Here is a 144,179-nt window from a genome sequence, read left to right as displayed (position 1 = left end):
GTGTGCGCGCATGTGCATCTCAAAAAGTCTCATTTTTTCTGATTATCAGCTTATTGTTTGGAGGCAGTAGATGGTAAAAGACACTGACAACTTCCAAAACATCTCATGGATGCATTTTGTCAAATTTATTGATGTGAGTAATATTGAAAACTCCCTTAAAACTTACGGGTCTACAGACGTTAACAGAGCTGTTGATTAAGCAAGTGTAAATGAAAAAGATGTTAGCAAGTTGGTAACTGGATCATGAAAGAGTAACGAAAGGGGGACATGGCATAAGAAGAAACACCAGAACAGGTAGATTCTGCTTGTTCAAGTGCTCTCACTGTCACTGGCTGCTGGGTGCAAGCAAAAGATACACAGCAAGGTATTCTTTTAGTTAATAAAGATTTAGGGCAAGTGGTTCTGTCCGCTAAGTGAAGCGTGTAGTAATGATGATTAAAAAAAAGTTAAAAATATGTAGATGTCAAACTCCAAGTATCACCTTGCTCGGTAGCCTTATCACAACGCGCTGCAATCAGGTGTATCTGATCTCATGGTCTGAGCAGCGCTGATAAGCTCAATTCCTCAACAGGATACCTCCAAAAATGCAAAAGAGAGAATAGTAGCTTAGTTGAGTCACTTGGTGGCACTTTTCTTTGCCTCAGCATTAGCCCAAAACACAGGACAACTCTTCTCTGCTGGAGGCACTTTTTTTTGTTTAAGATTTTGTGCTTGAGTGCTTGTGGCTATTAATGATTCCCTGACACTTTTCATAAGAGCCTTAGCACCATCTCTTTTCCACCAGGTAACCTGTGCTCATCTGGAAAACTACCGCTCACTTCCTGAGGGTACAGATTTGCAGATGCTGGCAGCAGGGCAATCTCATTAGCAGGCCCACGCCTTTGAAATTGGCTCCCTATGTATACACACTCAAGTGTGAATCTAATCATCAGTTGAGCTCTAAGAACTTGTTCTCCCTGCAGCCAGTATCAAGAAGGCTGGTGTATTTTCAATCTCGTTAGGACAACTCAGGTTTCAGCAGAGGCAGCTAGATGCCATGGTGACGAGTGCCCTATATTTAGCCGTCATTGTAATAACAGCAATTGTTTTTATTATGCCTTCTGAAGTTTCAGTAATAACAAGAACTGGAAAATTTCAAGACTGAACCCATTCTTGTGGTTTCCTGACCACATGTCTTTGGGACAAGCTCAGCTGAGGCATCTGCTAAGGTTCTGTCACCTCTGAAAAAGTGCCTCATTCATTAAGAGGGTCCACAATAGTTTGAGGGCATTTTGATGCTTTGTTTAAGGAGGTAAGAACTGGGAATAAAAGAATTTTATTTTCTGCTGATGAATTATGAGCAGGCTACACACCCAAAGTATTTTCAGTTCTGTTTAAGGGTGTAATTCAAAGGACCAGCAGAAATCCTTTGTTCCAGTTACTATTTTATGACACCAATATAACTTTCGGAAGTTGGCTGTGAGACTCGAGACAGTGGATACACCAGCACAGGCAAAGGCAAAGGAGTGTTCTTGAGGTCTGGGCCATGACAGCAAGCCTTCAGGTGAAGTGTGGAAGGGATTCCTGCTCCCCGTTTCCCAGCTGCGTACCGTGACTTGGAATTAGCAGCAGTATTTGCAGAAGTACAGGTACACCTTATCAAAGAGAAATCACATGCAGGCTGTCAAGAATTTCTCCAAAATAGTTGAAACATACCAAAAATCCTGGCGTAATTTAATTTGCAGAGGTGAGCGAAGTTGCATACACGTTTTTACAACAAATTTTATAATTCAGTTGGTCCATCCATAAAATTGACTATGCTTTTTGAACAAGTATAAGAAATGAGCTTTTGTCTGAAAAATACTCCCAGTTTTCCTTGCCCAGCCTACATGTGCTCTTACAGAACACCATTAATAGTGTTGTTCTATATATGCAAAGACAGGATATGGGTTTTTTCCATACTTTTAGCAAGTGCCACTTAAAGTTTTGTAGATGGAGCCGGAGCCATGGTGTCTAGGAGGCCAAGCATTCTGACAGGCTTGCTTAAGTGCAGCAATTCAAGTTTCATAACTAGCTACCCAAGGGGACTGTGTACTAACAGCATCCTCCTATACTGGCGCTGTGTGTTGGGAAAGTCACAGGAAGTCTAAATGTAATCACCAAATACCCTCAGGCCTCAGACCTATCTGGTGGCATCACTGCTGAAAAATAATAAAAACGATGCTAAAAAATACTATCCCCAGTGAACCAAATAGTCAATAAGCAACAGGATCTGTGCAGAATTGATTATGTTCGTAGTGAGATTTTCTCTACTTACAGTATCAATTAGAGTTGTATTAATAGGTACAATTTTGACTTTACACTGGCATTAATTTTAATGATGAAGGTTATCAGTCAAAAAGTAAAGCAAAGATATTTGCTATAATGATTTCATAGTCTGGGCCTTCCATAAATTAATGCAATGCACTCTCTTTCAAATGGATTGTCTGCTTAGAAACAATCTAGGAGTTTGTATCAGGTCTTGTGTGTCACTTTTTAAACAACTGAAGTTACCAAGGTGACTCTGGGCCACCCACTTCTATGAGCCGGGACTCACAGAAGGACTATTTAAGCTGCTGTTGTTTTCATGTGAAACAGTATAAGCAAAGGCTCTCAAATACACACGTGTTTCTGTGTTGGAAGGGGTAGGTGTAACGTTTTGTGGAGAAAAGTTGGGCGCATTGGTATACCAGACTTAGTGGAGGAGGATCACAATGCTTTTGCATTTAATTGTACGTGTAAGACAAATATGTATATGCGTAACAGACTAAAACAATGGATGTGCCCTGTATGTAAAGTTCCTCACTGAATATATTCTGGCTCTGGTCTGCAATCTGTGGTGCCTTGTCCTAAAAGACTCTAAAGAACCAGTCCGGTAGTTCAGATGCGACACTATGAGAGCGCGACCACGCGGCCTCCACACCATGCCTGGCTCGTGCACGTCCCTTGGGCCGCAGCTTGACAAACCGTGTTCGTGTAGGTGAGAGGAAAGAATAAGTTGCACTGACTGCCTGTGACAACAAATTACTTCCTCTGAAGAGCTGATATGGTTTTATTGACCTTGTCTGCATGGTTGGAAAAAGAGCCGATGAAGAAATTTGTTCTTCTCATATGAGTAGAGTGGGTTTTTTGTTTTGTTGTCTCACTTGTTGGCTCTTCCGAAGTGCAATGCAGGCAAAGTAACATTTGCCTCTTACAAGTAGGCATGAGTTCTTGCAATAACAGGGAACTAAACCTCTAATAATATGTTGCCCTCCTTCTATTCTTGGTAACAATTTGAACTATCGGGGTGTTCACAGGATGTGTTTCAGTTAGGGTCTGGGTTACAGGTGGTTGTTGCTCTCTCTGAAATGTCACCTGGTTTTGTCTGTGTGACTGGAACAATTTAACAACAAAAGATGGCAGTGCCACAAGAGGAGGTGCATGCTGGCAGCGGCAAAACATGTTTATTGTTAGAGTCCACGGTTACAGAGCTTGTACAGTGACTTGGTATTGCAGGAGGATTTCCTCTGTGCAGTGTTCCTGCAGCTTGGCTTACCGGAACACGGCACGGGGCAACACACAGAAGCATGCAGCAGGCTCCTCACTGCGGCCTCTGGATCGGATGTTCACAGCCTCTTCTAGGCCCTGCAAATGCCTCGCTTCTGGTGATGTGTTTTGGCTGAATATTTGTTATTTTTTGAAGGAGGAAGCTGTGAGTTTGTGAGCTCTTAAAATCCAAGCCTGGCAAATTCTCGGCTGAAAACACTGATTTTTTGTTTTTTTTAAAGTGTGTTAGACACTGTAGCTCCCCTCCTAAATGAAATCTGATAAAGAAAGCTCTGTTTGAACTGCCTGCATGGGGTTTTTCAAACCAGACTATACATGATTTACACGATATTATAACAGAAGAAAATAGGAGGTTATTTTAATGAAATGGGAATAGAAGAGAATGGAGTTTGGTTTCAGATGTTGTATGCATTGTGAGTCATCCCAATGCTTTTATGTTAGATTCCTGAGTTACACCAATCAATGAAATTGGCCTGTGCTTTTCTCTCCCTTTCTTCATTTAAACGTCAAAGTGAGATTCAAAGGCTTGAGCAGAACTACTTGAGTCATTCAGAAGATCACTGCCCCACTGGGGATTCTCTTTGTTTCAGCACTTGAACACTATTGGTTTTATTATCTCCATTCAGGTTTTGTGATTATTCTCATCCATAGTCTCCTAACAGTCATTAGAGATGCAGACAGAGAAGGAGTTCTGCCTTTGCATTGCATGAATAAATACAAATACTATTTTGTGACTTGTCAACAATATCTACCAGTGATGCAATGTAGTAGCATATTCTGGGTACTAACAGCCCCATTTGTGAGATATTAAGCCCTCCTTCGTTCCTGTTGGCTCCATTGGTGTTAACAGTTCTCAAGACCAGATGTTTTTTCACTGCGCTGGAAGATACAGAGAACAATAATAATGATGATCAACGAACTTAGTGTCTTATCTCAGCTCCACAACAGCCACTAATTACTTCAGCTCTAAACTTGCTTAAGGTGTGGTTCCACATTACAAATTTTTTGATGGCAAAGCTGGTTTAAGTCACAGTTGCTCTTATTTCAGCAAGTTTAGGTCTTTTTGAACCAATGCATAGTCCAGATATGTGAAATGGTCTTTTTTTTTTTTTTTAAGTGACATTGTATAAAGGATTCCTTCAGCATGAGTAAGGGAGTTACCAGGGAGCAGGAAGAACAGCAGGGAAGGAGGGAGAATGGGATGAGAATCTCTTAAACCAGCTCTTCCATTGAAGAATTGACAGCAAGAAATGCAGAAGAAAGCTTAATTAGAAAAGGCCTGAAGGTTGTTTAATGCACTTAAAGGTGCAAAATTACACACCACCACCCCCCCACCCCCCCCCCCCCCCCCAAAAAAAAAAAATAATAAAAATTTAGTGGTGGGGTTTTTTTGATTGTTTGTTTTTAAATAATACAAAGTTGGAATTGTGGAATTGCACTCAGATATCTGGGATTGTGGTGGCTTTTCGTAAGAACCTTATTTACATTCTGCTTGGGGTATTCAGAAGTTGCTTCTTGCCTACTTTATGGACTCTGAAGGACTATACAGCCTGTTGATGGGGAATGAAGAGCTCATTCAGGAAAACAAACAGATGAAAAAAAACAGTGATAATGTCCCACAACTCAAACCAAACTAAGATCTTACTGTACAATTTTATAAGATTAAGCCAATATGTTTAATGATAACAGATAGATGCATGTGCAAGTCTGAGCCACATCAGCTACTGCTGGTGGATTCTAGTGGTTTATGTGGGAGCAGGTGGAGAGGAATGAATGGCTGCTTTGTATTTCAGGATGTAAAGCAGGCTTGCTTCTGGTTCTTCTCTGGCACTAGTGTGACATCGTCTGGGTGGTCTTCCCATTGCTCATCGATGTAATATCAGATCACCTGTAAGAGAAATCTTTTAATTAGTGTGCAGTTGTATTTGAGACAGGTGAGCTTGGCAGGAGAAAACATAGGCAGTGGTCATGAGTTCTGAGTATGACTCTGAGAAGCTGCGTTATATTTTCCCTGAGGTAAATTCTGCTTTTCAGGTCCGACTTCTAACCACTGGGAAAACCCTGCCTCCTGCACAGACAACCTCCGCTTAAACAAAAGTTTCAATGGAACATAACAGTCGCAAATAGGATGGAAATTATCAAGTCAATGGAGAAAGGGTAGTGCAGGAACAGGAAACAGACCACGGAGCTGATTTAGACATATCATATGTCAATTAAACAGATAGCTCTGTTTTCTAACTCAGGCTGTTTCAGACAGGATTTAATTTTGTCCAGACTAGATAAGTAGTGGTGGTGTTTAGTTGTAGGGCAGTGGAGTGGTAATTCATGGCTTCAGCTTATGTTTTTAATAAGGCATAGTCTCAGCTTGTGGCTTTGCTTGCACATGCCTATTGCTCCAGGGAGAATGGATGTTGCTGGCCAGGTCTAGAGCCGGAGAGAACTTTCCCTTTGCTGGTGGCAGGGGGGTGGAATAACAAAGTTAAAACTCCATCCCCCTTTTTTATTCTGTTTTCTATCATATGGTCAAACTGTAGGCAGAGACATAGTTTCTTGCCTCTCTCTCAATATGCATGAAGTGAATAAAAATCTTATTGATTCTGAGTAACAATGAGAAGTTTGGAAGGAAATAATGTTTAGCAATAGTGAAAATTCCAGCCATATTGCAGTAAGTATGCAATTCTTTTTAAGCAATACAACATTATAGTCCATTCGGTGCTAACCTAAATGGAGACAAGTGCTGCAGCAGATACAGCTATCATGTTTTTTTGGTGTTTCCACTTGAAATTTGCTTGCTAATATCAATCTGAAATACAATAGCCATTAACCCTCATTAACCCTATAGAAGTATGATCAAGACAGGTGTTCCCAGTAGGACAAACAGAAGAGGGGTCTTATGCAGTAGGCTGTGAAATAGATTGAAAATGATCTCAAAATAAATCCTAAGGATGAAACCAAATAAAAAAGGCACAGTATAGGGCGGGGGGGGGGGAAGCACGGTAGTGCTGAGGCAAGCAGTAATTTATTAATGTTTGTCTGCAGAAAAGTAAAGAAACTCTGCATATCTGTTTTGCTTAATTATCTGGTTGACCTCAGTGAAAAGAAAAGCTGAAGTTAAATGCATAACATTTCTCTTTACAGTGTTTTTTTCTCAGTTCCTTTCTTATGAGTACCCATGTGGTTTCTCTGCTTCTAAGCAGAATGATAGCTCTAGTCATTTTAATAACCTCTGAGAAAGTGCTTCAGGACATATTTGCAGAGCTGAGGTTGCCATGCCACAGCCTTGTCTCCTTACCATGCTCCAGATATTGAACCTTCCCGTAACTACAATTACAACATAAACCACAAAATGTAGATTTACAGATTGTTTTCAACAACACCCATTCAAATTTACTTATATTTACACTAGAAAAATTAGGGTAAGTGCTATTGTGACCAGAGACATAGACCAAGATCAATAACCAACCAATTCTTGGCTAATAAAGCACTTCTCTAAGGTCTATGGTTGCTTTATTCTGACTTTGAGGTTGGCCTCTAATGTCTTATCCATTGACTTTTCCCGTAAATATGTCTAATAGAGACCAAGCTGAACCCTGAGAAGAAAAGATACACTCTGTTTGGTAAGAATTGCTAATTAACTTGGTATGTAAAACCTGTAGCTACTCTCTGCTTTTAGCTTGTCCTTCGTGGCAAATGTGCATGTGTAACACAGGTAATGAAGTCAAACTTCAATTCCTGTGATATAGGTAGAGGTTTCCTAAAGTAGCAAGCAGTTCAAATCTACTCTATTTCTTATTTTTTTCAGTATGAGAGTCTTGTGCAATAAGGAGAATGACTACTGCAGAACATATTTGGAGCAGTGAAACAGGATATCTTTGTCGTGGACTCTGGTCATATATATTTTACATGCATCGATTAAAAGATAAAAGGGTTTTGTTTAGCTTTGTTTTTGAAAAGAGAAATGCGTTAGCATTTCATTGCTTGTGCTAATCCTGATGAGTTACTATATTAAAACTTAGGGCCCAGGCACCCTTTTTCGTGTTCAAATTTGGTGAAAACTGAAAACGTCATGCACCATTAAATTTTAGGTCCTTGGGCCTGATTGTGCAGGGAGTTGACAAATATGGTCCAAGTCCAGTAAAGCCTTTTAACATGTACTTTAAAGGTACTGAATGTTGTCGTTTTTTCCAAGACTTCTCTACTTTCCCAGAACCCACCCCCCCAGCATCAAAATTTCATGTATTTTAATCCTTTGCCAGTTCTGGAATTGTCTGGTAGTCTGTAGGTAGCAATCTGCGAGGTATTTTCAGGTGGTCTATGATGTAGGGCTCAACTACAAGAAGGAGAACAATTTCAGCTCCTCTAGTGGCTTTAACAAAACATGGGAAAACTGTAAGCAACATGCTGTTTCACCGGTGTATTGGAGAGGGTGTACTAAGGTTACTGCATGGATTACAGAAGAATGCAGTACAGCTTCTTTGACTCATATACCAAATTTTGCCAGGGATGGGCAGATTTATGTATCCATAAAGATGTGTGGAGTGTGTTCACTGAAGCTGTTAGAGTAAGGAGAGGATAACCTCCAACAGTTTTACTTGCTTTTGGTCTGGAAACAGTAGAAGAAAGACTAAAGATTATGACCAGAAGGATGCAAATTTCTGTAGTAGTGGTCTAGTCTGATGGGATATTTCATGTGAAATAGCCTGCGTGTTAATGGATAGCAAGTTTCCCATCAGAAAACAGGCAGTACTGCTTTAAAAGGTGAGTGAGGTTTTGACATTCTGTAAGCAGGTAAGCTGGTGAGGTTCCATCAGGCAACATCAATGACACAGTGTGTTATAGCAGCAAATCATGTTGTTCTTACTGAAAATCTTAAATAGTACAAACCCAAAATTATTGTATTGTCAGTTAAAAATGGTCCAGTTCAGATTTTCAGGAGCTGTTTTTAATATTACACTAGTGCATTTCTACATCCTCTTTCTGGATTTAAAGCTAGGAGAATTTACCTGTCTAGCTGGCTTTCGCACCTCTGTGGGAGAGGCAAATGTATTAAGACACGCTACTGGCAAAGTGCATTTGTATATGTGCGCTGCATTTCTCGCCTGGCTCAGCAAGAGCATTACTTTGCAGGCTTCTCAGGCTGAGAGGGTGGGTATCGCAGCTTTGGTAGAGCAAGTGTGTGACAGAACGGATTGAAGTCCTGTTCTCAGAGTGCTGCTACCCAGTCCTCAGCTTCAATGACGTGTAGTGGAAAACCTGGTGCCTTGCTGATATAAACAAGAGAGTATGATAAACTAAACTTCATAAGGGATAAGTGTAACTTTGTGAGGTTAAACCGTAGGTTATGTCTTAATCTTTGTTAGGAAGATGAGGGTATCAAAAAAGATAAATAGTTAATGTTACTTATCAAGTACAGACTTTTGATAAGGTGAGGTAGGAGGGCTGTTTTCCTTTGGTAGTCCCTCATGGTGCATATGATGTGACAGCACTTTCAGAGGTGGGTATATCTGCTCCCTACATTCAGGTCAGGCTGTTTCTGGTACTGCATACCCTCACATTTCCTGTGTCTGCTTCTGGAGCATTTAAAGTTTGAACATTGCCAGACAAAGGATGCTGAACCTTAGGTCTGATGGAGTTTGGAAGCTACTGGAGAGAATCCCAGTGAAGTCAGAGAAGCTTACACCAAGTTAGACTCGTGGGCCCAGTTTTCTTGGCTTTTGCTACTTCATCTGAGTGGATGCCACAGTGGAAGAATGGTTACTGGTTGTTGGCCTCCAGGTGACAATATTCTGTTGAGTGTCATCCATATTAACCACTGAGAAGTGGTGGTTCATTCTGGCTTTTTCATTTTGGGTGTTACATACTTTCCAAGTGATGTGACTCTGACAAAATTAGCCGTGCTTGCATGAGGAGATCTCTGTATTGTTACAGTGAACAAAGCAATTAATATGTCTTTAATTTGCACCTAACAAATCAAAAAGGATGCGCTTATTCTGTGTGACATGTAGACAAATTTTTCTTTAAAAACAAAGTTTCATGCTGTGACTACAATTAGTGTAATTGTCAGCTCTTCTCTAAAAACAAATATGTATTAAGAGAAAAGCCAGTATTGTGCCCTCCTCTGGTGTGAAAATGAGACAATCAAAATCTATTGTAATTACCTCAGTGATATTATAATTAGCAACGATTAAGTTATTCCATGCTGTTTTTTTCCTCTTGGCTACAATTAAAAAAGTATATATCTTTCTGTTGCACATTACCACTGATCATTTTACCTCCATACATGTCTTGTAAGTGGATAAATTAGAAGTAATTTTAAAGCACAACTCCATTAAAACATATATCTTTCTATTTAACTGTTTTAACCCTTTGCAAGTTTCCTACATCTTTTAACATCTGTGTAAAATAGCCTTGTTTGTTTGTTTTAAATACTCTCTGGGCCATTAAACCAAAGCCATAAAAATGTGGAGAATACCCTACTTACTTGTAATAGATGATCTAGGTTTTCAGAAGTCACTATCCTAAATGACAAACTAGTGACACCAGAGACGTTTTGTAAGCAGGAGCTCAGCATCCCACCAAAATCCCATTAGGACGCACATTTCTCCATCTGTACTCCCAGACGGCTTCTTTTTGGGAGGCACACTCTGGGCAGTCCTAGGCCACATTTTTCAGATCAATCTCAACCCAAAATGTAGTGTTTTCCACTGCTTCTATGGATGAAGAGGAAATATTAGAAAGAGTGTATCTTTATCTGAGACACCAGGTGTTAGTGGTTCCTATATACTTGCAGCATGCAGAAAACTCAGGTTTAGCTTCCTTTTCTGCCTGAAAGCCGGTGGATCCAGGGGCTGTCCTTATTCTAGGACTGAAGTTCTGTCAACCTTCTTTTTTTGTTGAATGTATTTCACCTTGTGAAAAAGAGCACAGATCAAGAAGAGGGGGAAAGACCGACTTTGACCCATTTAGTATTTCAGGCCTTCAGGTGTGACGGACAAGAGTTCTCAAAATACAGTAACTGTATTTTACCATAAAAGATTACAAGTTGATCCACAAGTGTCTGTGTCCCAGTCATCAAAGCAAAGGTGCTCATTCCCAACTCACAAAGATGAATGCAACCTATTTTAGAACTGCTGGTTCTGTATAGAATAGCTGCAAAATATCCTAACTCCATGACTAAGAAGATGGCTTAAATCAGACAGGCAGGAAAAAGCATGGGCCCGTTTTACAACCGAGTTTAAAAACAAAATGAAACCCAAAAAATTTAGTCGCATCACTTTCCCTAAATAAATGATTGCATTGCTGACCAAAAAGAAGCAGCAAAGCAGTATAAGATTTGTATGAACTGCAGAGCTAGTGTATCAGCTCTAGGAGGAAATTCTCCATTCTTCTGAAATTCTCTGTTCTGGTTGCATCCCCCGTATCTTGTAAGAGTGAGTTTTCGATCCTGATGCTATCAGACTTTAAATCTTGTTGATCATCTAGTCTAGCAATTCTTATTTTGGCATCACTCCAGGACTAAATATGGCAAGTTCTGGACCTTGGACCAGTGTAATTTTCATTCCCTGCTAAGTGCCTACATTTTTAACCACACAGAGGCAGAGCTCCGAGCCTCAGGCTTCCTTTGTGTGCATGTCAGTGATGTTAATAATGTCTCTATTGGTATCTTGTCTCTGAAGTGAACTCCTAAGGCTTTCATTTTGTGAGTGGAAATCCTTTCTAAAAATGATTCCATCTCTGACTCTGTATGGGGTACTGCAATCTAGTCTCATTAGAGACAGAGAAAGCTCTTAGGCCAGCTATGGAAAGACAACAGGAAACTTTATTTCATCCAACCTTACCCAAAAATGAATCTATAGTTTGCTTTTTATTTTAGTCATTAAATGGCTGTTTTCAGATCTCATACTAAAAGGGACCTATCCTCTGAGGTTCAGAGTGAACTTTATTCAGCCAGGAGTTAATGATGTTCTTCACCTTGCAGGATGATAATGCTAGAAATGAAATTGTGAGTATGTGGGGAGATGATGTCCAGTTCCGGAATACCACCAATTGCTCCTTTTAACATTGGTAAGGGGATGAGTGTGCCCTAAAAGAGAGCTTCTGGCTGAGCCTTGTAGTAGCCGTTACCCAGTACATTGAATCAGCTGCATTACCTGTGTGAACAGAGAATGCAGTTTTAACTCCTGCTGCAGCTGACTAATTCTTCTTTTAGCTTGCAACTTATTCTTCCATCTCTGCATTTTGTATTCGGAATAGTCAGGTATATTTTTAGAAACCTGTGTGTACCATGCACAGGAGAAGACGCAACAGATAGGATAGAGAGTGAGTAGGTCTCTCTTGCAATAGAACATACGTGTGTAATACTGATGATATTTATTAACATCAAATATTGACTGAAAGTGTATTCCTGTAAATGATCCGCCTGAGATGTGGCATGTGGGAGTTGGAAAGCACCTGGATGCTACAGGGAGCCTGTCAATGCCTTTGCTTATGTTGCATTTCTCTCCTAAACATGCCTATGCTTTACTAGGTTTGGATGCCTTGTTTTTACTCCTCCTGCCCTCTCAGATACCCCTTAGGTGCTCCTTATATCAGTATATTATTTTTATTTTTAAATGCTATGTATTTGTTCACATACTGACTGCTTACTCAAGGCCAAGCACTTTGTAGGAGAAAAACATAGCTCTGGAGTCCTGATGTTTCTGATTTTTTTGAGATTTTAAAGGCACTTCTCTGTGTGTAGTCTGATGTACGTGTACTGGGCAGAGTTATTTATATGCACCATGTAGTAGCAATGCTTCATTACCGGCCTTATGAAGATTGCTTCATAAAAGAGCCTGGCAGTAGGGTTATCAAAGTTACACTACATCAAAAATACCAATTCTTAGAAGTCTGTTAGCTGTGGAACATTTTGTAATGTCACAATGTATACCAAAGTCATTTGCATCCTGGCTTTTGGGTTTGTCTGACCTTAGGAGAACCACTATCGCGGCTCGCAATTCTTTTGGTTCATTAGCCCTGATACTTTCCTCTGACAGTGTGTAAGCAGGTCTAACAAGTGTCATCGATGGCTAATTATTCAGGTTGGGAACGTGCTGCACGGCTGCAGAGGCATTTATTCAGTGATATCATACTGATGTTGACGTATAAAGCTATCTGGATTTTAGGAGCTCATGGGAAGTCTTCATCCTTATATCCTCTAAGGATTCTCTTTTCACTTTAATGTGGACGGCTGAGTCTATGCCATCTTGCTGACAGTAATACAGAATTAGTAAGATAATCCTGTTCCTCACTGGTGATCAAAGGTAGGGCCTCGTAAAATGGGAAAAGAAAAATGCACAGACCAGGATGACAAAAATAAACTAAGAATAACTTAGTTATTGTTCCTTTTTCTAGTAAAGTGCTCAGTGCCACTCTGACAATGAAGAGCAAAGCCAGAATGAACACTTCCCTGCTAGCATGAATGTAGCCCATGTCGTTAGAATACGGAAATGATTTTAAGTAGACTGAGCTGTGCTGCCTTTTGTACACAAGAAAGGCTAATCCCATTAAAAGTAATGGTCTGAGATTGCTCACTCCAAGTACTGTTAATGAGTTAAGTTTGTTCTGTGTGTAATGAGTCCTTGGTGTTCTTTATGTCCTCCTCGCTGATGAACTGCGTAGCAGGAGCTGTCACAGGCTTAATTATGAAAATTTCCATGAGTGAAAAAATCATTTTAGGAAGTAGAGGTAAATAAATGGCATTTGTGAGCTTCATTGTGTAGAGCACAGAGCACTCTGCTCGCCTAATTTTTCTGGTAGTTGTAGCAGTTTGGCAAAGCTCAGATTTAAGCCTGTGTCACTTGACTTAAATTTTCGTAATGTCAGACCTAAGAAGCAGTGTTAAAGATTGCACTTATGTTATATAGATCCCACTGCACAGAGTCAGAGCAGGCCTCTTTTTACAACACAACTTAATTTCCTTTAGTCTGTTCAGGATTTTGAAACCTATGAAATTGCTAGTATCCGTTGTTTCCATTCTTCTCTACCTGTTTGTGAGGTTTTGTGAGCCAAATTGCAAAGGTCTCAAATCTTGCTTCCGTCACCATTTAAATCCACTTCATTTTGTCTTGGGTGTAAAAACATCGCATGTTATAGCCATTTGGTTATCATGGCTACAGGGATCAAACTGGGCACGTTCTCCACGTGAGGAATTTGGCCAGCCGGGAAAGTCGTAGGGCACATTTGCCGCAGCATTTTATATGTGCTGGCAACTAGCGAGTGTTTGGAGGATCAAGTCTGAACCTAGGCTGAATCATTATGCAATTTTTTTTTCACAACACGAAAATACTGAAAATAATTATATCGGTTAAGGCACCTTGGAGGGGACAGAAAAACATTTTAGGCATATGCAGTAGTGTAACAGTTTAGAAATTTCTGTCTCTTTAGTATCGAACAGGAGTGTTTGATCAGCTATATAAATGCTGCTTGGCAAGGAATGTTGACTGTATCAGACAACATATGGTTCTAGAGTACACATTTGCAAATTAAGTGATATCTGGTCACAAAATGTGTTCACTTTTTATTTTAAAACACAACTTGCCTCCCCCCATTTTCAGTCACAGCCCATTTGGTGAATAGATTATTCAATAAAAAAACACTCTTGGATATAAGACGGATCGGATTCAATAATAAAAAAAACTTTAACGGTGACATTAATAACCTCAGCTCCTAGCTCAGAACTTGTTAGCCAGATCAGCCTCCAGCACAGTATTAATGTACCCATGAAAAGGAGGAAAGAAAATGTAGGTGCTTTTATTTTATATCCATATCTAAGCTTCTTTGCTGGTGGCAGCCACTTTAAAGCAGCCAGTGCTTGGGAACTGGATTGTTTTTGTTTTTTAATAACAAGGTTTTCAAGCCACGATGGCTGTTCTGTTAATTGGGATGCCATTTGTAAGACCTTGAGACCTGGCTCTGATCATGAAAAAAAGATCAGATCTTATGGACAGAGATACTAGGTTGAAACCTGCATATTTAGTACAAATTTTGCCAATGTTCTCTAATTCGCTTTAAAAAAAAAAATCCAAAACTTACTTGTGAAATTACCCCAAGCCTCAGGCATACAAAGCAAGTCCTGCATCTCATTACTAAATTGTCTTCTACATTAGGCTGTTCACTTAGGTCTGTGTCTGAAAAGACATTTATATATCTAAACTCCCATGGAACTTGGTAGGAGCTTAAACACTCAAACAGAATGTAGGATCTGGCCTGTTGTACAAATCCATGCTAGCTTGATTTTAAACCACTGTTTTAAATAGTACTGTTGCAGGCATGAATAAGATCAGGCCCTTTAGGTAGCATTTGGTTTCACTGGGTTGAGACTTTTCTGCTGCATGGCATTTATTAGATGAAAAAAAAATCTTGTCCCAGCCAGTATTGCTCTGTTGCAACTCTCTCCTCTTTGTATTGCCACCAGTTTCCTACCAAGGTTGCAGCAGAGCAATATCAGTGCTCTGCTTTTCAGCTATCTTGTAACACAAAATCCTGGCTCCCTTAAAGTTCCTATTAATTCAGTTACTGTGCAAAATAAAATCCAGGTAACAGTTACATGCAGTTTATGGAGTGGCAGATTTCAGACTAGTCCACTGTAGCCAACACAAGCCTTGCTTGCAGTGATAATCAAATAACAGGTTCTTGCAGTGTTAAAGGTGTTTCTATCATGACTGCTGCTCTCGGCAGTGCAGAACTTGGTGGCTACTACTGACTTTTTCTAGTAAATTCTCCTTCATTTCTTTTAAATTCAAAAGGCTGGTAACCATGAAGTGAGGTGTGGATGCTGAAAGGTCTCTGGAAGCAGTAGGTGTTGAACAAGTTGTTAAACAAGAGAATTGGATGTCTTTTTTCATCATTCCATGTGTAACATTGATTGATTGGAGTTTGAATAGGTATTGGTTTTAGATAAGCAAGACAAAGTGAAAGATCAACAGCAGCCGGTGAGGATGAACATTACAAAAGGACTGTAAAGATAATACCTTGTGAGGATCTGGCTAGGCGTAGTTCTGCTCTCGTGCTACCTTAAGTATGGAGTCACTCCATAGTGACCACAGACCTAAAGGACTAACCTCAAGAAGATTATTTAGTTTGAAAGAATGGAAACTCAGATAGTTTAGGGTGGTCAAATGGCTGAAAGTCAACAGTTTAACCTACCAGGGTGTTGTATGCAAGACTGCCTTCCCAGTACCACTTGGCTGTGAGAGCTTTGCACTTCCAGTAGAGAGGTAGTGTAGGCAAAGAAAGGCAGCAACTGCCAAGGACCACAGAGTAACGTGGTAACAGCTGAGAGCAGAGCTGGAGTTTGAGTCCCAGAGTTGCTCTGTGACTGCTAAATTACACTTCAGCCCTCTCACAAAAGCTGGTTTTAGAGGTAGCTGGAACTTGACAATATACACAAGACCTTTTACCTGGTTTAAAGTAACCAAAATAAAAAATTTATACAGTAAGCAGATATGTTTTGATTGCACACACTAATTTTCTGGTAGGTATTAATAATGATATGAAAATAGGTGGGAGATGAGCATTTCTCAGTGATGGAAAATAACGTGTTTCTTACTGAGGCTCACCCTGTGGGGTCTCTAGGTCTCTGTTGTAGTCTTGGAGTATCTGAGCTTTTGCCTATGTACAATCTCTTCAGAAATATGAAGGCTCACATCCCTGTTGCAAGGAGTGCAGCTTTGTGAGAGACATGGGATAATGCATTGGTGAGAGCCCTAAAATAGGGGGTGCAGGTCTAGGCCTTGCTTTTGATTGTAGATCCACCATGAAAAATTGTACCAGTCACACCAGTCTTCCTCAAGCTCTCTTTTGTCTGTCCTATTCTTTGAATGTAGCAGTTTCTAATAGTTTCTAGCTGAAGGGACTCTTGATTTCAAGTGCAGTAATATGAATTTGTTCTGTAATTAAGAAATCAAATTAGCAGACATGCAGATGTCATCCATCCACTTCATGCCTTTAGGGCATGAAAGTAATAAATTGATGGTCTCTCTGAGCCAAGCGAGATCCAAAGATGGGTGCAGAAGACCCTGCAAGGGTAATTGCAGAAGCAGCCCGCTGAGAAAGAAGTGAGTTTGTAAGTGCGATGTTACATTTTAGGACTGAAAGCAGAGACCGATGCACTCTGAGGACCATCATTCAGTTTGTTATGTAAGATGGGGGGAGATCCTACCTGTTTAAAATAAAATTGGAGAAAATCTTTTCTCCTGAGAAACAGGGAATTCCTGTTAAAATAATGCCAAGCTAGCTATTAGGGATGGCCGTGACTACCGGCACAGAACAAACACCCTGAGTATGATGCTGAGCTTTCCTAGACTTGCAAGCTGAGAAAGCACACCACAGAAGACACTGGATTTGCCACTGCACTACAGTTACTGCTGCGTAAGCAATGTCAGTCCATCCTCCTCAGCCCCATCAGCCTTTTGTTTTTCTTTATACTGAGATTGGGAAGTAGAGCAATAAGTTTTGAATATTCAGTCCTTTTTCTGTATCATGTCACAACCTTTAATGTTACAAAGGCCACCGCTTTTACTTAAGTATTTAATTCAATTTTTATTGTGCAAATTATGCTTACCCAAGCAGTACTGTTTAATTGATTAATAAATTACCATTGACTGTCGATGTTCTTGGATTTCCTCTCCGTGCTATTGGAAGCACAGCTGACAGTAATTAAATAATCATTTCATCACCAGTGATGATTGAGTTTATCTAATTCAGTAGCTCTCTTATGTAACTAGTGTTAGGTTTGAACTCTTATAGGATTATATTGATTGATGGAGGAAGACCAGAAAGAGAGCTATCATGTGTTGTTTCTTGCATTCAGAAGAGTAGGTAAGAATTTTCCTGATGGGTTATTTGACACATGGGTAAATAGGTTTTAAGGTTTAGAAAAATGCCTGTAGTGCCATAACACGGCTCATTTGAAGTTCAGCTTGTAGCACTCAGTGTTCAAGAACCCTAATTTGTGCTCTCACTAATGTGGAAAAATGTGTAATACAAATGATTGGTATTCAGGTAAAAAAGTGAAGAGAAATCTAGCTTAAGCATGTTAGCTTTACTCCTAAGCAAACCTTTTAAAATAATAGCGTGTGAATATGTGTGTCCATGTACATATATGTGTAAAAATACATCCTCCCTGTCTCATCAAGTAAATAACCACCCATTCAAATTACACTATTTCATACGCTTCCTAAGTAGCACCCTGTAACTCTCCCAGTCTGCATTTTGATTTCAGTAACACCAGTTAAATTGTCCTCCAGTCAGATGGTTATTCTGGATCGACAAAAATAAAACTGAGACAATCATATCAAGAGAGAATTATGAAACATGACAAGCAGCAGAAAGAGCTCATGGAATTTTTTTCAGAAGAATTGTCAGGGCATAATTCAAGCTCAATTGATCAGAGATAGCTTTAGAAAAATGAAATTAATTCTCCATCATAACAAGAAACAGGTTAGATGAAAGGCTAGAAGCTCAGCTGCTTGGTACCCAGCCTTGCAAGTTCTCCTGGAGGAAAAGCTGATATTTTCAGCCAAAAGTCAACCTTTTGTCATTTGAAGATGAGCGCATAGTTTCAGGGTCTATCATCGGGGTTTAAGGAAATACTGTGGAGAATTGTGGATGATGCCCAGTTTCAAGTTTGCTGTGTTTTAGTTAAGGTTGGGACTAAACTTTCACTGTAAAGTGTGCCATTTTTTGGCACACAGTAAGTGTGATTGTTGGGAAACTGGGAAAATCTGAAATTAAACATGCGGTAGTAGTGAACGGTCCACAAAAGATGACCCCAGGAACACCTGTTTTTCAAAGTACACGCCAGGCTTTGTGCCTGTCCACAGAAGGAATATCTTTGGAAAACCCTTTATTATAATAAAGAGAAATCAATTTCTCTACCACATGCATTACACGTGACATTTAAAATGAAGGCCCAAGTAATGTACAGAAAGTTCCTTGTTCATAAGTACCATGTGGTTTTGAGTCTAAATTTAATGAGTGGAGAGTAAAGTACCCTGAAACTGAGCAGATGAAGCACTCATGCAGCTTTTGTGACAGTGATAAACTATCCAAGCTCTGCACTTCTTGCTTTATGATGCTGCTGTCACCTCCTCAATGAAAATGCCATCTTATTATGTACAGTGGGTGTACATTATTCTATATATATTCTAAATCATTTGACTATTTTGGCTCTCCATTAATGGCAAATTACAGTAAAACTCTAAAGGAAATGTCTGTGATGACACTGTGAACATTGAAAGAAGTAATTATGATTGATTTTGTTAATTAAGTTCGGTGGCTAATGTCTTTACAGTAATGGGATGCTTAAAAGACAGAGGCAGTATTAAGTGTTGCACCTACAGTTGAGTTGAAAAGGTTCAGTGCAATGTGAGTATCTATCTCCATGTACAAGACAGGCTGTCAGGGAGTCACGTTTATTCTAGGCTCGTGTGTTTTAGATGAAACTAATCTGGTAAACAATTATCAAGCAAACCCTCCTTGTTTACATGACACTGAATATATTACACTAAAATGATTATTTCTGCCGGTTCTATTTTCTCATTAGGTCTAGGGGTTTAAGATAGATTCTGGTCTTAGCTGTCTGGTTTACTTTCGTTCGTTCTTGTCCAGCTGTGTTAGCCTATCTACCTAGAGATAACTCAATCTTTTCCAGTAAGCGCTGGTTGCCCAGACTCTCTTGCTTTCAAGATATGCTTGCTAGTGACTCCTTATCGAAGGTGTCTCTGCCCTCTGGCAATTGCCTTCACTCCTTATTCCCTGTTTTGTCCCCATCTGTGTCCCCCCTTCAGTTTAAGTTAGAAGAATAGGAAAAGGCTAAATCTACCCACTGAACTCCTTCTCTGTGTGTGTATATATGCCCATATGTGCACTTCCATGGCGTTAGAAGCAGCAGAAAAAAGAATGTTATTGACACACATTTTGCTTCAAAAATGCAAAACCAATTTAACATTGACAGAATCATGCAGCCGGATGGCATAAGCTGACTTTGTCTTCATGACAAACATATTTCAGATAAAATGCCTCAACACATAGATTCTTCTGATGTATTATGTATTATTTGAACAGGCATCCTAATGCCTAGTATGGATTTGGCCTTGAAATGATTTTTTTATAGCTGGGTATATGTTGCTTTAAACGAAGGCTGCCACTCGCAGAAGCTTGCCAAAAAAGGTTTCCCTCTTTTTTCCTGCAGAATTATTTGTTTTTCCTGACACAAAGGAGAGTGCTTTGTCATTGTTTTCTGTATAACATTGATGGATTTCATGTTGAATGGGTATTGGGTTTTAGTTAAACATGACAGGGGAAGAGATTTATAGGCATCGGCCGCAGAGGTTGTTTGAAAGGCCCAATAATGCTTCACTGCACAGATGTGTTTTCAGTGTTCTCTGATGGTAAAGAACCAACCGGCTCATATACACTCCACCCTCATTACGGAGCTATCCTTGAAAAGCCGAGTGTTAACAACTATATAGGTTTTCTTTCTTTGGAGTTTCAAAGTAAACAGGATTCAAGGAGCGGCCTTATGTCAGGAATGCTGTACTAATGAGGACAAATTATATTCTAATCAGGTTTCTCTATTATTAATTCACTGTTATTCTGCTCTCTTTTTTCCCCCCTCTCCTCCTCTTTGTGTCCAATTTAAAGTTGCAGAAGAAACATGGGGTGGAGTGTTTTTCTTCTGGTGCTTGTTATTCATATTAAGTAGTCTATTCTGCCTTTGGTGTGATGGCGGGTGTTAAGAATTTAAATCCCCCCTAATGCATTGACAGGATAATATGAATCACCACCCAGAAAAAAATCCTATATGGATCTCAACAGCTAAAGAATACTAGTGTGGTTGACTATATTTCTAAATACAATATATAACTCATTCTGGTTCATCATGTTTCTACATAATTTCAGGATTCTCTTAGAGAGATTTTCATATTTTGCTTCTGCAGAGAAATTTGAAGAAGTGAGTAGAAATATAGTGTGTGTTATAATTACATTGTTCTTTTTGTTCTGTTATAACATTTACATGTTTTCTTAAACCAAATCCTAAAACAAACTTAAAAGTACCATTAAAATATAAGCATGACAATGGCATAAAATAAATCTCACTTGCATGCATCACATTCTGTTTATCTGCGTCCCTTGGTTTTGGACCACATGTATTAGGCATTCCATCAGAAAGCGTGTACCAGCTCAGCTCTCATGGAGCATAGGTATTGAACCGTGCTAAGTGCCAGCTCACAGGGTGTGCGCGCTCATTCGGTTTCCACCACAATCACATTGTCATGAATCCTCACTATCTCTAGCAGAGTCGAAGCACTCGGGGCCTCATTAGCAGCTTGCCAGGAGCTGGAGGGCTGCAGCTAATACAGGAGCATCGTACTGGAAGGAATTGCCTGGGTCACTGAGTCCAGTCCTCTGTCATTGCAGGCTACCACATCATAAAATTCCTTTCATCAAATGATCAAGCTCCATCTTAAAAGAAGTCTGCTGTGTCTAGCAGTGTTTTGATTGTTAGAAACCTCCTCCTCATTCTTAGCCTAAGTAGATACGTTGCCTGTTGATAAGAATTTTTCTTATGCCAGCATTGTCCATGGTTTTAACTTGTTCTTCATGTACCTTCCTGCCCCACTTTGTGTTTGTCCCCCAGCAATCTCTCTCTCATTTTGCAAGGCTCAGTTGACCAAGCTTTTTGAGTCATCTCTTGCAAGATGGACTCTTTCTGCCTGTTATCTTCTTATTAGTACGTCCTTCTCTCCACTTTGAAATACTCTTTCCTGAACATCAGTGTTCAAATTTGCACAATGTAATCTGGATGAGAGGACTTAGTGGGAAGTGGTATCATGGCATTAGTACATCCCAACCTTCACTAGAAAACCTGACAAATAGGAAAAAATAACTTTCTACCTAGTTATACTGTGCTGATGGTTTACAGTGAGAACATGATTTCTTTCTCTGTATTCATTTCCAGCTGATGAGACCCAGTATTATAGCAGAGATTCTTGTTAGTTCCCACAAAGCCTTGCACCTTGAATTTTTGAGTCCCTTTTCCTCCCTGAGGTCATCAAATACTAGTAGGATCCTCCTCTGTCTTGAGGCTGAGGCGTGCACATCTGCATCTATTTAAGAACACGCACCAAAAAGCTCCCCAAAACTGCCTCAAAACCCAAGGGGTTTGCTATATGATGTTGCTTGTACTAGTGTCTTCTTTCAGAATTGGGAACAAATTGCTTGTTAAGCAAGCTCACCTGGATTGAAAACACACAGTAAAGAAAGTTCTTGCAGTAATTGAAGAGTCATAATGCATTTGGGTCCAAATTTTGGAATAAGATGGATGGAGTTGAATGCTTTATTTGTGTGCATAATAATAGACGCAGTTGCTCATACAGATAATTAGGTGCACTAGCGTACCTTCAGTCAGTCTGAAGATGCCATTCCAGAAGTACACTGTCAAGCAGGACATCAAGCTAACTCCTTCGCATCTTCTGTCATAAACCCAATTATATGATATATCCAGGCTAAATTGATGCCTTACTGTTTTTGTTGTCTTTGTCATCTCTGTCCTGAGCCTTTGAGATAATTACGTATTCTGTAAAACAGAATTATCCTTCTGGAGCTTGGCTTATTCACGAGTGAATTAACCCTCAGGAAACACTTCTCCCATCCACAGTGGCTGTACAAACTTCCATAACTTCCTACCAAGGTGTGCTTACCCTTCAAGTTGTGACTCCAAGTTGCACCAGGGGAGGTTTAGATTGGATATTAGGAAAAACGTCTTCACCCAAAGGGTTGTCAAGCATTGAAACAGGCTGCCTGGGGAAGTGGTTGAGTCACCATCCCTGGAAGTATTTAAAAGGTGTGTAGATCTGGCACACGGTTTGGTGGTAGACTTGGCAGTGTAGGTTTATGGTTGGACTTGATGATCTTAAAGGTTTATTCCAACATAAATTATTCTGTGATTCATTTTCACCCACTCAGACTTCTTTCCTAACCCCGCACAAGATGTGTCACAACTCAGTCCCCACAGATTGTCTAGGAAGGAGGGTTCATGTCTGTTCTAGAATCTCTCATGATGACTGATGCAACTCGTATCCAATTCTTGCATCTAATCCCGGAAGGCGTTTCTTTCAATCTTGTCATATGCTTGGGTTTAGGACATCTTTAAAGGAAAAGTGATCCTGAAAAATTATGCAAGGCCCCTCACCTTTCTGAAGAAGGTCCCTCATGCAAAGCAAATAGAGGTGACAGTCAACATGGAGCTTGCTGCAGGATTGGGGCCTGTTTTTGAGATATAGCTAACCGGAATGGTATTTGCCTTTAGTTCTTAGATATCTATCCTGAATCCGTGGTCTTCATTGTTATAAATATTTAAATATTTTTATTCCTATTAATGTTTTATAATATTATTTATTAAATACTAGAGTTTAGAGCAATTTGTCATCTGAATAAAAATAGTGCGTTTCATTTAAAGTCCGGCTTGTGCTGCAAAGTATCAATGTAATACAATGTGTTCAAAATGTTTTTTTAATGCTTATTTCCCCCCTCAAATTGGATGCTGGCTTTCAATTTGAATATTGAGCTACCTGAACTGAATTATTTATCAACTTTAATTGGATTTGCAGACAAGTCATATTTGCACATCTTTTCTAGGAAAAATGGAATTCTTTCTGGGAACTTTTTAAAAACACCAGGTTGAGGACATACAGCTAATTAACTTCACATTTCCTGTCAAATTCATTCATTCTTTTTCTTTTTTTGTGTCTATAAAACTAAAATGTGGGAAATGATGTTGTAGCTCAATAATTCTAAACTAAAATACTTTACAGCGCACATCTTCAATTTAAAGTTAGGTAGTCTTTGATAATTATTATTAATTATTTGTATTTCTATATTACTTAAGTTCTCCAGCTAAGGTATGAGTCCTGTTAAGCACAGCATGAACACAGAGTGAGACACTCTGGAGGAGTTTGCCATGTGGCTGTCAGAAGCGGCTCATGTCTCCAACCACCTGCAGGAGCCAGACAATGGGAAGTTTCTAGAGCGTCACCTTGCCCTACCCCATCTTCTTCACAGGCTGACCCAAGCTTATTTTAGCCACAAGACAGCATCAAGCCTGAATTACACTCTTCAGCCTGAACTATATCTATGTAATCCTTATGAACATATTTTCTGGCTCCTCCAGTACGTGCTGCTGCCAAAGCTAAGGAAAACCACTTTTGGGTGGAATCTGTAGTGTGACTCCATGGAAACTACTGGAGAATTTGAGCACAGTGTCTTTGCCTATAGGGCATCCTTCAGTGCCCTAATGTGGACTGAGTTTTAAATGTTACTTTGAGGCATGGGAGGTTTGTAGCTAATGTCCAAATACAGTACATGCAGTTTATGATTAAAAAAATATTAGTGTTAATATGTTAATCAAGACGAGCATAAATTTTATGCAGTTACTCATAACTTTATATGGTGATTACATGTAACTACATTGTTATTACAGTCTCAAAATTACAGTATAATTATATTTAGTTAATTCCAAAAGCAACTGCTGCATGGCCAGAATTCATTTATATAAACCTAGACTAAGCATTGAATTGACTAGGAAAGTGAGGTAAATCTAATTGAGATAGATTGTGCAAACCTAATCAGCAGGGATATTTAATGGCAAAGAGAACAAAGAATTAAATAAAGCAATGCAAAGGCTATTCAGAAGAGTGGATATATGAGATAATAGGCTTCTCCGTCTCTGATGTCATCTGTCTGACTCAGTGACTCATTCCCTAGTATGTTGTTAGTCAGTTGCCTGTTTGTATTATATGTAAATAGATATATGCTCATATATATATGCATATGGAGGACATGTTTTGCCATTCTTATATGGGGTTTTATACAGGTATCACACATCCCACTTCCAAGGACTGGTGGTTTGCAAACTATGGAGGATGATTAAAGGCTTGCTTGCTGTCCCCACCTAATTTATCATTAGCTGTTATGATTCTGTGATAAAATCCTAATGAGCCAGAACAACTCATATTTGCTCTTAAGTGTTCACTCTAGCTGTCTAAGAAAGGGGAACCTGTAGACATGCCGTTGGGTACTCAAGACCTGCGTGGGGCTGCAAAACACAATGTGGGACCCATGGGAGTTTCACGCTCTTCTGAAGTCACATGTAAAAGCCAGGTGTGAAACCCAGAGTATCTTAAAACCTCATTAGATGACTACAGGTTGGCAACTGAATCAAACTATAGGCTACGTTACCCTGATAGCTGAAAAGAAGGCTGAAGACTGTTTCCGTGTTTCCCACTCTGAGTGCAGTCTCCTAGAAACTGCTAGGGAGCCTGAGGGTTGTACTGAGGATGAATGTTATTATATCAGCTGATAATTTCCAGTTTGCGGAACACAGACTGGTTCTGACCTCATCCCTTGATTGCATCCTTTGATTACATCCCTTGAACCAGCTACAGAGAAAATGGGAGGCACATAGCAGCTTTCCATCAAAGAGATCCTGCATAGCAGGATATTGAAAGGATATTAAAATGGTTTTAATGTAGGGGAGGATTTGAAGTAAATAATATATAATGATTTTTTTAAAGAAGGAAATCTGAAAAATCAGCTTGTTCCTGTAGGTTACTTTCACTTTTAAAAGCTGTAATAAGTTCGTATTGATCTTCCTGTTAGCATATGCATGATGTTTATTGCCTTACAAATCTTTATATTGGTGTGATAATATTTTTTTTATGCTGATCTGCCATTTAGTCATATAAAACATCTAATTTCACTGAGTTTTCTGTACAGCTCTTAGATGATCTTTTGGTGCTTGGATTTCAGTTACGTATCTGTATAGTGGTTGATATTTCTGAAACTTTAAAGCAAAACTTGCTTGTTTTTATATAGCAGCATTTGGCAAATGATGGAATCAAGCATCTTATTTTAAAAATATATAATTACGTTGTTAAATAATGCTTCAGAGCAGGAGGAGAGAGTAGGCATGGGTGGAATTTTCATCCAAAATTGAGGAGCGGAGAAGCAGAGGCAGGAAGAGATGAAAGTCCTATTTTTGATGGCAGAAGCTTCAGGGCTGAAGTGGTGAGTCTAAGAAACTAGAGGCAGATGGGCAGAGCAGATGATGGGAGACCAAGGAAAGTCAGATGTTCATATTTTATAATATACACAAACAACATACTATTTCTCTGGTGTTCATTATCACTTAGGAGTTAGAACTGCTGACTGTCATGCCAGATGAGTGCTTATACCCTTGGTTAGAGATACAATGAAGTTCAAGCCCATTAGTTCATAAGCTGTGAAGTTCTGATTTTGGAATTGTACCATAAGCAGAATGAGCACAACCCTGAGTTTAAAAGAAAAATTATTGATCAAAAAATGAATGTCTTATACTTAGAATTATATGCATATCCTGGAGATTTGACCTCCTGTGGATGTATGGAGAGAAAAGTGACAGCTTAAAAAAGTTGTATTGATGTTTGGGGGGATTATTTTGGCTATATGAACGCTGATCAATTGATCCATGTGTTAGAGTTGAAAAGGTTGCTTTCTCAGTAAAATAAGAAACCAGATATATGGTGTATGTGGTAAAGTTTAGCAAGTATTCACAGAGATATACAGCGAGTTAACCTTTAACTGTTACTAACCTTAGAAAAATACTTGGTAAATGATACAGCAGTGCTTCCTATGGTGATTCAGGCTTTCTCTAAAATATTCATACCCTTGTGGCTGCTCATGTTTAAAATTTTCTTTGAACTTCCTGTAATTCTCTCTTCATGCCATTTACCTTTACAGAGCAAAAAAGGATGGTACCGCCACATACATTTGTGTTGGAATTGTGTAACTTGTAAGGAGTCATAACCCAGGTAGTTTATTAGAAATACTTAAGTTTGGCTTTATGGTGTTACTATGGAGTACAGCAATAGCCAGAACTGTGCATTAAACAAAAGTGAAAAATCGAATGTCACCAGAAATACCAGCTCTTGGTTACTCACCAGACTTTGAGAAGGAGCTGAAGGCAAGTGCTTTAGGGGCTTTGCATACATATGATGTATTCCTCAAGTGTGGCAAAGTGAATTAAAAGAGGGTGCCTGAAAAACCCATCTCCAGGTGCACAGTGCGTTGTATCAGTGCACAGGGTTGTGATGCTTTTAATATCCAGCCCATTGACCTCATACATTTATGATGTATGTAGTCAGACAGTAGTGCAGAGCGCTGATTGGAATGACTAATAATTCTGGTGGAGTCATTACAATGTAACAGTGTCAACATGTACCAGTAGGAGACTCTTAATCCTTGGGCCATTAATATTATGGTGCATGTAACAGTGTTGCATGTCAAGACATACTGCTAGCCACGTGTGATACTTGCCCCTGCAATCAAAAGACACAAGGTTGTGATATTTTCCAAGTTATCATCCTATTGTTTTGATATTACTTGGCTAATATTAAATACCATTTAGATCCAGAGAGATGGTAATAGCACACGCAGAGTTAGCTGAGAGCTTGACTATCAAACTCGGGCATACTGATGAGCATTACGCAAGTCACCCGATGAACGCGCTGAAATTATTTGTGCAAGCAACAATTCAGTCCAAAAGAATATGGGTTAGAGAACAGCTAGTAAGACCAAACGTTGTATTGTGCTACCAAAAATCCCATACATTATGAATTTACAGTATCTGCGGATTATGTAGACGTCGTTAAGAATTATGTCAGGTCTGGCACAATATAGGGTCAAGAATGCCTAGATGACATTTTAAACAGTCCCCAAAACTCGTGTTTGTCATCCATGTCAGAAATAAAAGACCTTTAAATCTTGACCCAGCCCTAATGGTAGTCTATGGCTGCATGCAATGGTAAATGCTGAACTGCAGATTTACGGCCTCTGTGCCCGGTGCTCTCCCAGTGTTGGAGTTAGCCCCTCAGCAGACCTTAACTGCCATAGGACTGGAGGAACACAGATTCACAGCAGCAGACCTGGCTCTGAGGACCTCCCTGCTGAAGCCCCGAACACCTGCAGCTACTGTTGCTTTGAAGTAGAGTTTTGGGGTGCTCAACACAGATATAAATCAGACACTTACTGTGCTTATTTTCTATTACTTTCTCTCGTAGTACCACAGGGGCAAACATGAAGTAATTCCAACAGCCTCATTGTAGTTGCTTTAGATTTATACCCACATAAACATAAGCCCTATTTGTCCATAGTTTCTAAAAATATGGTGTTTCTCTTTCATATCAAACTTCAGTGGCTTATTTTATATTCCCTTACATCACATTTTATCACAGATAATCCAGGAATATTGTTTCTCTGAGTAATAAAATTGTTCTTTAGTGCATGACCAGAGTAAGGGATATTGTGTCTTTTAGACATCACGTATAGACAAGAAGATATAAATGAGAGTTAATAACCATCAAATGTGTCTATTTCCTTTTCCTATAAATTAGAGCATGCTTTCCTACTGAATTTTGCAAGAAGGAAAACAGACTCCCTCCTGCTGATGTGGGGAAGCAATGCTAAATCTCCCTAAAGATTCACTCTGGCTTCTTACAGCTGTATGTTAGTACCTTTTTATATGCAATTTTACTTCATTTAGTCTTTAAGGTTGTGCCTGAGGTTAGTTTAAAAGGTTAGTTAAATGTTAATGGATGTTAATGCTGCAATTAAATTGTTAAATCAATTGAAAACTGTGGCTCCATCTCTATCTGTGTTAGTGCCGGCCTGAGTTGCATTGGCGTATAAATTAAAAGCTGTAAATCTAGTGAAGTCTAATTAGAGACCAAATTTCTCATTTATCTTATTTTCACAGGACTGTAAGCACTGATAGATAATCAACGAAGGGCTAAAACTTTTTAACATTAAAAAACTATTTTATCTATTTCAGGACTCAGGTGACTGATTATAATTCAGATCCAATTACTGTAAAAGGTCATATGTGAAATGAAGTTCTTACAGACACTACAAGTTTTATTTTACAAGTTTGCATAGAGCGCTGCAACATCTACGTCCCAAAAAAGCAAAAGTAAATACACGGTACAAGATTATATAAAATGCTCTTCAATTAGCCTCCCTCAGGTAACCCTTTGAAGTTTGTGGTCTTAACACACTAGCGCATCTAGTCTCCAGTACTGCAGCATGCGCATAAGCTTCCGAGGTTACGCATGTGCATATAAGAACCTTGGTGGTTCTTGCCTTCCATAAGTAAGAATAATTAGCAATACATTTAAATACGTTTGCCATAGAGACGACGTTACAAGTTCTTGAATTGGTGAGAATGATTATTTCCATTGTTATGTTAAATTAGCTACTGGCAATCTGCCATTGGGGGGGGTGGGGGTGTCGGGGGGGGGGGTAGGAAAAAAGCCTAGGCTATTTTTTTCTAGGAAGGTCTCGAGGAAAAAGAGATGTGGATCTTAATCCATCTTGCAGTGCCACAGTTTTGAGGATGTTTTCACGCAATAAAAACACATGCTACTTAATCTTAGTTCCTCGAAAGTTAAAAGTGAAATTTGATCATGCTGCTTCTGTTGGCTTATTTTTCCAACACCCCCTGTGATTCTCCAAAGTGTAGATCTTAAAGCTGCAAAAAGGCCAACAACAGATTGCAGTATGAGCATAGGGAGCAGCATCAAGACTCATTAGTTTACAAATAAACCACAAGACAAATGTTTAAAATGTTTGTAGATTCCAAATCACAGTTCTAAAATTGCATCCTTTTGGTCATGTAGGAGTGTTAGAAATGTTACAGTTTTACATGTTGATTTCTTTTTTAGTGACTGTTCTTGGAGCACTTGGGGAAATGTGTTTTGCTTTTGGGAAAAAGAAAAAAATCCTCTGTCCTAACCAATTAAGACTTCACAGAAAGAAGTCATAAGCTGGAATTCTGCTAGAAGGCCTTCTTCCAAAGAAGCGTCAGCTCATGTTCTTTCTAGTGAATTCAGCTAAATTTCAACATTCATTAAAACACAAAAAGAGATCAGATCTGAAAATGAATTGCCGAGTGACTTGAATGCTCTGAACTTTTCTCTCTCCTAATTTTTTCACAAATTCAGATCTTCTAAAATATCTTGATTGCAAACTCCATAGGAAAAAATGCCACGTTAGGTTGTGTCCCCTTGAGCAAATGAAATGATGTTCTGTTTTTATTCTAAAAGGTGCACGGGTTTCCTGGCAGCATTTTCTTTCTTATTTGCATCAGTTTCAGCACTCATGGACAAGATGTACCAAATTGCACCAAAAAAATGTATAAATGAATAATAAATGATCAGATACATTCAGTGATTTAAGTGGGGAGACCAGCTGTGTACTATCTTGTTAAATAATGGTTTTCCAATGATTTTGGTCCCTGATTAGTTTATCTTTCAGATAGTTATTTGTCTATTTTTGTATCGTAGGAGTTCTGCGTCTTCATAAGAAACAAACAGGACCACTGCTAACAGTGACCATAAATCGCTTTGGTTAAAAGTATTCTCTTCAAAATTGTAACTTTCTTTCCTTTCACTTATTTGGTAAAAAAAAGACAGCAAAGAACAATAATTCTTTTTACTTAGTGTTCAGAATAGTAAATAGTGTTCTTAAAACATGGTGTCATAAAGCAGGATATAAAAATAATAATAAAATAGCATGTTTCATCTATAGAAAATGGACCTCTTAGCAAATATGACTAAATAGCATTATATGTTTCCTTAATACACCTCCTCTCCTTAATAATGATTTGATAAAATATATGCCACCTTAAAGTCACCTTGAAAATAATAGTCTATTTGCACCAAATTTTCTCTACTACTTTCTAAAAACTTGGTTTTTGGCAACACCTCTGTTTAATTTCAATAGACATTTGAGGAAAAAGTCATAGTTTTTTATGTCAAAAGAAGGAGCAACACAGATACAACAAAATGCACTGCCAAGTCAGGGACTAATTGTGTTGTAAAAGCGAAGCTGAAGTTAACACAAGAATTGGAGAGATCTGAATACTTCTCCATAGTAGATCTGAGGCCTGTCGGATTCTTAAGGAATACTCTCAGTCCTGTAGGAACTTGTAGGCTGGGTAGGTTCTTCGCAGGCCGGTTGACTTGACCAGGGAGACTTTTAACTCCTGACCAAATCCTGGACTTGTGGATGGGTTACTTGAATGGGGTGTGGGGAGGAAGAGCTCGTTCCTTAGGAAGTTAATTGAGAGGTCACAGGCTGACGTGAATCCCAGCATTTTTCGTTTGAAGTGGTCATGAAACTGATAACGTAGGATTAAGGGACAAATCACCGAGTCATATATTTGCCCTATTAACTTATGCTTTGCATGTTTTAAGGTGGATTTACAACAAGGAGAAATATCTGAAGCTAAAGGGTGTTGTGCCATAGAACAATATCATGGTATCATTCTTCATGAAAACTTATTCTGGTGTGTGTTTCTGAAGAATCTGAACGTTATTCACAGACAAAAGAATTCTTTCTTTTTTGTTGTCATTCTTGTCTTGTTGACTTTCATTGCTGCTTTTACTTTTGTTTTGGGAGGCAAAGGAGTTCTGATCTTGCTTTGTGTGCCTTTGCTGTGCAGTGTCATTTCTGGACATAACAAAAATATTCCAGCACCATACGGTGGACCCAGCGGGAGGAGAGCAAAATTCAGAGCAGTTGCAAAAAGGACTCGCCATGTTCATTATTTCAAACTTTATTATTCTAATTCTGTTCTGTTCAAGTACCAAACAGCTACTATTTGAAAGCTTATCTTTGTCAGATTGAGTCTCACCAGCCAGGAACTCAGACACAGAAACCTTCCTTTGATTTTGGAGCCCTCAAAGAGTTCTCCAGGAAACCTTTTCTTCCCTTTCTCTTTGTTAGTGTTCAGCTTTCACGTAGATTTTGGTGTGTGAATGCCTAAAGAGAGGCCTTGATTTTGTGATTGGGTCAGATGTTGCTCTTGGTCTGTCTATTTCTGTGGCTATAGTACATACTGCATGAAATTTCAGGGGAGAGGTGTTACCTACATGTGAGGGAGACATGGTTTTATCGGTTTTATCTGTCGTTGAGTCAGTCTGACAGCTGCTCCTTCACTTGGGCCAGTGCAGGTCTCAGCGGGCCCTACAGTGCTGGTTCAGGGAGCTATGTGGGCAAAAATTTCTCCCAACTAAAGCAATAAATAATTTTCTGCTGGACTCTATCTATAAGAAAGTGCAAAACCAACCACCACCTTCCGTGCAGAGGAGGGGAGTAATGGCGAGGCATCATTCCTTTTGCTAGCAGTCCACGCTTAGTCTCACTCAGCAGTATCATAAACCTGCTTCCAAAAGAGCAGCTTCTCTGAGAGGTTATATTTTGTCGGGAGGGTGTATACTTACTGTTACAAAAAAAAAAAAAAAAAAAAAATCCCATGTCAGCATGAAACCGTTGTCTTTCAGACTAGGTTTTATCTGATGGTCACCACCCTGCCTATTGCTCACTTCAGCAGGGTTTCTGTAAATAGCTTGGTGCTATTTGCTTGCTGAGCAAAAGCATCTCTAAATGTCTGGATTAAAGTAACTGGTAAGAGAAAACATTTACAAGTCTAAGTTTGTTCCCCAATGGGTAATATACTAGGAGGCAGATAAAATCATCATGCGGTCTTTCATGACTGGCAGCGTCTGGTAACACAGCAATGAGTGCTGAATGTCTAGATAAAAGAATAAGGCACCAGAATAGCAGGGGATACTGCAGATCAGCGCTGAAGTACATTGATAGAATTACTCCCTCTAAAGAGAACTTGGACCGTATCTGCCTGGAGATATCTGACACTTGTCAACAATGTCATTGTCTTGCTTTCATGGGAATCAGATATTAATTTTAAAAAGCTTAAATGCAAGCTAAAAACAAGAGAGATAAGCATATTGTAAGCTGTCGCATTTAGTCTTGTGACGCTCGCAGCAGCGCTTAGCTGGAACCTCTGCGGGCGCGTTGCTTGCTTCAGTAATTACGTGAGAATGACGAGGGACAGAATGTGTTAAGCAGAAAGCAAAAGTCCAGGGAATGGTGCCCATCCATTAGGAGCTGATAGTGGGATGGCTCCTGGGAGAGATTCTTGTCTGTGACTATCCGACCTCTAAGCTGTGATGAGCAGCAGGTGACATCGCCTGCCTGACGCTGGAGATAGCAGCTCCCTGCGAAAGTCAGTCAGAGTTTCCATCTGCCTTCCAGGAAACAGTGTGTCTCAGCAGCTCCCTGAGACAGGACTTCTTTTTGTGTGGTGTTTTTTTTTTTTTTTTTTTTAATTTTGGTGTTTTTCTGAATGAGAGCTAGTTGTAGTACGATCATCAGGAGCTCCCCTTCCCTCCATCCCTCATTTCCCCACTGCTGTGCAAGCAGGAGCTCTGCTCACTGATGGCAGGGGCCAACGTGGCGGTTTGCAGCAGAAAGATTCAAACATTTCTGCTATCTGGCTGTTTTCAAACAATCCAGGCTCCTGCAAGCCTTACCAGCTGTGACTAATAGTGAGGGGAAGGGGAAAAGAAAGCTTCTTGGGCCTGCAGGCTTCAGACAGGCAGGCTCTAGGGGAAACAAGAGAAAGCCATTAACTAACCACAGTATTATCTTGATTCTCTCAGAGAAACGAGCTAGGGACGGCTAATGAACTAGCCTTAACGTTTCAAACTGAATGCACCTCTGGGAGCTCTGCTAGAACAAACAGTGTGACAGATCAATGTCTGATGCCTATATCAAGAGAAAAGGTTATTTGCTTCTCTAAGGAATTATAGGATTAGTATATCGCTATGATACACTTTGTATCCTTTTCAAAATATGGCTTTGTGTGTTGTGCTTATTTTTGTTTTCTAAGTTGTAAACTCCATTAGTGTGAGTAATAAAAATGAAAGGCAAGGAATTCATTCTTTTCTGCCCCTCTCTTATTCCCAGGATTCCCAGGATCCTTTGTTTGGGAGCCTAAACATTTGCTGTTTGACTGTTGTATGTACCTTGCCCAAGGAGAGAATCACCTTTAGAAAGATTTTTATTTATTTATTTAAAAATCAGTTTAAAGCAGTGTCACCTGGTTGGGACCTTATAAAAAGTCTTGATAGGAGGCAGATTCTTAATAAAAGGGACCTTACTTTCTGCTGCTGTCACTGGTGTCTCCTGTGTCCTTGGACAGTTCAGGCTGTCCAAGCTTTACATGTCCATCTCTAAAATGGGACAGTAAATCTGCCTTTCTGTTACTGCTTGTCTGTCTTTACTATTTAGATTGAAAGCTCCTGGGCAGGATGTTCTTCCAATTCTTACTGTACCTAGCACAAAGGGCATAGATCCCAGGTGGAAGTGTTTGACAATTTTGTTAATAGATCAATAATCTTGAAGTGTAACACTTTTTTGTAAAAGAGATGAGAGGAAATGACAGAGATGAAGGTGGGAGATGGAAGTTGTTTACCATATCAAATGATTAAAATTGGTAGGCTTTGTGGTCTAGGAAGAGGTCAGGCTAGCTTATTCTTCATCCTTGTGCCTTGTCCTTTGGTGCTTAAAGCGATACTCAGCTAAGGGGCTAAATAGTCCAAGTGTGGCAGTCTCACCTTCTCAACAGGAGGCAGAGTTGCTTTTAACTGCTGTGTATGATTCCACTAAATCCTTTGATTTGGCATTTTTCTTTAAAGCTAAAGCTGTTGAAAACTATTTTGATCAATTTCCTCATTCAGGAAGCTGCTGTACATATTTAACCATAGATACAAGCTTTGGTGAAGCTATCAAAGTCATTTTCATTTTTACAAATTATTACTTTAATGGGAATTAGATGACGAGTGAATTATTGTTTCTTTAAAAAAATCTCCAGGTGATTTATCAAGAGATAATTGTCTGAGTATCAGCATTTAAGGAGGTCTGCATTTCCTTTTAGGAAGGAAAAATGTTAAATGCTTAAATTAAAATAATGTTGTAACTTAGAAAATGGAACAAAATTAGCTTTATCTCCCCCCAGTTGTATTTAGGAATTAAGTCATAAAGTGATACATATATCCCAACTTAATTGTTTTGTGTCAAATTCCGATATTTTTATTCTGTTTCAGTAGCTGTTACTTCATCCAAACTTCTGATGTCGGTAGATCTACACATGAAATAAAGAACAATTCAGTGTGAGTAAAGCTGTCAGAATCTGGCCTTTTAAAGTTAATGTGAGCTTTCTGTTGACTTCGTTGAAGATGAGAAATTGGTCTTTGATCATCTGAAAAACACAGCTGAGCTTTGTAGGTTTTAACCAAACATAACACACTAGTGTTTGGTTCAGGACAGATACTACAGAACTTCTCACATAAGGTACAAAGTGGTTTCCCCTGCATCTTGTGTTCTGCCACAGAAACCAGTGTTACTGGGGCTTTTGTAAGCTAATGATTACTTTTCGAATTAATTTTCTAATGCAGAGTTCCTGCAATAAGTTTAAAAAAAGTAAGCTGTACCAAAAAAGGAAAATGACCAATTTCTGAACAGCGCACTCTTATTTGTGTTTTAAATCATGGTGACCCTTCCGCAGCCATTACAAGTTGGGGGAAGGAAAATTTGTTTGGGGGGGTCACAAGATCCAAGGTTCCTATACGTGTAAACGAATGAGGGTTGATTTTTTCAGGGGATATGAAACATAATATTGTGTTTTCAGTCCCCTTCTGTGTGCACTCAGGCAAAGCTCTCATTTAGAACTGAGTTGGGAATTGGCCGAGTCATAAAGAAATGTAAAATCTTCTAGTCACAGAAATTCGAGCAACTTGCATGTACAAGGAGGGAAAAATCTGATTGATTTTAAGATGTTGATGTCCTGGAAGGGTGGATGGATGAAGAAATTCTTGTTTGCTAAAGTTTTCTGAAAGCAGTAGTATTTCAGTGCAAGGCACTGACTAAGCTTATTTTATCATTTAAATCAGAAGTTGCTGAGTCACACTGATTTTACTCCGGTAAACTGTCCCAAAGAAACAATGCATCGTTGTCTCTCTCTTGTCTCATTGAAGGCATCTCAACCAGGCATCCGAGTTACACAATTTCGAACTGCAAACAAATTTCTCAACAATCCCTTTGTGTTGGCCACTGAGACAGCCACGGCTTCTCCAGACTCGGTGGCTCATTGGTACTTACTAATAATGTTTTCATAGCTGTGCCCGTCTGAACATGTGATCAAGGCAGGGTTTGCAAGGAGAGATATTAAATAATTTGCTGCTTCCCACTAACTTTTTCATAGTAACTTAAGTAAATGGAAACATCCTTTTATACATTCACACAGACATACTGCCTTGTTGAAGACTCTGCTTTCTTCTTCCCAATTCCCAGTAACAAGAAGTAATAGAGAGCAAACTGTTCTGGGAACAATGCCGGACTATTGTATCAGTGCAGCTCCTCCATTATGTGCCTCTAACTGTTACTGTGTTCTGGAGCTTCCCAGTAAAACCCGAGGGAGTGTGTGAAATCTCTCAAACTCAGCACAGTGGTCAGTAAGTGTTTCCCAAATGAACGAACTGATTAAAAATTTGGTCCAAATTTCCACTGAAGTTCGAACGGACTTAAGTGCTTGCATGGACTCATTAGTTTCATTTTCATTTTACTACTTTATTTTTGTAATGTTTAATGGCACTTTATGCAGCCAGGAAGCTCGTTTCCTAACAAAAAGACATTCCTTCCTTCTCCAGATAAGTCTGAATGCCTCTGTTAATGCAATCTTCAACAAATCTACAATTTTGCCAAGTAGAACTTTGGCAATTTATAAAATAAACAGCATTTTCATTAATTTTCACCTTATATCAAATAGGTAAAATATCCATTTTTTACAAAGATCTTGCAATGTTTCAAGGTATTACGAGGTGTGTTTATCCATTCTTTTCCCGTCTCTTGGTTAGTTTGGACAAGGTCAGTCCAAAAGTCCTTGTTTATATATTTTTCAATGGTCTCATCTTACTTCTGTGTGTGACGCAACCGGGGAAAGGTTACCCAGTGAGACCATTTGCTGTATGGATGAACTTGTAGACGATGGCATATCAGGGAGCTTCTAAAGGAAATATTATATGGTCCATCAAGGCAATCTCAAATTTCCTGATTGCATATATTTAAATAGGATAAGCTCCAGTTACCCAAGTACTTTGTTTTGACTGTAATGGAAAATAGGAGACTAATGTGGACCAGAATGCCTATCTCATCCCAGCCCATCAAGGTATATGAAAATAAATCTAAATATCTATTATTAGAATAACAGAGGTGATGGATGAAGAATCAAGTCTATGCAACTATAGACAGAAAAAAAAGCCCAAACGTTTAACTGCATCTGGTTTCAGATTATACCTGTTTCATTGAATGCATTCTTCAGTGTCTGGTTTTGTATTTCTTCTTCCTCATGATACCCCAGATAAGAAGTGGTAACTAAGTCTTAATGGTTTTAAAACTTTCTGTCTGTAACCATAAAGTGACCATTTACAAATTGGAATGCATTGTTGAGTGGGGATCCAGTTCCTTTCTCAGCCAGACCTGTCAGTGCAGGTAGATCTTTGAGTTAAGACAACAGCAGACTGTCGAAAAGGTAGAGAGAGAGTGTGTGTGTGTGTGGTTTGTTTGTGGGTTTTGTTTTTTTCTTTTCTTTAAGCAGTATGCATGTTAGGAGTTTTATCAGAAGACAGCTGCTTACAACAGCTGTCTGCTTATGTGCCCATCTTAGGAGAGAATGATTAATGAATTCACTTGGGCAGCGAGAAACTCAGTTCACTGATCCATAGTTTCAGCACAGGTATTGATGTGAAACTAATGAGAAATTTGATGCTCAAATTTGAATGTTTATTCCAATTACCAAACAACAGATCTAAATTAAAAAATAGCTGGAAACCTTAACCTTTTATTAGTAATGGAGAAAGCTGAACTGTGGCTTTGCATCATGTGATGCAATCTGAAGATTCGATGCACTACCACCTACATTGTTTTGGGGAAGGGGGAGAGAATGACTTCTCCTGATTGACTCTGCTACCTGATTGACTACCTGATAATTGGAATCTTTTTTCCTTCCACCCCTCCCACTCCAGTTTTTAACTTGCATATTTCTCCTAGGAATTAAACATGTGCTAGGAACTGAGCTGTAGGCATCCCCTACAGGTCTATTAAAATACTGCATTCAACAAGTTCTCAGGGCTATGGTTGCTATCTGACCATGGTGTTACACAGAGGAGTCCCAGGCAAGGTCTGCCTTAAAATGCTTACAGTCTCTATCAGCAAAGGATAGATGAAAAAGGTAGATACTAGCTTTAGTTCATAAGTAAGAAGTTAAGACATGGGGAAATGAAAAGGCTTGTTGAAGGTTATATACAAAGTTTGTGGCAAAACCGGCAATTGACCTTTGATCACTGCTTGTCCAGTCCTGTGCTGAATTACTGTTCCCCTTCAAAACTGACTTTTTAGTGTTTCTATCAGAAAGGACTAACAAGAACTCTTGAAAGTTACTTGACGCACTCAAGTGGTCCTGTCTGCTAAAACCTGGTGTTTCCAAAAGGATAAATGCTTCTAATTTTCATACAAATCAGCAGCAGTTTGTAACTCTGCATTGTGCACAATCAAGTCAGTTAAAAACAAAGTTCAGAGGGAAACATTCAGCATTTTAAACGAGTGATTCATGAAAGTACTTACGGCTGGGCAAGAATTTCTTTGGAAGAGTTTATTCACTGCACATTCACGACTGAACTTGGAATCTCAGTACACTTTGGTTTAGATGTCTGCTGTGCTCGCATTTTCTTATTTCACGTAGGTATTCAGAAATGTGACGGCAATTCTATTCTAATAGAAATAAGCCAAGGCGCTGAAAATGTGCAGCAAATGTTGCCAAATTCTGCTTAACTGGCCCATCAAATGCCCATAAAGGAAACGGAAGATTTTACACTGATTACCCTTCAAGGACATCTATGAGCAATTCAAATGCCTTTCCAGTACTTGGGCACTCATGCATTTGGTAGCAAAGCAGTGCTGGGGTGGATGCTGCCTAATTCATGTGATGGGCTCTTAGCCCATATATTTCCTGACAGTGTCAAGTCACCTTCGCAAACAGCTGTGATGCCCTGTTTAGCCCATCACCAAGGAATGGTGGCGCCCATGGCAACTGCTGTCGTCTCCCTCCTCTGAGACATTCCCAAAGCTGCCCTTGGCTTTGACAGTCGTAGCATGTGTCTTGTGGCACATGGCCATGTGAAAATTGCAACGTGTAGGTCAGGAAAATTATGTCTTTATTTTAGATTTTAGGTCAAGCCACATGTGTAAAGACAAGTAGATGGTTGTAAAGCAAACAACACACAATAAAATGTCCATGCGTTTCTGAGAAAACTGTAGATTTGGGTGAAGTTAAAATTAAAAGTGAATGTGCAAACATTATTTTTAGGGTCATCTGACTATCAATTAGCTGTAACACTTTTCAGTTTCAGTCATAGTGGAACAATGTTTTATAGGCTGGATTAATCTCTCTTTCCTACTTAATTTTAGGAAAATATTTTATGAAATCGCTAATGTTCACAATTTATCTTGTTGATGTGCTCACTTTTAGTGAAATTCACCCATTTGGGCTTGGGATCAGGGAAAGTCCTCGCTTCATTAGAAAACTCCTGGCCCTGGGAGACACTAGTGGTGAACAAACACATAGAGGATCGTGAACAGCAGACTTTGAGGAGACCTGTGGTAGGACAGGCATGGTCACCTGGTCTGCGTTCATGCAGATTCATAATCCATACATTTCCAGAAAGAACTGGTCATGGATTGCTCAGGTCAATGACAATAGTTCAGGCATTCTTAAACTTTTTTTTTTTAATGGATGTGGGCCTGGACCTACACTGGCAGTACCCGGTCACTGAATCTGCAGCCGTGTGTTCAGAGGGTATGATTCTGTTCCTTTTCTCTAAGGTCCCCATTCATTTTGTTATACAATAGCCACTGGGAGGATTAGAGCACAATTTCTGTCTTGTTCCCATTAGTTATTTGTATTCCAACATCAGCTGGAGACCTTTGTCAAGGGCTAGACCTTGTTGTACTTGGTGCTATGTATATCCACAGCAGAAGGCAATTCTTTCCCCACAGATATTACAGTTTATAAACCTTGAGGTTGAAAGATATCTGCTCTATGACACACATTGTGACAAACTTCATCATTGTTTTAAGTACAGCTAATGCCTAGAAAAATGCTGCTGGATCAGTCAGAATAAGGACTTTAATTCCCCTGCTGGGTCTCTCCCTGTTGTGTCATTTATTTGTAAAAAGAAAGTGCTTCTATTTTTTTTTTTAATTTCCTCTTTTCAAACAGAAGGTTTGGAGATTCTTGGAAAAAAAAAATAAAAACATTTAAGCCTTTGTAAAGCAAAGAAAACTTTGAAAAGAAATGACCCAGTCCCCTCTCTGGTTCACACCTATCTGGTCAAAGGGTTCAGCTCTCCGTGGAGGCTCCCAGACCTAACAGCAGTCATGCGGAACCTGTTTGCTGGCTTTCAGGCTCGGCACTTTCCAGGGTGCCCCATCTCAACACGCCTGACATTCCTGGCCTGGCAGCCAAGAGGAATAAAATCTTTGGGGAGTACCTAAAATTAAACGACTCCTTTTGGTCAGATCAGGGTTGTTCACTTCAGTAACTCTGTTGCAACTCTGCCCTTCTCTCATTTAGTGGCCATGGAAAAGCTTATTCTGCCCCTCAGCTTTTTTCCCTTTAGGGACTTCAAATATAGTCCTTGAATTTTTCTTAGAATGCCAAGACTAGGAAAATAAGCTTTGTTTTATGAGGAACAAGAGGAAAAAATATCAGACCCTTGTTAGTGTTCCCTTAGTGTATAAAACATTGTGCGTGCATTACTGTGCGGATGGCAGAGACAGTAGAGCATCGCCTTCGTGTATGTAAAGCAGTCTCTTGATGCTCCACCTCTTTAACATGAAATAAATTAAGGACAAAAGGGTGTTCTAGTCCTTGTCCTATAGCTTTCACAAACCTCTCAGAGTTTGTTTGGTTTTTGGGGGGAGCACAGGGGGATGGCAGAGCATGCTTCTCCCCATGAGTCTTCCACGTCAATAGCACTTACACCTCCTACTTTAACACCTAGCAATTTATATGCATGTTTTTATCAAGGGGCTTTTCAAAATTGTCTCTTAGCTGGAGGAAAGGACCTGCTCTGCAACTTTGATTTTGTAAGGTACTTAAGTGTGAGCCTGACTAATTGACTTTAGCAGGAATGATATCTTAAAACTAGGCATGTGCTTAAGTAAGTCGCTCAGCAGGCACTCATGTGTGAGTTACAAGAAACACCTGATGCGTAAGTGGCTGTGCTAACCACTTCTGTGCACTAGGACGCTTTTTCCTTTACCAAAACATTTTCCTCTGTCCAGAGCCACCATCTATTTCTTTTCCTTTGCCACTTGGCTTCATTTTTCACCTCTTCTCCTCTCGCCCCCTCCCTTTTGATCAATTCTTTCTTATTCTTTTTATCCTTTATGGATTCTCTAGAGTGGAAGAGAACACAGTATATTTACATTAGTTCAATTTTTCAAGCCCTGGTCAATTTTATTTTATTTTTTTTTAAATGAGGAAGAATTAGCTTACTGAAGCCCAGTTTTAAGCATTTGGCATAAAAATTAGGGTTAAACCAAAATGATCTGAAAGACAAAATGATAAACAAAATGAAAATACTCATCGATGCCTCTCACTTGTTGGCTTTTCTGCAGCTTTCTACATTGATGCTGATCAGTACTGTAAGCCAGGGCTGTGCACTCTTGTAAAGATCATGGACCAAACTATATTTTTATTTCAAAAGTAGGGATTAAGCTCAATGATAGAAGGCCACTGGATGTGGGTTGCATCCCTGTATGAGGCAACATTGCCCAGCTCTTCCTGAATTCAAAACTGAAGGAGAGTTGGCAATCTCTTGCAGACGCATCTCTCAACATGCTGCAGGTGCCAGCCAGAGCTGCCTCTGCTTTATGCCATTTTATGACACCACCCAGCTGCAGACTACTGACTCGTGCTGAAAGAGTCCCAGCCGATAGCAATCTGTGTTACTCTTTCGGGATGTTAGTTTGCAGTTCTTTGTCTGACAGAATTCCTCAAATTTTGATGAGAAACTCTTGCTGTGCCCTGTTAATCCTTTAACTGTCTTTAGGCTGTGTTGCTTTCTGGGGCTGAATGGCATCTCCACTCATGGAACAAGGGACTCAATCCTTTTCACCTGCATAGCTGTCCCAGTGTCCCAACATCTCGCTACTTTAGCAAGTACTCTGCTGATGCTGCTCCCTGGATTCAAGAACTGAAGAAAATGAGCATTTTCCTGGGAAAGGACTAGTCCATCATTACCAAAGTCGTGTCTACTTGCCCTGATGCTTGGTTGTCTTTCCCAGTCTTGTTCTTCAAGATGTGGAGGTCTGACTATTAGACACACTATTGCTCTGTCTATGTGAAGTTATCTTGATGATACCATCCCTAATCCTGCAGGAGAACAGGGGTGCCGGGACATCTGCAGCTGTTATTTTCATTGATCCTTTCACTGAACAAGCCATGTACCGCTTACGTATAGGCTAATAAATTGGGAACTCATGACAATAGTGTTGCCATGCTTTACAGATATTAGCAGATTGGAAGGAATGGTGTTTTTATTTTTTTTTTTTGAGGCAGCAATTTTTTGTTGCTTCTTCCCCCCCTTTGATAGAGAAGTGGTCTAAAAATCAAAAAGGAAAATTTCATGTTGCATACAAAGGAAAACAAAATGAAGCTAAGAGCAATTAGGCTAGACAGATGAATAAGCTGCCTAGTGAGGTAGCTGAGTCACCATCATTAGAGGTGTTCAAAAAACAGGCTAGATAAAATCCTTGAGGGGGTCAGAGTGTATGGGAAAATCCTGCTCGATAGAGAAGGCTGACCCGGCTGACCCAGGAGGTCTGCTGCTTCTTCTGCGTCTCTTTATTTAAAAACAGAGTTGAATTCAGAGAGTAAAAGAGGAAAACAAAACCCAAGCCAGGTGCCCATGTCTGGTAAACAATTTTCTTTTGTTCTCAGTGATGAGAGTTGCAAAAAAAAAAAAAGAAAAAGAAAAAGAAAAAAACCCCTAAAATAAAAAATGTATGTGCAGTGTTTGCAGAAGTGATGTGATAAAAGATCTGTGTCTCCTCAGCAGAAAGATGGAGCATCCTTCAGCAGACCTGACAGAGCCTGGAGGGGAAATTCTTTTAGTGTGAAGAGACAGGGCACACAGGTGAGGTTATGCACCTGTGCAATAGAGAGAGAAAACAGGCAATCGCTCTCTCAAGGGCCTTCTGGGAGTGGGCCTGTGAAGCCCAGCAGTAATCCTTTTGGAAATTCAGTGCCTTCACGATTTGTGAAAATTTGACCCAGTGACTGTGGTTCTCAGCTGTGCATAAAAACACGAAGATGGAAGCCTGGGCTCCCAGGGGCAAGGTCCAGCATTGACACACTGGGAAATCCCGCGGCTGGTGGTGTTCCAAGGGTCAAGCTGATGATCAGAACCATCCATGAAGAGATTCAAGCTTAAGGCAATAGAAGTTCAAGGAATCCCCAGAAGTCTTCAGCACGACAACAGAAAAAACCCAGAAGTCGCAACAAGCGGACAGAATCTTGCAGAGGGTGGTGCAGTTAATCTTTGCCAATTTACTTTTTGAGGCAGGCCTAAGAGAGGACAGGAGTCAACTGCTGAGGACTCTGTGGGACAGATTACTTTTTTGCCCACACTTAGGTTTCGTAATACTTCATAGACCTGCATTTAACAACCCGTCATATCTTTGCAGCTTAGCTGCCAAAGCCTGTCATCTCATTTGTCAGCCTGGCTTGAAATTTATTTCTTCTGTCCCTGCCTGTGTCTGCAGTGTTCTAGTGCAAGTGGTGTTAAGCCATGATGCCACCAGAAACGGGAAGCAATTGCACCCAAAGTCTTGCAGTGCAGGGGCATGCTGGCCTTTTTCTCCACGAGCAGTTACTGACATGAGTTTTACTTCTGCAGGGCAGCATCATTCTTGGGGTTTCAGAGTAGATACGCTTTCCCATGACTGCCCAGACCCTACAGATCCACAATACTTAACTGATAGGCAAGAAAATAAAGGAGAATGTTCTTCCATCTTTACCAGAAATGTAGAAACATTCTCCAGTCTTCCTACAGCATTACAGTGGATGGTAAGAAAGAGAGGAAAACTCTTTTGTTAAATGAAGAATTTTAGATTTGTTTTCTGCTAGGTTCCAACTAAGATAATGCTGGTCCCTTTATATTCTCAGGATTTCCTGATTGCAGAATAAATAATAAAATACCCTACATTCCCCAGAAACCTTGTGATACTTAAATGAAAATGATGGGAACAGAAGCTAAGTCTTCAGGTGTTATATTCATGCCAGTGGACAACACTACGTTTCTGCTACAGATGAAGTGGGCACCGGTCTTGCGTATGTATTGTTATCTGAATAACAGGAGCTGTGTGCGCAACAGAGCTCTGCTATTTTGCAACAGTTTGCTTTCAGAGCCGGTGGACTGGAGTTGGTGTTTATCATCAAGTTACTTCTCAGGAACTGGGCCAGATCAATACTGTATTCTTTCAGACCTCTCTAAACCCAGCAGGGAAGGCAATCACAGTGGTGCAGAACTCTGCACCTTCTGGAACAGATCAATACCCTGACAGAGCTAAGCTTTGTTCCTTCACCAGCTTTAAGATGTTCTGCATGCTCTACATGATTGCTTAAAGGTTTGTTTTCTCTTCTTCCTATATGACAACACTGCTCCCTCCCTGATCTTTCCTAATAACATCACTGTAATTGCCTTGACATGAAATAGCAGCACAAACACAGATGCTTTGCTTTGAGGTGTTTTATCTCTTTATGAACGTCTCTATTGGTTGAGGGTGTTGATTTCACTTTAGTGTCAAATCAGAGCTTTTTTGTATGCCTTTTCTTATTTACATTGTTTTACTAAATGTGACAAACATTTTGGCTGTGGGGATTGCCTTGTATTGCAAGGTGTGGTAGATATAATAATCTATACTGAGTAGTGAATATTAGCTTCAGCTGTGTGTTGCTAAAGTCTATTTTAGTGTAGCCCCACTCAACCATATCATCTTGTTTGTCTCAAAAATACTGCAGAGCAAAGTTACCTTTCAACTACTGCTCGGTGGAACAAGTCAGATTTTATTTTGTCCAGGCTGGATCTAGAACTCCTGCTCCCCTTTTCTTTTTCCTGATGTCTGCTGTCATCTGAAGCTGCAGAACTGGAAGCTTTCCTTCAAAACCACATCTGTTTTTCTGTTTTTGAGAAATGATTGCATGTTACACAGTGTTAGCCAATTTAAAGGACAGTATTAGCCATTGCGAATTACCAAGCTTTTCTTTTAGAGCTGGGAAGTGCCTCTAGTGACAGAATTGTGTGTGGAAAAGGCTCGTGTTGAGTGGCTTTTCATGTCTACATAACTATTTGCAATCTGCAATCTAACGTACGTATTTACAGAGTAGCATTAAGGTACTTGCTGCTGAAGCAAGGAAAATGGAGGGTTGTTCAAAGCATGAGATCGAGCAGCCTGAAGGATGTTCTAAATTGCACATGCCTCGAAGGCTCCTTAGTGATTCTTTGTCAGGAAGGAACATGGCTGTGCCATATGCTGAAAGAAAAGAGGAAAGGGTGGTTCACAGAACCCCTTGTTGTGTTTGGAAAATTGTCAACCCCGCGGGAATCCTGTGTCAAGGATCTGTTTTCAGAGCTGCTCTGCTGAAGCTGGTGAAACTTTTCCCTAGGTGCCAGTGGAGATGGAAGAGGGTTTTTAAACTAGAATACACTCTCTTTCTCAAACAGGAGCTAGCTCAGAGAACTGTGCTTTGTGCTTTGGAGAGGATCTGACAAGATCATCACTCTGGTCCTTCCTCTATTTATTATCTGTAAATTTGTAGCTGTTGTTGGGCAGATATACGAAGGGAGTTCTTGGTCCAAAGTCTCTCTGATACTTTGAACTGAATTACTACTTCATCACATGAAAACCTGCAGTCTTTAAGACTGGACCACGGGAATGTGGCTGGTTTTCTTTGATAGTTGACTTCCGCTCCATTTACCAGGTAAAGCATTAATCCCTCACAGCCCTCTCCTCATTTTAAAAGTCTTTAGCTGCAGTTCTCTGTTATGCTTTGAAAAGCATGTTGTAAGGAGTACAAATTAGAGATATACTGCCTTCAAAACAGCTGCTGCCCACTTCTGCGTATGTGTAAAGTAGGATAAGATATGCAATTTGTAGGTACTGTGATTACTGGCTTAAGGAGAAGATACAGCATTTCTCGACATTTTTGAGACATTAATACAATTCAGCCAGGCCATTTTCTGTAATATGTGGCTCACTGTATCTGATGTATATTTTTTTCATCTCAGACATAAAGGTAAATCCTTTTCATTTACATAAGCAGGCTCTATAAACCAGATTACCCGAATTAATCATAGATATTTAAGCATATTACATTACTCTGTACCACAAGCTAGCATTCCTAGAAGGTGGATCAGAGATAAGGGTCCCATAAATTACTGACCAAATCCTTTAGTCCATCAGGCTTTATTTCCACTAAAATCAGTTTTGCCTGAGTAAGACCTTCTGGATTTGGCCCTGATACGCTTTTACATTCATAGACCCTTTAGACACAAAGAAGGATCCACTAAGCAATTGTATAATTTTTTTTTTTTACTATTATCAAATTCACTGTTTCAAATAAAAGTACAAAAGTGAGCTATTTTTTAGTAATGGTGCTTTTAATAATAAACATGCATGTTATATCTCTATCATGCTTGGCTTTTATTAGCCTGTTAGATTTTATTTAACATCTCTATTATGTTATTTCCAGGAAATAGACTAAATCTTGAAATGTGGAAAGCTGGCTATTTTACCCTCTGTAGAAGAAAGATCTATGTACAGTTATTCTCTAGTATTTTGCCTTTCTGCTTCCTAGAAGGCTCTAAGTTTCATCTGTCATTTGGAAACCAGTTGGGCTACAGGCAGGTAGCATACTGTTACATGTGAAAGTGTAGGGAATATTCCCCCCACACGCTTCTTTTACCCTAATCAAACACTGCAGATGCATCTTGTCAAGAGAATGCACCTCATCCTCAGAAATCAAAGGAAAGTGACTTCAAGGAGGACACAGCAGCACAGCGGCAGCTGACCCCACACCAGACCCCACAGGCAGGTCTGTCAGCGAAGCCAAGGAGGAGAGTAGGGAAGATGAGCTGACACCCCATGACACTGCTGCAGAGATTCATCCTGGAGCTGGGCATCTGGGTCCTTCAGCTGCCAAGGTCACTGGAGCAGCCAGCTCCCATGCCGGAGTGGTGAGAGCGCTGCACATGTCTCGTCTCGGCACTCACTCAATGAGGGCTGAGGAGTTAGCAAAGACGGTGTGTGCAGAGGTCCAGATATGTGCGCAAGTGAGACAGATTTAGAACAAGAATTAGGGAACTGAAGTATTTTCCTTAGCAACTTTGATCTTCCTGTAAATAAGATTTCTCCCTTTTCTCCTTATGATTTACTTACTTTCTATCTTAACCTCATCCAATCAAAAAGGTTTCCAGCAGAGATTCTTTCTTTATTTCTAGTGCACAGGCATATGGACACATTTTAAAAACAGTATTTTAATTTCAAGCTCTCTCTTAAAAAGAATTTGTCAGTACCTGACACAGTCCTTACTCAGTGAGACTGCTAATGATTTCAGCAGGGTTTTCTATGAGAACTACCAGCTTTTACCATATATTGGAACAGCAGCAGGGTACAGCATCTTTATTTCACTAAAGCAGCAGGCTGCAGTTCAGAAGAGGTTAATAGAACAAGTAGCATTAAGTATATTTAAAAGGTGGAAGGAAATGACAATTTAAAAAATTCCTTTTCCATAGTATAGTTTCTATGTTCCATCTTCCCTGTCTATTTCAGAAGAGCTTCAGAAGCCTAAACCAGTTCATTTTCCTCTGGTTTCTCTCGAAGTCCTATAATTCTTGTTTCCCATTTGGACTAGAAGCAGGTTTTGTCAAACTGAGCTTTGCTGAACGAGAGTCCTGTGCAGGGAATGGAAGCCCCTCTTTTTTGTGTTGGGGTGATTGACAGCTTGCAAAGATAAATGTCTCTTGCTTCTGCTTTTTCTTTCTATCTCATTAAATATGCTGCACTCCACAGCTTGCTTAAGAGTGGCATAGCACCAGAGAAAGAGATCTTGTGCTGGCCCAGAGGGCTTTGCTTGTGTTTGTTTTGCAGTCCAAGATTTACCCATTTTTCTGTTCCCTTCTTTTTTGTCCATATCTTCCTTTATCTTCATCGTCTAAAAGAAAGTCTGATTCCCAGGTGGCTACATCCAGTGCTGAGGATGCAGTGCAAGGACAGTGTGCCCAGAGCAGTGTCGCACAACCACATTGCATCTATTTCATCTCTTAATTATACGCATCCATTTAATCTCTTAATTATACTCTACTTAATGATGAAACTAGGATTGGCAGGTGGTTTATAGCTGGCCAGTTTTCTTTTTTTCTGGATTATTCTGGGTTTGGACTGTTCTCCTTCCTCATTTCTTTTTGCTTCCTCCTTCTTCATTAATCCAGAAAGGGACCTACTTCAGTGCTGTGGCTGACCAGGCAATTGAGAGGGACTCTGAGCTTGTACCACACAAGTACAAGCAATTCCTACAAACTCTGGGATCACGCTGGAGAAGGCTGTGTTGGAAACCAGGATGTTGATGGAACAGATAAGCTGGACTGTCTCCAGTGGTCGCCTTTCCTGGTGGCTGTCTGGGACCAAACAGGGAACGGGCTGGATGCCTCACTTCAGGATGATGGCAACCACAGCCTTTCTAGGACCCAGCACCTCTCTGTTGTAGCATGCCTAACAAAAATCATAGCAGGAACCTGCCAACCTAGGGGATTTCTCTGCTTTTGTAGTATCCCTGTCCTTTTTGGACCCTTCAAAATTTCAGACTTTCTGTTCTGGTCTACAGGGTTTGCTCACTTTTTTTCTATGAAACTAGAGGATAATAACTAATACTGAGAATATTAACAGAGGCACAAAGTAGGTATGCAACAGTGAGGAAGGAAATGTGTTCTCAGAAATATCCTGGTACTTGTGAATCGTAGAGACTACTGATACAAACAAAAGATGGATGTTGTGTGAGTTCCCCCATACTAATCTGCTGGGGAAGCTCAGCAGTTTCTGTGGTGATCTGGTAACTGAATTGTTTTGTACCAGAGGTGTCCACAAATGATGAGGCAAATACTTTTGTTGTCATTTTAGTTTGTGTTCTTGGGCTTTGATTCTAATCCAGTTTTCCGGAGTGGCTCAAAAATGTGCCTGACCATTGTAATGCTGAACAAGGTCTCTTGAAACAGAGAAATCTGAGCAAACTCACTGTGTTTTGGGAGGGTCTTGAAAGTCAGTATGTCTTAATTAGTGGCTCATTTCTCGTGGCTGTTTCAGCTCTTTATAGGCAAGGAACGCAATGCATGGAAAGTGAGTTACAGGAAATAGATATGGAAGTTGCGAGGGAGGAGGGAATGCTTATGACTGCCCCGCACAGGTAAATGGAGTAAAAACAAAATCCAAAAGTGAAAGTCTTGTTTTATTTTTTTTACAACAAAGCCCAGCACTTCCTGACCCTCCAGCAGGCAGAATGGAGGCTAGGCTAGTTCCGATGCTGACGAATTAGTTTGGATAGTACAATGTTGTAGTTAGTGTCAATTAGAGACTTTGAACCTAAAAAAAAAAAGCATTCAAACATTGCCTTCTATGCTCTGTCAGTCCCACCACTGAGAGACACAGACAGTTTTTCTGCCTGTTATTTCAAGTTCTTTTCTCTTTGCCCTATGTTATATTCTGGCATCCCTGGAGAGCTTAGAAGAGTTCTGATGGAGTAAGCTAACTTCCAGCATATACGTAATGAAAAGCAGAACCGCATCTAGGGATGAGGATAAATTTTAGCAAATGAAAACCACCATAATAAACAAAATAGTAGAGAGGAAATTGGCAGATGGTGGCCTGGCTCTGTGCATTTCTCCTAGCATCCATTGGTAAATGCAGGACACTGACCTGTAGGGTATTTCTAATGTATCCTAATGCATCTTTCCTCATAGTCTCAGAAAAGAGAGGGAAGTACAAAATAGCAGGGCCTTAAGTTTTGTGACCATGTGCAATCTTACCTTCAACAGGATAGTTTGATATTTCATAGCACACAAAGGTCTCTGGCCTTCTGTGTTTTGAATCTTATCATCTCTGTTCCTAATTTATTAGTAGCATATCAAGAGATGTTTTTTGGGGATCAGATTTTATTTTCATTTAATCAGTATCAGGATTTTAATTTAAGTGATCCAGACTGCTGTTTAAAAACTGTATGGTTACCTGATGAGTGATCTTCTGCTGGGAGTCTGCAGTCAGGTGAGAACGTAAAGCTACCTTGACAGTATCAGTGGTCACTACAAAATGAAATCTGTAGCACCAGCTAAACCACAGCCATTAGATGCTGTCACTGGGATTTGAAATTAAATTAAGCAGCTGGAATGCCTACTATCCTGCTAACATCATCAACCATATCAAAGATAATCACTGCTTTTATTACTGCAAGCACAGGATGCGGCTGGAAGTAAAACTCCCGATTATCAGATCTCAGTTTAGCCAATTTCAACTTCCAGTTCAGAGATTTGAGTTGTCAAAAGGGACATTTAAAAAGAGATCAGTGCCTTTGAAGTGATAACACACAGGAGCCTGGGGGGCAGAGTCGCAAAACTTCTGTACACCGTGTGGGCTAAAACCACAGAAAATATTTCCTGTTTTATAGGGGTGCAGGGAGAAAATTAAAACTGCAAAAGCTGTTCAGACTAGGATGTAGACAGTTTGGTGGTGTCAAGAAAAAGCCTTATCTCCTCTGCTTTAATGCACTGGTAATGTTTTTTTCCGGGAACACTAGGGTTCAGAGAAAGCAGACGTTCCGATTACTAATTATCTTCATATTCACATTGCTGGACTTTACATTTAGGGCTCTGCTCTGATCTAAGATGTGTGGTTGTGAATCACCACAAGCTTTGGAAAAAAAAAAACCAAAACCCCAAACCCAACCCAACCCTGCTGCTATTGTGGTTGAGACACTCAGGAAATATGCACTTAAATACCTGGAGTTGGAGTAGCAATGGGGGAAAGTCACTTTCAGTCAGATTTAGGAGAAGGATATCCAAAAGTGTACCAAAATGTTTGGTTATGACAACAAACTTAGTTTAGCATTAGAAATGTTAATTTTCTCTTGGCATTAATTTGTGTTTCCTTGGTTCCTGATAAGAATTTCTCTTTCAGAAGGAAAAATTAATGTACCTTTGTGTAGAAAATTTTATACTGTGGTCTGGTCAGGTGCGATCCTTTAAGGGACCAGTTAGTGGGGACTGCAAATGAAAATAGTCTAGTCCTTTGATCTGTAGCTGACTGTCACTTCTTACCAAGAAAAGCCTCTTAGCTTTATCATTTTTAATCCCCCAAAAGGAATTTTTCTTTGACAAGGACCCGATCGATTCCTTGTCTTCAGTGTATGGGCACTGTAAGGATGGCCCAGAGGAGGATGTAGTGTGAAACTCCTTGAGTGCCTCTTAAACCCAAGGTTTCCTTGCTATGTCTGGCTGGTCAGTTAGGTACCCACTGTGTAGGAAGGCATGGGCTCTAACAAATCCAGGAGAGACCTTTAAAAAGAAAGGTTAGTTCATCAGTCACCCTCTTACTAGCTTAGAAGGTCAGCTCTTCTCCAGACTGTGTCAGCATCCTTGGAGAGCTGGTTAAAGAAAATAGTATCATGTGCCTTTTACAGACAGAAAAGAGCAGATCCAATGCCCTCTGAAGCTAATTCAAAGTTTCCAGTTGATATGAGCTGACACGGCATCACGTCATTCATGTGCTGAAGCTGTGCATAGACGCCGTGCTAAAATTCACATGGAAGAAATGATTTCGTTGTCTTAGACTGCAGTCTCCTTAAATGCAAAGCCCGACTGAGCAGGCTTTGTGTTTGGTAAGTTAGGGGGCGAAGAGAGAACAGAGTCCTTGCCCACTTACAGCTAATAGTTTTCAATTTTTAGTAATGACCTTCCGTCTTTCTGTTTTCATCACCCCAAATAGCGTTATACTGCTCAGCAGCCAGTTTCAGCATCCATGCCATGAACGCTATGAAGAATAAATGCAAAAAAGCTGTAAGCAAAAAGAAAAATTTCTTTTCCCAGGTGTCCCATAATAGTTCTTCCCAGTGTCCATGCCATCCTAAGTGGGTATTTTGTCTGCCTAAGGGCACCAGGGCCGTAACCCAGGCAGCACTGGTCTGATATTTTTCCACCGTCTGTTTTTGCTGGGCAGCTGAACCCTAGCAAAGATGCTCTGGCTACATCTCAGCAACCCCCTTATATGGTGGCTTTCAAGAAAGAAGGCAAATTTCCAGTTTGATTGTCTAATTTGTTTTTTAATAATTGAGACAGATTGCTTTTTGCCTTGGAGAATGGGTCCTTGTGTGCAGTCAGGTGAGCTGTTTGCTATCGGTGTCTGCACTAGTATCAGATAAGTAGAAAACCCCCTCAACCTGACAATTCACTTGAGAATAATCTGATCTGGTTTGCTTTGCTGTTTCCTCTTGAAGTGGACAATGGCTTTTCCCCTGTTAAAAAGTTGACACAATGAGACAAGTGTGTGATTATTGTATCCCTTTATGTCATTTGAGTAACTTGAGATAGCCTGGTGTAATGTGAGTAATCTGTGTTCACCACCGCTTGAATCTATCTGGAGTTGATTGGCATATCTGTGCATTTTAACTTGTCTGGAAGGCTCTTATCTCCTTGCTGCACAGCATCGGTTGCAAATTTTAAACCTTTCTGTTCAACTTTATGCTTAAATATGTTACTCTTCCCCTTTCATCTTAGGGTCTTAGCAAGGAGCTTGTTTTGCTTTGTTTGGTTGCTGGGTTTGTTTGAAGTAAACCCAATGAGTCCTTTAAAACAAATGAATCAGGGGAAACCAGGTAATGCAGCTGACAGACAGGTGATCCTGATAATACTGTCTGGTGCCTGATAGACTGCCCTTGAACATCTGAGCCATTCACACCATTTTAGACAGTTAACACTGGTTCTCAACTACTGAGCAAATCATTACTTTCCATCCTGACCCATTAAAGTTAAGACCTCCATGTGCCTTTCAGGTACAGCCTGTGGTTAGAGGGTGATGCTGAGAAGAGCCACCCCCTGCGAAGTGCTGCATGCTCTGTACCTCGGTGCCTCCAAGCGTGCATGGGAACAGGACTGCAGTGCCAGCCCCAGGCAGTTGCCAAAGCAACCTGCTTTTTTTTTTTTAAATTTTTTTTCACCTGTGCTTCCCTTTGAACAGACTCAGATTAAAAATGAATCTTAAGAATAGCCTTTCCTTTAGTGGTGTTGCACCGTAAATGTCACTTCCTCTATTTTGAGTGAAGGTGACAGAAAAGTGTGGTCTAAAGGAACAAACGCCATGCTCCAGGAGGAGAAGGGAGGACATGAGATATGTTCTAGAGGAAGGTAAGATGCTACTTAGATATTAAATTTGTTCCATTGATCTAAGCTCAGTTTGAAGCCCCACCAGCTGCCTTGGTTTCCCCTGTCAGATGCAGAATCCCGTTCAGGAATGCGTAGTGATTTTCAGGGCTTAAACCAACAGAAACCCCCAGCTAAATGGAGAGGTCCATCCTTCCTGCCTTGTGTGCATGTAATACACAGCTATGCTTCTCAGCCCACAAAATGCATCAGATCATATAGTTAAGCTGGGTTTTGGGCTCCTGGCATTGGGTCAAAAAGACTGGATTTTGTGTAGTCCTGCAACACAAAACACTGATCTGGTATAGATTTACTACACTGGTTAAAAGTTGTTCAGCATGGTAACTTTGTACTGGCAGGTTTTTTGTTCTAGCATAAAAGCATTGAGTCAGAATAAACTATTCTATGCTCTGGCTAGTTCAGCAGAAATGTGATATTTTGCCACACCTGACTTGGGTGAAATTTGTCCTGGTCTGGTAGCATGCAAATGTGATAGGAATGTTTGGGAACCTTGGCTGTGGCCATGTGGTTCTTCCATCTTCACCTTTCACTGGGGATCCTGTCTCACACTCCTCCCATGGGGTGGCAGGTCGAGGGGGCAGGTAAGTGTCCCTGTCCCCAGCCCCGGAGCCACGAGCACACAGACAGTCTGCCCTGCAACATGCACCACTCTTACTCTCCTTCTCAGAGACAAGAATATCTGGTGTCCGATCTCGGTGGCTTCTTTGGCCCTTTTCTCCCTGTTCTGCTATTTAATGAAATTTTTTTCCCGCTGTGGAGCAGTACCTATGGCTTTCTTTGTCCTTTTCCTTTCAGCTGAATGAACACCAGTCCATCCTGGTAATGCCCATCCGGGCTGCTTTCTAGTCTCCCGCTCCTCAGCCACATGACCCTTGAAGGATGCGGGCTATACCTGGGACTGGTGAAGCGTTTAGGGTCAGCTTCCCTAAAACTACTGCCTTCCACATCTCTTCAGCAGGCCTCTGTCTTTTAAAGTTGTTTATTAAAATTTGAGACACAATGCTGGATGAGCTACTGCAGCTCTTGCTCACTGTCAGGCAATGTGGCTGTATAACAATTTCATGTCATACTGTTCAGGTTAGGATGAAAAGCTAATAAAGCCACTCTTTTGAAAGCACATCCCCTCTATATATTTGAACTCATGAGGCTTACTCTGACTCTCTATTCTCTTTGCGTTATACACAATGGGATCATAAGATTCGCAAATGAGAAATAAACTGCGAATACTGTGATTAAAAATGTACAATACATAATATAACCTTGCACAACAAAATTAGTACTTTGCTAATTTAGTCCCAAAGCATATTGATTAAATGCATTTTACCACTTCAGTGTATACTGGAAAATCCAATTAATATAAAAAAAGAAAATGAAAACATCCAAGTCACTGAACTCTGGATCATAAATGTTAATCCATCCTGCAGTATCTTTTGAATAGAACACACACTAATTTTCTCTCATTGTTACAGAACAGATCTCACATAAAATAATGCTCTAATTGTTTGGGAAAAAAAAAAGTATTTGCCATTTGGTGTTTCCGTTTGCTCGTCCTTGATTGAATTCATTAAAAAAGGAATGTTTTCCTATCTATAACAGCTTTCAGCAAAGTCTCCTTAGTGACAAACTTCTAGTACCAAAAATGCTTGAACATTGAGTGAGTTAGGAAAAGCAGCCTTGGACAATATTCAACCACAGGTATAGAATTTGACCAAGTTTGGGACTTTGTGTGGTCTATGTCCGTACTAGAGATGATGGCAAAAGAAATGAGTCTTTCACTGCTGCTGAAGACCTAGAGGTCAGTTTTTCTGAAGTGAATAGGAAGAACAAACTTCTGGCCAAAGGCTTTATGCCAGCAGTAGCTACAGATAGTGCAAATGATGGAGTATTTTATTGGGTACCTAAGGTGGGGCAGAACCTCAAGAATCCACTGGTCTATATAGGCTGCTAGAGCCAGAATAGAAATTCCTATGTCCTCAGACCTGATTTATTTCCTGCTGGAATTTATAAGGCTTAAATTCAGGATATTTGCGGAGGAGGAAACAATTTTACAGCAAATTTCTGCGCTTTCAGCAAGGCTTGGTACAGAGGGGTTTGACTGCAGCTTGGTATCGGGAATGTCTAGTGAGAGAAGAGGCCAATGGCAGTCTTGCATCTGAGATGGTGAATCTTTTTCAGCAAAGTGATACTACCAAGGGAATGAAATTGCAGCAAACAGCAGCTGAGTGGAATGATGAGGAAGTTCAGATTTCCAGTGCTTCTGAACTCTTATAATTAACAATATGGTGACAGGTTTAAGAATATAAAGATAGCTGTGTGCTGAGTACTGGGGGGGTGGTGTGTGTGGTGTGGAATCTTATTTAGAGAAATATTTCCACAAGCAGCACTTTTAAAATTTTAGTAGTACAGCATTCATAAAGTACCTATTAGAATGTGTGGCTGTCAAAGGGAACGTTGGTGAAGAGGCACACCTTTTGGAGCTGTGTCTGCAGGGAGATGTGCAGATGTCTCTGTTAGTTTTGTGTCTAAGTGACTTCCCTGGAGGGTGTGCTAGCTGTTGGGTATTAGGAGTTTCATAGAGAATCCATGAAGAAGCCCGTGTGCTCTTCACTCTGCTGGTTGTGGGTGGTCTCAGAAGGAAGGCATTCCCCCACCTCCACCCCCTTTTTTTTCTTTTTTTTTTTTTTTTTTTTTGTGGGAAGAAGAGTAACTGAAGTATTATAAAAAAGAAACATTGCTCTCCAATGGGCATTCATTCAGGCTGTTTTATAAATACTTTTCATGCTCGAACAGTACAACATTTACAAGGTTAGGCTAGTGAAAGTCTTACAAATATGATCACATCTTAGCTTGCTTTTATGTAAGTATTTTCCAACAAATACTAGTATGTGATGTAATTGAATACATCTAAGGCTTTTTCACTAGACTGATATTTATGTTTTTATATGGCCAAACTTTACTGCCATTACAATAGTACTTTACTCACCAAAAAGCGCATTTGCTTTCCGACACTATAAAACATAGTAAAAGAGTGAGGAACCAGGCATTTCAGACTATCCTTTTCTCTTTTTATGTATTTTATATGCATTTTTATATAAGATATATTCTTACCTTTCACCCCATCGCTGTACATAGTTGTGTGAAAAGAAACCAAGTTAGTATCATAATAATGTATTCTATGTAGCAAGACCATGATATTTTATATTTTCTATATTTCTATATTTGGATAATTGTGGCTTGGAAATGTGCTCTTTCCCAGAATGATACAATGCCCAGTTCAAACCAACTGTGCTAAAGATAGACGTCTCAGACTGTCCATTGCTATTTCCCTCTGCCGTAGAAAGAAGACCTAATTTTGCTATCCCATACACCACAAAACAGCCTAGAAATCTACATCTGAGAAGACAGGAACTGGGCTGGTGGTGAGGAAGAAAAAATTTTAAATCTGATTCATTCTGCGTGTGCTGGGTAGGGGCGCTGTGGTGACGCAACAAGCGTCTGTATTTCTTGACATTTTTTGTAAATTAAAGAACACCTACTTTGGTTAGCAAGCATTCAATTAATTTCTTCTCTTTTAGTTCAGACTTGCTCCGGACTGCATAGCACTGCTCGATAGTACTTTGCTAAAAGTCAGATAAACTGATATTCCCTCAGCCCCAGAAGTGGCTCAGAATCAGATTGTATTACAGTCTCGTCCTAACGTGATGTATTGCACTTGTGAGTTAGAAGGCCAGATCCTCAGCAGGTAAAAATTTGCATCATTCAATGCCCCTTTACATAGCTATATTAAGTGAAGATCGGACCCATAGAATTTCTGGTCCCATCAGTAATAAGTATATAATTTTGCATTATTTTGCTTGCATTTAAAAAACCAAAATGAACCCCATATTTTTTCTTATTTTGAGAGAAATGTGTGTGTCAAAGATATGTGATATTAATTTCCTAGAAAGTATTCATAGATACACTACCACTTTGGAAGTTAAATAGAAAGTGATAAAAAAAAATTGAGATGATAATTAATCTATTCTTTACTTATAGCCTTGATTAGCCATCATACAAAAAGCTATTGGTGAGGCCAAATCAGGTTATTCCAGTTTGCTTTATTCCATCAGCATATGCCCAAAGAGAGTTATTAGCTCATTTTGACTGTTCATTGGCAGTCCCGGTGCAATATGGGAAGTGTCTGCCAGGAAATATCCTTAATATACATGATTTGAAGGGGAAAAATAACTACCAAAACCATATATTTGCCTTATCTCCTGAAGTGAAAAATGTCTTCACGTGCCACTAAGGTGTTTGTATATTCTGTAGAATTGGCTGTGTTCGCATGTTAGTTCCTTCTCCTTCACCACCAGCCATTCACAGATACCACCTACAGAGATAGGAAATTCGTAGGCATGTATTAGGAGTTGTGGGGTTTTTTTGGTTTGGTTGGGTTTTTTTTTTTCGTCTATGGGGTTTGGAGTTTTTAAATTCTTCAGTATGAAAACAATTCTGATAGAATCCCTTCTTTATTCTTGAGCTTTAAGAATAGTGTATTTGATATTTTATGTTTTGAAGTGCTTGTTCTTTGGAATATTATGTATGTACATGCACGGTGTGCATCCTTGAGGACATTTCCTCTTCAACATTGTATTTGCAAAACTAATCTGTCTCAGAAAAGGCAAAGGGGTGATGGAGATTGCAAATCTAGGGAAAAAAAAAAGGTAAAAATTTTGCCAATTACTTTTCCTTGAAATCCCCTGCATGACAAAATAGTAATTAATAATATCCCTTTTTTAATAATTCCTCACTAAGGGGAGTTGCTGGTGGAGAGTTATGGCACTTTGTTAAATACCTGTTGTTTGACAGTCCAGAGTTGTCTGTATTTTGCAGAAGGATGAAAGGATTATTAACCGTATAGTTGTATTATGGAGTTTAACGAGCAAATGTTTTTAAAGTCTGATGTGTTCTTCATAGGAATAGCGTTAATTCATTTTGAGTTTTGCCTGAGAGGTGAGACCTCCAAAATTTTCCCAAAGGTGACAGCATCCTTTTTTTCCTTAGTGAAAAGACTTTCCAGCACGTTCCATGTATTTCTTCAGCAGCCTTACACCACCCCTCAAAAGCTAGGTTAAGGCAAAGGAATCAGTCCAGGTTTGAGTGACATTGAGCCCACCTTTAGGAGCTCAGTTAGTGTTTAACCACAACACTGCACAACATCTCAGGACATGAAATGAAGAAAACAACAACCATTGGAAACCGTATTAAAGATTAAGGACTGTAGAACCTAATTGCGCGATTAAACATTAGAGTCAGCTTTCCTATGGTAAAAAAAAGTGGCATGGGATTTTTTTAATTACTAGAAATACTTAGTACTTGTTTCTTAGCTTATCAACAACATGTTGTGGCTGTGTCAGGCAGGAACGTTAGCTTGTGAATTAGCCCTGAGGCACTGTCCTATATACCGCTACAAAAACGCCTGGGTGTAGGATCCACTGACTCAGAGGAAGAGTGCCTCCTACTGATTCTGTCTTCAATCCAAACACTGACCTTGCTCCTCTGACAGGATTTGACAGGTTTACAACCCACGGGTGTGGCTGTCATAGCATCATTTTTCCCCCCTTTAGCTTCTTCTCTAATAAACTTGTTAACCGTTTTGCATTAATAGAGAAAGTTATGCAACGCGTGTCTCGCTGTCTTTGACAACTCATTCAATGTCAACCATCAGCGATTTTTCGTTTAATGGACACATAATGTCCCTGGTGTGATGATTTTTTTTTTTTTGAAACTTTTGGTGTCAAATTGATAAGCCTGTGAAATAGAATAGATACACATAATGCTGCTTTATCCTCACAATTGACAGAGAGGCAGTGAGGCAGAACCTCGAGAAAAGCAACCCAGTTCTGCATGTGTAACCACAGAAGAACCCAGACCGGTCCCCGGTCCCACCTAACGTCGCAGCTTCGTGACATCTGAGCAAATAATAGGCAGAGAGTGTGAGTTTGTGAAAGTAATTATATAAAGCTGATGGCAGGGGACAAAAAGAAGTAGGGTGGGGGGAGAAAGCGAGTGGTTTCACCGCTTTGACAATGCCCACAGCTGTGATGTCATAGGCACAAAGATGATAATAAAATTTGGCCAATGTGGTGTCAACTACACCTTGCTCCTTTTGTCTTTTCCCTCGTATAATTTTGTATCCATGTGTGAATCGGCTCATTAGTGGAGGAGAGTGAAAATTGAGGTCAGGGTATTTAAACCTGACCTGTGCAAAGGCCATGCAATGCCTAAGCCCACCGGGGGTTTCACTTCAGAGCCCCGGACCACCCTTGAAGGTGACACCAATTGAAGCCTCATTTTATAAAGGCCTTATTAATTATTGTCTTTATAAGAAGGAGAAGCCATATAAAGAAATGTGTCATTCTTAGAGTAGGAGTAGGCAGGAAAAAAAAGAGAGAGAGAGAGAGAGAAAGAAACAGAAGATCAAAAGAGAGCTTTTTTTTCCCTTTTGCTTTTCATGCCTCAGAACCTCAAAGGAGGTCGGGGAACAATCAGGCTTAGGGGTCTCGTGTGCTTTCTGGCAATTAGACTCAGCTGATGGGCTGAAAGGGATTGAATGGCAGGGTTCAAGGCCCTTCTCCAGAGCTTCAGACAACAGGCTTTTCCAAAGCAGCAGAGCAGCAGACACCACTGAAATCATTTCAAATGGAGACTTACAGCCAGGGATTCATTAATTCACCGGCCTAAACAATTACTGGAACATATAATGTCTCTATATACACTTTGATAAAGACTGTCATCCTAGACCTTCATTTTCCCCATTTTTATTAGAGATTTTTAATGTCAGGTTTGAAAAGAACCTTTTATTTCTTCAATTATCAAATTAAACCTTTTATTTTTTTTTCTGGGGGGGAGGGGAGGAATATATATTCCAGAATTTTTGTATTATGGCTACAATTGATTTGAATTACAAGAGGAGACTGAGAAAGTTTTGTAAAGCATCCTTAAACGTTCAGTCATAAATAGGATGGGAGCCTGAGTAACAAGAGATCCCATCCTCCTCCTTCCTCTCTCTAAAGAGGGTGGTCTGGGACAAATAGATTTAAATGAGCTTGATGTGAGAGAATTAGCTAATAAGGGACACGCAGCAGAGCACTCTGTAGATGCAGGCTGCATTTGCTGCTAGAATGGTTTGAACTGAGCAAACTGAATTAGCACTTTTTAGTACAGTTGAAATGTTTTTAAAATAAAAGAACAAAACCTATTATTTTATTTCTATTTTTTTCCCTAGTATAAGATTAGATGTACCAAGAGGTGAAAGGTTTTGGTGCCGAACTGTGGTGTACTTATAAAATAGACCTGAGTATCCCTATGAAGATTAGAGGTAGGAACAGTGATAGGTCCCTCTAGAGCACTTCTGGCAGGGACCAGGTGTGCTTGGTAGAGGAAGCACGGCCCTAGGAAAAAACTGTCCTGTGCTGAGGTTGATATAAAGTCTAATTAGGTGCAGTAGAAAGTGTTTTTTGAACGGAAAACTGGACTTTTGACTAGATTATGTTTGGCGTGTCTCTGTTCGTCAGACATTTGGGGTTTTGGTGCTTTTTTTTTGTTTTGTGTCTGTCCCCCAACACCCCCCAGGGGGAGAAAGTGCAAAACCACACGTTTTAACAGAAAAAATATTTGGGCTGAAAATAATGTGATTGGAAAGTAACACCGGCATGTCTTAGAAGCGCTGGTTCACATAGCCCTGCTCTGTTCTCTGGAGCGCTACCCTGGACAGACACCCATCACCTCCTCTGTCCAGCAGCAGTGCAGTGTGGGAGACACAGCCCAAAACGTGGTTCAGTTCATAGAGCAACATGAGGTTTTTACTTGGTGGTTTTCAGAAAAGACACCAACCTGTTCACCGTGCTGAAGGCTGTGTTAGAGAGATCCTGCATCCTCTAACCACAGCACAAACGTTTGTTGTAAGTGTGGTCCTTGCCCCGTTCCCCTGCTGAAGCCCTGTTAACACTTGATAGTCCCAACCATAACGTGAAGATTTCCCATGCAGAACAACAACAGTGTTGGGAAGGAAGCCTACCTGTTACGTGATTCCAGTCATCACCGTGTGCCTCTTCCTATGGATTGTACCACCCCACCATTTCCTTCTACTGCTTTTCAGGAGTAGCCTGGTTTGGGTAGAGTCTAGGGCTGTCTATTTAGGAGATATTACTGTCTTGGGAAGAAAAATGCTGTTTACTCTGGTGAATATTGTTTCACACTTTATGCAGGAAGATGACACCAGGGAGTTGTACAAGGCTTTCTTTAATTATCACTCTGCTTTCAGCCATGACGGAAGAAAATCTTTATTTTAACTGAAAATTTTAATTTGCATGTCCCTTAAAAGATTTGAGGTACTGAAATCCTCAGCATAGGCTTGTAGTAACTATGGCTTAATTCAGCCTGATCCTGTTCTGGAACTTAAGAGACTAGCTAAATGGCATGGGGGGTTGGAAATAGATGATCTTTAAGGTCCCTTCCAACCCAAACCATTCCATGATTCTAAATCGAAACAGACCCAAATGATGCATCTGGGAATTAGCATAATTCCTGAAACTGTGGTACCAGTAGAGGTATCCATCAACCAAGATGGTGATGGGAAGCTATTGGATATTTACCACACACCTAACACACCTGGGGTTGCTAGTTTAAGGGCGCTATTTTGGATTCCTTTGTTTATGGAAGCAGAGGAGTGATACAGAAAGGTAGGGTGGATTAAAATGAGCCACTGTGAGTTATTGTGAATAAAAGCCCTTTCCATTACAACAAATGAGTGCTATAATGAGATTCATTGAGGGAAGTTGTAGCTCTATTGTACCACCAGGCTTACTTAATAGTTGGCACTAACAAGACTAGAGATTAGCATTGTCTGTTCTGTATGTTTGTATGGTATCCAGGCTGCAGCATTTCCTTCCCCTGCCTGCCTCCATGTGTGATTTTTTTTTTTTTTGTTTTAGTTGTCTGGTTATCAGACCAAAATCATTCCTATTCATATTTTGTAACTGGAGTCTTAGGTATTTATTGGGCACAGCTTTTGTGTTTGTCACAGGTATAGCAATACTGTGCAGTATTATCTTGCATTAAAAGCATTTTCAGACTACTAATTTATAATCTATAATCTCTTTCACCCAGGGTAGACTATAATGATAGTGTTTCTTATGTCCCTGTGTCAGCTACCTGTTGAACTTACTTTTGTGAACTTTGCTTAGCTTTGTTCTAAGTACAGTCTTTCCTTCTGATGATAGCCTTGTGCTGAAACTCTGCTATAGTCACCGCATCCCTGTTTTCTGAAACATTAATGCTCTGTTTGCTGCAAGGCTAGAGGACCGCACTTGTGCGTTATTGCATTTTTGTACTTCCCTAGTCTCCCCCCGTGGTTGCATTCTTGCATATTTCAGCCTTCTGGGTTTAAATTGGATTTTTAATACAAACTAATCGATGTTCCACCTCAAAACGTGGAGAAGATGTCAAAGAAGCAGGGTGCAAAACCCTATTTAGTTACCCCTGTGTTTAACGGTGTCAGTCCAGTGGCCGTGGGTAACGCAAACGTTATCAGTAGATACTTGTCATGATCATTCTGCTGGCTGTCTGCTTCACAGTATGAAACATGAGTGAAATCATCTTCCCCGAAATGTCTCTCCCTATGGTTTTTGAGACTATTCTTTCAACTCAACACACCAGCCACCTTCAGCTGTAATCTGTCTCTTCCCCACCATTCTGCCTCATTCCCAAAACAAGCCTCTTTGTCCTTGCCCACTGGCCATTTATACCATTCTCAATCAATCTTCATTGAATGCAGCGGTACATCATTAACTTGTCTTCCGGCAAGCCACTTAACCCCCTACACCCTGGAGCAGATTCATTACATTGCCATCTTCCAGTGAACGGTCACATCCACACTTGACTTAGGCTATTACTTAGTCACACGATTCATCATCCACATGGGTAGTTTTTTGCTCGTGATCAGATTGGTGTGACAGTATCTGGAGCGTATTACAGGGAGATACCCCAAGAAAAAGGCCCTGTTCAGTAAGTTTGTCTACATACATAACTCTTACTGACCCTGCTCTTCTCTGTTATCACCCACGAGAGACAGGAGCCATTATGCAGCCCTTCTTTCTCTGTGGTCATGGTAGCTTTCGGCATGCTCTGAACCAGGGCTGTGCTTTGTATAATGGACATGATGGAGAATTCACTGGAGTTTTATGCTAATTCGTGATTTTACATGATGTTTTCTACTATTTTCCAAGTTACCGTATTATCATCCAGACTAATTTGCAACATATATGACTGTAATGCACACAATTTTTATTCTTGGATTGGTATCAGACCTGAAATCCAGAAAACCCATCCTTCGTTCTTATGAGTGGATAAATAGAGCTATTCTTTTTTGTTTCCATAACTCTAGGAGCTTAATTTTACTCATCTTTTGCCTTTTTTTGTTGGGTTTTTTTTTTTTGTTTGTTTCCTTCATGCCAGTTTGAAAGGGAATTGAGTAGCTGAGGTAGTTCCTTTATTGCTGAAAAGCCCCTCAATAATTCTGAGCTTATAATCCACTGTACAATCACCAGTCCGACTTTGGTAATCGCACGTCACAGTATGATTACCAAGAAATAACTGAAGAGTGATTATGCAAATCCTGAAGATCTAATTGGCTAATAATGACTTTAAGACAGAGTACAGTGATTCATATGTTGTGTGTTTTTTTTGGGGAAAAATCCAAAGTAGTTATGTAAATCAGTTGCCTGTAACAACTAGTGGGATACAGAGCTTTGTTTGGTTAAGGAGGGTGCTCAGTAACGCATCAAAACTGTGGAGCATCCCTGCACTTTGGTGCGCAGAGGCAGTGCCACTTCAAATGCGCTGTATTTTGTATAGGGACTGATTTCATTCCTTCTAGCCCAGTATTATTTCTTGCACTATCCTCCAGGAAGCTAAAACAACCCTCAAAGCTCATATGTGTGTTTAAGGTGATTGTTTAGCCCAGGAGACAAACGGGAAAAGAAAAATCCCTTTCTCCAAAGAAGGATTATAAAGAGATAATTTAGTCCTCCTTCTCTTTTTTTCTGTTTAAGACTCTGTGTCACAGTCAAAATTATTCACTACCAAAGATACTCTTCATTAGTAACTTTAGAATAAAAGCTTCTCATTAGCTTTTGTCCTGACGTGTTATAGGACCTCTAGGCTTGCTTTGTAAATTCTACATGTTATTCTTAATAATGCTGACTTTAAAAAATAATTCTCATGTGGGATGTAGCTTTTCTGAGATTCATTAAAGAAATCCTGCTCTGTCTTTCTCATATTGGAGACTCCAGTAGGACTTAACCAACTGATTGGCACTCTGTGATACAAATTCTCTACAAAATATTAGGAGTTGCTGGTTTTTAAATAACTGTTGCAAACCTTTAGTCTGCTTTAAAAAAAAGCATAGTTTGGGCAGCCTAGTGTTATGGGGAATACAAAAATTTAATATCAAGTTTGTCTCAGGAAACATGCTTGGAGTAAGGAGCTGGAGAGAGGTTAGTACTCTTCATGATGACCATGATGAGGAATGCTTCAGCCATGGTTGTACAAGCCAGCCAAGGCCCTGGTGGAAGGCACTGCTGCACAGTCTTTGTGTGATTCACTGCTCTGATGTCTGCCATATGTATTTCACAGAAAACCTACTTTTAATATAGGCCTGTTCTTTATACTAGGCCTTCAAAGGAGTTTGTTTCTACTGACTTTAGGCTTGACTCAGTGTAGTAAGTCAGCTTCAGAGACCTATCAGTCCTCTGGCTCTCCCAAATAGGGGGAGTTCAGACACCAACACAAGATGCATAAGACAAGAGTGAGAAGAAAAGCCATCATGTGTTCAGCATGTCTTCTGTGCAGACACAGACTTTCCTTTTATATGTCTCCTAGATCCATTTGGGGCCTCTCTGTAGAATGGGAATGACTTTACAACTTCAGTGCATGGCTTCCAGCAAAAATTTCCATTTACTATAATAAATCAGACACACAGGTGTGAATCCTTAGAGTAGATTAGCTTATATGTAGGAAGCTGGTACCCTTTTAATATTGCAAATATATTGTGATAGAGGGCAATGACTGTGAGAAGGGGAGAGAGAAGGGGAAGTGGTCCACAAATTGGTCTTTAAATGCCTGAAAAATGCTAAGAGAGAAGACAAGGAGTAAAAAAAACAGAGGGAAAGGTGAGGAGAGGTGGAGGCCCAGACACTGTTGCAAAGCCCCTCCAGATCTGTGACAATCAGTGAAGAAGTTTCCCTTGATTTAGTGTGCATTTGATCTGACACACGGTGAAGAGTTGAGCAATATCCTTAAGCTGAAGCATTTGTCAGGACAACATGTAGACCCAGAGATGCCAAAATATTTTGTAGGTAGGTCTCTGCTTTGTTGAATTGATTGTGTAAGTGGAGTTCTTGGATGTCAAAATTAATTATATTTCAGTGTAAAATTTCCCTTAATTTTTGTGTTTATAAAAATAAAAACCTAAAATCTAGCTATCCCCAAGTGATGGTTGTAAGAGGAATTCAGAATTTACGTACATTTTTGGGCCTCTTGATACAAAAATCATACAGCAGTTGGAACTGGAATGTCCATTAAATCTTACATAACCTTTAAAATTGAATGGCCCATGTAGCTTTGCACAGTTAGTGATAATGGAGAAGAGTAGGGATCTAAGAGCTCATTGCTGTGCAGACAGCATATAATCAACTTCTGTGCCTGTTGGATGATGAGATGGGCATGACGGAACGTGCAAGGACGTCGCCATAAAGTCCATATGTTCTGTGAGGTTATAGCCCTGCTCCTTGTGCCTTCCCCTGAGAAAGACAACTTTGCCCCTTTTCCTGCCCATCGGAGGTTTTAAGTTCCTCTTCCACTACAGCTACTGTTTTAAAGAAGGAAACATGCTTCCTTATAACAATTTGGGCACCGAGTCCTGCTCTCTTCTGACTTGGCACTTTGTGAGTAAAGGTGGATGTGGATGCTGCAGCCGGGATTGGCAGGGCGTTCTGCTCCCCTGGTGTTCGCTTTGCACAGGTGTGAGTAGACGTGCCTGGATACTGAGCTTCCCTCCCGTAGGTGCAGATATCAAAATATAGAAACCACCAGTTTTTCTGGATATTTTAAAGCAGGAGGAATATGAAATGTCAGGACCCTGAAGCAATGCAAAGAGGGCTGCTAACATATTTCTATACCATCCCACTATGTAAGCTAGTCGTGCTCTCTTCGTTGATCCATTCGGCCATGCCCAGGTAACTGTCTGCTGAATCAAATTCATTGCTGTGTGTAGCTCAGTCATGTGGAAATAATGCCCTAAAAATAATAAAGTTTAAAAATATAATGTGCATCTCAAAAGCTGAGAAACGAAAGAGAGTTAAAAAAATAGCCTTTTAATAAAATTGTTGTTGGTATTTATTTTTTTTATTATTTGTTGACCAGACTTTTTAGGCCTGACCCAAGACTACTCTTGGGATACTAGTTTTTCAAAGCAACAACAAAGGTATTTGAATAAGGAAAACGTTTTGGTGGCATTGGCAGTTAATTTCAAACATAGCAAAGCAAAAAGATGGAGATGGAGAAAAGAGAGGGGTAGAAGAGCTGACTTTTTCATTGTAGTAAAAAGGATGAAAAGAACATGACTGGGCTTAGGTGGAAATTCTCTGCAAAAGTATTTTTGTGCTGGCATATTCCCCAAATGTGCCCGATCCCCTTCCCACGCCCTGCTTCCCAAAGCTCACCCCCATTCAGGCTGCGCTGCTGTGTACCGGAATATTGTGTTTAACAGCGGTTGTGTTTCAGTAATACTTTATGTCTCTGCCTTGGAAAAGTCTTTGGATGAAAGTCACAATTTCAATTATGATTTTTTTCAGCTTGCCACTTAAAATACAATCAAGCTCATGGGTGAGCTACACAAAATTTTTCAGTGAACATTTGAAATCAGAGCAAAACCTGATTGTTCCATCTTATTAGCCACGTCTTGTTTGATGTAGCATGTTTTTCTAACCCGGTATCACTTCCATCTGAAGCCGCACCACAGAGAACACAAAGGTTTCAGTATTGAAGTTGAAGGAGCACTGAAGGGCATCTTACAAATGCTACTTTGTCACCTAGCAGGAGTTCTTGGAAATTTTTCAATGTTTTTCTTTTCTTTTGTGAACGGACATAAAGTGCCTCTTTCAAACCCAGCTAGGGTTTCATTCCTGCTTCTGTGATTCTCTGAGGTGCATTAGTTGAGGCTGGCAAACTTTTAGACTCCGGGGAATACAAAGCGAGATAATCTGTGCAAACTCAGTCCTCGCGGCAACTCTGTTTGGGTGGCTGAGTTTCCCGACAGGGACTGGGGTGGGGGAGAACAGTTGCTGTAAAGATGTACAGGAGCGACAAAATGAAAGCAAGAAGAAATCCTTCGTTTTATAAAATGGGAATAAAGACAGAAAAGGATCCAGAGCCATTCAGAGACTGGTAGGAGCTGAGAAAGACACTTATGCAGGTTTGCTTCCCAGATTTTTGCTTCACTCTAAACTTTTATTTATGTGCCTTTTCCTGTGCCACTTTTACCAATGTTTCTCGACAACACATTAACTTCCCTCCCGGTACAATAATCGACTCCAATCTGCTATTATCATGGAAATAGAAGAGGTAAAGTGCCTGTAATAGGATCCAAATCAAATCACTTTCACTTCAGCCGGCTTTTGCTGTGAAGCCGAAGATTCCCCAGGGAGATTCAATACAGAGAAACACCTGCAGACACAGGCTGAGGCCCAGAGATTATATAGAACACGACAGGCCGAGCTTTGCACTAGCATTTCCTTAGTTACAAGATGGTCACATTGGCAGTAATAACCAGAGGCAGGACCTGATAAAGTTGTGACTCATTGGCAAAGCCAGGATCTGACTTTCAGCTGATTTGACCCATCCTGAAGCAACACATCAGTTGACAATTTACTGCAGAAACCGCTATAGTTAAGTTTTTTTTTTCCTCCCCCGAAGCACTTGCCTTAGCCTTGAACGGTTTTGCATGAATCCCTGGTTGTGTTTAAGCACAGTCCAGCCTGAAGAGAAAAAATATATCATTCTCCTCCAGCAGCTAGGAAAGGCCAGACTAAATTGAATTTAATAAGTTTCAGGCTTAGGGAAAAATAAACCTAGAATCTTTCCTGTGGCATAGGAGACAACTTCAGCAGGGGTTGAGGTTAGGATCAAAATACATGGTTGCAACCAGCTCGTGGTGTAGGTTAGAGTTTTGATGCCTTGTTCCCTGTGAATATTAGTTTATTAATTCAAATGTTTTTCTCCCCACACTTATATTTTTATGTAAGTACTTTTTAGAAATGATAAGAGACTCTATGACAGTTATGTGTTAGCATTTAATTTTGTATTTATCTCACGAAAACAATAATATTGTTTTAGCGGGATGAAAACAAATGTAAGTCCTCTCCATATTTGTCACCTAAGATTTGACAGGCTTGGCCTTGGTGGAGGAATAACAATAGTGGTAAATACAGTAAGAAAAACAAAGAAAAACAATTATTCCTGAATTTTAAAATCTTGTGGGGAAATTTTCATGGCTCAGAGTTCAGTGAGGAGTTAAGGATCTGTTTTCACTTGGAAATATCTCCTAGTAAGTATCGCAGTACCTACGCTGTTGCTGCTGCAAATATTATTCTGTACCTGACAGTATATGAAGTTCCTCGCGTTACTACTCCTGTGGCTTTGGTGAGTACATACTGACCCGACGTATGCATAAAACACAGCAACCACCATCGGTAGTCTTAGCTCCCACCTCAATATAACTGTTAGCACATGGATAAGAACATTTTAAAAAATTAAATTTAAACAGATTGGTATAAAACTCAAAAGCAACAGTCCAAGGAAAAAGGTTGCGCAAAACTTGAGAAGCTCTGTGGGAGGAATGTGTTCAGGGGAGCTGAAATAATAGTAGATGTAAGCCTTTTCTGCAGCTGGCTTCCTCTGGCAAAGTGTTACATGGTCTTCTGTGATGTCCTCGTCTCTGCAGTGTCCGAACATCCGGTAAAGAGGGTGAAAGACGTTGTGAAGAGTCTGCTCTTAGACTTCTTTTTCCGCATGAACAGAATTGTTTTTTCATTAAATGTATGTTTGGTTAAGGTTCAGTTAAAGTATTTGCTATAAGGTCAGTATTTTTCATGGAGTGGCAAATGAAAATAACCAACTGTCTTCCTCCTCTCCCGCAAGCTTTACTCTCAAGCTTTTATTATAATAAGAAAACTTTTTTTTTGTTTTGGAAAAACCTTCTGAAAGAAAGGAGGTAGGTTTGGAAATGTGTTTTGACTCCACATTGCAGTACATTACAGTCACGTTAATGTAATGTATAAAGAAACATATGTTAAACACTAATATGGGATCAAAACTCCTGCTGTGAGAGATATGAAAGTCACATTATCTTGTCAAGTCAAATGCACATTCTTAATTGCTAAATGTGAGCCAGAATCCCAAGTCCAAACATTTGTTCACTGAAAACCAACCCTAATTTTGCAGTTCAATTGCAGCTGCAACTCTAAGGGAGTTTGGAAAGCTGTAATGGAAAGGAGCAAAGTATTTAAAATATGGGGCATCAGAATTTGAGACGATAGTTTGTTATAGCCAAAACTGGAAATATGATGCTCAGGTACAGTGAGAATATGGTAAACAGCATCATCCAGCTTCTGTCATTAGATCTGGGACTGACTAGGGCATTTCAAAGCAAAATAAAGGAAAGACTGAGGGGTACCCAAGTATCTGTTTGAGGACAGAGTACTAAATAGTGAAAGATTTTTATTCTAAATAATTGTTTTTTCAGTTCTCTGTGCAAACCAAAGCTTTATGTGCAGGAAGGCAGAGGCAAGCAGTAGTGGGGGAGGAAGGGAGGAATTAGGTCACTCTGTCAAAACATCTTTAGCTTTGCCTGATGAAGAAAAAGTTATAACCATTACAAAAATAATCATACTTTTTAATAAAAATGAATATATTTTATGGCCTGAAATAAAATATTTCCTTTGATTTTCAGGGCTTCGTTACATTAAAAAAAAAAAGAAGGAAATAATTCAGGTAAAAAGTAAGCGAAACCTCTCTGTGAAATTAAAAATTCATGTGACAGGCCCCTGTTCTCTATCTTGCTTTCAGAATGAAAGCCTCTGACTAATTCAATGGGCTTTTGTGAATGTTTTGGTCAACCCGAACATGCTTTCTTTGGCATAAAAAAATATTCTATCCAACTTCATCAGCTTCTAACGGTCACTTTTTTGAGAGAGGACCTTTGGCTTGTGACTGTGTTGTGTCGGTTAGTCTAGTATTTCATGCATCTGAAAGCATAAGCACGGACCAAGTCGTGCAGATGTACGCTCCTCGAGACGCTACGGGTGGCCCGCTCTATCTGCGGGAGCACTTGCAGGCACACTTTGGTACAGCACTGTGTTAAAATACATCTTCCCCCCAGTCTCGCTCTGCTGACCAAGAAAAAGCAATAGTATGGGCTGGGAAAACAACAAGAGGTATTTTTAGCACTTACTGTATGCTTTTTGAAAAGCAGCAGGAGGAACGATGGTATTACTTTTGGTCTTTTTGTAGGGGTTTAGAGGCTAAAGCCTATAGGATTTGAAACTCTGATCTCTGACATCGCCTTCAAGAAATGCAGAGGCCTCTTTCTCCTGTGTTTCCAGGTGTAGATGTGTCTCAGGTGTTAGTTCATCAGCTTCATTTATAGGAAGCTTCAGGGTTGAGTGTGAGGAGAATGAAAACGCCTCTTGCAGCTTGACGAAAAGTTACTCTGCCTTTTTCTTGGACCTTTCATTCAACACAGCACTGAGCAATTTGCTTAAACGCAGAGGGGAGAAAATGGTTTTTCTACAGTTTTATGTTCAGGCAGTGGATTCCAAAGAAGCTGCACCCACCTGATATAGTAATAAGTGCTTTCTTACACTGTACCTTTCATCCTAAATGATATTTAAAAATTTTTTTTGAAACTTCTTTTTGGACAAGCAGCCGACTCTCCTCACGTTACATTACCCAACACAGCATTTATATTATTAGAAAATTAAACCAGTGACTGAGAGATTTTGACTAATTAGGTTTCTTGGATAATAAGAGCTTTTTAATAAGGTACATATCACTTACAATATTGCTAATGAAATGTGAAAGCGATTCAGTACTCTGTAAGATAATGGCTAACTTGTTTTAATTGTTAACATTTTTTCTTGCCTGCAATGACACAGTCATTATTTCGCAGTCACCACTTATCGTGAAATCCAAGAGGATTAATGGTTTCACTTATACTGGCGAAAATGTTTAAGCTGTCCCGATTATCAGTGCAGTTGGAAAGAATAATGGTTATTTGTCATTGCGTTTAGCTGTAGAATGAATTGTCCTCCAGCCAAGAGAATCATTAACCCTTTGAGCGACAGTAATAGAGTTTTACAATTAAAAACTAGGAAGCAAAGATTTATGGCTGGATATTTTTTTTTCCTGTAGGTAGTTTATTAGCTTATGAGTCCCACTAAAACTAAATATATTTCTCCTGCAAAATAAACTGCACAATATATCTTATTCTGCTGTATACCACTTCTGCTGGTTGGAATTAGATTGCACTGAAACATTCTTTTGGTGAATGAACAAATCTTTCCAACTAACCAAAAAAAAAAAAAAAAGTAAAAAGATTGAATGTACGTTATGGAAGAAAAAAAAAGAAAGAAGATTCACATTGCTTTTTTGTTACTAGATTGCTATATATCTTTAAGTACTGAATTTAAAGGAGAACTTTGCCTGTAAATCCCTATAATTCAAAGCCATTTACTATGTATAAACAACTTAAAAAACCAACATTGCTTAGCAAAGTAATTAATATTGTTAATTTGATTCATCTGGAAAGAGTTTAAAATGGCATTTTTAGTGAACAAGAATTCTTAAAATTCTGTATGTGATACCGAACTTGCTGCCAAAACTATAAAAGGCATCATAAAACAAACAATTGAGTGTTTAAAGTTTGGGGTATAAAAGGGTAATATAAAAAAATGAGAGAAAGAAAACCGTTGCTTGGGAAGTCATTTTCAGTTGGGGGAAAATACGTACTCGGGATGGCTGTTAAAGCGTGCTGGTTTGTAACGCTGCTGTTCCTTATTTGTGACTTTATACTGGCTTGGTGTAACGTCTTGCGGACCGTGGTGTGCAGTCTTTGGTTAGACCCTGCGGCAGCATTTTGGAGCGGCTTCTGCCCTGGAGCAATGCTGGTTTCCAGCAGCACAGAATCTAGCTCATAGCATGGGTCAGAGGATGTGGAACGAAAGATGTTTGTGAAATATTCATCCCTGCACCAATGCTGGAAGGAGCGAAAGCCCTCGTGTTCTTCACGGTTTAGTGGAAGACGGTCAGCAGTTAGCTGGAAAAGTTCGGCTCCTTACAAGATTAGGTCCTATTATTGTTTTTTCCACCTAAGAAATGCATTAAAGTGAGTCTCACACAATTAAAATATATTTAAAAAAGCACAGAATATTTATGCTCCTCAGCAGGTCATCCTCAGGCACAGCTGTCAAGGTGGCTGAGAAGGCAAGCCCTAAGGAGAACAAAATTTACTTGTAGAAGACACCGGTCTGCTGCTTTATCTTGCTGCTGAGAAAAGTGAAGTGTAAACCACCCCATCCTTGCCTGGTACTGATGTGTAGCTCAGGGCCTGATCCTCAGCCCGTGGAAGGTGCTGGGAGTCTCGGCTGGCTGGAAGGGTGTTGATCAGGCTCGCAGCTGTTGGTGGTGCGGCGGCCTTACCAGGCGCAGCACCTGGATGGGATGCATGAGTGTCACTTGCTTTTCTGGGAAGGAATCTTCTCAAAGGTTTTTATGGACTCCTTTTCTAAGAAGGAAAGGGCAGATACTCCCTTCAGCTGTAATAATAAATATAAATGGACTTGAATATGAAAAGAAAACTTGCTCACCACTAGAGAGGCCCCATTAATGAAGGCAGTAGTGAGCGCCTGGGGAAGCACACCTCTGCATAGGTAGCCAAGGCATGAATAGAAATTATATTATTCCACAATTATTTTAAAAAAAATATGTTTCTTCAGGTGCTTCTTGAGCCCATATCATGAAGATCAGTGCATATGAGCTCAGAGCATGATCATTATCGTTATTATGTGTGATCTATCAACAAAAAACAGGCTTTCTATGAGATGGTAAACAACAGTTTCTGCAGAAGCCCCCTGAGGTATGCTGGAACTGCACACCCCAGCAGTTTTAGATGGGAGAGGTCAGAAGAAACAGCTGCCACCAGACAAAAAGACATAGCAAATACACTCAAAAATAAAAGGGGAAAAAAAAAACCGACAAAAAAAACCCCACCACCCACCCCAAAAAACACATACACACAAACCCACGCATGTATGAATTCCTACTGCTCCATAAATCTATTGCAACTTTTATAGATGCAGGAATGTAGAGCTGTAGAGGTGGATGGTGGAATTTAGCTCTAGTTTGGAATTTATGATTGACACTTTTGAGAAACCACTATTAACAGTCCCTATGGCTTTAATGAAAATTGGCAATGTGATCGCGGGCTTTGTTCCCTTTGGTTTTCTTTTGCAGCAGCGCCTGTGCATATGGTATATGTAAGTCCCTCCCCCACCCCAAAAATGTTGATAATGGCGGCTATTTTGGGGAAGACAATTACTGATGAAAAGGACTGAATGGATTTTCCCTCCTTACTGGATAGGGGTTCAAATGCTTTTCAGAAAGCATGAAGCAAAAATGCTGCTGCACCTCTTTGGCTTGTCGGCTGCATTTGTTGTACTTTGGCTCCAGCTGAAATGCAGCGCTCGCAGGGGCTAGCCTGGAATGTCAACTCCGGTCCTGCCTTTTACATTTTAATTACAAATGAAGTAGCCTACAACAAAAAAATATAGTGTACAACTTGTGAATGGACCATTTATTAAATGTTAGCAGGAGTTCAGAGGCTTAAGATGCAAGAGGTGGGAAGGAGCTAACATCCAGCAGCGAAACCGTTGGAGAAAAAAAATCCAAATCTCCAAAACTGGGAGGGAAGCTTGCTTAATTTCAAAAGAGTCTCCCCATTGGATCTGCTGGGAATACAGTTAAAGAGAGACAGACATATTTAATCATAATATTTTGTTCCTAGTACAGGGAAGCTGGTGTCTCTGATCTTTCTGTCCATGTGAATAAACGCTTGACATGAAAAACTTCTGGGTTCACTGAGGTTAATGGTAAAACTCTTACCAAGTCCTTGGGTCTGGTTCTTAAACCGCGCTGATTATTTCTGTAATCATTAAGGGACTCTGTTCAAATATTACCCCGTCCTCACATACACGTTCTGGTGTTGTAGGTGTGCTTTGGGAGGGGAAGGTTCTCCTGGATGGGACTTCCATGCAGCCTCTAGCAATTCCTAACAAATAAAAAAAGTATTGTGAGTTTTTTATCTTTAATTTTTTGGTGCAAATGCTGTTTAAACATTGGACACAAAGGAGGCACAAAGACATTGCACGAGAAACGGGCTGGAGTATGTAACCTGCTCTGAGCTGGGTAAAACACAGAAGGAAAACAAAATACATGAGTGAAGCATTGATTGGACTTAATTTTGTTATATAGAAATAATTTGAACCATAACTGTGGAAAGACCTTTTCTGTATTATAGAAAAATATGCTGTTGTATAGAGAAATTGTTTGTGCCATTTTCAAGAGGTATTTTTTTTTTCCCCTTATTTAACTACTATGTGGAAGGAAGGTGGCCCTAAATCAGACATTATTGATATGGTGGTGCTGTTTTGCCCTCTATAATCTCCCTTTGTTAAAAGAAACAAGGGTTAGACCATTTAAAAAAAATCAAAATACAGAAAAACAGTGTGAAATGTCTGAGAGTGGAACGGCAGCAAGTTAGTGCCTAATTCTGTAGGTTTGGGAGGGTTTGTTTTGTTTCTTTTTTTTATTGTTGTTGTTGGCTTCTTTATTTCTTTAAAATGTTAACCTCTCTTACTGTGCCAGCTGGAAACCAATATTCTGATTTTATTCCCAGTATTTAATAGCCTTGCTTTCATAGTTTTTCTCCCACTCTTCCAAAAGGCTGAAATTTTAATTGACACATTCCTGGAAATGTATTAGGTCAATTTAGAGTAAAGTATGTCATTTACACAGTGTGTGGAGTCTTAGTTTTCATGTAAAATACTGTTCTTAATTGATTATCATGTACATGAATTTTCTGCATCATTTACACTTACAAATGTGCATTGCACAAAAAGCTAATAAATCTCAGAGGTTTGAATATTAACAACATTTTCTCCCCCTTGTGTTATTAGCAGAGAAATCAGCACTAGAGACTGGCAAACTGTTGCTCACATGAGTACCCTTTCCAAACACGAGGAGTCCTTTGTCACATAAATGCTTCAATTGGAGAAAATGACTATATATGACCAATGTCAATAGCATAACTCGTGAGAAGGAGAGCTGCTCGTGTGCATGCAGGCTTGGAGGTCCAGGTCAGTGTTCTGCTCTTTAGTGTGCTTCTGAGAAGAGAGAGAAAGATCCCTGTGTGCGTAGCAGGACGGAGGAATTGCCCAAACCATCGAAAGCTTCCCACCACAGGCTAAGACTACAATGCACAGAGAGAAGAGCGGGAGACTGCCCAAAAGGCCCAGTACTGCCCCCAAAAAATTGGTACTGGATGCTCTTGCTGGTTTAGCAGTGCTCAGGTGAAGGGTAGTTTTGTTCCCATTCCTAAATCGGCTCAGCTCTGCGCTGCCACATGGTTTGATGCATGCAGATGCTTGTGGCTGCAGACTCATGCCGTCACCACTGCGTGGGCAGGAGCTGGAGCAGGAGGCTCTGGGGCTTTCTGAGACCCTTACTGGTCTGTTCGTGTTTCAGTGAGTAAAGCCGAGAGCTACAGAAACTCCACGGAGCTATAGAACCCCATCCTTTTTCTATTATCTGCTTTTGTGAACGTCTGTCTTGGGAAAGCAGGGTTTCCCCTTGTCTTCTTGCCGCATCATGCAGATCTCGGCCGAGCATCCCTATATCTTCAAAATGACACTTCTTTTTTCAAAATAAAAGAGGGAAAAGTATTTCAGGTGACTAATTCTTTTTAACTGACAATGCAGTTCCACTTAGAGTAAAACTGTTTATGAATCTTTTCCAAGTTTTCCAAATAATTTCAAATAGAAAAATAGAAAAATTAAGTTTATTTATATATGTTATGCATGCATCTCTGTGCATATACATACATAATAATAAAAAGTGAAATAGAACATTTATTTCATGTTCAAGTTTTGTTTAGAGGTGTATATACACGTAAGTATTTATTCATCTACCACATTAAATATGTATATATATACACACACATAGATATGTGTGTCTAGATATATATTTTGAATAATTTGTTTTGCCTAAGTTTGGTAGATTTTTTTTTGTTCAAGGTCAACCTTAAACAATTGCTGGTCTTGCTCTTGTTTTAGTAAGTAATATTATTTATATAACTTAGAGCCCTGAAAATCAATTATCCATACCACAGACCTACTCAATCAACACTGCTAGTGTGGAATGATGGATACAACTTCAAAGAGCTGGCTGCACAGAGAAGGGCTAGTTAGGATCATCTTCAGTCTTGCACCCTGGTGATATAACATGACATTTCAACTTGCCTGTTATCCCTAGAAAATCCTGCATTATATGGTGGAATGAAACAACTTTGCACTCTCACGTCAGTGCGGAATAGCTCCCATTACTTCCCCCTTGTCAGAATTCCACATTATCGCCAACCTCTCCTTTGTTGCAAGAAGTTCTCCAAAATTAAAAACTATAAATAAAAAGGGGAAGGGGTGGGAGCAAAGGGACTCTGCAGAAAGAATGGAAAGAGGAAAATATTGGAGGTGCCGGGAAATGACAGATCGTGTGATGTAGAGATGATCCCTTGTGAACTCTTATGGTCTTGCTGGGAATAGCAGGAATGTCTTTGAAGATCAAGTCCTTGTTGGTTGTATTCCAACTCTGACTAGCTCCTCTGCATGCCGTGGTCTGCTTTTCATGCAGTATTTGATCACACAGTCTAGGTGTCCGAAAGTGCTGGGCTTTGCCTTACTACTTGATGTTGCTGTACTTGGTGGACGGGTTGCATACCAATCTGCTGTGTTTTGCTCCATGGATAGCTGCATTTTGTCAGTGGGAATAGTGATTTCTTTTGCATATACCTGCTTTTATTGCTCAATTGTTTTCCCTTTTTTTTTTTTTTTTTTAATTAGGCAGTGTAGGAGTGTAATTTACTGTCATATTTTTCCCTGGACTGAATTGCTGAAAAATAATTTTACTTAACAGCATGCAAAACAAAGGCAAACAAGCCTTATCTCTTAGTTTTTCACACAGAGAAATGGGGACATTGCTTTGCCTCTGTGTTTGACCATCAGTCAGAAAACTCTAAGTAACCCTAATGGAAGCTGCAGGTTAGACGTGTTTATTGAGGGAGTAGAATTATGTCCTTTAGAAAGGATGCTTGCTTAGGATCACTGTGGTATGAATCACTGGGACTGTGGCCAAAGGTGGGAAAGAACACGGCTGACATTCGCAACCCTCCCAGCTATCAGTAAGTACAGCCAAAATAATTACCCCAAGGCATCTGGATAACCCAGCCTAATTAGCAGTGCCTGAAAACGAGTGGGTTGCATGTTTATACCTGAAGAAATCAAATTACCCTTATACATTTCACCAGGGGCTCTTCCAATTCATTGCTCTGTTGATGAAAGAGGTAACTATTTACCATAAAGTCACAACCCCGCAGCCTGTGGCTATTCGCCATGTTGAAGAGCGTTACTGCCCTGCAGGGAAATTATTCCTTTTACTGGAGTTGAAGGCAATATTCTTTGCACTGATGAGCTCTAATACTTTTATGGTAGGTGGCAAGGACTGTAGAATATACACAAACATAGTAATATGCACTTAATTAGATTACATGTTAATATCGTTCATTCATTTAATTTGGTCAAAACTGCTGTAGCCAAATGTTCACCCTGAGCTGCAGATCTGTGTTCCTAGATCTGAGACCAAGATTTAGGGGGACTTAACATCCTTACAGATAAGAAGAATATCCATAATTAAAATGTTTGACGCTAACCCATTTTGAAGGTAAAGCCTCACATTTCAACCAAGAGATTAAAAAGTAAAATCAAATCTTTGAGGTGGTAAAGTTACCCCAAACCGTAGTAATTTCTTTGATCTTCTTTTGAAACATCTCAGACTGACTATTTGAAGAGATCATACATGATCTCTAGCAACTATGGACCAGATCAAGCCTGACCAGTTCTTAGTTCATTACTATAGCACCACCTCTGCTATGATCAAATTTGAAAACTTTCAGCAGCGCTACTGCCCAATCCAAAAATCCGTTTTAGAAAGACGCCATTTAAAAAGGATGACAAAAAAAGACTCAGATCTAAATTGTACATGAAACATAGGAAAAGAAGGTCTAGGCAGAACACTAATACATTTAAGAATAGCTTCATTTATTCCTTGCTGATTATTTTAAGTACTGTCATGTAATGTAGTTGTGTGGGTAACAAATCAAATAATTGCAACAGTGGAAGTGCTGAGAGTGGATTTTGGTTCAAATTCAAAGAAGATTCTGTGATATAGAAATCTACTTTAGTCAGTATTATATAATTTGCCCAGAAGAAGCATGATGGGTCTTGCCACCCCCCTCCTAGAATTCAATCCTGAGAGATACATGCATGGTAAAACGGGCTTGCACAGAAGGGTTCTACCTTGGGCAGCCTGCACCTGTGCTTAAACCCAGAAATTCTCAGGGTCACAGGAGGGTCTGAAAAGAAGAGTCACAAAACCTTGTCAACCCGTGTTTTGAATTGGACTTTAAATGCAGATTTGTTCTGCATGCTTTTGACGAGTGAGTGAATTAAAAAGGAGATGGGGCTTGTAAAATGGTGCATGGGTATATTAAGTAAGCTCTTCACCTCCAGAAGGCAAGGTTCAGATTGGAGTTTAGTGGCCTCAGGCTAGTCACTAGTGGGCAGTTGCCCACATTGCTAAGCATAACACAATTTAGCAGAAATCAGAACAATTGACAGTTTCTTCTCAAGAGATGCTGTAGACTCATTACTGGAATTGAAGGGGTGTTGGAGGTCAGAACTGAAGTGCATTGGCAGATCTGTGTGGAGGAAGTTTGCGGAGCTCTGTGTGGTAGGCCAGATGGTGCTATTAGTCTCTAACTTTCATGAGTACTAAAATTCACCAAATATCCCTCTTGCCCCAAAACAAACAAACATGCGCGCTCACAGACGCACACAAGTAGTCCCACACAGTTTAGAGCAGTCAGCGTCCCTGGCATCCTTACCAACTTTCCTACTCATTTAACACCACCACAGATTAGAGGACACAGTAATGCAACACTCTGGGCTATTTGCTGAATGTAGCTCATAATGATTGACACCCTTGCCTGCGTCCTGACTTTGAACTACGTGTTGTATATTATTATTTTTTGTTATTGTCCTTTAAAATGCTTTGAGATATAACATATGGCAAGTGCCAATGCACCACGGTGCAATGTAATTTAGTCAAATATCAGAAGCATAGACAGTGCAAATGGAAAGCAGGCAAAATATCTGATCCAAGTGCCTACTGGTGTAATTGACTCAGTCGAGCCAGCCTGTGTCATTAGTCCTATAAACAGTTGCATTTACAACAATAAAACTGAAAAGCATGGAAATTAAAAGCTGTTAGAATTTCCTCTTGTGTGCATTTATCTGCACGAATGCTGTATACTCCCTGCACAATTTTGTAATCTGTTTGGTAAAGTGGCATTACAGTAACCTGTGTCAGCCCTGTACTGTATATCAAACAATATCACACTCCAAAGGAGGATTAATCAAAGTAACGCATGCGCTGCTTTAGCACACCAGGTCTGCTGTCAATTACATACGCAATAAGCTCACAAATTTCAGTTGCTGAAGAGAATAAAACCAAGGGTCTCTTTTGCTTCCTATCCTTGAGTACTAAAAAAGCCCCAGCCAACCAACCTGTAAATTTTGCAAGGGATTTCTGGGCAGGTGAAACGACTCCAGAGCCAGGTGATGAGATAGCGGCTGTTTGTGTTTGGCTGTGTCGGTGCTGAGTGCCAAAGGCTGTTGATAGACAAGTGTACCCCAACAATGTTTCACTTATTCAAGAAGCCTTGTCATACAAGCTGAAAGCCCTGCATATAAGTGACCTTTCTGTTCACCTCCCATTACAATGAAGATTTGAGCATTCCTTGCGAGCCTTCCAGTGTCGACATTAAAGAATCAGAGTGTCTTTCCATCTCTGCTGATGTGCCACTAGACCACTTAACAGAAAATTGAGAGAGTATATTACGGGGTGAAAGAGCAGAGTTCAGAGGTCACTATCATTCTCATTAAGAGATGTTTCTATGCAGTTGCCCATAGGTGGATAAATCAATACTTTCTGTCTGAAAATGATCACGCTTGGTAAAGAGTGCTTTAATTGGGCTGTTACTGTTTATGGAGAGTGAGTATTTATGGGGCTTCATGACAATAAACAGCAGAGAGGATGATGGCTTCCATGTTCCTTTGTGGGATGTGATATGACAATTTGGATGACAGAAGATTTTGACATTTCAGACCTCCCTTGAGTGAGGAGAGAGCAAACTCTTAGCAATTGGCCAGGAACTCCCAAAGTCCCAAATTGGGATCTGTTGTTTGATGCATGCATTGTTTGAATAGAGAGGCCTTTATTTCAGGTATCTTTCTAAATGTTACACATTAAAGAAACTAAACGTTAATGGTCTGATAGTTTAAGACAACCTTTCTCTCCCCCCGCCCCCTTTTCTTTCTCCCCCACTTTGTAGTGGCACTGGGAGGGTCTGTTCAATGCGCTGCCTTTTTACTGTCAGAATGGAGACAGAAAGAGGCAAAGGTTACAGGCAAAAGGGGAGACTAAGATCTCCAGTTCTCACAATGAAACAAGAAAACAAAAATAAGAGAACTGAAAACCAAAAGCGTTCTTGGCTGTGGAGGACAGGGACACTAAACCCAAATAGGATCTGTCTTTGAACACAACTCCTGAAATGCTGTACAACATTTAACGATGCTGCTTCATTACGTGGTGCAACCCAAAGGAAAGCGCGTGCCCGTGCGCGTGGGGAGCTGGGGACATAAGGCAGACTGGGATCTTCAGCCAACCTCATTCCTTCAGACAGAAAAGTGTTAAACTAATCTTCAATAAATCTCACCGATGTAGATGTAGTGTACACATCCTGACAAGTTATTTATTTTGGACATGTTTTAGTCGAGATTCCCGAGTTTGATGGTCTCACTGTGTTGCATCTCTGCTTTCCCATTTTGAAATGTGTATATTTTGCAGCTTTTTCTAAGGAAGTCCAGGCATTTGAGGTAAACTGTATGTGGAGAAAATCTGAGAAAGTTTCAGAGAAACTAGACATGAATTAAACCAGCTGTCAGGATTTTAACTGAGACATGTTACATACAATAATAATTGTAATACATTAAAATTAGTGTGGTATTTTTCCAAAATCCCCCCATACTTCAGAAAGTATTCTGATGAAAGTGTGTTGTCCTCATTATTGGCTCCAGTCTGGCAGCGTATGAATGGGAAAAAGACCTCGAGGGTGTGGCCACACACTAGACTGAGCTGTGACTCTGCCTTGCGTTGGCAGAGACAAGTGAACCTTAAACTAGCCTGTTTGGATACCTCTAGCAGGGTATCCTCAATAATAGGTATTTCAGGCTCAGTCTGCAAACTCTACCCGAGGAGCACAAAGATTTCCTGTGAGTTTGAGATATTAGCTACCCCTAAAAAGCTGCAGGTAAAGACAGGATGCAAGTTCATTAATATGAAGACTCACAGTTCCATTAATGTTGGGAACATACTGGGTCGCTTGTCCCAGGTGCCTTACAGAGTTGAGGATCTGCAGTTTACACGCAGATTGAAACCCATCGTTTCAGATTCGTGTTTTGCTTTTCATTTGGTGTGGTGAACTTTTTATCAAGGTGATGTTTGGTCTTTTGGATTATAGCTGACGTACCAAACAGCTGTTAAAGGAAATTCCATTTCAACATAGGAAAATATTTTTTCCTGTGAGGCTGGGCAAATGCTGGAACATGTTGCCCAGAGAGGCTGTGGAGCCTTCATCCTTGGAGAGACTCAAAATCCAGCCGGACACAACCTTGAGCAACCTGCTCTGCTTGAGTTGGACTGGAAAGCACCAGAGGTGCCTTCCTCCAGCCTCAGTGATTCTAGCAGTCTGTGATTCCGTTTTATTACACAGTTTTGCAGGTAAATTGGTAAATGAGCATATGAAAGGAAATTCAGAGAGTGGTGCTATCTGAAGTACTTCTGTGGTCCTTGTTGTCACTGAAAGCCTGACATTTCATGGATTTTTCCTTACCAGTCCCCTCTGACTTACAAGGAGCACTGTTGTATCTGTTTTTCTTGTGGGAAGCTAAGACACGAGATTACCCTTCAGAGCCATGGAAACATTTAGGTGACCAACTCTTCCTGGTTTCAGGAGGAGTTAAACACTGTTGTGTCTTCGTGGGTTTGTGTGCTAATGACTTGCGTGAGGTTACATGGGGCATTTTGACTAGTGCTCTGTGGATTGCACCGTCTTTTCTCAGGTCACTGATAAGCAGACTGAACAGAATTCCAACTGCTCGATCTTCTCTCAGCAAAGACTACCCTCCAGGTTGTGTCACTACCTTTCTTCTGGCCATCGGTCGCAGGCCAGATGTTTAAAGATATTGTCTGCATTGTTGCTTTTCAAGATCCCAAGACTGCTGCAGTTTAGAAGCTGCAGCAGAGGTTGACTAATAAATACATTCAGCCTCAGATTGTTTTCTTTAGCAGACAGAAATGCTAAATTTTCCAACTGCAAAGACTGTCAGTTCTGTGCTTTCAACAGAAGAGAAATACAGACTCCTGCTTAAAAAAAAGTCCATTATGGATTTAATTCTGTTTTCAGGGGTTGTGTATATAGGTTTGCAAATTATGTCTAAATGAAGGCAAGATCTTTTTGAAAGCGTGTGTTGTTAGGAAAAAAATAACAACAACAAAACCCTAGGCTCCGGTTTTGATGGGAAAATATTACTTCTGGTTATTGTTTCATCAGTAATCCATAATACCTCCAAGGGAACTGCTACAGTCTGTCATCTCATGGACAGCTTAAAAAAAAATGGCATGCTATAGAACTGGTAGGCCCTAAGGGAACTTTTGAATAGCTGATACCCTATTTGTGCAATAGATATTTTCCTCGATAACTGGAAATTAAGCTTGCCTGGAAGAAATGTAAATATCATCTCTAATTTGCACATTGAATTACCATTAAAAATTATGTGTGCACATAATCATATCAAACATTTCAGAGCTTAGAAACCATGATAACACTTGGCTCTCTCAGCATCTTCAAAGCGCTTTACAAATATTACCAATACATCCTTCCACCACCCCATATTGTTATCCCTACTTTACAGATGAGGCAAGGGGGTCAGTGAGGTTCCCTAGTGCCTTGGGACCGTGCTGACTGTAAGTAACACTACTGGCATAGGAACTCAAGAATTCGTCTATGATTAAGCCACTGTTGGTAGACTGCTATTGGTGCTAATTTACTTACAAGTTGGCAAAAATAATATATGCAGTGACAGAAGTGCATGTGATACCATTACACAGCTATCGTGCCTCCTAACGTAGTTAAGATATAGCTGCAGGACAAAGATTTTGTTTACATCAAAAGAATGACTGGAAATAAATGGAGTTTTCCTACATAGGTGCCAGTAAATACCTTGAATTAGAACCAGATCAATGCATGATTTAAACATAAACAGGCTAAATCAAAGCAAACTCATTCAGATTAGATCTTGTTCCTGACATGTTCATAATTATTGCTATTGCAATTGGAGGGGAAAAAAATGTAAAGGCTGTGTACTGTAGAGACTCAGCCTAAATTGACCTTGACCACGGTTAATGCCACGCAAAAGCAGTTCATACCGCTAAATCCCTTACTGCCTTGTTTTTTTGTTTTTTACTGTGCAAATTCCCAGGTGCTAGACAGTGTTGTGATAAATATTTGATCACACATTTGCAACCTGGAGGGTTTTTTATGATAGGAAATATTCTTGCATTTTGGGTCTGATTCTGGCCTAGGGAAGCCAGTAAGAAGTTTTATGATCTTGTGGGGACAAACCAGATTTGGAAGAGAGTTTTCAGCAGAATTCCCTGTTGCCCGATCTCAGTGTGCAAGTCAGCACTACATGCTTTTGTAAGTCTTCCGTAAAAATTCATTCTCAAGAGAAGTTACTTCCCAGGTGGCTATGAGACAGGCAAGCTACAAAGTTAGTTTTTACACGATGTCCCATTTTCTTGAACTCTTCGGTAGAGCTGTGGAAACAACAGATTACACCCTTAGAATGGGCCAAAGGGAATAAGCACTCCATTAGTTAATATGTTGGCAATCAATGCAGGAGCTCTCAGCCAGCAGCTGTCCTAGCTGGTCTTCTGTTAAACTGCTTTTAGTGATGTTAATGATACGTCTCTCACTCAAATACTAGCCTTAACCAGGGTGTAAGTTGGACCTGTCTTCAAACCAGACAGAAGGATCTCAGGTAACCTCTGTGATATGGTGAAGGAACCCTGTCCTCCTTCACTTGTTGGATCCAGATGGGAGCAGCTCACACTGCTCTGCTGCTGCAGAAACAGTGAGATGTAGGATTCCCTCCGGGTCCTGCCTTCCTTTGTGTCCTAGGTGATGTCTGAGGCCAAGCTGTGACAGCATGGACAAGTTTGGTTTTGCATTGGTATGGAAGGGTTCCCATGCTTCCTGCAGGTTGTCACTGCTGCTTTACAGCGATACCCAGCCTTCGATGGAAATTCAGCCTCCCGCTACCTTTCCGCACTGCCTGATTGTTTGGGCTGCATTATGGGAGTGTGTTCCTAGCAAAGTTTGCACAGCTTGTGGTCAAACATATGGTACAGATTCCATACAGATTCTAAATCTTGGGATCATAAACTGATATAAGGGAGCCACAAATCCCTCCCCTCCCTAAATCATAAGATAAAAGGCAGCTTCGGCTTGGTGGACAAGTATGAAAGTTATAGAAAAGACATTCCTGATGTGGGATGTTTGACATCTTAGCAGATGGAATTAGCAGTCTTAGGAGACCCTTACAACAGCGTACCTTTAAAAGTGTGATGAGTAAGTAATAAAACCATCCTAAAAGATCTTCTGTTAGGAACTTAATGCAAGAGCCTAACATTCAACTGTAAACTGTTCGGATGCAGTCAGTGGGGATGGCTCTTTGATAAGACTCTTAGGATTCATCCCAGCACATGCTTCTTCCTGAGTAGATGATAGCCATTAATGTCAATTCCGCAGTTCAAAATATATCGTGAGGTACTGTTGGAAATCCCAGATGTCCTCGCCAAATAACTGCCCTTCCAAAGATTTGGCAGAAAAGCTACAGCTGCAGAGAAGTGACGCTTACAGTCACTTTCAAACTATTAGCGTTATTAAAAAAAATAATTAATTTATTTGTTCTTTGAGCCTTTCATATTCCCTAATTTTTGAGGCCTCTATCAGAAAAAATTCTGAAAGATTGTCAGAGACATAATAACTTAGCTTTAGAGTTTGCATGTTTTCATGGCAAAATTTGCAGTGATTTCAGAGTGGCTAGGATTTTGTTCCTGGTAAATGAAAAAACAATGTTGATAATTAGGTAAAGTGTAGAAACATTCTATTTACAGTCGACAAACAGTACAGTGATTGAATTTGAAAGGAAAAATATACCAGCCAACTTTGCAAGGATGTGAGCTCGGATTTGGTAGTCGCAATTCGCTAATCGCAAAATAATTCAGTAGTGCTGAACAAAAAAGGCATTTTTATCACCATCTCCTCTCAGATCACAAGCGGCATCGTCTATCCCACCGTTTCATGTCAGAGAAGAAGGAATTTTAGCAAATGTTTGATTTATTAGAAAGTGAATGATTCTTTGCAGCCATGTGGGGCTAGCCCATGTTTCAATAAGACAAATTGCATTGTAGCATTCCACTGGCAGCCAATGATAACTCATGATCCAGACAGAGTCGGTTATACCAGAATGGATGAAAAGCAGGAGCAAAAGGACACATAGCAGAAGAAAAGAGAATGCTTTGAGAGCTGTTATTTATAAAAAACCCAAACAAACAAACAAAAAAAACCAAACCACAAAACAAAACAACCCCCCCCAACCATTATTTTAGACAATATTTTAAAATATTTCAATTATGATTCTGCACAGCGTTGCAAGCGGAGTATGGCAGAATAAAGGGGATCACGTTATCTCTTTCCTAGTAGTAAATTATCATATTTATACTTAAAAACAGGCCACTGTCAACTTCAGTCATTTGTGTAATTGGAAAAAGGTAAATGATGTAGTAAATGAGACCCTACTGTCGTTTTGTGTTAAAAAAAAAAGAGTGGCAAATGGTGCAGGTTTAAAATGAATTAATGAAATAATGTCAACTGTGAAAAGCAAAGCCTAAGACAAACAAAATCTGACTGTTCCTGACCTTTAGTTAATATTGATAGTTTATCACTAGAGAACTCATTGATTTATTTTTCAGTTCATATCTGATTATCACTTCAAAATAGCACTGAATATTTTAAAATAGCTCAGCCGCCCTTGTTTCAGTTTCCACTATTCCAGATTACATATAAATGTTTCTTTACTTCCGAGTAACGTAATACTGCTTTTTAAATAGGTGACCCGCCAGCAGCGAGCCCCAAGGTGATGGGTTGCTTCCTCATTGCAGATATGCGTGTCATGAAGTGCTGCGCTCTGCCCGTCGGCTTTGTTCTCGGGGATGCGCGGAGCAGGAAGGGTATTGAAATATACAGGAATCTTGTTCCCAGGGAGCTGACAGGCAGACCTGAGGGACAGTGCGGAGTGCATACCTGGTATGTCTAATTTTAGGCCTGCCAGCCCTGACAGTGTCCCTAGAAAAAAAAATCTATACTAATTTCTCGGTGACATACAGAGCTGTAAACTGCAGCATTTTTCATTCCACTACCAAAATGTTCTTGTGCATTTTTTTTCAGTATTATTTAAAGGAACTGTCAAGCCTTTAGCATTTAACAAGTATTTTTAAACTGTGTTTTTCAGTGTAAACCCGCCATGCATTCAAGGTATTGTTGCATGAATAAACATAAACTAAAGTATTATATTAGAAAAGAAATCAACATTAGACATAAACCCAACTTCATTTTATTGCTTAACACTGATATTGTTCCCCATGGGAGAAGCGTTACAGTTTGATAGGTTCTGGGGCCCCTGTGTGTGCTGGTGTAAATCAGGAATCCCTCGGAATTTTGATAAGGCTCTGCAGGTTTACATCAGCTCAGGATTTTAGACCGCAGGTTCAGCGTGTACACTGTGTTGAAATGAAGGTGCAGTCATTTTAAATATAATTGAGTAGGCTCATAAGAGGTTCCACTTAGAAGGTAAATTATGGTAACAAGTCAAGAGTGCACTCTGTGTAGTTTTCATTTCAAGTGTATGGTCTTCTGTATTCACTTAACTAGACACACAAATCTAAGCAGACAGATGAGATAGAGGCAATCAAAGAGAAAAGCTTTATTTGGAGCTTATGGTAGTATTGAAGTTTTATTTTGTAGTGTTTCCCCATGAGGCAATTTCAGAAAAAGATGAAGCAATGGATCACAAACAGTTTAATATCTGAATCATTGGCTGTTGATCAACTGAATTTTGGACCCCTCCCTCTATAATTCTGAAAATCTTTTCCCGAATTTGAATATTTAGTGAAAGGATTAGGAAGGAATCGCTCTGAAGATTTTCCGAGAATGCTTTGCTGTTAATTGCCCCATCTCAAGTCAGGAGGAGCAAATGGTTTTGCCTTTCACGCGTGTGTTCTGCAGATGAGCACGTAAAGCTGTATAACACTTTTGGTCCCACTCTTTTCAGAAGGCAGCTTCTGCTCCAGGGAACGATGGAGGTCTAGAAAAACATTCTCATAATACAAAAGAAGTGGCAAAAGGAAGCATTACAGGGCATCAGTGTAATGGCTTGTGTTAACAACATGGTATCATTTAATGCTTATCTTGTGTTACACTTTTATAGCTTTCAAGCACTGCACAGTTCTGAGTCCAACAGCAGCTACTTTTTTTAGTAGCCACAATTGTGTCACTTAATGTTCACATGCTTACCTAAGGTGACTTTGAGGCCAGTTGCATATAACAGTAACTTTGATACCTGAACACGAGTTACATACGTGTGTAAGCATCTGACGGGATGAAGCCCCTAACCCAAATCAGTAGCTTCTGCCTCCTCTAGAAGTGTAACCACTAGGCTTTTTCCTCCACCCAGGATTTTTACCTGTTTTAAAGTAGCTCTTCCTCACAATGAATAAATGCTATAAACTATTTCATTTTTACTTAAATTTCATTCTGGGGATTGGCTCACGTCCTGATAATTTTTTATTTCTTTTTTTAAAATTCTGCTTAAATTGTTTTTTAGTTTCAGAAACTGAAACCATGCAGCCATTGAATATAGCGTATCTACATGGTTCATCACATGAACTTCTAGCACCAGTGTATATCATGGAAATGACCTGAACCGATAACGCTGTGTAGCGACACAAACACCGATCAGCTTGCATATATATGCATAGAGGAAGAATCTGTCGCCCCAGCACATAATGGTTCATTTTTGGCACTTGGTACAGAGATTACAAAGTGAGAGGAGGAAACGAGGGAGGATTTTTGCTGAAGAAACAGACTTCTAAAGGAACAGTGTAATCAGTAGATTCCTATATTCCTCCAAAAACTCCAGGGTACATCATCCACTCTCGCTTCAGTTCCAGCTGACTGCCTCCTAAGACAAAGTATCATCTTACTTTTGATCAAGGAACTAACTAGAAAAAAGGCAGGCAGCAGAAGAAAGTTGGTTCAGGAAGCACTAGACTTTCTGATATAAATATATATATAATCTCTCCTTCCCTTGGTCACCTGTCGACACTACCTTTCTTTTACCACCTAGGGAGAAGACGTGTCAAGGAAAGTACATCGAGAGTCAGTGCTGCAGGCCTGCTGTGGTGTACGCGATGATGCTTTCCAGTTGGCCTTGGGTGTTTCTTTTTACTCTGGAACATCTGAGCTAATTTCTGGCTCCATGAGGCTGGAAGATGTTTTGTGAGGGGCACTGGAAAGGTTCTTTTGCTCTGCCAATAACGGTGGCATTTGGTTTGCAGAGATTTGTGAACAAAATCCAAACCAAATCACAACTATTCACTTAAGTTTGTATCTGCTCGCGTATCTGAAGCTGGGGATTTTACAGCATTCAAAAATCTCCAGTACAAAAGACAAGTGGAAAGGTTTGTGTAGCTTGAAGTCAGAGTTATTCGTAACCAGCAAATCCATGTGAAAACATGTACATTAGTTTACAGCTGTACAAAACAGTCCTTGCTTTGAATGCTCCATAAACTGCAGGGTTTTTATTTTCCTTTTTTTTTTTGAGCTTTGAGCTCGGTTGAATTGGAATCTTCTAACAAAGCAGGCAAGCTGGGTGCAGTTTCTTTGGAAATATTTCACATTGCTCCGTGTCTGATTCTACTTTTGCTTCACTTGAGTAAATGAGGAGGAGACTGATCAGCATCTAGGACTTCTCAAAGAAATTAGCGGGTAGTCAGCTAAGGTGTGAATTTACACAATGTAGAGACCGAATATTTTTGATTACAGCATGTACTCCAGGTGCTGTTGTGCTGGCTGAAGGGGTTATCACCAATTTCATCTATGGCTGCTGGACATTGCCCCGTAGCAGAGCTGACTGCTCCTGAAAAAGCTAGAGAATACCCACGCTAGCGATTCAGTGGGCAGTAAATCATCAGAGGAATTAATTCAGAGGAAAAACTAGTGAAAGTCGGATCAGAATGAGTAGCTATTACCTATAAAAATAAACATGTACCCCTTGCAGAAATATAACGGAGCTCAAAAACTCCATTCCCTCTACAGCTTCTGTACAGTAGTATTTCTCAGCATATGCATACCTTAGTTATTCACAGAGATCCATATGTGAGTCCTTGCTGTACTAAAATCTACTTTCTTGGGAAATGTAGAATGAATACTGAGGCTGTGATCTCATTCCTACCATTGCCGGTGACAGGAGTCCCAGGGGCTTCACTGCAAATTAGATCCCCTGGAAAGAGACTGAGAGTCAGAACGGATCCGACCTCTCTGCCGTGTCTGGGAGCGAACTCGTATTCTTCTGTGCCCTCCCTGCCTCGCCTCTGACAACTTTTCCAGTAAGACCTTCCCTCCTGCGCGCGCTGTCTCTGCTCTCCCTCCCGCCCCACAAAAGAAGTTCAGGACAGGTATTGAATGCACTGCTAGGCTGCTCCTAAAATCTAGCCTCCGTGAGCTCTCTAGCAGTGGCTATTCCCATTCCCTGGGTGCTGTAGGTTATTTTCCGAAGAAGTATGTTTTGTTTTAATTCTGTTTTTCTCAGTCTCTGTTCTCATACCTCTATCCTGTCACTCTTTTGATCAGTTATACATTAACTGTAACGTAACTCTGTGATTTCATTTGGTACCGCTTACTTCATACAAAAAGGAACTTAAGTCTTCAAAGAAAACTTTTATTTCATTGTCTGCTACATATGCCAGTATTCCCTAAGGAACAGGGTTATTTATTATTTTGCTCCCCCTCTTTGCTTTCCCCCGTTCCTCTCCAAAAGACTAACAGACACTAATCTCCTTTCATCAGGTTCCCTTCTTCCTAATTTTTTCTTTTTGCACAAAATGCTCACCACTACCTTTAACACCTTATTGTGTCTGGAGTGATAATTACTTTCAGTTGCCGCAGCTGGTGCACGGAGAGGCATGCGGGCCCTGTAAATTGGGAACGGGCAACCTGGGTGGGATTGCAGGAAAATAGAGATCTGCAAAATCAGAAACCACAATTAAAAGAGGGAGAGTTTTTCTTTTTAATTACCTTTTTTTCCTTTTTTTCATTGAACTCATCTTTGGGACAAATTTAAACCAAGTCACCTCTGCAACAATTTGTGAGTCCTGTGTTAGAGAAAGGGACCAGCTGACGCACGTGACAGTAAATAAGAAAAATATGAATTAGTACCTGACACACTTAGTTAAAGCTCGGGTTTGGAAACAATGCGTGCAGACATAGCTGAGAGGAGCCTAGCAGGATAGGGGGAAATGTGGGTCTGTCAACAGGTTTTAAGATCTCTGGGGCATTATTACTGCTTATTTTAATGTAGGAGGTATTTCTCTTAAGTCAGAGAGTCTTGATTCAATCTTTTACATCTCTCTTGTTTTAAGTGTAGGACTGATAAGCAAATTTGGAGTTATCGTACAAGTGAACATGAAGGCTGGGTGATAACCTTTCCAAAATAATGTTTGCCAACATATATTTCCCTTTTCCTTCTTTAGTTCTTATGTAAGTAGCATTCAGAAATTATTAACAGTATTATTAGTGTATTTTTGTGTGTATTTTGACTGCTTCAGTCCTTCACGGCATACTATGACGTGGTTTATACTCCTACTAACCATGAGAAAATTGGCATACACTGTCCACTACGTAAAATTAGGAGGTTTTGTGAGGCTAGTTTATACCTGTTTTCTTAGATTTCCTAAAGTGAGGAGTATTAATTTATTTAATATACCATTTGAGATGCTTTTAATAAAAGGTTTGCCATAATCAGCACTGATTTGGGCACGCTGGCTTGAAACCTAGTGTTTTGTCTGCTGTCTGTTCTCCCATTCTGGGCCGGAGGCTGTCAGAGGTTTCCCATGCCTACCTAAGGTTAGGAATAAGGCTTGGGTTTGGAAATGTGGGGTCTGTAGTGCAGGAGTGGCTGTGGTCTTTTGCAACTTTCAGACAGGTGAACAAAAAGCGTGAATAATCTGTTAGTCTTTATTCAGTTCCCATGCTTAGTTAGGTTAGAGTTAGGGTTAGGGTCAGGAGAAGTGTTAAGTGTGACAAGCTGTGGTATGTTCCAGTTTCTGTGGGGGAAACCTTACGCGGTTGTTGCTTTAAGCTGGAGTTAGGCTGTGGGTTAGAAGAAGCAGGGAGGCAGCAGCCAAGATGAGTGAGGGACTTTGCAAGTTCCTGGAGATAAAACAAGAGCAAAGTATCACCGGCTTTGAAGGAATTATTCTTTTTGATTTGCAGGCAGTGCTAGGTTCCCAAGCCTCTTTGAGTCAGGGTCTGGGTCTGGGTTAAGGTTATGGTTAGGATTAGGAAAAGTTAGGGCTTTTAACTTCGACAAACTGCTGTATTTTGCTATTTCCAGAAAAGTAAATTGAGGGAAAGTGTTAGTAGCTATTTATTCTTTGTGGGCACTATGGGTACTTGTGCATATTTTGACTAAGAGTTACTGTTACAGTTGGATTAAGTAAACAGGAGAAGGAACAGTCAGAATAACGGGGTACCTACATTCCGGAGGATAAACTGAATCACTATCTTGAAACGTACCATTCCTTATTTCCAGACACTATTAGCATTGGAAGCTGAGAAATTAGTTGTTTTAAATATCCTGGCACGCAAAACTTCATAGGGGTATTGGGATGAGGCTATAAAAGACAATGCTAATTGCAAGAGTTGAGATACGACTGGTCCCTGGCCATCAAGGGAGGCAGTTCCTGTTTCATGTCAGGAATTTTAAAAACTAGAGTTGTTTCTTAGTGCATTGGGTAGCCCGCCTCTGCCCACACTTGTGCCCGGTACCTCCGTTAGCTGTAGGGTGACTGCTGGCTTTCTACCTGGCTTTGAGAAAAAATACTCCTTTTTCTATGTGGTAGCTTTACACAGAGTGCCATCTTTGCTGATGTGGCCCTGTGTGAACAGTTCTCTAACTGATAAATGCTTAGAGTTTCAAGATTTCATCACTGCATTTAGACAAACTCCAAGGTCAAGTGTCATTTTCAGGGTAACAATGACTTTGATTTTCCTTTTTAAATTTTTTTATTTTTTTGTGAAGCAATCCACATTTTTTCTCATAGCAAGTTGCTCTATTGACATTTCCAAATAGGCATTACAATACCGAGTTGCAGCCAAAATCTTTTCTACAGAGCTGAGCAAGAATCCCAGGCACTTGACCAAAGCAGTATTTCAAGAATATATTGTATTTATTTGAAAGAAGATAATGCGATGCGGTCATCTTTTGCTTCACTACAGGTATAAATCCTCTAAAACCATTGCAGATGTGGCAGGGATATTGCAACCCATTAACCTAACAGAACGTAACTGTTTTTCTTTTGCAAAGCTTGTCTGACTCAGTCTTTTTCTTTTTTTGCTGCAAGCGTGGCTGTATCTGTTAGGTCTGTGTATATATTCTGTATGTACGTTGTGGCATTGAGTTCCGTTGTCTAGACCATCTCCCTGTGAATTAATACTGAAATGGAGCGGCTTACATCCCCGCACCTCCTCTCCCTGTCCTTCTGCGTACACATGAAAATCAGTCAACTAAGATCTTAAAGTCTGGTGCTTTTGCACCAATACCCTATGGAATTAGTACCTTATTTTTCAAGTATTTGTACTTGAACTCAGTATGAGTGTGAACGGCAGAGTCTACCCCTAAAAAAATCAGTTTAATACGGTGTTTTAGTACGTATTTAAGATTCTTCCTCGTTGCTGAGTTTGTGTCCAAAATGGAATTACTAGTCTGCATCTTTGCTGATTGTGAATGTGTCCATGAGGCTGAATTTCAGATGTACCCATTTATGAATCTGGCTTATATGCTGAATGCAGCATTTTGTGCAGGTCACGTGTTGTATACAAAACATCTGATAAAATGCTGCTCACAGTCTTACAGATCTTAGAAATCCTTTCCATATGTCTAATCTTAAATCCTTTCCATATGTCTCCATCTATACATGAGCACCAATTAGTCAATTAATCTGCCACCTTTATTTAATTAGATAATAAAGAAGAACTTTTTGAAGTTAAATCTTATTTCATTTTTCCAGGAATCAAAAATGACAACTAGTAGCAGCAACAAATTACAAGATAAATTTCATAATCCACTCAGTGAATACATTAATATTACAGTATTTGCTGAGTTAAAATAAGTCCAACATTCAATATCCTCCTTTGCAAACAAAATACATTTGCATGAATCCAAAAAATATTTTTTTTTAGTATAAAAATGGCTCTTTGTAGCAGTCCTGGAACGACTGTAAGACATTTTGACTCTTCAGTGTCCTTAGAAATTAACCCTGTGTTAATGGAAGTTCATAAGCAAGAATCCCTATGCAATGGAAATCCTCCCATGCCCCCCTTAGGGCAACTATCCAGCCGCTTTGCAGTGCCTTAGCAGCACAGGGTAACCAGACCAGGGGCTAAGGTGCTGGCCCAGTATGTCTATCTCCATTGAACCTGTCTCATTAGCATGCCTGTGTGTTCCCCGAAGACATTCCATTTCATGTGAAAGCAAAATATAACAGAAACTGGATGTTTCTGGGTTTGCTGCTGGCAGCTGTTACCCTTCTGGGGGGGGGGGGGAAATTCCTCTGCCAGGTCCAGACCTAGAATAAATGAAAATAGCTACACTGAAGCCCACAGAGCAATATCGCTTTGCGCCTAGGGAAGATTTGTCCCATGTATTTCTTACTTCAACAGCAAATAAACTCAATATAGAGGCATTAATATTTTTAAAAGGTGGAAGGAATGTTATTTGCCTTTTTCTTGTAGCACTACAAGAAAATGATTTTTTTTTTTCCACAAGAAAATAGTTTTCTAATAATAACCCAGTATTAAGTGTCAGGTAATTGCTTTATGATTTTCAGTGCTTTATTGCAGCAGCTATTGCGAATGGGGTCAGATTTCCAACCCGCTGCAGAAGAGATGCTTTTATTGGGTTGACCATTGTTGTTTTCTGTCAATGAATTATCAATTGCTTTGAAGACTGATCACTTCCTTTCTTGGGTACATTGAGAAACACGCAACTTTTTGATGGTATCTGAAGCCTTATTAGCACAGAACTTATTGAATACAAACTCCTTTGTTTGTAAGCGTAGTGATGATAGAGATTTGGAAACTGACTTTTGGTTATGTTTGGATTTTTTTCTCTGAATTCCAAGTGGATGATGTAAAAAATGTTAGCGGCTCTTATGCTTTTCCTCTCCTCCTCTGTGGGGAAAGTAAGTATTTGGGGGTTTCTTTACAAAATTGTGATTAAAATAATGAAATTGCAAAATGATCTATTATGTATGTAAAAACGCATTTCCAGATTCACTGTCCTGGGCAGGTTTTTCATAGGAACCTGTACGTGGAGAAAATCCCTCTAACTCTCAAAGCAACTAATATGTAAAGAAAGCCATTCCTCTTGCACGTTTTTCAAAGTGAAAAGGAGATTTTAATCAACTCATATCCAAACATTTAGATCATGCTTTCATGCAGCAGTGGAAGTAGTTTATCAGAATCCCGCTTTTTGGAGAGATGCAATAATAACATAACATGTATTTTATAAGTGAGAGAAAAGAAGGAACGGGAAAGGAAAGATGCAACCGATATTCCCGACTACAAAATGCACTTTAGGTCTTATCATAGTGAATGTTGCCACACGCACTGTATCAGTGTCACTAACTTAAGGAGGATCGCTTGTGATCGTAAAATAAGGCACTGAGGTATTTTAGGATGTGGGCCCTGGAGATTTCAAAGTTGAGCAAAAGAGATTAGGATTCTATTTTTTATCCTGCTCCTAGTTTTTCGTATTTATGTATTAAGCTGCTTTGTATTAAGCTCTTCACTAAGTAGTATTTCTGATCTATGCTGCAATTTGTCATGACATTTCTCTAGGCAGCTATTATAAAGATGTCTCCTTCCCTTTTTTCTTAAACAAGAAAGTAGACTGCAAATAAGTCACTTGATTTTTAAATTACTATCAATTAAGAAAATGGAGTGTCAGGGTCTGGAAAATTGATAGCTGAATTCTGATCTGGGATCTGGAAAATACTGAGCCATAAAATATTCATCTACACACAGGAAAAAAAGCTGATGTTATGTTCAACTGACCAGCATATGTTGTTTGTGAATGTCACTGGAGTTCTAGCTTTTAGAATATTGGGAAAAAGGTATTTGAGTGAAACAGGCAAGCAAGTCCATGATCTGATGATCACCTAAGCATGTTTTAATTTAGAAACTGTTGATACTGAAACTGGTTTCCAAGTCTATTCATACAAGTCACTGAAACTTGCACCGACTTCGGTGGATCTCGGATTTTTCCTGCCAGTCTCTCCTAGCAAAGCGCAGCGCTTGTCTGTACTGCGTCCAGCCAGGGAGAGAAACAGCACCTGCCTGCCTAGGTTCTTCCACGGCCTCTCTTGTCACAAAACTGAGCGCTTTCCAGAGCGCAGTGGCTTTATCTTTACTGCCCCCCAGTAAGACAGTGAATTATCATCAGCGTTTTGTAAAAGAGAACCGGGGACCCGGTGACACCGTGGCTCGTTCGGTGTCGTGGGTGGGACTGCGTGGCGCAGCCAGAATCCGAGCCCGGGCCACAGGCAGGCGTCTTGTTCCTTTAGCTTTACATCTGTCATTCCTTGCCCTGCTTTTATCTGGTTTTGTGAATTCAGCATACTTGACACCTACCTTTCAAGGTGTCTGAGTATGTTCTGACCCAGAGCTGAGCTCCTTTTGCAGCACCCTCTGAAAATGAGCGTTCTCTGAACACTCTCCCGCCAGCGAACGGAGGAAGCTTGCTTCTGTCCCCAAAACCAGAGGCGCACGAGGAGTGGGGACAGCTTGCTAGTCCGCACTTGCTGTACTGAGTGTGGGGAGAGGAAGAGGAGCGTTTTATTTACAGATAATGTGCTTAGGAGGACTTGTACAAATCATCAGAAAAAGATGACAAACACTTTTGCAATTTAATTAACAGTCTAATGGTACCTTTCAGATTCTTACAAACGATACAAAAATGGAAAATAAAACAGAAGGAAATTGAAATCCTGTCATAAAAATGGTTGTGATGGGTCTGATCAAGTGTACTGAATTTCCAAGGAACTTTACTGTGGGTTTCAACAGACTTTGAGTCAGGACCCATCACCTGTATTTTTTTCTACCTGAGTTCTTTTATCTTTGCTTTTATTTTTATTTTGCCCTTATTTTTCCTTTTGAAGTCTAGCTTTGAATATGCTTTCTCTGTGGAATGTGTGTATATCTTCATGGCTTCTTTAATGACTCGTTTTTTAAGAGTAAGGAAGAAAGATGGTCATTTCCATAATGCGTGCGTTTCATTTACGATTAAGCCAGAAGGAGATTTATCGGTTACTACCCCGATTTCAGCTGTAGGTTGAACATTTTCCTGTATAGCAATATGTTGCCTGAGAAGGCTGCAGGCCCCCCCCCCCCCCCCCCCCCCCAATTATTTGAAGTTGATGTGATGTCCAGAGACTGAATTGTCAAAAAAAAGCGCAAAAGGGTGGGGGGGAGTTTGAGAAAGGAAAACAAAAAGGAGTATAGGTTTTATAAAATTTACTCTTTCACCTTTAGGTGCCATAGGAATACTGTCACAGCACTGAGCTTACATTGTTTCAATAAGGAAAAGTCCAGTAGTTTGAATTATAATTAAGAGCTGCTGATTTCCATTGCCTTTAACTGTACAGTGATCAGACAACAAGTTTTTCCCAGCTCTGCTGAATCTGGGATTGAGCCCTAGGAATGAATCTGATCAGGGCTTGAACATTACAAAACTGTGCAGTCTGCGACATGTTATCATTAACAAACTTTCCTTGTTTTATCTCCTGTCTCAGTAGCTAGTCCAGTTTCCTTTCTGCATAAATGAATTGCACTGCGGTCCTGCACTAAATACTAGGTGGGGGATCTTTACTCACTGAAATATTAATGGAGCAGAATTTTTTTCTGTGAGACAGACTGGATTTTTCAGCGGTTTTTTCCCCCTCCATCTAACAAAGGTCCCTTCTCGTCAGTCAGCTTTGTAAAAGCAGAGGAAGCAACGAACACATTAGAAACCGAGATATGAGGGAACCCAACAAAAAGCTTCTTTAAAAAAAAATACTTTTGAACTTCAGAGAGGATGCAGTGCTTGCTTTGCAGTGAACACGGGGTTGGAGGGTTTTTTTTTTCTTTTTAACAGACATGTGTAGCGCATTTGGTTCAGTTTTATATCCACTGTCATGATATGATGGTTTTATTCGGGTTTTAAACATGCTTCGGCTAGAAACCCTACATCTTTAAATTAGGCAACCCTGGTGCCTTTGCGATTTCCCTAGCTGCACTCTCTCACCTTACCCAGGTGCATGTTAAATCAGTATTAATGACAATATCATTCTTCTGCAGTCATCTCCTGCCTGCAATTTGGTTTTAATTACCCACCACGTTGTCTTTCCCCCTCACTGACAGCCATTAAATAGGGAATGACACCAGAGCCGTGCTGGTGTCGAATAGACACTTCACCAGGGTGGTTGGTTCTTTTTTTTTTTTTTTTTCCCTCCCTCTCCTCTTTTCTTTCTTGCTTTTTTTTTTTTAATAGTTTAAAAAAAAAAATCCTTCCATAAACCAGGCTGCAGTGCCTCCTCGTGGTAGCTGTGAATAAAAAAAAGGCTTAGTTTTCTCCGGCTTGTTTTGATGGCTTAGCGATGCTTGCTTTGGCTCATTTAGAGCTCTTGGGGAGAGGGAAAAAAAAAAAAAAGCACGATTCTTAAGAGAGAAAAAAACCACCCACTTAAAGATTAAGGCATGATTGGGACACATTGAAGTGTCTCCTCACTGAAATCTAACAGTAACTTTGATGTAGTATTTAAGGCTTGTCTGACAGTCTGGAATGGCTTCTCAGAAGCAGGAGCCAGGTCAGTCCTGGGTGTCAGGGAATAAAGTCCTGGAGGCAAAACTGCTGGCAGAGGTGAGCCGGGCGTCCCCGGGGAGCTGGGGCTCTGCTTGACCCCCGGGGCCGAGCCGCTCCTGCCTGTGCTGGGCTCAGGTATTTAAAGCCTCTTTCGTTGTGGGGTTGTGTATAGCTACGTAGAGTCGTACATAAACACATGCAATAGGATGTGTTTCATGCCAGACACGGCCCTTTAAAAGGTTTCTAAAAAGCTTCCTAATTCCTTTTGCTTTGGCCAGTCATTTGAAATAGCTTTGCCCTGCACCCCCACCCCAATATCTATATTTACCCCTGCGGCAGGATTTCACTGCTTGAGCCAAATTCCTGCTGAAAAGATTTAACTCTAGACTCATCGCACTAAGTTTTGTGGCATTAATCTTGAATTATAATGCTGTAACTGATGGTAGAACCTGGTCCAAAATTTTCTCTCAGCCAGCCTGATCATGTCCTGGTCTCTGTGAGCTCAAATCTCAGCGAGGTCAGTTGAAAGGATACCGAGAAAGACAACTGGGCAGTGATTAGCAAAATAGCATTAGGAAAAATATCTGTCTACTAGTAAACAAGAGGAAAAATAATTAGAGGCATTTTGGAGGAGTAAACAAAACTTTTTTAATTGAGATATTTCTTATTCCTGTTTTCCCATCAGAGTATTAGATTTTTTTAAAAAAAATTGCTTATTGGAAGGAAAATAAAATGTGAATACCCAGGCAATTAAGCTGGTAAAGAAGGTTTGTGAAGGATGATCGCTGCCCATCCATGTTTTGTTTCAGATGTGGACAGTATTTGATCTTGTTAAATGTCAGCTGCATTGATTTGATTTGAGGGGCCTAGATTGTGAATCATTAAATACTTGCTCTGTAAATTTGTCGTCCCTTACAAGAGAATTTGTGGCTGAAACTTGAGGCTTATAACAGCGAGCCGACCAGGAAGGTTTAATCTCTGATAGAGCTTCCATATATTGGTTTACAGCTATATTGAGTCCAGTTAGAATGATTTTTTTTTATTTATTTTTTTTACTTTCCTAATATGAAACTTGATGCTTGGAAAATCTGATAAGTGAGTTTCATTTCCCTGGAAATTTATTGCTTCTATTTCCAAGTGCAAGGAAATAAAACAAGTAAAAACAATAAGCAGTCTGTAAGGAGGGTATTAATGAGGGGTCACTCTTTTCTCATGTAGGCTCAAGCTCAGGAGAAAAGGAGAAAGGAGCTGTTTTGGGGGCAATCTAAATAGCTGGTGCTGTATATTTTGCTTTATTTGTCTGGTAGGAACAGCTCTTTTCTGTTTCTGTCTTTAAAACCTGCTCTCCAAATCTGAACAGGATATTTATGATGAGGAATAGAGTCACTGTGACTTCACCTCAGGGACTGTCTGATTTTTAGGTGACAAAAACTATTTATGATGCATCGAGCACCTCTGAAATCTCCATTCGTATATGCAAAAAGATCCTACAGAATTCCAGTGTCCCATCCTTATTCCAATGGAGAATTGCATTACGTTTGTCTAATTCCCTGTCCTTTCATTTGGAAAGGATGGTGGTGTTCACTTCTTCCTGGTTATTGCTGTAGAATGTTAAAAAGCTGCCAAGTTCCACTCCAGGACTCATTATATTTAGTGACGGTGGAAAAAAATGCTACCTGTAGAGCATTTTATGTCAGAAGTGAACTGGGCTTCACAGCAATGCAGATGTGCATCCTTGTAGATCCAGCTGCTGAATCCACTCCTAAGTGAGACAGGCTGTCCATCTCGAAAGCAGGGCAGACAGTTTGGAGGATAAAAATGAAGTGAGATCTAATGCAGAAGGCAAAATCTCTTGAAAGGTGACAGTAAGAGACTTTAATGGAGGAAAATCTTATTCCTAACAGTGGCAGTTTAATTTTCAGATTTCTTTTGTACCAGCTCCCTGTTGCTCCCCTTCCTTGCTTAGGAGAGTTGTACTCATTCTAGCTTTCTTAATTTTTCATATTGTACAGCAGTGGCTTAGTTGTGTGTTGTAAATGTGATGCTTTTTTTTAGTCTGTAGCAGGTTTATTTTTAAACATATTTTCTCTAGGGAAGGGTGCAAAGTTTACTCAAAATTTACCATATGCTTTGCATCTCCAGTAAAACAGTTGTGGTAGAAAATACTGTATTTTTAAATCTTGTGAGTTGTGAAGAATCAGAGAGAGGCCTGATGAAGAACACTAGTTAAAATGATAGATACTCAGAAGCTCTTTTCCTTCCTAGAGCAAACTAGCTCAAGAGGGGCTATTGAAAACATTATTGTTGCTTTTCAGGTTATAGGCCTTGAACCTACAAACACTTGTGCATGTAAATAACTTTATATAGGTAAGTAAATGCTTTGAACTCAAAAGGGCTGCTTGCATATAGGAAGTTTTTTATATGTGTAAGTGCCTGTAAGATTGAAACTGTAGTTAGTGTCTGATTAACATTTTAATCCTCCATGGTTGTGCAGTCCTACGGACAATCCCGAGGGAGTTACAGACGATGTACCTCAGGAGCGGAGTGTCCAAATGAGCTTGTAGTTAGGCTGATTTAGGATTTTGAGTTTCAAGATGATATAAATATGCTGTTTTGTTTTTTTAAAAAATTTAAAAAGAAAAGTCAAAGCTACTTCATTCTAAACTGGACAACGTAGTTTGCAATAAATGTTGCTGTTTTGGCTCGTTTTACCTACAAGTATAAAAGTCTTTAATTCAGAAAATTTTAATTTTTCTATTTTGCCTTTTTCACCTTCAATATTTAAGTAAAAGTGAAAGAAATGTAGAAATATCATATTACTCTCAAAAAAAATAATCATCATCTTTGCTTTTCTCATTCAACATTTTACCAAACCCAGCATCAGTTTGCAGAGGGTTTTGGTTAACTTGACATCACTGCTTTTTATAAAAGGCTGTAGGACACAATCCACACCCCACAGAAGCTACCAAGAGTTTTTCGTTAATTCTATTGGAAGCTGACTTAAATCCCATACAAATTATAGGACTCCTAATTAGAGGAATTAAAGGAATTCTTCATATGAAAAATTCTTCATTCAGTTATAACTGTGCCCGTAGGACCACACAATCTACAACTGCTGTAAGATTTTTCCCACAAATTATTACTCAGCCCTTGAGCGGAGTCTATGACAGTGCTGGCAAATGATGGATTTAATGAATGTTTTGAGGAAGCGTCTGTGTGTGTACCGGAGTTAGTAGATGGGCGTGCGTAAGACATTATGAAGAACTATGGTAGAAAAATGCATCCTGGTGAAGCACAGAAAGAAAGGGCAGAACTGAACTTTTACACCCAGGGATCAATCACGGCCCTTTTTGTCCAGAGAAGTCACGTTTTATTGAGGGTCTTGGAAACAGGCTGCTTTTCAGCGACCGGGGAAAGACTGCGGAGCTTCATAGTTCATCCAGCTAATTGCGTTGTGCGGAAGCGAGGGCATTCCTGCTGATTTCCTTGGTTTATTTGATTCAAAACCACCTTTCCTCTTCTCTCTTTATACACACACCTTCCTATTGAAATTCTTAGAGCAACCTTTGTTACCTGGTACCTCTTTGGCACTGTTTCTTTGTGCATAAAATAGAAATACCGCTGTGCTAGCTTGCTACCCTGAGAGACTTATCGTGGGGTTTGGGTCTGTTTATTTTGCTTGCTTACGTGAGTGCGCACTTGGAGGATAGGCAAGTAACCGTGGGTGAAATTCACCTCTGCGCTGGGTAAACACTTAAACTTTATGATACTTGTTCTAGCCCTGTACATAAGGGTGAATTTCATCCTCCATAAATGTAAAGTCTTCCTGTGTTATTACAGTTGCCTCTCCCTATTTACCATTATCTTTGAACCCCCTCTCCGTCATTAAGCTTTCTTTTAGGGTCCAGGCAAATGTCATTCTCTTCTCCTCTTTCTCTGACTGGCCTCTGGTTATATTAGAAAATAAAATTAATCTCAAGGGGAAAATAGCACTTAAAATTATTACTACTGTTTAGCTTACTAAAGTGATTTGCTCTCCGTGACCTGTCTCAGGCTGATCCTTGTACAAATCAAATCAGCACACAAAACAGCACTTGGAAACTGTTTCCAGACTCAGAATTTCACAGCTCCTGAACCTTTAGAATGTCACAGGCAAATCAAAAATGAACATATTGGTTTATCTGTCTCTTTAGATCCCAGACAGTGCCTTTTTTTTTTTTTTAAAGGCACGTGATTCTCCCATGCTCCGTACTAAGTGTATGAACAAGCCAGCTGTAATGCTTCTAGGTGAGCACATGCTTAAATGTTTTGCTGAGTGGGGGCTGGAGGAAGTTTCCAGCCACTTCTAAGTCTATCCCTGCGTTGTCGGGGATTAATGTCACTCTGACCTCCAACAGTTTCTCATTAAGCTGTCTAAAATATGAACCCTTACCAAGCGCCTGCTCTTCACTTTAATTTGATAGGTTTCATCAGTGGGCTGGAGGAGACAGCTTGTGGACATGTCCAACTGCCACGATATCTCTCTGAGGCTCAGCTAGGTCCCTGCCAGGGTTACGCGCGCAGAGCTCAGCACCGCGCTTCGCACAGCCCACTTAGCCCCAAGAGAGCTGCGTGTCCTCACAGCACGGTCAGAGACGCCAGCTCAGTGTGGCTGCAGCAGCAACACGTTCATTAGTTCTGCTTCTTAACAGCAAATTAGGGTAGGTGTTGTGCCTATGTGCCTGTACACGTGGCCGTACTATTTACAGTTTCAGAGGTAGCTCGAACCATACTAACGTGGGCATCTGTCTGGCACGCGCCTTTGCACAGGGCAGGTGCGTCCTCAGAGCCCAAATTCCACAAGCGATATGAGGCTGAGCCCGTGACACACGGGTAACATTGCTCACTAACATAATTTGTTGCACGTTTAGGCTCTAATGCCATTGCCTTTCTGACCTTGTCGGAGTGCAGGATGCCACAAGGATGACATATGCTGCTTTTTCACTTGAACTCCTTCCTGTCCAATTCAGCAGATACGTATCAATGTCCCTGAAATTTAAGCAATGACATTACAAAATCCATGACAACAGTTTGTTCGTCTTGTGGTGACCTCTTGTGGAGTCATTTAGAAATCAGGCTTGATCTGTTATGTACCGTACGTTCCAGGGAGAGAAGGACAAGAGCCATAATCCAAAATGTTCTCAGGCTTGGAGGGACAGTCAGCTAGTGCGGAAGGACACGTGCTCTCCCGCTGGGTCTCTGCGTGTGGGTCTGGTGGTGGGGTCGTTTACTCGTATCTCTGTACTCGCTACACTTTCTATCTTTGTGCTTCATAAAAACCAACCTGTCCTTGACTCTTAATCATAGGCTTACCTTTAAAGAATTAGTGTTAAAGTACATTATAGCAATATATCTGCGCCTTATGAGAAAGATCCTAGCTTTTGTGTCACCCCATTTTTTAAATTGTCGTTCTGCACATATGGTAGACATCAGTGTGATTGCTAAGCTTTCAAGGTGCGACTAGGTGTGAATTGTTTAAAACAGGACTGCCACCAAGTTAATATCGAAGTTTGTGTTTGGAAAAATCTAAAAGTGATTGTTCTTCACCCCCTGCCCATGTCTAATGCATAAAATCTAAACCTTCCATGCCATTCACGTTATCTTTTGTGCCGATTCTGCTCAAAGCCAACCTTTATTTTTCATTAATTCTTGCAAGGCTTGAAGCTGTTCCCAATGAAACCAATTGCCAAACCGATTGTGGAAGCCAGATCAAATCTGTAGTGTAATTTCCCCCCTGCTTTTTTATTGTCCTTGCTCCAAGTCATTCCCATCTCATGCAAACTATAATAACTACGGCAAGCATTTACTTGTAGGAAAAATTATCTCAACTTCCTCTCTGTGCATATAATATCTAGCAATGTACTGTACTGAATAGCATATTGAGAAATGTTATTGATTATTCGGAGTTTAACACGATGAGCCATTCCATTCTTCTCTTCATTGAGACCAATTTATTCTTACACTCAGATAATGTTACAATACTCTAAATAAATAAATAAAACCTATGACCTATTATGAGAAGTATCCCCTCTGCAAAGATAGTTCTAAAAACACCCGCTCAGGTCAAGGTTCCCCCCCTGCCCCGTTTTGTTTTTCATTTTTTGGCTTTATTATTTGGTCACTAAGCAAAAGGTTTTCTGGGTTTTTTTTTAAGCGTGAGGGAGAATATGAATGTCATAAATATTTCATTTTCATAGCACATCTTGCATTGTTCCTCACTTTCAGACCTTGCCAGCAGTCAACACAGTAGTAAATTTCAGCACCTGTGGACCTTTTTCAGTAATTTATGATTTCCATTAGATTTCCATTAGAGATGGACTAAAATGGTTTAGAAAAGTGCTAGCACCTTCAGCCATACGGATTTTGCCTGTCTCGGAGGAGGGCGTGTTGTATTTTGCTGCCTGTGCGTATGCTTGCTGCCAAAGGTTCAGGTTTTCAGTTTGAGCTGTCTGACCTCAGTGCCAGCCAAATTGCCTCCTTGAAGAGGGGGTGCCATGTTTGAGAAAGGTTGAAAATAGAAAATGAGGTGTCTCAGTAGAAATGTTCCTTTTCCTGCCGTTCTGCCCCTGCAAGCTTCAGAGCGCAAATTCAGCTCACAGTGACCAGTGACTCACTTTGTTGGGTTGCTACAAGCATCTGTATTTTCTGCAAACCAATAGCTGCACTTCTGTGTAGCAGTGCTCCATCCTGAGCCTTACCCGGCTGCCTTTCCCCTCTTCCCAACTCTCGCGTTACACAGCTGTGATCTGGTACAGGGTTTTGATGGTGGTGGGGTTTTTTTGTGTTTTAAGATCACTAGGAAATATTTTGAATGGGGAGGCCTTAAGGAAACCAGGTAAGAAGTTTGGGTTTAGTTTGATTAAGAAATTGGATTGATGTTCCCTCCAGGTCTAATGGAAGCTTCCAGGCAGCCTGTGTTGGTTCCAGAACTAGTTTTCAACATGAAAAATCCCCCAGCTTTCAGCTCTTCATGCTTGCCACAAACTGAGATACGACGGCAAATAAATCACAGCAAATAATTTAGCCATGAATTGTCCATTGGCATTGTATCATAGCTTGAATATATTTCTCATAACAGCTCACGATAGTCCCATTGACATCCACTTGACTTTTATTAAGTTTTGCAGACTTCACTCTCATATGAACGGCTCTGACTGGCATATGATTCTAGCGGCTGATTCAAGGATTGAATATTAGACCAGATATTGGATGAAATATTGTACCTGTGGCATTTTCTGGAAGCTGTCCTTGGGGCGGGATTGGAATTTTGGTCATTCTGTCAGTTCTGTATTTATTAATTATTTTAACCAGCTGTACTACATCTAGCCACCATCCCTATGCAAAACTTTTCTTTTGTTGCCATCCTTCTACCACCTTTCAGCATTGTCATTTAAGCAGTAGGGCACTCCAGGGTGCTTGGATCATGCTGAGATAACGTCATACTCGGAGTGCACTTCACAATGGTTTTCAGCAAGCTGAGGAGTGACATTATCTCAGCAGGACACCTGCCCTTCACCTTCCATATGGGGACCCACCTCTGAAAGGTCAACACTTGTGGTTTAAAACAATATTTTAGCCATTGCCATTCAGAATTCAAAGAAAGAGGGGAGTGAATGTCAGATAGCCATGAAATTCATGAAATCCATTACTCCCAACAAATGATAACTGGCCCGAGACACACATTTTGAACATAGCTTTAAGTAGGTTTTAAAGACTTTTTTTTTTTTTTTAAAAGAATATTCTGCAGGGTGTCTTAACATGTAGCGTAAGTGCCAGTGGAGCAGCAATTTGCATTCTAAAAAAGTTATTAGCTTTAAAGATGTTCTGGTGAATTAATACATTGAGGACTTTAGCTACTTTTATCCCTTTGCTTTCTGTCAGCTGCTTCTTCATGTACAGTTTATTTTGGAATAGCAATAGACCTACTTAAAAGATAGTGCTAATGGTGTCATGGGTGGAGCTGAGCAAACTGCTTGAACCAGTGGACGTGTCCGATCGGTATAGTGTATCTTTCTTCCAGTGGAGTATCTTCCACACATGTTCTGGGTAGAGGTATTTATGAAATTGTTATTTTCTCAAATCTTATTTACTTTCTAACCTGTAACATATAACTGAGAAAACACATTTGTGATGTTGGTAATGGTCAAACAAGTCACACAATTCCTTTTCTGTTCCTTTTTCCTTTGTATGAATAACGTAAGTCCTGGAGCCCAGTTCTTGAAACAAATGTTTGTGAAAAATGAAACATATCTTCCACATATGTTTGATGGTATTAAATTTGCACCTTTTTTAAATTTTTTTACCATTTATGCTACTAAAGCATAGCATCAGAGATACAAAGGTAAAGGAAAAAATCTGATTTATCACTGTTATCTTTGATTTTACTGCTGATGGAATTCCAGTGAAATTAGTGGAGTCCTACCAGCAAAAGTCACGTGGTGCTGGGCCACGGCGAGGCATTTTGCTTTGCGAATCTGGCTGAGTACTTCTGGGAAATGTTTCTCAATATCGGCTCAGCATGACAAGGGCATCAACTGGTTTGTGGATCGGAGTTTATCTTCAGTGGTTAGACGCACCTTTGATTTGCTGAATGATGCTTCATATACTGTTTGATGCAACAGCAAGTGGAAGTCAATCATTCTGGCAAACAGATTTAAGAAGGGTCTAGGGGAACAGGTAAGCCACACATTTACAGATACCATTTTTAATGTCTTTTGTTCTAGCAAGGTTCTGTTATTCTGCCCATCACTGTACTTTCTGAAGGTTTTGCGGATATGGAAGGAAGACACAAGGATTTTTGTTTCATCATTATCACAAGATTGCTAGATTTGGCTAAAGAAGTGAATCTGATTTTGCCAGATTTCTGGCTCTATTTTTAAGCCAAGAGGACTTGGCTATGTTCTGATAAGTGCCCTCTCTTAAAATTACTGAAGGAATTGAAACTGCAGTTCTCATGGGAGTCTTCCATTAGTCATCACAATAACAGGTTATTAATCATAAATGCCCTTATGTTCAGAATTAGTTTCTTACTAATTTTGTTCTAAAAGTATATACTCTGTTCAGGGCTGCCCAGTAGAAATGATATTTCAGTAACAATCAGCGAAGAGACATTTTAACTATAGTTGTCAAAACTGTGTTGTCTTAGAAACGGAAATCCTGTTTTCTTCTGAAGGAGAGCCATTTCCATTGAGATTCTCTTGTTGATAAATTTCCAGAGACCCTGATTGTTGGATTATCTTCTAGAAATTAGCATTAACCTATCACGTATTGTCTTTCCTACCTTGTTTTGAAACATTATAGAACACGTCAACAGAAATTCATAAATATTCAGTCGATAGCTGAAAGCGTAGAATTAGTCAAGGTATGCAATGGCAAAAACCTTTTTTTTCAGGGACAAAATACCCTTGGCGTGGGGTGTGTGTGCATGTGTATGCATGTGTCATGCCAAGATAAGCTATGATTTCAGCTCTACTCCAACGTGCCAATGCAACTTAGCACTGATTTCCAGATGCACAGTTTGTCCTGGACAGAAGGTGAGCCATGTTGCATCACTGTAGACTCTTACTTCAGGCAAATTTTCTTCCTCTGTTTTCCATGAAAGTATTTAATTCATAGAGCTTTGATGTTTAAACTGGTCCTGACCTTCTGTGAGTACTTCAAAAAGGGAAAATTATCTGCTTGGAAAAATATAACGACTTAAATCTAGCAATTTGGGACACACATGTTGAAGTCCCACTGAACTTGTGTTGACTTCTTCATTTCTTTTGGGTGTTATTTCCTGATTGACAAGTAACTAGAGAAAGGTGTTAATTTTCAAGACTTCAAAAATTTCTTTTTATTGATCTGTCGTTGAAACATTGTTCCTGTTACAAGAAGAATCCATCAAGACATGGGGAGCCACTCTAAACACAGGGTATCAAAGACTTTGATTAACTTTATTGTGGCTTTTACTTACCTCTAATGAGTAAAATGATTAATTGAATAACACTCCCTGGCTTTACTATAGTTGATGGTCCATAACAACTGCCCTGGTTTTCATAGTTTATAATTTAGCTGTCAAAATATTCTCTAGGTTAGATCTTAGCAAGAAAGGTCTTGACTTTGCTTCCCCCCCCCCCCTTTTTTTTAAAGAAGCAAATCTACATCAATTATTTGTAAGTTACTGAATTGAGTTGAAAACATCTCACTTTAAATGTCTATGTGAGGTAGTTATTATTTCAGGATGATAACAATGTAATATATAATTTCAAAATATTTTAAATGTGTAACTTACCTTTGCTATGATTTCTTATAAAGCAGAATATACATATATTGTCAAAGATTTTCACATGAGTGGAATGCCTCTACTGCATGCTAATGATACTTTTTGGAATAGCTGAATTTAGCAAAATTTTTTTGTGATCAACAGCTGCTTGATATTTCAGAACTTTTAAAAGTGTTGTTTAAAGTCCTATCTTTTAAAATTAGTTTTGCTTTTCAAGATCTAGCACATTAAAATATATTTGGGCCCTGTAAGCTTTTGGTCCTAGGAGTAGTTTTCCCCTCACATCCCTGAAGTAGTTTTCTGCTTTCCTGGAGAGAACACATCTTTCCCATGTGTCCTAACTCCATTTTATCGCACCAGTTTTGAGGCCGTTTTGGTGATTAAATCCAGGCATCTGTTCCTAGGCAATCCTGTCTTCAAGAGGGTCTTTCCTATTCAAAGCTAGTTGAAGCCCTTTGCTTGATTGCAATTACTAATAGCTGGATACAGCTGTTGGAGCACTGTGGCTATGACTCATGGGCCCTTCAGAAAGGGAGAACTTCTCTTGCCTTAAAAGCTTCCGGGAGGTTCATGATAACACCTGAGCCCTAGAGCAAGGGCAGCTCAGGGAAAGGTCTTGCCTCAGCTGTTTGCCCTGAGCAGATGGTTGTGTGCAGTGGGATGTATTTCACTGCTCACAAATTCAGACCTGTGCAAAGTGCCAACTTGTGAAAGCAACTCTCTTCTTCCAGTAATGTTTGATGCTCCTTATAAATCATACTGTTAAAACCAGTTGTATTTCTAAAGCTAATGTAGCCCATGTAATGATTGCTTGGCTTGATGTGTTTTTCTTTTTTGTAATTAAAAATATTTGGTGAATTCTGCTCAGAGTATTCCCTTCCAGTACTGTACCCCTCTTCTAGTGTCATGTTTTGTTTGTTTCTTTGAGGAGTTAAAGATAATGTTTAAAAAACAAATCTTTTACACCTGTTTTCAAGGAAAAAACAAAATTTCCTACACAGTTAATTTTGCATGTCAGTGTCTCAGTTCCTACTTTGACATATTAAGTGTGTGTGTATGTTCAACATTCCTTGTTCTGTTCTTGTTTCCAGTGGAATTTTGCCATAATTTCTGTGCATCAAAGAGAATAGTCAGTAAAATATGAAGTCTTCGTTGTTACTATTAAGCCAAATCCTTTAAGGTGTTAACTCCTCTCAAATTCTATAATTTCACTGATAACAGAAGATGCTTTTTTTAGCATAGACCTCTGTATCTTCCTGTCTTTTTATTCACTCAGATTACTACAATAGTAGTCCAAGGATATCCCAACAGTAAGACTGAATGGAAGAAAAGGTCCTTCATAAATGCAAGACTTTATTTTTATTTTTCTACAAAAATATCCTAAATTTCCTACCAACCCCCCCCCCCCAATAAAATCCTACATTGTAAATATAAATTTCTGCACATGGGCCAAATTCTTATCCAGCTAAAATTAACACCTATGGCACTAGGGTTTATTAAAGTAATGGAATGTGTTGCACAGATATTGCACGCTGCAGAAATCCTTTTTAGTACTATAATAAAACATAAAATAAAACTGTCTCTACTTCTCTATGTCAAAACCGCCCTTTCCATGCAACATCACTTCTTAAAAAACGAGGTCTGACTCTTGGCTCTGTAAAACTATTTTATGAGAAGATAATCTAAAAGTCTGTCCAGAGCTTGTCAGTAGAATAAGATTGCTGATAGCAAGACCACACCGTGAGAGACTAAGCCATTTTTCGACTCGCATTGGCAGATACACGGCACAAGCATGGATGCATGGAAGTTTGGTAACAAAACTGAATGGAAAACTGTTGTCTTGGCTGGCAAAGAGCATCACTTAAAGCAGTATCTGAATTGCCGGTGGGTTTCAGCTGTAAGCGTAAGAAAAATTTCCTTGAGGATGGCTTTTAATGAACCCTCAGGTTTGAAGTGAGCTGATGAGATCAAGCTGTAATGCAAGTTCAGACACATTTCTTAGGCTAATTCACTGCGATTTTACCTTTCATTCCTCACCAGCAGCACTTCCAGAGCACTTTATGGTTATTCCTGAGGACTGGCCATTTTAGCTGTGCCAAACTATGTCAGATGTGGGAACTCTGGGATCTAAAAACTGGGGAGCATTAATTTTTCCAAAATCCCCAATTAATTTATTTTATGAATATGAAAACTTTACTGTGTCTTAAGCTGTAATGTTTTCAACTCTCAATTTACAATATTTAAGTATTCAAGCATTACCAATTGGGCTTTCCTATCTGGTTATTTGAAGAAGTCCACACAGAGTTGGTGTGATTAGTACTACTGTTGAGATGAAACATGAAAAGTCTATGTGCAACATCTATTGGCAATGTGAACTTTGCAGTTAATAAATTAGGCAGTACAGGGGTTATTTAGTTAGTAATTAAATGTAAGAGTCAATATTGAAGTCCAAGAAGAAGCCTTGAGAATCTTGATCTTTTTAAACTCCTATCTCAATTACATGATCAAAGACACTAGAAGTATTTTGTTCTGCGACTTTGTGAGTATCATTTTCAAAGTAACTGACTCTCCTTCCACAGGGAGTTTGATTGTTGACTTCAGCTGAAGCAAGTTTAGATCAACACTGAGTTATTTTGAAATATCTTCCCTGATACTTTCTCTGAACTGAGACGTCTGAATATTTTGAGGTTAACCCATCCTTGTTTTGGAGTCATCACGGTGTTTTGCAGTTCCTGTTCTCAGCTGATGTTATTTCAAATGGGAGAGGAAAAAAAATAAAAGTATTTTCAACTTCTTTCTTTTAACAACTAGAATAAGCCACAGGTTTTGTGAAGTTGTGGTCGGATTTGTATAGCAATGTTTGTTGTCTCTGTAAGTGATATCAATTTTATAATTCTTGTCCTTTGATTTCCAGTTTGGTTATCATAGGGAGAGATGGCATATGAGAGGTGCTTCCTTGAGCTTCTGTGTTGGTTGGTTGGGGTTTTTTCACTACCACCTATCTGTTTGTCCCCACATTGGCTCCTGGTACTGTGAGAAAACAATTCAGAAAGCTCTGTCTTCTTAAGAGAGACCTTGTGGCTAAGGAAGCAGCATCTTTCTACCTGGTTTTAGCAAGTGAACTGAAATACTGTGATAAAAGTAAGGTGGATTTGGAAGCATAACATCCGACACCTTTCTCTTATTTTGAATAAAATCATCTTTGTGTATATACAAAGTTCGGAAGGACTTCCAGCAGTCTGGGTAGTGGGCAGAAATGTAGAAACTTCAGCAAGTTTCACATGAGATATTAATGGCTGCACTCACTGAGGTGCCTTGCTGGTATTCATTTATTTGGAAACAATTCTTGCTATTAGAAGCGTTGAGGAGGGTGAAAGCTGGGGGCTGGTTCTTTGGCTGGGGTAACCTAGTAGAGGCCTTTTAATTCTAACTATTTGAAATTGTCAGTGCTGAGCATATTGTGAAATGACATCTGTCATATGGAATCTGAAAAACAGCCAGCCGCCTAAACATGCAAACTGCTTCATCTAATGTAGTAGACAAACCTTATAAACCTGAAATGCTTACATCTACCAAGAAATTAGATCAATAATGTGCTTTAAGTAGGCTTATCTCTTTTAGATTTAAAGTAAGCCCACTTCCATGTCCTTCTCCGTGGTACATACCAACACTGAGTATTGAACTTTTCTTTTTCTTCAGTGATTTTCCTATTATTTCACTCAGCCAAACTCCTACTTATGTCTTCTGGCATTTCTTACATTTCTGTTTAAGTTACTTAAACAGTGAGATGCACCTGTCTCCTATCCTCTTAATCAGGCTCCTAGTAAAACAGTTGTGCAAATACTAAGAATCTGCATACTTGCACATGTGTTTATCTTGGAATAAGTTCACTTTGTTTCCATGAAAGCTCACATTCTTATTATTTTAGGTTTTGTTTTTAAATGAATTCTTTATATGCAGATGGACATTTGCACTTAGTGTATGTTTCTATGAATGATAAATAATGGCATGAAAATGATGCGGTGCTTAGATATGCCAAGCATTTTTATGGAGCGGAATTCTAAGTAACAAATAGTTGATTTATGGCAACTTGTATCCTTGAAAATGAAGGATATTTTTTCAAGTTTCATAATATATTTAGAGAAGCTATAATTTACTGTGTCTTATGCAAATTTTCAGCATCCTCTTATGTTCTCTTTTTCCTATTTGTAGCATGCTTCACTGGTGCTTCTTGTGTGTGTGGGTGAAGGATAATTTGACTGCCCTCTAGCACTCCAGTGTCTGGTATTGCACAATCAGGGAATCTGGTGTCACATTAAGGCAATTCTTATAATATAATCAAAGTTCTGATGTTGTACTGTCCTTTAGATGAAACAAACTAATGAAATGTATTGACCCTCCTTGCGCACTTCTGAAGCAAAATGACTAAGCGGTATTGAAACTACATGAAATACATTGACATTGATTGTGAAGTCTGCGTTCCCAGAGTCACTTTGGTAGCTGATTAAAGTGTCACATTGACAACATAGCCCCTTTTGAACAGGAAATTAATACCAGCCTGGTGGCAAGGAACGTTCTTCCAGACTGTAGCTTGCACTATCACCAATCCTCAGAAATGAATCAGAGGCTCAGCTATTCCAGTGTGGCAAACTGCTTTCACTGATTATAACAAATATATTGAAACTGCAACCACCACGAGAGGGGAGAAAAAAAAAAAAGCTTGTGACATTTTATGTTTATTCTCATTATTCAATATGCTTATTACTGATAGGAATTTCAACAAAGACTTAACATGAACTATGTGTTTTCAGTCAGTTAAAGCTCCATTGAAAGTACGAGTCACATTAACTATGTCTTTCTAATCCATCTATCATCTGTTTGAATACATAAAAGCCTTTGTTTTACTATGTGGCTGATGTATGCACAAGTTGGGGGAATTTCTATAGATTGAGATATACAGGCATAGAAGAAAAATGTGTGTGTGTGTGTTTGACAGACAGAGGGAGAAAAAATTATGTATTCGATGCATCGTGCAGTGTTAAAAAGGAAGGACTGAAGCAGGTGGAGCAGCAGTAGAAGCTTAAAGACAGGATCATCTCTGAGATCTCAGGGCCCATTTCTCCATCCCAGGAGCATCCTTTATAAACAGCCTGATGTAGAAGAAATTGAAGGAACAGAAAAGGAGCTGTGGCAAGGGAAACAAATATTTATTCATTACTAAGTGAGAATCTAAAGAAGAAAATTATGTAGATGTAGAAAACAGACAGCAGTTCTATCCTGGAAAGATCAAATTCTAGGCCTGTCACCATCTCGCGGCACAGTTCATCCCTTTTTAAATGAAAGGAAGATGCATTTTTGAGCACTGTATTATCCAGCCATTGTTTCCTTTCTTGAAATGAACTTTGCACCACAGTTTTTGTGAACTGGTTTATACTAGCTGAGACTCTGACTCAACAGGCCGTCATGTCCCTTTACACCTATTCCCAATCCTCAGCTACCTCAAACAGCTGTCTCTCCTTCAGTCTCTGCAATCCTGCAAAGCTCTCTACCTTATAAAACTCTCACTCTGAGCACAGCAGGTCACGGTTTCCTCTTCTAGGTCTGAGACTGGCCACTCAATTCACATCATGTGAGCCAGCTGCAAGCCAGATTTCCTTCACATCCCTGTGCAGAGTTATGGAGGGGAGTATGAGATGGGAAGGAACAGCTCTCCTATAAGATATGTAAGTGTGATGCTGGTGAATAGACTGGCTAGAGAAAACTGATCAAGGCTGCGGGTGTTAGCAGGGGAAAAAAGGTAGTAAAAACTCTTGCCTTGCAGTACAGCAGGGAAGTTTGGGTCATTAACCTGTGAAAAGGTTTGGTGATTTTCTAGAAGGTATCATAGAAGTGCAGAGCAACAATATGGCCGTTAATATTTTTCTTACATGTTAGCACTACAGATAATTCCTGCGTATTTCTTTCTACGTCCAGAGTCCAGCCTTCTCTCTGCATGTACATCTGCTCTGAGCTAGGGCTGGCCAGACTGTACCCCACAGAGAGATTTCTGTCAGAAAATGCCTGACTGGGCAAAAGGTAGTGTTTTATTAAGATGGTCTGACTGCAGAAACTAAGCAGGTCTCTGCTGGAACCAGCCACCCAGCAAGGGGTCAAAATCATGGTGCCTCAGTAGTCCTTGTGCCAGGCTCTGAAAGACAGCTGTGTGTCCAGGCGACCGAAAGCCTTGGGCTCCCCAGCTCCTACGTGCAAACTCCCCCAGGGTCCCAAATCTTCTGCTGTCAGCCTGGACCCACAGGTCCTCTGGATGCAGGAGCATCCAGCTGCTTTTCAGCCTGCCCTGAATGCTGATTCAGCTGGGAGCCTGGCAGTGCTGGCCTTCCCCAGCTCCAGGGTACCTTGCTAAGCAGAATCACGTGGGGACTTTGATTCCTCCTTTCAGAGCAATCCGCTGTTTGCGTCACCTGAGAGGTGATTCCTGAAGCACCCATTACCCCCGAGCTGTTCCCAGGCCTGTCCCTGGCGCAGCATCCCACCGCCGTAAGGCAGAGCGATCCACCTAGCCTGCATTCAGTCTGGGTGATTTGTTGGAGGGATCGAGAGGGTGGGAAGCCCCTTTCTAACTCGCCTCTTCTGGAGCCTGTGGCTCCTTGTTCAGGAGCATTGTTGTTACTTTCAGCGCTGCTCCTGCTGTTGATCTTGGCCTTTGCTTCTGTGATTTCTGTTCCCCGCTGTACTACTTAGGTGAACAATAAGTTCCATTTCCAGCAGTGGTCGGCCTCCTCTCTTACCCCTTGCCTGCAGGAATTTCTTTTGTTTGGTTTGATATTTTTAGTCACGCTGTGTTGTAATAATAAGAACAAGACCATGGGTATGCTAGATTCCAGCCTTCCTTCAGTTGCCATGGCTTGCCTTCGTGCGTTGTTATTGCTTTGGATGAGCTACTGCTGCTGCTGTGGCCCTACTCCTTGATTTCTGCTTCTTTAATACTGTTCCCTGCCTTACTACAAAGTGAACAGCAGTGCTTGTTCTCTCTGTCTGACGTCTTGAATCCACCCACGAACCCATTATTTTCTGTAACGGCCAAACCGATGTAGGAGGGGAAAAAAAAGAAATGGAAAAAAAAATAAATAAGAATAAAATCCTTTGCACGTTGTGACTATTCTCTGCACCGTAGAAAGTGCTTCTGTGACCAGTTGTATGTGTAGATCAGGATGTGACCCTAAGCTCTGTGCTTATGCCGTGCTCGGGACATGGTGTGCTGAGAATGAGGACACTGAAGGGCCCTGAGGGTCAGAATGAGTTGAAATATCTGGTCTATAAGAAATTATTTCCTGTCGTTGTCTTAAAAATTGAATGAAGCTATGCTGGTGAGACCAAATCACGGATACGCTCATGAGAGCCATGTACATGTGGAGACAAGGTCTGGGGAAAAAACAAACCGAGAACATCCCACTCTGCTCGTCACCCTACAGCCACTGAAGTGCTTAAAGGGGCACAGGCTTGGTAGAGATAGCCAGGGGTTAAGGTAGGCATTGCCCACAGCTGTGGTGAAGCGCTAGTGTCTGATGGGAGTTTCAAGGTGCTCTGAACCCTCAGTGCTTTTTGTAACCACTTGTTTCATGCAATTGATAAAACTAATTTATTAAATTCTATAGCATGCCCTTTCATTCCTCATTCTTTCCTCTTTTTCTACACTTTCCATCCTTGCCTCAGTCTGATAGAAGGGAATGAGTAACAAAAATGTGAAACCTTCACATCTAAGAAAGTTCTGTCAAAGTCCTGCTTTTCAAAATTTTCCTCTCTGTGATTTTAGCTAACAAAAATGAAAAGGCCACCGGGTTCCTGGCCCAAAGTAAGGAAGCTGCAATATACTATGTCTTCCTAAATTTTAGGTTAAAAATGATTAGTTTTATCACTAGAGTAGTTTATCTATTTAAAATATATTTTCTGAACTAATGAAGCACTTCTAATACTTCAGTAGAAGGGAACTGGTAAACAAAACTTGTCTGACCTATGGCTGTGATCCCTTTCATAGGACTTACTCTTGTGCAATCTGGATTGCGTCCTCCTGCCCTTCTCTACAAGCTGGGCTTTCATATGTTATTTTAGAAACAGAGAATCAGATACTTTCTTATTTTGCAAACATGTAAAGCAATCCATATGTATATACGTATATAAGTTATCTATATAACCATCTCTTTCTGCATATATGTGTGCACACACATATGCACACGTATATATAAAATTAGGAACTGCCATCTGATTTTTCCAGCTGCGGTTAGGCATTCACCTTACAGTACAAAGCCCTTCCCTTTTCATGTAGGTGCAGGCTGCTGTAAGTCTTTTGGCTCTGTTTTTATGATGGTTAGCACAAAAGGGTAGCTATTTCATCTATGTAATTCTTCACCTTTTGCACTAAGGGAGCTTCCTTGGAGAAGGCTATAACATTTTACTGATTGCTCTTGTAAGCAATCCAAAAATCAAGGAATCTTATGTAGTTTTCTTTAATGCAGTCTGGATGATGAATTTACATCTATATATCAGAAACACTGTCTTCTGCCCTACATTACTAATGTCAGAAAATTGCCACCATATAATTCATCAAAGTATTTCTATAGACTCCCCCTTTATTATCTCTTCTCTTGCAAACGGTATGATTTGCCTTCATTCTATGTCAATGGGAGGAACTTTAATCTTGGACACTGCTGTATAAGGTGCTGTACACATTAGACGAATGGTAAGGTAAGGAGGGGATGGGCCTGGATAAAAATATAGATTAGGAGCTATTTATTAGCAACTGCAAACATGGCAACAAAATTGTCTTTAAAAGCAGCTTGAAAATTTTGCTTAAAACAGTCATATAATGAAAGTCCTTTTGCACTGTACCTGTTCGAATCAAAATTATTTTCTAGAGTTTCTTTTACACTAAAGAGTATACGCCGAATCCGAAGTTATACTGCTTTAGAAATGTGCAGAGCCGTAAAGCAAATTTAACTGTGAGAATGTCTCAATATCTCATAGTCATATTGTACCTTTCACCCTAGAATATCCTAAAGTACTTTTCACACGTAAAAAACTGATACGTAATTGCACCTGCTTCAGATATGAAATGCAGCAGTTGTTTAATGGTGCACAGAAACACTAGACAAGGGTATGAGGCCAGAAATTGAAGAATACAATATCCAGCTGAAAATCCAGGTGGGATTTAGGATGGTAGGATGTAATTGCTTCAATTAGAATTTTGTGAGAATAATATATTTAATAGGTGCAATTCCTGTCCCTATTGGAGTCAATGAGAACTTTGCTGTTGATTACAAATGAGGTTGGAATTCCTCTTATATCTCTACCTTTATAAAAAGTTTAATGAAATACTGTAGTCAGAATTGTTTGCAGGATCTTGATTTTTTTTTCATCTCCTCCAGAAGAATTGGCTTGATCCTCAGTCCAGCATTATAGCTATGAAATCTTGTTAAGCAGCTGTTTTACACCCGTAAAAGTGAGAGGAGAATTGGATCCAGCATCTCCTGTGGCCTTTCCCACCAGTGTGGGATATTGGTTCATTCCAGCTCAGATAGAAATGTCAGCTGCAGAATCAGCCTGACGCACACAGCTGTTCCATGGGGGTTTCCAGTAAAAAAGTAATTTCCCATACAAGTACCCAGGCTGATAGTTCCTATGCTGTGCTGATCCTGTCAGATCTCACGTGGTAAGGTTTTATGACTGTAGGCCATGTTTTAAAATATCAAATGTTTCTTTTCAGTCACTGTAGAATGTTAATAGGTAACGGGGAGGAAAGGACTGTGATTGCATAGGTGCACAGGAAATATAAGCTGTGAAGCTTAATATATTTCTGTGGTGAAAAAGGAAAATATTTTATTCTACCCATTCATCTCCCCTTTCCCCTTCCCTCCTGCCTTTTTTCCCATCAGTTATTCTTTCAGTATCAGAAGGGTTTAATGCTAATCTTAATGGAAATCTTCTATTGATTTGGTTTAGATACTGAGCTGTGTAATGCAAATACCAGTCTGTGAACTGTTCACTTCACTTTAGACATGTGTCCTAAAGTGCAAAAAAAGAAGAAAAGGTGCAAAAGTGTATGCCCAGGTCTCCCACTCCACCAAGAACATATCTGCAGGCGTGTGCTCTCACTGCTGCACATCTGGGCTTTGCCATGGCATTGCCCTGTTGCAGCTACATGGTTTCTGGGCCAAACCCTCTGAACCTGAGCTGCTCATCCAGCCCATATCATGGACAGGGACGGTCTATGGGTGTCTGTGCCTGCCACTGACGACGTGTCCCAAGGATCCTCAGCACAGCTGGGGAAGTGCAATGGAGGCTCAAGCCTTCTTGAGTGACTAGGTATGGATCCCCTTGGTTTGGGGGATTTGCTTGCCCAACATCAATCAGGCATAGAGGCTCAGAGTCATCTCTGGATCTTGCTGTGTAGAAGTAGCTATGAGTGGAGCAGGTGTATGTGAAGTAAATTTTTCTTACATGATATCTGCCCTGGGGATGGGATTTCCATGCACAAAAGAAAAAAAAAGACTGAAAATGTCTGTGAGGAGGCTCCAGTTAAAGAAAGCCAAAATTCTTTGCATTACATTTTCCCATCGCATTGCTGCAGCGGAGTGAGATTGCACCAGAGAATCTGCTGTGACTTTCCAGGCGTGCCATATGAATGCTCCAAACAATACCATAAAAGCGATGCAGCAATGTCCCGTCAAGCTACTCTGTGAAGGGTTCATACCCTCGTACTACGTGAGCAGAGCTAGGGGCTTTCAGCACTTTCACTGAAAGAAGAAACCGAAGTGAGCAGAAGCTGTTAGTCATCGAGAGATCAGCAGCTCTCCCAGGTCCAGCTGGATGCTGTGTGCTCAGGGCTTACCTCTGTGACACTAGTCAACCCCTGTGCCTGAGCACAGCTCCAAAGCCCTGCCACAGTGGGAGGGAAAAGACATTTTCTTCCCCTCTAAGATAAACACAAAATTTTTAAAAGTGGTTTACTTGAAAGCTGCTACCTATTTTTTCTCCTTTCATGCCCCAGCTTGCTTCTAGGTTGTTGCTGTGATTTTTTTGAAAATATTTTTTTAAAAACTCGTAACACATGGACTCTTTCAAAACCACCAAGTATTTGAGATAAAACTGCTCTCAGCCTACGGCATAAAATGTAGGGCTACATGAAAGTAAAAAAGGATGAGAGCTTTTCAATCAATTTGATGAAAAATTTAAGTTAATTAAAAGAATGCTCAATTTTTCCCTAGAAGGCGACACTGATCTTTATTATTAATGCATACCAGTGTTTCATAACTGTGCATAATAATGGCCTGTAACATCAGGCACAGCTTCATCCCCAGCTTAATTTGTTACAAAATCTTTTTTGGTGTTCTTAAAGCATGCCCTTTGCCACTGTATCCCTGATGCTCTTGGGCTAATTCCCAACTCCTAAAGGACGTCTTATTTTATGCTCACACCTGAGAATTAATTTAGCAGATTGTTTTTTCAGTTTAAAGCTTTCTAAAAGATAATAAAAAATTTAAAAGGCATATAGAGCTCCTTCACTGCTTGGCTTTCATACTACTTTTTAGTATTCATATTCAATTAGAGGAAATAGCAATAAAGGAACAAACATTCTTACAGGCTGGAGATGTGGTGTAGGAAAAAAGGAGGAGAAACTGGTATCTGAGTGATAGGCACCTCATGTTTCATGTTCTTCCGCGTACGTAAGTGAAGAAAGTATAGTCTTTCCAAGAAAATGGAGGACAGATGTATTGTATCAGTTATCTTGGAAAAAACCATAGCTAAGTATGCCTCCACTGGTGTTGTTTTTCACAATTAGTGCATTTAGTTTGTTAACTCAGATTGATAAAGATTTATATGTTAGAGTTGACAACTAAGGTCCAGTTCCTGCTCTCCACTGACACCTCTGCTTACAAGGAATAAGAGCTCTCCAACCTGGCCTAAACTTCATCCCTTTTTTCATCAAGCCTGAGACATTTCCCTGAAGGACCTAAGAAGCCACTGGGCAGCCAAATGGTCTCCAGATTAATTGGGGGAAGAACTGGCACCACCTTGAAAGTCCATAATTATCATGGCTAAAACTGCCTCCACAGATATTCAGGGTTATGTTGGTCTGGGAAGCCACTACCTTGTCCTGATTCCTGCGCTACTATTCCAGTGTGCTGGCTGCAGGCATCGACAAGTGGTAATGGCCAGGTAAATTATCAGTGGTGACTTGTGAACCCCTGTCTAATTCATCTGTCTATATCTCTTAGAATAGCAACCATCATCTCCGCACCTATTAGCTGGGTTGAACTCTTAGCAAGTTAATGTTATGTAGTCTTCCTCATCTGCTCCCCCTTTCCTTCATCTTTTCCAAATGCTTTTATATACTTTTATTGCAACCTAATAGAAATTATACTGTAAGTTCTTGAAAACAGGCACTGCGCTGTAATTTTAGGTTTGATCATAGTGTAATTAGGGCTCTGTTCTGGCCAGGGTTTTGGGGAACTAACATTAACAAGTCCATTCTCTCTTCTGCTTCGGTACTGCAGGAGCACTTACAGGCCCCTGAGACTGGTGCTCCCCATGCGGTCCCAGGAGTGGGTGCAGGGGACGGACCAGCCCCCAGCCTGAGCAGTTTACAGGTTGAGTAGACATGAGGAGCAAAAGGGTGCCTTCACTACCAAACAGGAATGTAAAAGGAAATCCTTTGGATGAGAAAGGAGGAATTTTTGAAACTTCTTGTTTTAAAGAACCAAACTGAAGGCTGTTTTCTTTCTTTTTCCTGTATATTCCATTTACTTCTAACATAAACTGTAACAAATATAGAGGAGGGTAAGCAGAGTGTTTCTTCTCCCCCTTAATAAATGTGAAACAGATGTGCAGGCCCTCGATGAGGAAGAGAACCAAAGGAAGGAGAGTGCGAATAGAAGTAAATTCTAGGTTACATAACATTTATCAAGCTGATGGAAAAAGCCAAGCTGGGAGTTGAAAGCAAGATTTAATGACAAAAAACGGTGATAAAAAAGTTCATAGCAGTTGAGTTTTATGGTAAGGCTTGTAATCAAGAGTCCCCTGGCCAACTGTCTGGTTGTTACTGGCTGCACATCAATACACCCTGGGCCCTGCCCTGACCTTTGCTTGCCATTTCAGCAGAACCCAGGAGCTCTGGTGGAGCCACGGCAGAGTGGGGAGGAATTTGCCGGTTGTCTCATGCTTCTCCCCAAAAAGCACAATGGCACACTGTACAGCGGGGTTTGGTAGGGCAGGCTTGCATACGGAGCTAGGTGAAATGCCCGTTTGCTTCAGTTGAAGCTTTGTTGGAAGCCTGCCACTTTACCAAAAAGAAAAAAAAAGAGCCCTCCGTTCCAGGGGAGACTTTCTGGTTCGGCCAGAGGCTCAAGTTTAACAGCCTTTTCCATCCCTAATGACTGTTCTGACCCCAAGTGGGTAGTTATTCTGGGGTAGGCTTCCTCAATCTGTTCTGTTGGAACTTTCTACTTTGCATAAATAATTGAGCATTCATTAGAGCAGGGTCTTGAGCCTCGGTTTCCCACAGCTGAGGTGAGTGCCCTGACCGCCACACTATTGATTTTCCTATCCCAGCTGATCAATATTTCATTGATCTCATTGGTGCTAATTGGCATAGGGGGTGCCCATGGGATGCCCAGTAAGAATAGGAGACATATGTAACCTCTATGAAAATAATACTGTGTAATGCCCAGTAGCAAGAGCAAACACTGCTCTGTAAGAGATGTACGTGTCGCATAGCTTCAGATATCTAATCTTGCATATGATCAAACAACCTCTCTCTAACTGTTCCAGTGGAAATGGCATTGTCATTCGACATGATAAGCAATAATTGTATATCTTCAGTAAAGACAACATTTCTGCCTAATCATGAAAAGCACAGTTGAGCTACAGTCTGAACTGACTCAATTTATGTAACAAGATTCTGCTGTGTTTGCCCAAATTGGCATAGTTCCTCTCCAAGGGACTGAAAAATGACGGCAAATCCAGCATGAAGCCTGTTGTTATAGGAAGCGTAGGGAGTAGCACAAGTTTATTGTCAGCCTTCAAGCGTGCCTTTAGGTGGTCACCACATCCTGAGATGCTGCTGATAGAACTAGATGACATATTTCTGAAGGCCTGCCAAAAGATTCAAACAGACAATACTGAAGACTCTTATTCTGCTTTTCTTAGCAGTTTACTATTTCCCTTCAGAATGAATATGCAATTATGCTGCTGTGAAGAAACCCACAGTGTAATGAGGGACACTGAAAAAGATTAGCCAAGGCAGATAATGTCTTGTAAAGACTATCTCTTTGGCATCTTTGATACCAATTATACCATGACATCTCAAAAGGAAGTCACCTGTCTTAGCTGAGGCAAGTTATCCCAGAAAATCTAACAAGTATTTCTTTTGTTCATTGTGCAATGAACATACACCATGATATAATAATCATTTCCCTGGTATAGCAGGAAAAAAAATTAAGTAAAATTAGCTTCTCAACATGAAACCATTATGAGCTGTAATTTATTTCAGAAAGTGGAAAGTGTTAGGGAGAAAAGGAAAAAAAAAAAAACCCTTTGCTGATAATTTGTTATGTTCTGGACCCCGTAAATGACCTTATACATATGGACTTAAGTATACTCAGCGGGTACAATATATCTAAAATGACACAGAGGATTGAACCTAATTGATATCATTAGAGCCCTGGTCCTTTTACACTTGGCCTTTGAGATGTTGGTGTTACCAAGAAAGCTGCTTTTGATTTATTTCGCTTTTCTTCTTCATCCTTTTGCTCCCTCTCTCTTTCTCTCTCTCATTGCCCTCCCACCCCCCCATTCTCTCAAGTTCTGCTCAAAGGCCAGACCTGTGGAGGTTAGGAACTCATGATCTGATCCGAGGGCTGCAATGCTACAGCTTGCAAATTCGTTTCTAGAGTGATAATTTCTAACAAGAGGCACTCGGTATGTTTGACCAGTGTGCTTCTTGGGGGAGGAGGAAGGAAAGAAAGGGAAAAGAGTGCAATTGTATGGATAATATACCAGCAACCTTTATTCTAGGTGACTCTCTTAGAGGCATAGCGTGTTCTTTATCTTTAAAGGGGATATGCTTTTCCAACCTGTAGAAGAAACCTCAGAGCTCCCAAATGAACTTATAAAGTAGCCCATTCATCAGGTTTCAGACAAAACATTCTCTCCTGCTTTAATGAATCTCAGTACGATTGTCCTTTGCAAATAACTTGAACTAGGTAGTTCCACAAAATGAAGGCAAACCCAACAATCTTAGTTTGCTACTAAGTTACCCCTTACACCTAGCTGAAAAGATCTAGTTTGAAATTGACTGTGTTAATTATGCTTACAGGTTTCATGTTGATTTAAAACTTCTTCATCTTTCATAAAAGCCCAAAGAGCAGGAATCCAGGGCAGTCCCAGCAGTGCCCAAAGAAGTAAAGCGTACTCAGCACAGTATAGATTGGTGTGCCTACAAATTTTTTAATTGCCTTCATTTTTAACCAGTGAATTGTATTTAGAACAAGGTCATACACTCCTCCCTTAAAAAATCTACAGTAAATATGACACAATTAATTCAATCTTTCGTTAGTGTTTTACAGACACTCATTTGTCTACAAACCCTGAAAGTTGTCACTGACTTTGTGCAACATCTTTATACACATATACAAACCATGTCTATGCATCCAACATTTTTCAGGAACGTTTATGTGCAAGAAGTAATAACACAGTACAGGAGAGAAGTGTGATATACAGTCTTGTACCTAGAAAGCTGGGAAGTCTCAGAACTTTCAAAATTGGAAGATATTCTTCATTAATTGACTCTTGCACATCTGTGCCAAAACCTATGAATGGTATTTCAGCCCTAAAGTACATTGTGTGCAACAGCTACACTTCCAGTAAGAGTGGGCCACTAATTGTATTGGTAATTATATAATGGAGAGGTTCTGTGCAAAGAGAATAACTATTTCAATACCTTTTTAGTCTATTTATTCTTTTACAGAGAATCTGTGTTTCAATATGGTCCAGGTAAAATTGCCTGTTTAGCTGTAGCATATTTGTTTTTTTCCCCATACTGATCAAATGCAGGTTCGGCTGAGACTCAGTTAAAATGCATCATCAGATATTCATTGAAAAGGAATGAGACTTCACCATTGGAATGAACCTTCAGTAAACAAAAGAAAAAGAACATATTAGAATTGGTAAAAATAAACCTATCTGCTCAGAAGCCACTTTTACCTGCATTTTAACTAACTTAACTTGGGCCTGATCCAGTGGACTCTTAAATCAGTGGATCCTGAATAAGACCATTACTTCAACTCAAAAAAGAAAGGCACAGGTTCCAGACTACTCAAGGACAGCAGTTTCCCTTCTTTGCTGATTGGGCTGGAAATCACAATCAAAGAAAGCCTGTGTGTTTTGTGATCTCATTATGGTGAGTAACTGGCTCTCCTTGAGAAGCAGTTGCCGCAGGGTAATGGGGATTGGTATTCAAGTGACCTTGCATCCTTGAGCCAGCATCCCCAGTTGCTGATGATAATCAGAGCCATAGATGCCTGTAATGCAATTGTTCCACCAAGTCCAGCAGGTATTAGTGCAAGCACTGGAGCTGGAAGGACTGTATAATGGTCTGAGCGTGGGTTCAGTAGAAGGGAGACTTATTAGAAGGGCGGGGGGGGAGGAATAAAAGGGAGAGAAAGAAAAGATTTTAATTGAAAACATGCAATCAAAAATAAAACCCTGCCCTACATCATTTATTCATCTGCTAATTGAAAATGGGAGACTTGTGAACCCAAAGTGCTTATAAGCACATCCATTGCCTGCTCATTGCTGTCCTCAGACAGGCAGAATGCAATGGCACACACTGTGAACGGAGAGCAAAAGGGCAGAACAATTAAAAGGAAAAATGCAAAGTACAGTTCTTGAAATGTCATGCACGTTAGCAGCAGAAAATGCCAGTTGGGCTCCTCATCATATTCCCTGCATCTTTCTTTTCCTTTCTCCTCTATTTTTCATTTTTGTCTTTTCTAAATTTTTCTATCTATGCACGTTGGAAGGCAACCGTGGAAGCAGGGCGCACGCAATTGTTGTAAGCACAACTTCACCACCTCTGTTTTTTTGTTGCATTTACCTCACTGTCCTCTCGCCTCCCAAATCTCTGCCGCCACCCCCACAATGACTAACTCAGTAAAATCACCCTGCACCATTAACAGCCATTACTAGCTAGTGTGTTTTTACGGTCAGGGAGCATTCTTGCTTAGGCCTCCCTCTGGGCTCAGATCACATAACTATAAATTTACCCTTGAGCCTCTCGTTCCTTGCTGGTTTGCTACATCCTCTGGCCCTCCTTTCTCCTGCACTTTTTCCCTGCTTTTCTCGTGTTGGCATATGCACCTTGACCCAAACAACCTTGCGCGTATGCAAGATACAGAAAGTTCACCAGCTGTGATCAACAGTAAATAAATCTTGATGCCCGTATTAAGTTACAGCAATTTTATCCTCTGTCTTCCCTTCCCCACCCCTTCATCGATGGGAAAAGAATATGAACTTGACATTTGCTCACTGAAAGCAGATGGATGAGGTAGGTCAGCATTAGGTGTAACCCTAGCACTGTTTCTTTGGGTTTCCTGAAGGATGGAGCTAAAAGAATTCTCCTGGTGGGTCAAAGGCCACATTAGTCATTTGCTTAAAGAAGAACTGTGCAGAATTAATCAAAATGAAACACAGGTTTTCATGTCTCTCTCTTATTCAGAATCTCTCGGTCCTTTTTTCCATTCCTCTTAGAGGAAGCAATATATTTTATCCTTTTACACCTTGTCCTGCAGAGGTTTTGTTCGGAGTGGTGTCACAGGCCTTCCCCTTCTGTGTAGAAAACCATTTTAATCAGGATAAAGCCTCCATGTGATACTTGTAAAGGTCATCTGAAGCTGGTGTGTTAGTACCAGTGCAACCATAAAAAAAAAAGACTCAACCCTTCATGAAGAAGTTTTGAGTTGAAAAGAATGATTCTATTCACTGCATTTTTCCAACTTAAAAGGAAAGTTAAAAGAGCAGCTCTAACACTCAGAAGCAAAAAACTTTACATATTTTGTTTCACTATAACCTGAGGAGAGCAAACTATTCAGGGAGAAAGTCTTTCATTCTCGTTTCAAGAGCTATACCCCGAAACTGATTAAGAGCCTGACCTTACCATAAAACAGGTCACGGTAATATTTTTAGGGGTTTCTTTTTTTTTTTTTTTTTGAGGTTGTTAGCTTGGTCAGGGAGGTACCAGGGTATTTATGGTTTACAGTTTAAATCATCTCACAAAGGAAAAAGTTTCTTTGGACTGAAAGCTTTTGGCAGCAAACTTTCACCTGCTATGTGAACTGTTCCCACTCTGTGACACATCTTGCCTATAAAAGCTTAAAATAGCCCATCAGGATTTTGGTTTCTCTTGATATATTTTTTCCCCTGCTTTTCTTCTCCTCTTTTTCAAATGCTGGAACTTCCTATTCATGATTCCTGAAAACACGTTAATAATTTAGTTGGGATTTGTGAGATTGGCATACAGAAAAGGACAAAATGTTATTAGTCTACAAGAACTTCCATGTCCCTTACCTGCTTCCCAGCCATGCCCAGCAGTCTGAAATACGCATCTTCACCCAGCACTGCGGCAAACTCACCACAGGCATTCTAGAAACTGGCTTATCCTTGATAACTCAGCTGTAAACCAGTCGCATTTCTACTGTCCTGCAAAATAATCCAGTTTATTCAGATGCATTTATAAAGCAAACAGCAAAACCACCCACTGTCAGTTGCTCACACATTGGCATATGCATGCACAGACACCTTCAGCAGCCCATATAGCACTGACAGTATGCACAGCTGTTATATTTTATGCTATTTGATGCTCAATAATTAGCGCCTGTTAAAGAAAAAAAAAGAGATGCTGCACTACCTTGCAACAAATAGCAGGAATCAGTATGTCCAATTTATCAAGACCTACTGCTGAAAGGAAGATTCCTGTTATAATTTCATACGATGTTGCTGTCACTATTACACTTGTCAGCACTATGATATCAACAAAAGACTTCTAGTACATCTAACAGGGAATGACTCTCCTCCAGATTCACTGAAGGGAGACAAGAAAACCACACAGATGCCTGGTATTGTCTTAATTTAATTGGGGTGATTTTTTTTTGGGGGGGGCTATTGGCATTTTTGTTGATTCTTTTTGGTAAAAGAAATGGATTGAGGATTGAACTCTCCAGTCACTTTCTGAACTGCAAAAATTTTGTGAAAAGAAAACCGTTTATAATTCAGCAGCACGGTGTATTCAGTCATGTCCTTAGTGATGTCCAAGGAGCAACCAGCCCCGCAGCAGACTGGTTCTGCAGGTGCTATAAACTGGCTTGTAACTCTCTTGCGATTAAGGGATTTCCATCAAGAAAAACAGCAGTGTTGTACAGAAGCCATCCATGTTAACCTCCTGCCAGACTTCAAGATGACCCAACAGTATGTGTTAGAGGAATCTCCAATCTTTTCTAGCATGTTTTAATTGCCCGCAGCTTGCCGGGGAGTGCATGGCAGGCAAAGCATGCTAGAGGGTAGCCATGTCTATCAGGGATCCTCAGCCAGGCTGAACGCAAAGAGACATTAGGATGTCCCCAGCACCAACATGTGGTTCCTCAGCCTCAGAGAGACCCACATGAGGCAAGATAAACTACATGTCACTCAGCCTTTCACCAAGAGATCTGTGTGAAGCATCTAAACCAGAGGAAAGGATCCAGTCTGTGGTATATCCAGAGACAAATAAATACGTACGCACTGGATTATGAAAACCAGAAATGCGATCCTGACCATGTGTCTGTTAAGAACGTAATCTGCAGACAGATTTTATGTGTGTGCATTCCTTTCAGATAAATGAGGTTCTTGTATGCGTGAATTCTGTTGGATGAGTTTGATGGAAAACAGACATGTCTTTATTTACATGCACTATCTGCGTTTAAGCCCCATGGATTCCATACCAATTAGATGTATTTAAGTCTCTCTAGCAGCAAAATCTTTCCGATTATCCACAGTAGTGCCTTCCTGGCCTTCTCTTGTTGCTTTGATTCCCGTGTTGTTTTATTTCTCATGCTAACCTGTTGTGTTGTACTTGCACGTGCAGGGAGGCTATAGGTTACTGCAGCAGGAATCGTTTTTCAGTGGTAATCGAAAGGTTTAGTGCCCTGGTTATGCAACCTTTACTTGCATCGGAGCAATATTGTTCAGCTTGGTATTTGCAAATTGCTTTGAGTCTCATTGCCAATCGTAAACTTTCAAAAATTATGAGATTGGCTTGGAAATCACGAGTCTTTTTTTAAAGCAATTAGTTTCATAAGTTCTGGCACAAAAGAAACACTTAGTTCCTTATGATTTGTTTTTCATAATTGACTGCCAGTTTCAACAGATTTTCCTGTAGCTGCAGTTTCTTTGGTCGATCCTCTTGTGCCTAATACTGTGTGTCCCCATGCTTGTGCTACTTCCTTAGGCCACCGATAGAAAGAACATATACAATCACTTCTACACAGCCACCTGTTTTCTCAAGGCTTGTTTGAACATCATTATTTTTGTCAAGTATGTTGTCCTCTTTCCCCAGCATAAACCCTTTCTGATCACACACATTTTTCTCTTCAAAAAGTAGGCTATAAAAATTAACAGATGTCATAGTCGTCATCTTTTTTTGCCCTGTGGATTCTGAATCTTACATTTAAACTTGATTGATGTTTTCATATCTGATGTTTTCAGTTATATTTGTAGATGTGAGGACTAGAAAAGTAGGTTTTGGTCTTTCAAAATCAACCTGAAAGTCCTATGATTCTCTGACTTTGAGAAAATCACTAATAAAGCGGTAACATTTGTAAGCCTGTAATTCTGAGCTCTGTGTAGGCATGTGAGTCACCATCCGAAATTGCTGTGATTCCCTGGTTCTGCCACTTAAATGAATGATATTTTGTTTCTGTGTCTGTAATCTATCCCTCAATATGCAGACCACTGCAAGTTATTCGTATGCTGTTGAGTAGTACTATTTCTTCCCCTTATCTAGGAATAATTTTATCCTTATGTTTAGAAGACAGAGCAGGATACTGGTCACTGCATGGAATTCTGAACTGCCTTTTTAGCAGAGTTGCCAGTGTCTAGTGGCTAACTAAGGTTTTATATTTGTGGGCTACATTTCATGTACATTTTGTGGTGGCAGCAGCTAGCACTTTCCTCAAGCAAATGTTACAGATGGCACTTTTTATGCTTGGAGTGGAGTAAGAGATGTAGTCACCCCCTTGGCTAGCACACAGTGTTCCCTCGAAGCTGTGGAGCACAAGGCAGTATGAGTGGAGAGAAGCACATTATCCTCTTGTTTGTCTCATGAAGAAGTGGTGTTTCTTCTAGTCTTGCCCTGCACAGGTCATGGTTTGGTGATCTAGGGCAGGAGTTAGTCTGTGTCACTTGAAATGTAGCCTCCATTTCATATTTAACATGTGAATAGTATACCTAAATTGACCCTGGCTATGTGCATCACTGAGTCAATAGTTCTGTGAGTTATTCTGGCAAACCTTGCACCTAGCTTTCCTAGGGTCCTTTCTCTCCAGGCCCAGGGAGTCTCGTTTCCACTCCTGACATACTAAAGCATTAAGACACTATGGTACTTCTGAGATCTGTTGTGTTTCCTACTTCATTAGAGATTTTATGCTCACAGAATATTCCTAAATATCTTCTTTACGTCATTTGAAATCTCACTGCAAATTCATGCAGCAGAGCAGGTACAACTCTTACTTTCCTTTCAGGATGAAATTTGGCCTTGAACCTGCTAAATGTGCTAACACTTAGGTAGTCTGTAAATCCCAGAGGGCAGAACTCACCCAAAGGAAACAAAAGGCTTTGGAGTTTCCATTAAGTTCGTCCTCCACTCACCTCAGAAAGCAGCCCACCCTCTAAATTAAGGATCACGTCATTCTGTCTCAATTCATCATACATGTTTTTCCATCTCCACGTCGCAAGTGAAGATATATATATATAAAGTAACAAAATACGGCTGATAATTATAATTGAGTCAGAAGATGTTAGCAGTCAGTAGTTAAGAATTATATATCTAAGCAACCATCCATCACTCCAGTGATTTCAGCATTAAAAAAAATAATCAATGAATTCTAAACATCTAAGTACTGTTGCTGAACATATGACTGTGCAATGACCTATTTGCAAAGCCACATTAAGAGAAATATGAGCAGTGCACTCCTTAGGGAAAGGCAATAGAACAAAATGTGGATATTTGTATAAAATCTAATCCTCCCACAGAGTTATGTCAATTAAGTACATTTCAGGGTAATAAAGAAAATATAGTGTTATCTCTGCCATATATTACTATCCCCCGATTTAAAAAATTGCAACAAGGTCTGTATTTTTGGTACTTGTTACTTATGGCTAAAGTGCTCCCTGAGTTTTGCTGTCTGTGGCTATGCATGTGTGTGTCTCTTTTTCTTTTTCAGTGGCCTGTAGTGGCCTTGGAATGGAAAAATTAAAAAAAAAAGTGAAAAGAATCAATAATGCCACTTCTTTGAATACCAAAGTGAATTTAGTGTGTGTGAATATTGCCAGATTGATAGCCTGGAGAGCTAAAGGCCTACTGTTACCTACCATGTGCAGCCAAAAGCTGTGCAAGCTTCTCTCGGATTGCCTTGCTGCATTACCACAGCTTTAACCTAGCTGGGGACACTCTTTCCTCCTTGTAACTGAACCTTTTGCTTCTTTTCTGAGGCTACTAGCAAATTAGTTCCAGTTGCAGTGGCAGTATTTTACTGGGGAGAAGAGGCATGGTTTGGTTTTCATTTTAAGGCTGACAATTTCCAATAGGAAATGGATATCTTGATTTGCTTCTCTGTGTTGAAGTAATGAGTTGCCTACTCTTAATAGCATAGCAGATCTCCCCTCACCCCGCCCCACAAATAAGAGGGACTAGCTTCTCGTGGTTCAAACTGCACATCCTTTTTACAGCAGTAAGCAAAGACTGAATATGTTTCCTATTGCTCGGATTATACGTAGTCCTCTGATGAATGACTAGACATATTAGTGCCAGTTTGAGCTTAATTTCGTCTTTTGATGGGCAGACCTCTGAGGACAAAGCTACAGATAAAAGTGAATCTTACAGTTCCCTGTCATGTAACAGAGCAGTTCTTCATATCTCTCTCCACAGGCCCAAGGTCCTCCTAGCAAACATTTCCCCTCTTGGTGTTTCAGTTCCCCCACCGCTCAGTGTCACACCTCAGACTGCCAGGGAAGTCTTCATGAACGCCAGGCTGTTCCAATACTGCTGTTTGAGAGGTGGTGACAGACACAAGCACTTTATTTAGGGTGGATTTTGCCATGAAAAGGGGATGTTCAGAAATTGCTCAAGGGCTGTTCATTCTAAACATCTGGAAGTCTGTTAAACACAAACCAGCTCCTAACAATAACCTCAAAATATTGGGCCTGTCCAAGTTCTGCTGATGCCTACCTACCTCCTTACCTCTAGTCTTACGTATTGAATAGTACCTGGTGGTTGGGAAGACCTGGATTTTGAACCTGGTTATGCTGATACAATAGACATTTTACCTACATAGAGCCCACGTCAAGAAAAGCATAGAGGTTAATTCTGAGCACATGCTTAAAACCTATTGAAGTCAAACAGCTATTTAAATACAGATGTTGGAAATATGTTTATGGGTGTTGTTGAATAGGGCCTTAAATGCATTAACAGTTTGCCACTTGATGTTGCTAGCCAATAGTAAGTTGCACTTCAGCTCTGTTAAAAATAATAATGAAATAGTTGTTCTGTCATAACTGAATGATACTGTGTTGTGATTCTGCCCGACTTCATGAGCCAGGTAACACTACATATATCTTGGAAGCCTCCCGCTGGTCTCCAGGTGTACTTAAATCATTGGGTCTAAGAGCATTTAGGATGAAAAAGGGTATATATTAGTGTTTCTGAGAGATGGGAAATTTGAAAAAGAAAGCTTTTGGGAACTACAACTAGACTAAAAAACCAATTGTTTTTTAGGATTGTCTGTAGGAAGGCAAATCCAGGAAAATGAAAGAACTAGAGCACCCTCAGAAACCTGAAACAGATCATGAGAATCTGCTTTTTGAAGCTGCTGATTCTGGGATGGATCCCAGGGTCCCCATTTCCTGCAAGTCCCTTGGTCTTAAATGAGGAGCCTAGAAGCCAACTTGGCATCAGAGATCTATTACATGTGTGTCTATTACTGCAAGAAAGAGAAACAAAATCAATGTGGGAGTAAAAGCAAGCTAAGCCAGAGAAAATGAAAATTAAAACTCAGTGGCTACTCACCTTAATAGTTCCTTGCCCATTCTGGCCTTCTGGGTGATACTTCTATCCTAATGTACCTAAAGACCTAAACATCTCCCTTAAAAAATGCTGGCCTTTTTCAGCTCTTCATGGGCTTCTTTATAGGATTGAGTATAAGGAACCTGATTCATCTTCACAGGCAGATTTAGCTGTCCTCCCACCCTTCTCCTAAGTGTTGATGCTTTCCAGCACAGGTGGCTGAACGAAAAGTGCTTTTGATACTTGAGCCTGAATGTGTGTACTTCATAGCCTAAACTCAGCTTTAGACTTCAGTTCAAGTACAGTAGCAAAGAAGTGGCTCAAGTGTAGGTACTTGTCCTGGGATCTGCCCTGGGGACAGCGACTTGGGGGAGTTTCATTAAGACAAGGTAGTCCTAGGGAATCCACTGCAGAGACTAAACTCAAACTAGCACTGGGATCTGTGGAACTGCCCTGTAAGTACCAACAGTCTTGGTGACTGGCCAGAGGCACATGGATTTCTTTAAGCAGATTCCAATCCTCATCAGTTTCAAAGCAGAAAATCTGTCAAAATATGTTTAAGTATTAATATAATTGGCAAAAGCATCTGGCAGTGGCACTGTGGAGTCATTTATGACTTTGTAAAGAAGGTTGCAAAAGTTGCCCTTCTGATTTGTACTGGGTTTTACCCCCTTTTTATGCAGCAGTAGAGAGAAAAAAATATTCAGTGCAAGGGTGATTTGAATCCATATGTATGATACCAAAAAAATGTATAAATAAGATAGTTTTAGAAAGGCATAATCAGAAAAATAACTTTCTGGAGCAACCTAGATGTTTTGTTGAAAAAACAACTCTTACAAGGTGAAGCCCATGATTTACAGCATCGTCCTGGACAGATAACAGCAACTTCCCTTCCAGTTGCATGTGTAGGGCAGATCCACCCATGGGCGAGAGTTTACACACAGCGCCCAGGTAAAAGTACTTTACTTCTTTGAAAGGTAAATAGCTAGAAATAGAAAATAGAAAAGAGCTTGTCAAAATACAGCAGGGCACAAGCATCACACACGCACTGTCTTGACTTGCTGACATTATTGCAAAAGGAACTTCCAACGAGCCCTAGCCTGATGTCGTCGGCAGTAAAGGCCCGTGTGCCATGAAAGAGATAACGCTGGGTAGCCATTTCTTTAAGCAAAAATGTTGTTCATTCTCAGTGAGATTCCGAACAACTGTAAGGGAATAGAACAAACAAAAAACAAAAAAGAAACCACAAAAGATGAGGTGGAAAATATTGAAAAGAGAATGAGGGGAAAAAGTGGTTTCTGTCTGTTTTGTCCTACAGGCAGAAGTGCCAGGACAAATCAGCAGGTCTTCAGGTGAATTTTCTAGTTACAGTAGATGAAGCATTTCGTAGGCCACTTTGACGGATTGTTAACGTTAGTTGGGCTGAGTGTGATTAATTCGGCTGCTCTGTCAGTGACAGGGAGGAAAAGGTTCTACTAAAGCTGTGCAGAGGTGACTGCTAGAATTCGTTAGAGGCACAGAGCAAAGCAGGGGTGCGGGGCTTAGAGCAAGGGAAGCACGAGGCAGAGTCGTGTCAGCTTCCCAGCTGTGGTCTTCTGGATCAAAGGAAAGATGCTGCTGATTTGAAATGAAAAGTTGGGGGTTCCCCTAATGTGAACTGGCATAGGGAGTGATTGATATGGGGTTGTCCTTCCCCCGCCTTCAGGCAGGGGCAAAAATGGATCCGGATGTGAGCAAACAGTACAAAGAGAAGGCAGAGCTGCTAAGCTACATATTTTTATGCAATTTTCAAATGTGTGAGCTGTCAGGTTTAAAAAATAATAATAATACAGGGTCATTCCTTGGCCTGCTAACAGATGTGTCCAACATTTGGATCCTAGCACAAGGATTTTGCCTTAACCAAAATGAATACATCTAATACATTGACAGTAAATCTCTCAGCACCGTTAAAATATAACTCAACTAATAAATGAGAAAGAGAAGACATCTGAGAAACTGCAAGTGTCTGCTTAAAATATATAGAGTTAATATCAGCAAATGGTGAGTGAAGTCAAAGCAATCTGGACATTCCTGCTTACCATTCAGCTCCACAGAAACCGGACCCAAAGGCAGATTCACATCTTGTGTTAACACAGCTCACAGCAGTAAAGCTCCATTGATTTCAGTCTAGTTATTACTGATTTTCAGCCATTTAAGGGAGAAAAACAGCAGATCTCTCTGCTCTGTGTGCTGTGTGGCAAAGCAGCAAAGCGTGCTCCCCCTGCCTCTAGTCGCTCCAGAGCTAGAGACAGCATAACCTATGATACTTCACCACTGAACAGTTGCTACTAACACCAGCATGCAAGCTTAAAGGGAGGTCACCTAATGTTTTCAGACAGAAGCAAAGCAGGGAGATGCACAATTAGCTGTGCGGTGCTGGGAATAGCTGCGCTGAGGATAGAGGTCTGGAGTCACAGTAGAAACAGGCTTATTTGCATTATTCTAATAGTACAAAGCACAGAAACAAAAATACATTGTAGTGGTATTGACTAAGAGTTTTGTGCAGGAATCTACCTGCAGGCTTTACTTGCAACCTTTTCTGGCTAGCTGAAATGTTTGAGAACTGAAATAATTATTCTATATTATTCTCAGTATATAATTCTATGATACTAACATCTCTAATTTGATAGGCGTTTTTTATTCGGAAGATAACAATGGAACATAACATATAGAATGATAACATTGTGCTTAAATTTAAGAAAACAATCTTTAAAGTCACAAGGTTTTAAGCTGTGGAGCTCGTTTCACCTGTTCCATGATCTTCCATTTCTGTTTTAAACTGGTCAGCCTCCCTCTGCATCCTTTAGTAAGAGCTGGACTAGGACATAAAGCACAGGATTTTGGAAATAGAGTTTTTTTACAGGAATTAAGAGGGATCCATCATGTTTACACTTTCCCATCCTCAGGAAGAACCAGCTGTGTTTAATTACCATTCCTTACTACGTTTAGCTGCAGTGACTGAAGAGAGAACTTCCAACAGAATAACCTTGAAGATAAAGGGGGCAAACAGCTGGGGCAGTAACCTTTTGCACCACCATGATTAATCCAATATGGTTATGAATCAGAGCTTTTGGTCATCACAGCTTGGTTGTTCAGCATCTTTCGGTAATCCAGAATTACTGCTGCCCATTCACCTGTGCTATGGAAACTGCAACCTCAAATAGAGGAATGGACGGGCAGGAAACTACTGCAGCTAACACGGTGGAGAATGCAAAATTTTCTAGTTTTCATTACTGGGTAAAAAAAATCATAACGGTTGTTGAAGCAGGGAGCTTAGGAATTTACAAAACAGAATGAGATCATTATAGTTCTAATTGAGCAAAGCAAATAAAAACATGCTCAGCTCTAAGAACTTGAACAATCCTGATCCTTCTGCCCAGAATCTAACGAAGGACGTAAGACTATGCTTAATGTTCAACATGTGAGAAGTTGACTTCTCAGGGTCTTGAGCATATGCTTAATTTTTTTACTGAGTTAAGGCCATATGAATGAAAATGACATTTGTAGTTAGTGTCTAGGCTAAATCAAGCCACATGCCTCGGGGTACAAAATAGCTCTCAGATGGAGATAGTAATATAGTGTTCTCGCTGTAGAATTCTCACCAGAGAATTACTTTTCCCAGGTAAGTTCTTAGCAGTTAATTTGGAAATCAAGCTATTAGGCTAATATATTTAAGGACTTCTTCTTTAATAGGAGGTTTCAAAGCACCTTGAATAGCTTCCGTGACTGAAAAATTTACTGAATAATGGGTAATAAATAATTTCTTCAATTAAATTTTCTTATTTTTCCTGTTCCCGAATTCTCTGAGAACAAATCACAACTTTTACCAGTCTAATGATTTCTTGAAATAATTTGTGATTTTTTGCAGCAAATAGTTCTCGATCTGCAAGTCTGTCAGCCAACGGCAGCAAAAGTTCCACTGCACGGGTTATGTGCTGTAGCTGAGCCAGTCAATCAGAACAGGAGTAGCTCTCTCTGCCTGTGGTCACATATGACTTAAATTCATTTTCTAATAAGTAATTTCCCGAGTTGCCCTAAATTTATCATGTGTGGAAGAAAGGGAGATTTTATTCCCTTTGATAACACCAAAAATTTGGTAGAATTGAGTTTACTTAATTTAGCTCAATTTATTATAGCATGTCCTAACTTTTGATAAACACTTTTGTTTCTCCCTATGACTTTTGGCTATGTCCTGGTAGTTATACAGAGCCTCATTGTAATTAAAACAAAAATAGGTGTTCTCTTACTGGATATGGCTATGTTTACCCGGCTAAGCCAATTTCTTGCCATTTGCTTCATGATCAATATCATCTAATAAAATCTAATAAAAGACCAGTATCCTTGTGAATCCTCAGGGAAGGCAAAAGCATCTTGCTCAGTCTGACATGTTACCTCTTATATGTTGAATTAACAGGCCAGAATAACATAAAGTAGCTCCTTAAAGAAATAAGCTTATTACTGGCCTAAATTCACATTTCAGTGGAAATTGGTATAACTTCCAAATATCTATTTTAGATCTGAGGAGAATGTAGACATGGACAGAATTGTGAAGTGTTTACTACATTGACATTATGCCAATAAGACTTTTAGAAAATATTTTGGGTGATATTTATAAGTACTATATGGAAGAGTATTTCTACTTGTCCCACATTTTACTTTCCTTCATGTGCCCAAAGGCGTGGAGGTGTAGCTCATGGTTATTTAGCCACAGTGTCAAAATTAACAATCCAGCATTTCCTCTTTCTCCTGCTTATTTGTTCTCCATTCCATGCATTGCTGTGCTTTGAGCTAGCGCTCCTGTCTGTGTAGCCATGCGGTAACCTGACTTGAGGAGCTGGTTCACCTGAAAAAGCCATAAAAGTGAAAAGCTTGGGTTTAGTTTCTTTTTTGATGGATCAGTTCCCTGATCCCATTCACCTTGCAGTTATAAACAGCCGTGGCACAAAGAAGAGGTAGTGGACTATGCCTGTATAAGCAGTGTGAAACCACAGCCATAGAAAAAATGGTTATAAAAAAGATAATAATTTTTTAAACTAAGTTAAATCAGTTTTACTAGCTAGCTTGCTAGCTCTTCAGCTGGTGTAAATTAATGGAAGCCCGCAACTACTCGTATATTATGCCGCTGAGGTTTTGACTCAGAAACTGATATGTGCTGTAGATCTTCCATGGTTTGATGCAAGTGCTGCCTCTGATTAAGATCATGGGAGTTTCTCTTCCTAATAGGAGAAATACGTTATGCCTAGCCATGCAGAACCATTCAAATAGTTTTGAGAGCTACACCATTAGCTGCAGAGAAGTCATCGCTGGTTATGGTTAATCTTCGTTCCCTCGGCCTTAGATATGCTTTATTTTAGTGAGGTATTTTGCAGACAGAAGAAAGAAATGGAGTATTAAGGTTAGTCATAAGTCTGTAAATAAAGACATTCCAAACTTTTATGAAACCCACTGCAACTTCTGGTTTCCTCACATATTGTACAACTGCAGGTCTAAAGCTTACCTATTGCAAATAAGAATCAATCTTCTCCAAAGATTGTATCTAATTGCCAAAGAAATTGTACCTAATTATCAGTTTACACTCAGGGTGACTAGAACAGCAGCACCGTAGCAATGGAATATTCTACCCTAAAGTTACCTCTGTGGGGTTAGCTATTTGTCTCTTGGGAGGTGAAGACTCAATTCATTAAATAGCACTGGCTTTGGAAAAAAACAATCAATGGTGTATTCTCTTGGTCAGGCAGCATTTCTGGTGTGTCAGGGGAGGAAGCAAGATAGAAGACAGCAGGACTGGGGACAGGAGCAGAGTCCCAGTCACATTCTGCTCCGTTTTGCTAATCTCTAAAACTGGCCTAAGTCTGTTACTGTCAGTGGCACGAGTAACTCCAGATTAACATCTTTATATCTAGGAATGGATTATTGACCATAATCCACATATAACAACCATTTCACAAGTAGATGTGACTAGTTTGCTAATAAAAGACATCGATCAATTGAGACGAGTTTACAAGTTTGGGGAACTGTGTCCGTTAGCAGCTGCTGGGATTCTTGTGCAGAGTTTTTGGTGAGCTGCGGGTGGGCCTGTTTCCTGCAGTTAGGAAAATAATACAAATATTTCTTCAACATAAGCAATTTCTGAAACCTAAAACAATAGTTGCCTACAATGCCCCTTTTCCATATCAACAGAATTCACTCTTTGTACTTTATTGTGTCAGTAATGTAATGACAAGTACTGTGTGTTTTGTTACGTGGGCTATTTGGGCAGTGGCTTTAAATGCTTGCTTTGGTTTGATAACACAACATTGCACTAACACATATCAGGATCGAATTGTTATCTGTGTTTGTGGAAATGTATCCGGCTCACCCCAGAGGTTTTGAGAAGTTGGCCACTCCCCTTTAGTCATTATAGAAAGAGACCTGCCAAGATGAGAAATTACACCAGGAGGGTGGAATATTAGGATTAATTGTCTTGAACCAGTGCAGTGGAGCAGGTAGGCAAGTCAAATCGAGGTGGGGATAATGAGGGCCAATAGGCAGCCTTTATTGTCTTCTTTCATAAAGAAAAGTATTTAAAAGAAACTATTTCCCATCTTAAGCACGTCTAAAATTGGAATTTAAAGCTTCTGAATTTTCAGCAATGGGAAAATTACAGTGTTCAATAAAGAGAGGATTTCTTTTTAAACAGGAGAAACCTAGTTGAACAAAGATCATCTGTGGGCCATTAGCTATTTCTTTCTTCGATGGTAGCTTAGGACCAGTTTTTCCCTGAAGCTGATAGGATTGGTCTAACCTTTTAGACCCTTGATATTGATCTTTAGCCTTTTCAATTGGACATTTTTACAGTGCTTAAACTATACCTCCTGGTTGCTTCCAACACTTAATTGTGCTGAAAAGTAGTAATTCATTAAAGCTAATCGTAAAGTGGGCTAAAGAAGAGAAGGTAATATAAACTGTAACATAACAATGACAATCAGTTAATAGAGAGGAATGCACTGGGTCCTTCCAAGGACTGAAGATTTTTGTTTAAAAGTATGGATTGGAATTATCAAGGTGTAATGCTTATCTACTTATTTTCCTTACTGCCTTCTGTCGTTGCTGAAGACTCACCAGACAGTACTGCAGAGTTCCAGTATGTCTGAAAAGGGTAAAGGTCCCAAACCTCTCCCTTTCTATAGCAGCCGCACTGTGCCCCCGTTTCAAAAGATTCCCATTGCTATCTAAAACTTAGAGACACCTTCAAACAGTCCTTTGTTTTGGCTTTAATCCTTTAACCAGGTGTTTGTTCAGTTGTCTCTCCAACACAGTTCCAGCAGACTGCTTTGGGTTTCCTTGTCGAGTTTATGTTTCATCACAGAAATATCCCAGGCCTTTGAAAATAGAAGACATCCATTCTTGTGAGATACTGGTTCAAGGTAGTGAACAATCAGTTCAGATTAACTTTTTGGGAAATTTCCACCTTTTAGAGCCGAACTCTTATGAGAGGAATTTTCAAGATTAGTGAAATCAAAGTATCAGGACAAAATTCCATGGCCTTAGCACGCTATTTTTCCTCTGTTCAAGGAAATTAATTCTGACAAGTAAGAAGATTTTTGCCTAAGGAACAGCTTAGAATCTAGATTTGGCCCACAGTCTGGATAAATATTCTTCCACTCTGCAGAGTCGCTAATACGGATGAGGATAACTATCTTGCGTGCAAACTCTTAATCAGTAAATTCCAAAAAAGATTCTTTGCCAATACCTTGAACAGATTCCAGAATGTCTTGGAATGTATTTTAGCTCCTGTTTTCCATGTACGCACACACTTACAAAAGAAGTCTGAGGAACTTTAGCAAAGTTTTCTGACCCTATCAACCAAAATACTTGGTGAATGCACTTGGCTTAGCATTATGGGTAACTTTCATGATCTAAATCTGCTCTCCATGATGACAGAAAGCACTATTTTTTTCCTTTTTTTTTCTCAAGATTTATAGATTCTATCCACAAAGCACCTTTGTATCACTGTACTCGAATTCTACCATCCAAAATGAAATTTTTATATACCATCTATCACTGCGAGCTGAGTGCAATGAATAGAAAAGGCAGCTCTCTATCTTACCAATAATGAAAGAGTACTTCACTTCCCAGAAGAAATAAAGTGGGAGACCACATACCTATTTCTCCTGGAAACCACTCCAGGATTTCACAAAGGATGTGTATCAACATATTCACCTTGGATCAACCAAATACCCTTCAGCTCTGTATCTGCTAATTTTCCTGATCAAGCTCCTTTTAATGTACCTGCGTTTTGATGCCCCGGTTCCTATGATGATTTGTATACACTTGAGTGAAGGAAGAGTTGAAGCCACTTTGAAATTCTGGCCTATTGTTATTATTGTGTTTCACATACGTTTAATTTAAAGTGTTTTACTTTACAAAGAGAGTGAAGTATTATTCAGAACTTTTGTTAGCAAGGCTTGTAAATCTTATTTCTTTGCCTAAGTTTGGCAATACTTTTAATTTCTGTCTTGTGCCCATTTAAATATAAGTGCATTCCCCATGGCTCTATGTGGACTGTAAAAACATGTGCATAATATAATAGTTGTCTTTACAAAGCGAATTAGAACTGACCATGGAAGAAAAAAAAAATCTGTAAACACACAACCACTCCCAACAACAAGCATAATTAATAGCAACTGTAATGTAGTGTAATGGTGTAAGTCAGAAATTACGCTACCACCATTAAATACACATGTTAACAAGATCACAAGGAATGAAAAAACATTCGCATTTCAGACATCCATTAGGCTCTCAGCTTTGCCATCTACAAAGGGCCTGTACTAGTGATCTTATGTTAATACAGGGTGTACTACTTGGAAGGCAAAACAGGGGAATGCAAAACAGAGCATGAATTGCTGCAAAGATGGAATCAAGTTTTTGCACTACATAAATTCACTGCAAAGACCCACAATACATGAAGATTTAATTTGTCTGAAGCTTAAAAAAATAAATGCATATTTTAAGTGATGCAGCTTTACAAAAGGTGGCTTTGTTTTTCCAGGAATTACTGGAGAAAAAGGTAAAAAATAAGAGACCCGTTTACTTGTATTCTGTAGAGTATTGAATGAGACTGGTTTTCCATGCTTTCCAGGGCAACTGAGTGTAGTGTGTACACAACCCAGTGCACGTAACAAAATTATTTCATGTTAGTGGCAAAGCATCTAGGGTGTTGGTTCTTCCCTCTGGTGTCTCACAGGTAAGACTACCGAATATTTCCTACATGCGAAAGGGTGCATTTATTAATCTCAAAGAGGTGCAGGTTATTTACCCCACGGAATATCCTTACTGCAGCTGCCCAAGGCTTTGCACTGCCTGTTCTCTGACGGGACACTGACAACAGCATAACGCCACCTACGTAACTCAGCGTCAGCCCTGTGATTTAGCTTTTCTTTTCAAAGATGCAAGGGCGCACGAAAGAGGTAAAAATGGGCCTTCACAACGTGACCCATTTTTGAGAAACAGCAAGAGCAAACTCTTCACCAGACCAAGCTGCTGAGACTTTGAGCAGATGATTAGTATTCTAAGAAATATCATTCTTTTTACAAGCAAGCTATATTTGTGCGAATTCTGTGGTATTGCTAATTGTCTATCCGGTGTACTTCAAATTCTGGGAATAAAGGCATTTCATAATAATGTCATCTAAACCATGAGAAGTGGTGACAACAACTTGGTGGAAATACTTTCAGAAACATCTATAGGACTGAGGCTTTTTATTAAGCATACTCTGTGACTTATATTTTTTAACTTACCCCATAGAGTAGTACATCGTGAATGACATTCATTGGGGATTGTTGGTTGCCTGGGAGAGGCGGGCAGTTCCTCTGCATACGGGTTTAGTATTTAAACACGGATTTAAGAAAGTTGGATTATTTTATTTCAAGTTCACACAACTTCTTTTCTCCTTAACACTTACACGCTGTGACAGAAACACTGTCTGCCTTTGACTGGGTTTGGTCCCCTGTGGCTTATCTTTATTCAACAGTTTATACAAAGTAACTTTTTAGCTTTAGGAGACCTTCAAAGTTTCTTCTCTAGGCATTGGGGTCTCTGAAGAATCTAAGTCTGCAAAAGGAGATATTTCAGCCATCTAAGATATGCCCTAGGTTTATACGTACCTTAAAAAAAAAAAAAAAAGAAAAGAAAAACTATAAAAGATTAGTCATAAAAATGGTCTAATTGGCCAGAAGTCTCTCCAGTGGCAGGGTGTTTTATTAACTGGAAGAGACATCACAGACAGTACGCTGAGATAAATCTGACCCGACTTCTGCTAATGTTTTCTAAGAATGGAATAGCAGGCTGTGAGGGAATAATTTTGCTGGATTTTTCTTCACAGAAAGCGAGGGTCAATTTTTTTTGCTTCCCCCTCACCTCCCTCCCTGAAATCTTCTCTGAATTAATTTTCTATTTCCTGTGATCAGGGTTTTTCTCATACCTCGTTCATACCAAACATTGCATTGAAAAATGTCAAAGATTAGGACAAAGGA

Source organism: Phalacrocorax carbo, chromosome 7 (assembly GCF_963921805.1).
Source record: "Phalacrocorax carbo chromosome 7, bPhaCar2.1, whole genome shotgun sequence".
Taxonomy (NCBI): domain Eukaryota; kingdom Metazoa; phylum Chordata; class Aves; order Suliformes; family Phalacrocoracidae; genus Phalacrocorax; species Phalacrocorax carbo.
This window is presented reverse-complemented; position numbering follows the sequence as displayed.